Source organism: Pan paniscus, chromosome 9 (assembly GCF_029289425.2).
Source record: "Pan paniscus chromosome 9, NHGRI_mPanPan1-v2.0_pri, whole genome shotgun sequence".
In the NCBI taxonomy this organism is placed as follows: domain Eukaryota; kingdom Metazoa; phylum Chordata; class Mammalia; order Primates; family Hominidae; genus Pan; species Pan paniscus.
Window position 1 is genome coordinate 58,431,933 of NC_073258.2, and position 129,420 is coordinate 58,561,352.

The 129,420-nt window shown below is 49.8% G+C and overlaps 5 protein-coding genes and 1 non-coding gene across 15 annotated transcripts; 1 reads left to right on the forward strand and 5 right to left on the reverse strand.

Moving 5' to 3' along the window:
• Positions 1-24,725: 24,725 nt before the first annotated feature.
• Positions 24,726-50,213, reverse strand: TNKS1BP1 (tankyrase 1 binding protein 1). 2 transcript variants are annotated; one of them, XM_034932639.3, is made up of 12 exons: positions 49,931-50,213; positions 46,887-47,045; positions 45,164-45,797; positions 42,896-42,965; positions 37,610-38,965; positions 33,477-35,632; positions 27,543-27,909; positions 27,158-27,308; positions 26,891-27,027; positions 25,968-26,125; positions 25,612-25,684; positions 24,726-25,165 (listed from the first exon to the last, which is right to left on the reverse strand). In XM_034932639.3, exons 1-11 carry the CDS (start codon positions 50,100-50,102, stop codon positions 25,624-25,626), a joined length of 5,421 nt encoding a protein of 1,806 aa, XP_034788530.3. In that variant the 5' UTR covers positions 50,103-50,213; the 3' UTR covers positions 24,726-25,165; positions 25,612-25,623. The 2 variants fall into 2 exon arrangements, with proteins under 2 accessions (XP_034788530.3, XP_063464227.1); XM_063608157.1 differs by lacking the exon at positions 49,931-50,213 and adding an exon at positions 47,330-47,414.
• An 863-nt stretch (positions 50,214-51,076) lies between these two features.
• Positions 51,077-61,089, reverse strand: SSRP1 (structure specific recognition protein 1). Its single transcript, XM_003826437.5, has 17 exons — positions 60,810-61,089; positions 60,148-60,320; positions 59,543-59,728; positions 58,517-58,622; positions 58,041-58,231; positions 57,707-57,937; positions 57,465-57,568; positions 57,234-57,362; positions 56,751-56,972; positions 55,939-56,011; positions 55,375-55,513; positions 55,177-55,222; positions 53,382-53,511; positions 52,800-52,970; positions 52,514-52,602; positions 51,792-51,978; positions 51,077-51,567 (listed from the first exon to the last, which is right to left on the reverse strand). The coding sequence occupies exons 2-17, from the start codon at positions 60,199-60,201 to the stop codon at positions 51,496-51,498; spliced, it is 2,130 nt and encodes a 709-aa protein (XP_003826485.1). The 5' UTR covers positions 60,202-60,320; positions 60,810-61,089; the 3' UTR covers positions 51,077-51,495.
• On the reverse strand, positions 53,944-54,046 carry LOC112439486 (small nucleolar RNA U13). The gene has a single exon (XR_003027761.4). It is a non-coding gene; the product is annotated as a small nucleolar RNA U13 (small nucleolar RNA).
• P2RX3 (purinergic receptor P2X 3) lies at positions 60,969-99,200 on the forward strand. 6 transcript variants are annotated; one of them, XM_055094326.2, is made up of 13 exons: positions 60,969-61,118; positions 63,567-63,749; positions 71,593-71,728; positions 72,165-72,236; positions 72,471-72,534; positions 73,226-73,319; positions 73,682-73,759; positions 74,829-74,970; positions 75,853-75,989; positions 93,104-93,197; positions 93,467-93,532; positions 94,455-94,532; positions 94,978-99,200. In XM_055094326.2, the coding sequence occupies exons 2-13, from the start codon at positions 63,631-63,633 to the stop codon at positions 95,089-95,091; spliced, it is 1,194 nt and encodes a 397-aa protein (XP_054950301.1). In that variant the 5' UTR covers positions 60,969-61,118; positions 63,567-63,630; the 3' UTR covers positions 95,092-99,200. The 6 variants fall into 6 exon arrangements, with proteins under 6 accessions (XP_054950301.1, XP_003826484.1, XP_054950303.1 ...); XM_003826436.7 differs by having other exon boundaries at positions 61,026-61,912; XM_055094328.2 differs by having other exon boundaries at positions 61,039-61,118; positions 72,471-72,528.
• A 2,151-nt stretch (positions 99,201-101,351) lies between these two features.
• PRG3 (proteoglycan 3, pro eosinophil major basic protein 2) lies at positions 101,352-105,722 on the reverse strand. The gene is made up of 6 exons (XM_003826435.5): positions 105,686-105,722; positions 105,220-105,353; positions 104,075-104,388; positions 103,264-103,395; positions 102,308-102,419; positions 101,352-101,491 (listed from the first exon to the last, which is right to left on the reverse strand). Exons 2-6 carry the CDS (start codon positions 105,278-105,280, stop codon positions 101,433-101,435), a joined length of 678 nt encoding a protein of 225 aa, XP_003826483.3. The 5' UTR covers positions 105,281-105,353; positions 105,686-105,722; the 3' UTR covers positions 101,352-101,432.
• A 5,631-nt stretch (positions 105,723-111,353) lies between these two features.
• On the reverse strand, positions 111,354-115,245 carry PRG2 (proteoglycan 2, pro eosinophil major basic protein). 4 transcript variants are annotated; one of them, XM_014344413.4, is made up of 6 exons: positions 115,195-115,245; positions 114,482-114,551; positions 113,583-113,890; positions 113,150-113,281; positions 112,329-112,440; positions 111,354-112,108 (listed from the first exon to the last, which is right to left on the reverse strand). In XM_014344413.4, exons 2-6 carry the CDS (start codon positions 114,537-114,539, stop codon positions 112,050-112,052), a joined length of 669 nt encoding a protein of 222 aa, XP_014199899.1. In that variant the 5' UTR covers positions 114,540-114,551; positions 115,195-115,245; the 3' UTR covers positions 111,354-112,049. The 4 variants fall into 4 exon arrangements, with proteins under 4 accessions (XP_014199899.1, XP_063464231.1, XP_008950094.1 ...); XM_063608161.1 differs by having other exon boundaries at positions 113,616-113,890; positions 115,191-115,245; XM_008951846.6 differs by having other exon boundaries at positions 115,191-115,245.
• Between the last annotated feature and the right edge of the window lie 14,175 nt (positions 115,246-129,420).

Here is a 129,420-nt window from a genome sequence, read left to right on the forward strand (position 1 = left end):
GCCAGTGTACCAGTCAGAACTCTCAAATAACTGAAAAAGTCAGCTGCCTTCAGGTATGGTGGGATCCAGGGTCTCACATGCAACAGCTTCAGGATGTGGCCTCTGTCTTTCTCTCAACACTATGCTTTGCTGTGTTAGCCTCACTCTCAGGCAGGCTTTATCTATACTTACTAACTTCCAAAAGCTCTAGGTCATATCCTTCTAACTATGAGTCTATTAAGAGAGATTCTACTCCCCAATAGTTCAAATAAAAGTTCACCAATAGATGCCAAAATTATTATAGTAAAAAAGAAAAAAAAAAAGGCTTACCAATAGAATCTCATGGGACCAGTTTGGTCACATGCCCACCCCTGAGCCAATCACTGTGGCCTTCAAGAATCAACACTGTAATTTATCAAACATACATCACTTGCCCATTCCTGGAGCTGGAGATAGAATCAGTCCCACTGAACCTATGGGTTTAAAGTGGGCTCAGCAACCAGGAGACAGGGCAATGGACCCAGAGCACATAAAGTCCACCACATTCACTCTGCCCAGACTTTACAGCTCTGTTCACTGGAGGTCCAAACACACCGAAGAGTCTGCAAGGGATGTTGCTGCAGAGGCCATGACAGGCTGCGCATGGTGACATTTCCCACTCACTGTGGCTCTAAGATTTCACTTGAGCGTAGCATAGCCTGGCTTTCCATCATCCTGCTCTCCTTCCACCAGCCCAGAAGCCTGGTGGAGTGAAAGCCAGAAACTCCATGACTAAGGTGCCCTGGGTTGGAGATTCCCCTCACCCACTCCTCCTCCAGAGAGAACACACACCAAGAAAAAGCACTTAGCCTTGATGCTGGTTTCCTGTCGCTGCCCTTCCTATTGAGACGTCATTGGCCTTGGCTCCCCTCCTGACTTTTCTATTTTTTTCTACCTCCTGTTAAAGAGGCAACAGGTCCGTAAAAGATTTATCCCATAACCTAGTGTTTCAGGCTCTATCTCCCTGTTGGTTAGACTCCCGGACAGATTAATAAATTAACAATTTATTAATTGTTTTGTTTGTTGGATGGATGGATGGATAGTTGGATGGATATATGGACAGATGGACAGATGGACGGATGTATGGATGGATAGATGAGTGGATAGACGGAGGAGTGCAATGAAAGGTGGATGAATTGGTTCTGAGTGCCCTCAGAGCACTCTATCTCCTCTTCTCATATTTACCACCCTAGGCTCCAGATTACTGTAAATATAGAAAGCCCTTTTTCTTGTCCTGAAATCAGTTTCCCAGCCCTCTGTTATTATAACAATGACTGATATTTAACATGGTTAATTCTTATCCAGGCACTTATCCTGAGCTAAGTACTCATTCAATCTCCACAATTCCATTGTCTGGATGCTGTTATTGTTTACAGTTTACAGTGAAGGAAACCAAGGCTCAGAGACAGGAACTTGTCCAAGGCACACAGCCAGTCAATGGCAGAGCCACAACTCAAAGTGTGTGACCTTAGCCACTATCTTCTAGGGCCCTATGAACACGAACCTCAGCCCTATCTACACCAATTTTCTCCTTCTCCCTTGAACATGTCATATCTTGATTCATGGAATAAGGTCTTCCTCCTCACCTCTTTGTAGACTCATATCAAGGAATACATTCATCAAAGTAACACTAAGTTAAACTCTGAACAAATAAACCCTCAAATTTCAGTAGCTTATCACAACCAAGATTTATGTCCTGCTCATGTTATGGACTAATGTGGGGCAAGTGGCCCTCTTCCATCTGATAGCAGGCCTCCAACAGGGGAAGGGAGAAGTGGAAGAGGAGCACTGGCTCTTTGCTGCCTCAGCCTAAAGGGAACACATGTCACTCCTGCTCACATTTCACTCACCCAACCAATTAGTGTGTGGACATTTGGCGAACATATCCCATCTCTGCCACAAAGAACCTTACACTCCTGCCAGGGGTCATGCAGAAGATAAAGGCTCAGCCAGCCCAGTCAGTACAAATTCAGAGGGTGGGGGAGGGAAAAAGAGCCAAGATTCAAGCTGGTGGCTGGGGAGTGGAGAGAGATGGATAGGATTCGAGAATTAACCAGGTACAAAGCACCCAACACTTGGGTGGTACCCCATGTCTATTGTCTTGAATATTGCTCACAAGTAAGCCAACCCTAAGCTTCTTGGCTAAGACTCAGAACTCTTGTTATCTAAGTTTATGGCTGTTAATTACAGGATGACTTGAATTAACTGAACAATGCAGTAAGAATAACAATCCCTGACTTTTCAAACTTTAGATTTTCCAAATCATACAGCAATCATCTCATTTGACCCTCACAATAACCCTATGACGTGGGTATGCTATCTCTACCTCTATTGTGCAATAAGGAAATTTAGAGAAGGATGATGTAATTGACCGAAGTCGCTCAAAACCTGTGCGTGCTGCAATACATCTCAGTGCCAGTTTTCTAACACATGCTAGGGGCTGTTTCTTCTACAGTTCAGCTGTGTCTCATGCAAATTTCTATGGAAATCGACAATGTGAAAATGAACATCCATAGGATTTGAATTCAAAAGCTTGGGTGCTCTGTGCACCAAGAGGGAGTTGTTTAAGCATACAGGTGTTGAAGTCAGATGGCCTGGGTTTTAATCCCAGTTCTGCCACCTGCTAGCTGGGTGATAGCTGGCAAGTTAATCTACCTGCGCTCACTTTCCTTATTTGGAAAATAACGATCCACTGTACCTAACCCATAAGATTATGGTGAGGATTAATGAGACAAGGAATATAAAATGCTTAGCACAATGCCTGGCTCAACATTAGAACTTAATCAACACTGAATGATGCTGCCAAGATCTTTCTGGGAGACAAAAAGATGCCACTATTCCTTCCTTCCTCCCTCAGGGCATGATCGTGTCTCACTACATGACACTCTTGGCTTCAGCTGGAGAACAAACTGACCACCTAACCCGGCTTCACGTGCAACTGCCAGCGAGAAGAGAATGTTCTTTTCTTTGTCGGAGATTCGGCACTGGTCACTGCCGCCAATCCCAGGTCTTCGTCTCAGATTTGCTGCCACCCAGAGGCCATTTCATGCCATGCCAGGATGACTCTCCAAAGTATTCCTTGGGACAGTGGTTTTCAAAAGAAAGTGGGACGTGGGGGCAGGGGAGGAAAAGGAAAACATATCCAACTCTTGGAGGCAGGCGAGACTGTGGGAGTTGAAATAATCCCGCAGGGGATCCTGGAGTGCCTTCCACTCTATGCACTTGAGGTTGTCTGATTTCGGTGAAGCCGAAAAGAGAGAAAAGGGGAAAGGGAGTCAAAAGGATCCTGTCTGTCTTCACAAGCACTAGGAATGCATGTCAGCTGGTGCTTCCAAGGGGTGTCAGCTCCACCTCGTGGAATGAGAGCCAGTGATTTGTTTCTGATGCAATTCTTCAGCCAGTAAACACAGGAACAAGGAAGTTATGACATGACCTTTCTAAAGATCCTTAAAAATACCCCAGCCAAAGGGACTAGTATGGAGAATATGTAAAGAATCCTTGCAACCTGGCAGAGCACTGTGGCTAATGCCTGTAATCTCAGTACTTTGGGAGGACAAGGTAGGAGGATCACTTGAGCCCAGGAATTCAAGACCCGCCTGGGCAACATAGTGAGACCTCATCTCTACAAAAAAAAAAAAAAAAAGAACTTTTACAACCTAATCATCAAAAGACAAATCAGCAAAACGTTTTGTATTAGTCCATTCTCACATTGCTATAAAGAAATACCTGAGACAGGATAATTTATAAAGAAAAGAGGCTTAACTGGCTCATGGTTCTCCCGGCTACACAGGAAGCATAGCAGCTTCTGGGGAAGCCTCAGGGAGCTTTCAATGATGGCAGAAGGCAAAGGGGGAGCAAACAACTCACATGGCCAGAGCAGGAGGAAGAGAGAGAGTGGGGAGGTGCTACACACATTTAAACAAGATCTCACGATAACTCACTCACGATCAGGAGAACAGCACCGAGGGAATGGTGCTAACCCATTCATGAGAATTTGGCCCCATGATTCAATTACCTCCCACCAGGCCCCACCTCCAACACTGGGGATTACAATTCTATATGACATTTGGTGGGAGCACAGATCCAAACCATATCAGGTCCGAATAGACATTTTTTAAAAACCAATAAGCACATGGAAAGGTGATCAACATGATCAGCCATCAGGGACATGCAAAGCAAAATGATAAAGATGCAACCTCATATGCACGAGGTGAGCTAAAATCAAAAAGACAGGTGTTGGTGAGGTTGTGAAGAAACCAGAACCCTCACACACTTCCAGGGGGTGGTGGGGAGAATGGAAAATGGATGCAACTTCTTGAAAAACAGCCTGGAGGCTTCCCAAAAGTTATAGAGTTACAGTATGACTCAACAATTCCACTCCTAGTTATATATATCCAAGAGATGAAAACATATATCCACACAAAAACATGCACACAAGTTCCCATAAAAGCATCATTCGTAACAGCCAAGAAGTGAAAACAACCCAAATACGCAACAAATAAGATGTCTATAGTCGGCAGGACAAGGTGGCTCACGCCTGTAATTCCAGCACTTTGAGAGGCGGAGGCGGGCTGGTTATTTGAGGTCAGGAGTTCAAGACCAGCCTGGCCAACATGGTGAAACTCGTCTCTACTAAAAATACAAAAAAATTACCAGGCATGGTGGCACAAGCCTGTAATCCCAGCTATCAGGAGGCTGAGGCAGGAGAATCAATTGAACCTGGGAGGCAGATGTTGCAGTGAGCTGAGATTGCACCACTGCACTCCAGCCTGGGCAACAGAAGGAGACTCTGTCTCAAAAAAAAAAAAAAAAAAGATGTCTATAGTCATACAATGGAATGTTATTTGGCAATAAAAAGGAATGAAGAACCAACACATGCTATAACATGGAGGAACCTTGAAAACATTATGCTAAGTGAAAGAAGCAGTCACAAAGAACCGCATATTTCATAATTCTGCTTATATGAAATGAAATGAAATGTCCAGAATAGGCAAGTCTATAGAGACAGAAAGTAGATTTGCAGTTGCCTAGGGCTGGTGCAGGCGTGAGGCTGGGGGTGGGGGTAGACAATTATGGCTAAGGGGTACAAGGTGTCTTTATGGGCTGATAAAAATGTTCTTAAGTTGCTTATGATGATGGTTGCACAACTCTGAATATACTAAATGCCATTGGATTGTACACTTTAAATGGGTGACTTATATGGCCGGTAAATTATTTATCAATAAATCTGTTAAAAAAGTAAAATAAACCAAGCTCTTCTTTGTACACCTGCTTGAGGCAAGGGCTGTTTCCAAGCCCCTGTATTCCCAACAGTATGAATCACAGAAGGAAAACAAAATCAGGACCTCTGGAGGCTGGAGGCAGGAGAGTTGTGTTGTACTGTGACCCTCAGTGCCCAGAGGGCTCTTTAGTCCTGGCAGCAGCTCATTGCTAGTGGCCATCATGGCCAGGCCCATTGAAGCTGGAGGATACACTGTAACCGGCTGACACCATGTACCAAGGAGAGTAACACAGCTCTACTACCACCAGGTATGGCTGTAAGGCCGGGTGTGGCATAAACTCTGCCAGGTCACACATGGGCTCCAGACCCACAGACACCTGCTCTAAAGACAGAGACAGAACAGAAGCAAAATGAGCTTTGGCAACAGACAGACCCAAATTGGCACCACGTCCCTTCTATCTGTCAGTTCTATGACCTCAGGCCTATACTCATCTTTTAAAAAATTCAATAATAATGCCTATCATGTAAGCTGCCCTCACTCTTCCCCTCCCCAGTTTGTTTTCTTTTGTTGGGCTAACATTTATTGAAGGCTTACTAGGTACTAAGCAAATGCTGTACAGGCATTAATATCTCTGTTAGTCTTCACTGCAATCCTGGACAAATCCAGAATGATTTCTTATTATGCCATTTTTAGATATGAAGGAACAGAGGTTCAGAGAAGTCAGACAACTTCTCCATTGTCACAAAGCTAACAAGTGGCAAAGCCACTATGCCCAAGTCATCATTTTAAGTATCATACTATACTCTATCCGTATAGCAAGAGTGACATTTCATAAGTAGATAAAGAGCTTGACACAGAGTTGGGCCCTCAGAAAAGAGTCCTGAGAGCCAGGTGTATCAGTCTGTCTCCACACTGCTATAAAGAAATACCCAAGACTGGGTAATTTATAAAGGAAAGAGGTTTAATTGACTCACAATTCTGCATGACTGGGGAGACCTCAGGAAACTTACAATCATGGTGGAAGGTGAAGGGAAAGCAAGGACCTTCTTCACATGCAGGCAGGAGACAGTGTGAGCAAAGGGGGAAGAACCCCTTATAAAACTATCACATCTCGTGAGAACTCACTATCACTAGAATAATATGGGTGAAACCACCCCCGTGATCCAATCACCTGCCACCAGGTCTCTCCCTAGACACATGGGGATTACAATTCAAGATGAGATTTGGGTGGAGGCACAGCCAAACCATATCACCAGGGTACCAAAATCATTCCCCCGAGTAGTGTCTCTATCCAGAGGCCACAGACAGGACACCTGCCATGTGAAGGTGACATGGCTTGGATGTTTGTTCCCTCCAAATCTCATGTTGAAATGTGACCTCCATTCTGCAGTTATACAAGCAGTAAGAATAAAACAAAATGAAACAAACAAAAAAAAAATGTGACCTCCAATATTGGAGGTAGAGCCTAACAGGAGGCATTGCAACATGGGGATGAATCCCTCATGAATGGCTTAGTGCCATCCCCTTGGTGATGAGTGAATTCTCTCTCAGTTAGTTCACGTGAGATCTTATCAGGGAACGTGTCCTGATAGTCACGTAGGTTCTTTTCTATTTTGCCTAAGCGTCAGCCGGTTTGAGAAATAAAGGGACAGAGTACAAAAGAGAGAAATTTTAAAGCTGGGTGTCCGGGGGAGACATCACATGTCAGTAGGTTCCATGATGCCCCACAAGCCGCAAAACCAGCAAGTTTTTATTAGGGACTTTCAAAAGGGGAGGGAGTGTACGAATAGGGTGTGGGTCACAAAGATCACGTACTTCACAAGGTAATAGAATATCACGAGGCAAATGGAGGCAGGGCGAGATCACAGGACCACAGGATGGGGTGAAATTAAAATTGCTAATGAAGTTTCGGGCACCATTGTCATTGATAACATCTTATCAGGAGACAGGGTTTGAGAGCAACCAGTCTGACCAAAATTTATTAGGTGGGAATTTCCTCTTCCTAATAAGCCTGGGAGCGCTATGGGAGACTGGGGTTTATTTCATCCCTACAGTCTTGACCATAGAAGACGGCCAAACCCAAGGGGTCCATTTCAGAGACCCACCCTCAGGCGCATATTCTCTTTCCCAGGGATGTTCCTTGCTGAGAAAAAGAATTCAGCAATATTTCTCCCATTTGCTTTTGAAAGAAGAGAAATATGGCTCTGTTCTGCCCGGCTCACCAGCAGTCAGAGTTTAAGGTTATCTCTCTTGTTCCCTAAACATTGCTGTTATCCTGTTCTTTTTTCAAGGTGCCCAGATTTCATATTGTTTAAACACACATGCTGTACAACTTGTGCAGTTAACACAATTATCACAGGGTCCTGAGGCGACATATATCCTCCTCGGTTTACGAGATGACAGGATTAAGAGACTAAAGTAAAGACAGGCATAGGAAATCACAAGGGTATTGATTGGGGAAGTGATAAGTGTCCATGAAATCTTCACAATTTAGAGACTGCAGTAAAGACAGGCATAAGAAATTATAAAAGTATTAATTTGGGGAACTAATAAATGTCCATGAAATCTTCACAATCCATGTTCTTCTGCCAGTCCCTCCGTTTGGGGTCCCTGACTTCCTGCAACAAGATCTGGTTGTTTAAGAGTCTGAGACCTCCCTCTTCTCTCTTCCACTCTCACCATGTGACACACCTGCACCCCCTTTGCCTTCCTCCATGATTGTAAGCTTCCTGAGGCCCTCACCAGGAGCAGAGCCAGTGCCATGCTTCCTGTACAGCCTGCAGAACTGTGAGCCAACTAAACCTCTTGTCTTTATAAATTACCCAGTCTCAAGGAATACTTATTCTTTGATAGCAACGCAAAAACAGACTAATACAAAAAAATTGGTACCAAGGAGTTGGGCATTGCTATAAAGGTACCTGAAGATGTGGAAGTAGATTTTGAACTGGGTAACAGTTAGAGGTTAGAAGAGTTTGGAGAGTTCAGAAGAAGACAGGAAGATGAGGGAAAGTTTGAAACTTCTTAGAAACTGGTTAAAGGGTTGTGACCAGAATGCTGATAGAAATATGGAAAATGAAGTCCAGGCTGATGAGGTCTCAGATAAAAATGAGTAACTTAATGGAGAATGCAGGTCAACAAAGGTCACCCATGTTACACCTTAGCAAAGAGCTTGGCTGCTTTGTGTTCAGGCCCTAGGGATCTGTGGGAGTTTGAACTTCAGAGTGATGACTTAGGGTATCTGGCAGAAGAAATTTCTAAGCAGCAAAGCATTCAAGATGTGGTATGTCTGCTTCTAATAACCTACGATCAAATACAGAGACAAAGAAATGACTTATGTTTGGAACTTGTATTTAAAAGGGAAGCAGAGCATAAAAATTTGGAAAATTTGCAGCCTGCCCGTGTGGTAAAGAAAGAAAAAGCATTTTCAGAGGAGGAATACAAGCAGGCCACAAAGCAACCACTTGCTAGAGAGATTAGTGTGACTAAAAAAGGATCCAAGTGCTAATAAGCAAGACAATGGGAAAAAAGGCCTTGAAGGCATTTTAGAAATCTTCTAGGTAGCCCCTCCCATCACAGGCCCAGAAACATAGGAGGAAAGAACAGTTTCAGGAGCCACTCCCAGGGCACTTGCTGCCCTGCACAGCCTCAGGACACTGTTTCCTGATTCAGGCCTACTCTGGCTACGGCCTTGGCTCAAAGGGGCCCAGGTACAGCTCAATCTGCCACTCTAGAGGGCTCATGCTGTAAGCCTTAGTGGCTTCCACATAATGTTAAGCCTGTAGGTGTACAGAATGCAAGAGTGAAGGAGGCTTGGTAGCTCCACCTATATTTCAGAGAATGCATGGAAAGGCTTAGGAGCCCAGGCAGAAGCCTCCTGCAGGGGTGGACCCCACCACAGAGATGTTCTACTAGGGCAGTGCAAAGGGAAAGTGCGGGGTTGGAGCCTCCACACGAAGTCCCCACTAGAGCACTACCTAGTGGAGCTGTAAGAAAGGGGCCACCAGTCTTCAGACCCCACAATGGTACAGCCAACAGCAGCTTGCATCCTGAGCCTGGAAAAGCCTCAGGCACTCAACTCCAATCCCTGAGAGTGGCCATGGGGGTTGCACCCTGCAAAACCACAAGGGCAGACTTTCCAAAGGCCTTAGAGTCCCACCCTTCCATAAGTGTGCTCTGGATGTGGGACATGGTATCAAAGGAGACTATTTTGGAGCTTTAAGATTTAATAACTGACCTGCTGGGTTTCAGATTTGTATGGGGCCTACTGCCCCTTTCTTCTGGCTGATTTTTCCCTTTTGGAATGAGAATATTTACCCAATGCTGGTACCACCATTGTATCTTGAAATTAAATAACTTCTTTTGATTTTACAGGCTGATAGGTAGAAGGAGTGAGTCTCAGATAAAACTTAAAACTTTGGACTTGATGCTGGAACGAGTTAACACTTTGGAAGACTGTTGCGAAGGAATGATTGTATCTTGCAATATGAGAAGAACATGAGATTTAGAGGGCCAGGGGCGGACTGATATGGTTTGGATGTTTGTCCCTTCCAAATCTCATGTTGAAATGTGACCTCCAATGTTGGAGATGGTGCCTGGTGGGAGGCAATTTGATTATGGGGGTGAATTCCTCATGAATGACTCAGCATTATCCCCTTGGTAATGAGTGAGTTCTCTCTCCACCAGTTCATGCGAGATCTGATTTTTTTTTTTTTTTTTTTGAGACAGAGTCTTGCTCTGTCACCCAGACTGGAGTGCAATGGTGCAATCTCAGCTCACTGCAACCTCCGCCTCCCAGGTTCAAGCAATTCTCTGCCTCAGCCTCCCGAGTATCTGGGATTACAGGTGCCCACCATCACACCCAGCTAATTTTTGTATTTTTAGTACAGACAGGATTTCACCATCTTGGCCAGGCTGGTCTTGAACTCCTGACCTCATGATCCATGCACCTCGGCCTCCCAAAGTGCTGGGATTACAGGGGTGAGCCACCATGCCCTGCCAGATCTGATTGTTTATTGTTTAAAAGAGTCTACGACTTCCCTCTTCTCTCGTTCTTGCTCTTGCTTTTGCTCTGTGACGCACCTGCTCCCCCTTTGCTTTCCTCCATGATTGTAAGCTTCCTGAGGCCCTCACCAGGAGCAGATGCCAGTGCCATGCTTCCTCTGCAGCCTACAGAACCATGAGCCAATTAAACCTCTTTTCTTCATAAATTACCTAGCTTCAGGTATTTCTTTTTAGTGATGAAAGAACAGACTATATGGAATGGAAGGATAATGCCTTTGGTAGGCACGTCTCTTGAGGACTGTGTGCTTGGGACTGTGTTAAGCAATTTACTTGCACATGCCAGAAATTATCTGTCCTGCCCAAATATTCCATGTGCCCACCTCGTCAGGAGACTCTGATAGAAAGGCAACAGTCTACAGGAAAAATCACACCCTTACTAGAAGATGCCTTTTGCTTTAGAGGGAAATGGGGCAGACAATTTACAACTGGCCTAAAGTGAATAAGAGAAGCTCTGAAGACAGGACCAGAGGATGAGGCCAAGGCAGGGCTGTACATCAGCCAGTAGACTTACTGTGGAACAGCCACCCAGTGAGAAGGCTAAACTTACCCTTCCCAAGTCCAGCCACTTCTCACCCTGTGTTCCAGTTACTACCGTGACATAACAAATTACCCCACAATTTAGCATCTTAAAATAACCATTTTTATTATGCACCTTTATTCTGTGGGTCAGGAACTTGGGCAGGGCATGGGGTGAACAAGATGACCAGAGGGATGACTTGTCTCTGTTCCATAATCTGGGGCCTCAACCAGAAAGACCCGAAGGCAAGGAATGATTTGATGGCTAGGGTTGTAGTTATCTGGGGCCATTTTGCTCATATGATGGGAGACTCAAAGGCTGGGATTAACAACAGAGCACCTACATGTGGTCTCTCCCTGCAGCTTGGCTTCTTCAATGCATGGTGGCCTTAGAGTACTGAGACTTCCTACTTAGTGGCCCAGTGCTCCAAGCACCAGTATTCCAGCTACTAAGGCAGAGGAATGTCAAGGAATTAAGGAATTTGGAGGCCATGTTTTAAAGCCTTCACACCCTGCCTTCCAGGAAGGAGCCAAGCTCAAGGGCATATGCAAAAGAGACTACAGAGGATCTTCCCCTATCCGGGGACCTATTTCCTGCAGAATCCAATAGCAGAATCTCCCAGGCATAATGATAAGCCAAAGAAGACAGGTGCAAAAGAGTGCTAACTGTGTGGTTCCGTTTATGCAGCATTCAAGGAAAGACAAAACTAAGTTCAGAATAGCAGTTACCTGCAGGTGGGGTGCAAAGGGGCACAAGGGAGGGAGCTTTCTAGGCTTCTGGCATGTTCTTTATATTAATACATTTGTTACACAAATGTATTCATATGTAAAAAATTAATCAACTCCTATACTTAAAAGTCATGCACTGGCGACACTATGGATTTTCTACTTCAATAAAAATTTTGTAAAGGAATTATCCTCAAGAGGAGAGGAGAGGGGGAACAAAAGAATTATCCTATCCAGTCGGAGCACCTCACTCTCCATCCCTTCCCCTAGCCAGATTTACATGCCCTAGAAAAGCAGATTCCCAGGCCTCCCCGCTCTGGCTAGTCGATGGCTTGTGGATGCAGCTCTTTAGGGGAGGCGTTTCCAGCCCCTCCTCTGCCCTTCTGCCCGGACTTCCTTCTCCGTTTTAGAATCCAAAAGTGCTGGAAGGTGCCAGGACTATCATGGTTTCATTTCATACCCTTATTTTATGGAGGAGGAAAGCAGGAAGGGGAGTGGTGGAGGGACTGGAATGTGCAGCCAGGGAGGCAGGTAAGGCCCGGACTCCTCTGACGGCGAAGGCAGAACTACAGTCTTAGGGTCTTTCTCTTCCTCTCAGTGAGGCAGAGCCCTCCATTGCCTGTAAGACTGCTTAGCGTGGGCTCTGTGCATCCATGTCTATCCAAATGGGAGTTTCTGGAAGGCAGGAAGGTTTCTCACTTGATAAGATTCCGGGACCCACCTAGCTGGGTGGGGATTTTCCACAAGGCCTAGGCAGAGGGATAATGCTAGCCACTCCTTGGGGCATGGCTCTGATCACAGACCCTGGGGGCTGTGGGCCTGAGAGATTTCATCCCTCCCAGAATTACCAGAAACGGGGTGGGAAGCTGAGATGCTTTCGCTTTCCAATGAACCTCCCAAGGCTCGAACCAGAAGCCAGAATCTTAAGTCCTAAAATGTGAAGCCCCAACAATCAAGCCTTTTCCTGATCTGGCTTTGCCCATCCCCCTACCACCCCCTGTCTTTTGCAGTCAGCTTCTATTATGGACTGAATGGTGTTCCCCCAAAATTCATATGTTGAAGTCCTGACACCCCAGTGCCTCAGAATGTGACTATACTTGGAGACTGAGTCATTAAAGAGGTTAAGTTAAAATGAGGCCCTTAGAATGGTCCCTAATCCAGTCTGACTGGTGTCCTTATAAGAAGAGGAAATTTGGACACACTGACACACCAGGGATGTTCGGAGGAGGCAGGGCAAGAAGTCAGCCATCTGCAAGCCAAGGAAAGAGACCTCAGAGGAAACCAGACCTGCTGATACCTTGCTCTTGGACGTCCAGCCTCCAGAACCATAAGAAAATAAATTTCTGTTGTTTGTGTCTGTCATATTTTGTTACAGCAGCCCTAGCAAACTATATAACTCCCATTTCCTAAGTGTCACACATCTTTACACCTGCCTGGGGTGCCTTTCCCTCCCTCCTCCCTTGACCCTCTGAAAAACACCACCTTCCAGTCCTTCCCCGCCAATTGCTCCATGACATGTCTCTTCAAGCCCTGAGTCAGTGAACCGTGCTACACGGTCTTGCATTGTACACTTGTAACCATTATCATCCCTATGACACCATATTTTAGTTTATCTTCTTGACAGACCTTGACCCTGGAGACACTGGCTATTCCTTACTCATCTCCGCATCCCCAGCCTGAATAACAAATGGTGTGATAAAATGTCTGCTGGATTGAACTGAACTGGAGAATTTGCTGAGTGCTTCAGCATGCCCTGGCAGGGTCTTTGCCCCTCAGAACCCACACTTCCCCTTCACTGTATCCACCTTGCACCCTGCACAAATGCCAAAAAGGCTTTAAGGTCAAAAGAATTAGCACTGTCTTAGAAATTGTATAGAGGTGGTCCAGATGGTCCCCAACTTACAATGGTTCAGCGTACAATTTTCTGACTTTAAGACGGTGTAAAAGCAATACACATTCATTAGAAACCATTCTTCAAATTTTGAATTTTGATCTTTGCCCAGGCTAGCAATAAGTGGAAATATGCTCTCCTGTGATGCTGGGCAGCAGGAATGAGCTGCAGCTCCCACTGAGCCACACTATCACGAGAGCAAACAACTGGTACTCGACAGTATACTGTGTTGCCAGATGATTTTGCCCAACTGTAGGCTAATGCCAGTGTCTGAGCATGTTTAAAGTAGGCTAGGCTAAGCTATGATATTCAGTAAGTTAGATGTAGTAAATGCATTTTCAACTTACAATGGGTTTATTGGGCACTAACCCCACATCATAAGTCAAGGAGCAACTGTATTATAAAACAAAGACTGGGGGGAGGGCAATGTTTAACCTGGAGACATGGATTACTCATGATAACAATGTAGGATGCCAGGGGCTGAACATAACAAACTCAAGGGGAGGGGAGGTCCCTTCTCAGCTATCCAGCACCCCAAAGCTTGAATCAATAGCTCCTTCCCACGCTGGGTGAAATCAGCCCTGAGCTGTCTGTGAATCAGAGGAAGTGTTCGTGTGTGTGTGTGTGTGTGTGTATGTGTGTGTGTGTGTGTGTGTGTGTGTGTTGGAGAGGGTCCGGGGGAAGGATATATATGTGCATCCTGAGGTGGAAAAATCCCTAAACTCACTTGTGTGGTGAAGCAGGGCTGGAGGCTTCTAGAGCCCTAGGGAGGACGCAGCCTTTGACTTTCAGACAGACCTGGTTAGAAGCCTCACTCCTTTGCTGCCAGCTGATAAAGGAGCCAGATGAAAGGGCCCAGCATAGCTCCTGGCCTTTGGAGCATGCCCTTTATCCATAGAATGCTACTCTTCTCCTGATGTCCATCTTCCCCTAGTGCTGAGCCCAAAGCACAGAAGGCATCCTGTTTGGGGCCAGGCTGGCTGGGGTTAACAAGAGAAAGGCAGCTGTTTCCCGAAAACAAAGGGCTGGGTCAATAAATCTGCCGCAGCAGCCATTGATCAGTGAGGGCAAAGGCTCCCGCGGGGAGCAGCCAGCCAGTTTCTCTGAAACGTCTAGAACAGAGCCATCCAGGAAAGCAAGGCTGAGGCTTGAAAGGCCCTTAGGTAGGCCTGTCCTGGGGTCAATATCCTCAGAGCACAGGGTCCCTCTCCTCACCCCCAGCACCCTCCAGGATCAGACTCAGAGTCTCACAGAATCACAGAGCTGGAAAGGACCCCAAGCATTCTCCAATGCAGTTTTTTATCTGGGGAACATGTTAAGAATTCATCCATCTATGAACTTGGATAGGTCGGGGGGAAAAGATTCACTAATCTATAACTGAAGTTTAGCATTTATTTCTATCATGAACCTAAGCAACAAACTACAGTAGAATTTGGAGAACCTAAGACTTTGTCACCAAGAGACATGACAGGCATTTTTATAGCTCAGTACAGGCATTCCAGAATTCTCAAAACATTGTTCATTAATACTACCTCAAAATTGTAGTAATGATCAGGGCCACCTCTAGATCTCGCTTAATGCATTAATAAATAAGCATTGTTACTGCTATATCACAAATTTGTTTTTTTATTTTGACAACTGTATTTTGGTATCGTTAGTTAACTTTGTTATTCCATGTATTTTATATTACCAGCCTTCAAAAGTGTCCACGACACAGAAAGGATTAAGAATTCCTACTGGGCTTTAACCTTCACTATAGATGGAGAAACCAAAGTCCAAGACAGGCAGTGCTTCTTCTGGATGGATGGATGGATGGATGGATAGATAGACGTATGGATGGATGGATGATGAAGGGATGGATGGATAGTGAGTGCACAGATGGTGACTGGATTAATGGATAGAAATGCAAATGAAAAAATAGCACAGTAATAGCAATAATAACCCTCATGGACTGCTTACCCTGAGCCAGGCATTATTTTAAACTATTCAATTCTCACAACAGCCCTATGAGACAGATAATATTATTTTCTCCGTTGAACAGATAAGAAAACTGAGATATAAAGTTATGAAGTGACTTAGACAAGGCTACAGAGCCAGTAGGAGGAAGAGTTATGTATGACTCAAACCCCCAAGCCTGCACTCTGAACCTCTCTTCTCTATGACTGCTCTGAAGCAGTCTGGTGAAGCTTGGTTTAGTGCTGAGTTCTGGGATCATAAAGCAAGGACTGAATTCCAATTCTGGCCACTTGCAAGATGGTGACTCTGGGCAACTGATTTCACTACTGCAAATCACAGTTTTCATCCATAACATGAAGACAGTAGTATCACCTCCATCACGGGGTCATATGTAGATTAATAAGTCAGGGAAAGCACGTAGCACAGTGCCCAGTACATAGTATTGCTAGATAATTTTGTTTTTAATGAATGACAAGACCAAGGCATAGACCCATTTAGAATGGTGATATGTGTCTCTGTGCTAAAATTGCCAAAAATAAGAAAATTAAAGTAACGAGGCTGGAAAACCCAGATCCCAGCTCCTGGCAAAATTGAAGGGTGTCAAGAATTAACAAGTTGAGACTGGGCACGTGGTGGCTCATGCCTGTAATCCCAGCACTTTGGGAGGCTGAGGCGGGCAGATCACTTGAGGTCAAGAGTTCGAGACAGGCCTGGCCAACATGATGAAACCCTGTCTCTACTAAAAATATAAAAATTGACCGGGCATGGTGGCGGGTGCCTGTAATCCCAGCTACGAGGGAGGCTGAGGCATGAGAATCACACCTGGGAGATGGAGGTTGCAGCGAGCCAAGATTGCGCCACTGTACTCCAGCCTGGGCGATAGAGAGAGTCTATGTCTCAATAAAAAAAAAAAGAATTAAGTTGACTTTCAAACTGCAAGAGTCGAAAAAAAAAAAAAGAGAGAAAGAAAGAACAAGTGCCTAGTGAAATTTTGCTTTCAAGATGGTGTAGACAAAGGGATGGATTTAGATTGAAGTAAATATATGAAAATTCTAGTAATTAGCGATTCCTTCTGAAGAGTGTGGTATGGAAAGGGAAGGAAAGAATAACCTTGCAGTGGAGAAATTCAACAAGCGCTACTCCAGCCAGCTGGCCAAGGTTAAAGTTACCGGTGATAAATCACATTGATATGATAGATGTATCATAGATAGATGGCACTTTACCTCTAACTTCCAAAAATTCATTACCCAGTCTAATCATGAGAAAAGTATCAGACGGACTCAAATGGAAGGACATGCTACAAAATACCTGAACAAAACGTCTCAAAAACTATCAAGTTCTTCAAAAAACAAGCCTGAGAAACTGTCCCAATCTAAAGGAATCTAAGGAGATAGGATGACTAAATGTATTGTAGTATCCTGAATAGGATCCTGGAGCAAAAATAAGAAATGAGGTAGAAAGTAAGGAAATGTGAATAAAGTATGGACTGTGGTCAACAATACTGTATCAATATTGCTTCATTCGTTGTTGACAAATGTGCCATACTAATGTAAGCGATTAACATTAGGGGAAACTAGGGGTGAAGTACAGGAGAACTCTCTGTACCATCATTTCAGCTTTTCTGTAAATCTAAATCTATTCTAAAAAAGAGTATTGGCTTTCAGAATGCTAGTAGTTGATCTGGTGGTAAGATTACAGACAATTTCTTTTCTTAGTTTTATTTGTCTCTATATTTTTAATTTTTCTTCTTTTTGAGACAGGGTCTGTCTGTGTTGCCAAGGCTGGAGTGCAGTGGCTATTCACAGGCTCGATCATAGCATACAACAGCCTCCAACTCCTGGGCTCAAGCAAGTAAACTGAGTCTGTAGCTGGGTCTGTATTTTTCAAATGGTCTATGAGGAATACTTACTGCTTTTGACATCAGAAAAAAAATTCAATGAACATTACTTTTTAAAAAAATGAATAGATGTTAGGTTCTTTGGAGACAGTACTATATACATAAAAGTATAACTAGAATCGTCCTTGGACAGCGACTAAAACCCATTTTATCGGCCGGGCGTGGTGGCTCACACCTGTAATCCCAGCACTTTGGGAGGCCAAGGCGGGCAGATCACTTGAGGTCAGAAGTTCAAGACTAGCCTGACCAACATAGTGAAACCCCATCTCTACTAAAAATACAAAAATTAGCTGGGCATGGTGGTGGGTGCCTGTAATCCCAGCTACTCAGGAGGCCGAGGCAGGAGAATCTCGTGAACCCAGGAGGCGAAGGTTGCAGTGAGCCAAGAGCGTGCCATTGCACTCCAGCCTGGGCAAAAGGAGTGAAACCATGTCTCAAAAAAAAAAGGCCAGGCGCAGTGGCTCACGCCTGTAATCCCAGCACTCTGGGAGGCTGAGGTGGGAGGATCACAAGGTCAGGAGATTGAGACCATCCTGGCTAACGCAGTAAAACCCCATCTCTACTAAAAATACAAAAAATTACAATTAGCTAGGCGTGGTGGTGGGCGCCTGTAGTCCCAGTTACTCGGGAGGCTGAGGCAGGAGAATGGTGTGAACCTGGGAGGCGGAGCTTGCAGTGAGCAGAGAGCACGCCACTGCACTCCAGCCTGCGCAACAGAGCCAGACTCCATCTTAAAACAAAACAAACAAACAAAAAACAAAAAAACACCTTATCGCTCTGCACCCAGGGCCTGGCACTCTCCCCGGGGGAGGGTGGTGTGCTTCTGAACCTGCCAGCATTTTTTCTATGATACACTTGCTGACAGAGGTCAAAGGGCTATCCCGGGTAAGCCCACACTGCTGTCTCAAGAGGCCCCAGGCAAATCCATCAGCTTCTAGGCCAAGCCTCAGCCTGCTCTGGGTCATCAGTCTGGGAGGCAGGAAGACTGCAAAGGGTTCTCAGTTCTCACCATACGAACAAAAGACAAGACGAGACTCGCCAGGAATGTGTGGTTTGTCCCAGGCACTTTGTCCTGCATCCAGACCTCAAGCAGTCAGATAAAGCTGATTCTTTATTTTTGCACTTCTTTTAAAGCTCAGGCTCAGAGAGAGAGTCCCCAGCTCACAAGAGTCAGAAGCAGGATATAAACTCTGATCTACTCACTCCAGAGCTGCCCGCAAGAAGGACACCTGTCTCTACCCATCTCGGGAATGTGCCATGACCACAGCAGATGGCTGGACTACGTTTAGGAGACAGGATGCTGGAGAAAGGAAGTGTCAAGCAGTGGGCAGCACCCTTCAGACCTCCCCTGACACCAACCACCACCACCCCAATACTGAGGGCTCCATGGACAAAGGCCAGCTCGTTCTTGGGCCCAAACACCAGTTGCAGCTCCTGGATCCTGGGAAACGTGGGAGAGCACCAGTGACTGCTCCCTGGGCTCCACTGCTGTTCCACTCCCAAGGGCATCCTCCATCATCCTGGTGTCCAATTCCTAGGCAGACAGGCCCTCCCCTTGCTGAGGACCTCCAAAGCAGGGGCCAGGAGGGAGACGGTGCTGAGACATTTCTCACTGTAATTGCATTGGGACCAGATCCTTTCTCTCTCTGAGAGTTGGCAACAAGAACCCCCTGGGAGGAACAACAACTCAGCTTTCTAACAGGTAGCCTTCTTTTTTTTTTTTTTTTTTTTTTTTTTTGAGATGGAGTCTCACTCTGCCGCCCAACCTGGCATGATCTTGGCTCACTGCAACCTCTGCCTCAAGCAATTCTCTCACCCCGGCCTCTGGAGTAGCTAGGATTACAGGCACACGTCACCATGCCTAGCTAATTTTTGTATTTTTAGTAGAGATGGGGTTTCATCATGTTGGCCAGGCTGGTCTCGAACTCCTGACCTCAAGTGATCCACCTGCCTTGGCCTCCCAAAGTGCTGGTAGTACAGGTGTGAGCCACCGTGCCCGGCCACAGGTAGCCTCTCTGAAAGGCCTTTTTTTTTTTTTTTTTTTTTTTTTAATACAAACACTGAGATGTTGGCTTCAAAGTGGTCCCCTGAAAGGCTGTCCAGTTATTCTAGTGACTTCTCCAGAGCTCATTCAACTCTTCAGAAATTGCCTTCAGGGCAACCTTTGACCAAAATTGGTCAACCTGCTTGATTGTCCAAAGTATTCCCCAATACGGGTAGCCAAAGAACTTTCAGCTATTTCCAAAATCCAAATCCAGGTTCAAAAGACCAAGACCTGCCCCTCTGAGGCTGCTCCCGAGAACCCTGGGCATAGTCTGAGAAAGGGCTGCATGGCAGACAAATCATTACTTTCTCAGTTGTGTTATTGGTCAGACACCTGCCTTTAGGGTCAAAGCTTGTGTGTGTTGGCTTCCTCTCTCCCTGACTCCCAACAAAGGCTCTGAACCATTCCCCAGATGTTGGCAGAGTGTGAGACACCCTCCTCTGACTTCCCTAGAAGCATGGCCCCCTGCCTCTTCTCCCTCCCAGCACAGAGCCCCTGTGCTGGGATCAGCCCAGGCTCCATTTGTTCCTCTAATGAGTCTTAAGTATTTGGCTTGGGCTCCTGCCAGTCCTACTCCTACAGAGAGGAGGGAGTGGGAAGAATGGGACAAAGCTCATGCCAGCTCAGTTCTGCTGGGCCCTGGGCAGACTGGCACAGGGGCTGCCTGGCCCAGACCCACCCAGGGGTGCAGCCAGGAACCCATTTGAGGCCCACAGCCTTTCTTTACCCTCCACTTCGGGGGCTTCCCACAGTGCAGATTCCTGGGCATAGTTCCTGGGTTGGAATCCTGGGGTGAGGCTCAGGAATGTGCATTTTTAATAAGCACCTCAGGAGATTGTGATGCATAATGAAGATTAAAAACCAGTGTTCCAGAAAGTCAATGACAGGGATTCAGGCTGGCTGGTGAAATTGTGTATATGTGCATTTTTCTAGAGCCCACAGTTGTCAAATTCTCACATTAGGTCAATAGTCCCCATAACCCTTTAAAAGTTTTTTAAAAACAAGCCCGATGTGGTAGCTCACAGCCTATAATCCCAGCATTTTGGGAGGTAGAGACAGAAGGATAGCTTGAGGCCAGAAGTTCAAGACCAGCCTGGGCAACATAGCAAGACCCCATCTCTACAGATAATTTAAAAAAATAATAACTTAGCTGGGCATGGTGACACATACCTGTAGTCCCAGCTACTCAAGAGGCTGAGGCTCAAGGATCACTTGAACCCAGGAGCTTGAGGCTGCTGCAGTGAGCCATGATCATGCTACAGCACTCCAGCCTGGGTGACAGTGCAAGAGGCCATCTCTAAAAAAAATTAAAAATTAAAACAAAAGGCTAAGAAGCACTAGTAAATGAGATGATTCCTAAGTTCAGTTGTAGCTCTGACCTGCCACAACTTGGTGACCCTGTTCAGGCCCCCATCAGGGCAAGCCCCCAGGATGCTCTCCTTTTACCAAATCTCAGGGAAAGACAAGGCTGGCCTTGAAAAAGGCTGGCAAGTCTGGGGAAACCAGGATGACATAGAACTAGGCTGAGGGACAATAGGATGGCAATGGCCATGGGCTTGGGTGAGAAATGACACAGGTTAGGGGAAATTCTAGAATACCTGGGCTGAAAGGACCCTTAGATATCAATGAAGGCAAACCTCTGGCAAGAGTGGTAAATTTTTACCAATGTCAGGTCCTCTCTCTCTGGCCACATAGCTAAACCTCATTTCTCACTCCCCTGCAGTTGGTGGAGGTAATGAGTTGAATTCTGCCCAATGGAATGTGGATCTCTGCTATGGTCTGGATGTTTGTGTCTCCCCAAAATCCTAGCCCCTAAGGTGATAGTTTTAGGAAGTGGAGCCTTTTGGGAGGTAATTAGGTCATGAAGGTGGAACCCTCATGAATGGGATTAGTGTCCTTACAAAAGAGACCCCAGAGAGCTCCCTTGCCCTTTCCACCATATGACAGTGAGAAGGCACTATCTATGAACAGGGTGGGTGATATGGTTTGGCTCTGTGTCCCCACCCAAATCTCATCTTGAATTGTACTCCCATAATTCCCACATGTTGTGAAAGGGACTCAGTGGGAAGTAATTGCATAATGGGGGCAGTTTCTCCCATACAGTTCTCGTGGTAGTGAATAAGTCTCATGAGATCTGATGGTTTGATAAGGAGAAACCCGCTTTGCTTGATTCTCATTCTCTTCTCTTCTCTGCACCATGTGAGACATGCCTTTCACCTTCTGCCACGATTGTGAAATCTCCCCAGCCACATGGAACTATAAGTCCAACAAACTTTTCTTTTGTAAATTGCTCAGTCTCAGGTATGTCGTTATCAGCAGTGTGAGAACAGACTAATATAATGGGTTCATATGAAAAGGCCCTCACCAGACATCAAATCTGCCAGTGCCTTGATTTTGGACCTCCAAGCCTCCAGAACTATGGGAAATAAATGTTTGTTGTTTGTAAGCCCCCCAGTTTAAGGTAGTTTGTTACAGCAGCCCAAATGGACTAACAACAGAAAATGTGTATCAAGAAGTAGGGTGCGGCTATAACAAATATCTAAAATGTGTAAGAGGCTTTGGAATTGGGTAATGAGTAGAAGCTGGAAGAATTTTGAGATGAATGCTAGAAAAAAAAAATCTACATTGCCATAAACAGACTATTAAAGGTGATTCTGGCAAGGGCTCAGAAAAGGGGTGCTATAGAGAGAGCCTCAATCTTCTTAGAGATCACCCAAGTGGTCATCAGAATGTTGGTAGAAATACAGATGGTAAGGGCTGTTCTGATGGGGTCTTAGATGAAAATGAGGAACATCTTATTGAAAACTGGAGGAGAGATGACCCTTGTTAAAAAGTGGCAAAGACATTTGGCTTTTGTTCATGTCCTACTGTTTTGTGGAAGGTAGAACTTGTGAGCAATGAAATAGGATATTTGGCTGAAGAAATTTCCAAGCAAAGTAATGAAGGTGCAACTTGGCTCTTCTTAAATGCTTATAGTAAAATGCAAGAAGACAAACTCTAAAGATGGAATTTTTCATCAAAAGAGAAGCAGAACTTAAAGATTAGGAAACGTCTCAGCCTATTTATATTGTAAAAAATGAGAAAGTGTGCTCAGGCATTTGCTACAGAGACTAGCATGAATCAGACACGCAGTATTCTTCAAGACAATAGAAAAATGGCCCCAAAGGCATTTCAGAGATTATAGGGGCTGCCCCTTCCATCACAGGCCTAGAGTGCCAGGGCCTAAGGAACAGAATGATTTCAAAAGAGGAGCCACAGGCCCTCAGTGCTCACTGTCCAGCATCACCTCAAGGCTCTGCTCCCTGCATTTCAGTGTAGTCCTCCTCACCATCCCAAGTTCAGCTCCAGTGCCCACCCTCCTCCCACCCCTAAAGGACATAGGTGGTAAATTTTGGTGGCATCCGCATGGTGCCATCTCAGCCAGTACACAGAGTATATGTACTGTGGGGACATGGTTACCTTCACCTAGATTTCAAAGATGCTCCAGAGAGCGTAAGGGGCCAGCCAAAGAACCACCGCACGGGCAGGGCCACTGTAGAAAGCCCCAACAAGGGCAATGCCCAGGGGAGCCACGGAAGTAGGGCTACCTTACAACCCAGACCAGTGGGGCCACCAGTGTGTGATCCCAGCCCAAGATAGCTACAGGTGTACAACCTAGGCACAGAGCCTCCACAGAAAATGGGACCACAAGACAGAACTGCCATGGAGGCAGGACCACCAGCCCAGTGGGTCCAGAAGACAGGACTTCTCTACCCCTGTGGACTTAAGAGGGCAGAGCCTCAAGTCAAAGATGACTATTTTCCAGCCTTAAAGTTTTGTACTTGCTAGGGATCTGTTACCCCTTCCTTCCTATTTCTCCCTTTTGGAATGAGAATGTCTATCCTATGCCTACCTACCCCACCAGTGTATTTTGGAAGCACATATTCCACATGTTCACAGCTGGAGAACATTTTGCCTCAGGATGAATTATGAATTATGCTTTGAGTCTCATCTGTATCTTTTTTTTTTTTTTTGAGACAGAGTCTCACTGTCACCCAGGCTATAGTGCAGTGGTGCAATCTCAGCTCACTATAACCTCCACCTCCAAGGTTCCAGCGATTCTTGTGCCTCAGCCTTCTGAGTAGCTGGACTACAGGCACACACCACCATATCTTTTTTTTTTTTCTGTATTTTTAGTAGAGATGGGGTTTTACCCTGTTGGCCAGGCTGGCCTTGAACTACTGACCTCAAGTGATCCGCCCACCTTGGCCTCCCAAAGTGCTAGGATTACAGGTGTGAGCCACCACGACCAGCATTAGATAATATTAAGATGAGACTTTAGATGGGTAGAAAGCCATGGTCTGAATGTTTGTGCCCAACATTTGTTAAATGTTGTTAAATTCCTAACCTCTAAGGTGCTACTAGGAAGAGAGGACTTTCCAGAGCAAGGTGGCTCAGGCCTTAATCCCAGCACTTTGGGAAGCCAAGGTGGGCAGATCACTTGAGGTCAGGAGTTCAAGATCAACCTGGCCAAGATGGTGAAACCACATCTCTATTAAAAATACAAAAATTAGCCAGGTGTGGTGGTGAGTGCCTGTAATCCCAGCTACTGGGGAGACTGAGGCAGGAAAATCACTTGAACCTGGGAGGTGGAGGTTGCACTGAGCCGAGATTGCACCACCACACTCCAGTCTTGGTGACAGAGCAAGACTCCATCTCAAAAAAAAAAAAAAAAAAAAAAGGGAAATGTTTAGTTCATGAGGTTGCAGGTCTCACAAATAGGATTAGTGCCCTTATAAGAGAGGCCCCAGAGAGCTCCCTTGTCCCTTCTACCATGTATGCGAGGATGCAGCAAGAAGGCACTCTCTATAAACCACAAAACAGGTCCTCACCAGACACTGAATCTGTCAGTGCTTTGTTCTTCAGCTTCCTGGCCTCCAGAACTGTGAGAAATAGGTGTCTGTTGTTTATAAGCCATCCAAGTCTACAGTATTTTGTTACAGCAGCCTGAATGGACTCAGAGTATCTCCCACAAAAGATTCCCCCTTTCTCCATTAGATGTGGCAGAAGACTCCAAGCCCTGAAGATGGCCGAGCCACAACAGGGAAAGAGCCTGGGCTCTGAATGACATCAAGGTGCAGAGTGCCCCTATCACCAGCCCACCCTGGACTGTGTCATGGATGAAATATAAACCTTTTTGTGTTAAACTACTAAGATTTAGGGGGTGTCTGAATTCTTGATCAGCCTATTGTAAACAATATACCCTTCTCAGTGATGTCAGTAAAAGGGAAGTGACACATCCAGTGTCAGAGTGAGCCCCTGGTGGGGCAGAGTGGGAATCAGCATTTTCCAACCACAGCCTTGGAAGAGGAAATGGGCAGCCATGACCACGTACCACCACCTGGACAGCACCAATTCCCAAAAAACTTTATTTATTGTTTCAAGTGGCAAAATGTCATTGGTCTCTGTGGGGTACCTGGCGGGGCAGAGGGAGACCTGGGGTGAGGCAGGGATACAGTCCCACCCATTATAAAAATCAAAGGCTTTTATAAAAAATGCTATAAATTGGTATCAAAAGAAAACCCAAGGGAGGCTGGAGGAGGAAGCAGAGAGGGAGAGGGAAGGAGGAGAGGAAGGGACAAAACCTTCAACCACTAGTGATGAAATCCAGGGAAGGGAAGGTGTGGGGGGAGTTCGGAAGGTGATACAAAGTGCATAAATGTGCCTCCCCAGACGCTCCTCAGAGGTGGAAGGGACAGAGGCTGCAGCCTGGGGCATGGTGGGGCTCCAGCCGTCTCCTCACCCAGGGACCCCACAGGAATGGGCACTGCCTGAGACTGCCAGGTGGGAAGAACCTGCAATGGGAAGGGAGGAAAAGACATCAGGGAAGGACACTGTGGAGGCTTCAGCTTCCTCTCCCCTACACCCATCTTGGTGCCCCCAGCTAAGCCTGGTCATGGAGCCTGGTAAGTGCCCACAGGGTCCCAGACAAGAAGGGCTGGCTGACCACTCTCCGTCCAGCCAGGGAGCATGGGGGTACTGTCCCTGAGCACAGGGAAGCAGGCCAGGATGGTAGCCCTTCTCCTCTTCCACACCAGGCCAGACAACAACCTGACCTCCCTGTGGACAAAATCTAGAGGAGCCAAGGGCCTACCGAGTCTCTGGAGCTTGGCTTCACCTGCTGTTTCTAAACTTGCACAGAAAGGGGTGGGAGCTAAGGGACAGAAGGGGCATGAGGCCTCCGAAGCCTCCAGGGCAGGCCCTCCTCAGACTGGATCCAAGCCCAGGAACCTGTCCTTACCTCAGTGACTTCTCAGACCTTCTTCTTCTTCAGTTTCAGGGCTTGAAGCCAGTTGGGCGACGATCCTTCTGACCTAGGAGGCAGACGGCAAAGGTCCAGAATGCAAACTTTGAGGAAACTGAACACAACAAGGAGACGTGATAGGGACAGAAACCACCCTCTAACCAGAAGAGGCAGTCTGGGGCCTGGCTTCAGGGACCCGAATTCTGACACCATCTTCATACCGTTCATCTGGGGCATGTCCGACTGAGGTTCCTCTTTGAGCCTCAGTTTGCCTCTTCTGTGAAGTGAGAGTTTCCCTTTTCATCAGGGTAATACAGTGAGGTCAGCGGATGCCCAGAGCTTAGGTCACCTACCCTGAGGATTTCTCTGGCTTGGGAGGTAACGTGAGGGGCTTTCCCAGTCCTGGGACCTTGCAGGATTTCGAACGCTGGACCGCGGACTCCTTCTGGCTCGACTTGCTCTCAGCCAGCTCTCCCTCCTCAGCTGAGCGATTCCGGGGGCGCAGCTTGGCCTGAGAAGCAAGTCCAGAAGCAGATAGATAGTAGAGGGACAGGCAGTAGGATTCTCAGGGGGTAAGACCTTATCTCAAGAGTGTGCAGTCCCCAGAATCAAGGAGAGACCCCTCTGCAGTCCTTTCACCCCAAAGGATGGGAAGTCACTTAGAGATGCACTTCCCGCAGAACTGAGCTATGCCTTGCACACCTTTCTGTCCTCAAAAACATATGGCAGGATTGAATTCAGACAAACTGGGTGGGACAAAGCCAGTGGTGACTTCCCACCCCTGTTCCCTCTGCCTGCAATGCCACCCCACCATCCCAGCTCCAGGAGCCAACTCCTGTGCCTGCCGCCGGCTAAGATCAAATACTTACAAGAGGCCTTCTCCAATCCACCCTCCCTTCCCATCCCCCTCCACTCTGCTGTTAGGAAATAACTCCTCTCTCTCTGAACAGGCCCAGCCCTTATCTGTGCCTCTCCTCAGGGACACCTAAACTTCTTCTCTCATCCAGGCTAATTATGGGCATCATGTCTCCCACTGCCCCTGAGGTTCCAAGACAAGAACACATCTTGTTCTTCTTTCCATCCCATTTGGCACACAGCATAGGGCCCGGCGGGGCACAAAGGGATCTTCTGGAGCCCTCAATGGAGAGGAGAGTGAGAGGAGGAATGGGAGAGGGGGACAGGGGAATGAATTGATGGATGAAGAGAAGAAAGACAGCATGCAAGGTGGCCACCTGGCCAGATGGCTGGACATGTTTGCTTAATGATCAGATGGTACCTTCAGGGCTGAGGGGCTCAGGCCAGGAAAGAGGTTGACTTTCAGCCCCTTGGTGCCCAACGACATCCGTGTCCGGCGGCTCTGAGGTTCCTCCACTACCTCTTCATCTGAAGATGGCACCCGAGATGCCCGTGGCTCTGCAAAGGCCCGGGAAAGGGGCTCAGAAAAGGCAGCACACCCAGACTCGCCGAACTCATAACCCCTGCAAAAGCTTGGCCTAATGCCCCAGAGATCAAGAGACATCACCAAATAATACATCAGCCCTACCTGTAGAGTCCTGGAACAGGCGTGCATCCGAGTCTGCTGCCTCCGACAGGCCCAAGGTACCCCCAGGCCGAATGGCCGGGGCCCGGTGCCCACGCTTGCGCCCCAAGTTGGCACGGCTCCGATACATGGCACTGTCGAGGATCTCGGTGTCCTGCTTGGGACAATGGTGACACCACTGCCATTGCTGCCTCATCCCACGGGAGCCCCTCAACAGTAGCTGACCAGGAGCTGGACCCCTCCTGCAGCCAGAGCTTCACGTTCACGTGACGCACCTACAACCCTCTTTCTGCCTCCTGGACTGGGACTGCTCAGGGAAGCTCCAGGAATGGGGCTCTCGCTGCATCGCCCTCACCCACCCACTGTCATGGGCTCACCCTCCACTGACCTCAATGAAGGAGAAGTCCTGACTGGGGGATCTGGCAGGAGGGCCTTGGGAGGGTCGCCGAGAAGTCTGTGCTGGCTCCTGATCGCTCCACCTGGCTGCTGAAGAGCCCCAGGTGCCATCCACGTCTTCTGTCTGGCTGGCCTCACCATCAGGCTGGGGCCTCCAGGAGGGTGGAGAGTCCCTGCCAGGCTCCAGCACCTCCTCTTGGGCAGCACCTGCCCCGGCTCCTTCCTCCTCCAACAGGCCCCCAAGGCCCGAGGCCGCTGACTCCCTCCGAGCCACCGCCTTGGAGCTGCTGGCTGCCAACATCTCCTCCAGCAGGCCCTGGGAGCCGGAGGGTGGGGGGCGGGCCGGGCACCTGCCAGGGCTGTAAAGGGGACAGAGAGAGAACGAGATCATCGTGAGGCCCCATCTCCCTGCCCTGAAGCCTACTTCACAAGCTCCTTCCCCCAGCCCCCAAACTCTCCCTTGCCCTCCTTCCCATGCTTTTCCCAGACTCCAAGAAGGACACGGTCAGGGGCTTGAGCAACACAGCACACAGGTGAAGAGCTTAGCCAGTCTGGCAGGTTCAAATCCCTGAGACCTTGGGTGAGCCCCCTCCCCTGGAAACAGCTCAGGCTCCTCTAACTGCACGGAGTCGCTGCAAGGATGAAAGAAAAATCTAAAGCACTTAGCACAGTCCTGGTCAGCACGAACCGCAGAAGCAGCAGCCATTATTCCTGCTGCTGTTGCATGCTAGCAATGTGTTCCCTCCCAGGGCCACGTGCTCGGGCAGTCACACTCCTTGGGGTGAGCCAGGTACTGGCCCACCTGCCTCTCCGGACTCATGTTGTCTTCAGCCCCCACGTTATGCCTCTTCATTCCCCAGGCTCACAGAGCAACCAGGGACCATCAGAAGACACCCGGCCCTCACATGCTGCTGGCTTTGAACGAGCTGCTCCCTCTTCTGGAAAGCTCCCCGCACCACACCGTCCCTGGTGGTACTGTCCCCTTGGTTCAATTCTGCTTCCGAAGCTGCCCTGCCCCCTCCCAGCCACCATGGCCGCCTCAGCCCTACCAGCCCTGGGCTCCAATCCATGCCAGTTCCTGCCTCTTTCCTGTGGTTCTTTGTCCCCATAGCCTGTCGGTGAGCTCCTCAAGGGCAAAAACAGGGCCCTTTCTGCCTTTATGCCCCCAGCACCGGACCCAGAGCCTGGCTACGCACCGGACTAAGCAAATGTTTGCCAAGCAAATGAGGGGCTGGGTCACCTTGGACCTCCATGCAGCATATGCATCTTCTGTCTGCTGCTTCCTCAAAACACAATACAGCTGGACACGGGGTGCAGGGCTCACGCCTGTAATTCCAGCTACTTGGGAGGCCAGGGCAGGGGGATCACGTGAGCCCAGGAGTTCAAGACCAGCCTGGGCAACGTAGCAAGACCCCATCTAAAAACAAAATACAAACACGGCACAAGCACACCACACACTCTCTCACTAACTCATACTGCCCGCCCTGTCCAGCGGCCACTCCCCAAAATGACACATTCACATTCATCACCATCACACACACTCAGGCAGAGAGCTTGTGCGCTGTTTGTCACTCCCCCAGATGGACCTCGCACCCACCACATCTACAGGCACGGCACAGAGCCACACCTGACACAAACACACGAATCCCTGCGCCCCCACACCCCCACCCCACACACACACACACTCATACTATGCACAGAGGTGTGGGAAAGCCTGGCACGGCAGTGCCTGGAAGCCAGGCCCCAGGTTCCCACTGGGATTAAAGCAGGAGGAGAGTGGGGCAGGTGAGTCAATACCAAGCAGGAAGAGGGGGCAGGGAGAGAGAGCATGAGTGGTAGTCTGTCCTTCCACAAGCTGCTGACAGATGGAAATTAAAGTGGTCTGGGGAGAGACATTGGGGGAGGAGGCAGTGGCGGCAGCAGAAGTACAGCAAGGCAGCAGAATTGGGAGCAGCCCTGGCTGGGGGCCAAAGCCAGCTCACCCTGACAGCCAGCTTAAAATCAGGGAGAATTTGGAGGGAGGGGGCGGCAACAGCACCCCACCCAGACTACAGAGGCCAGGCCCAAAGCCTCTCCCTGGGGTGGGGCAAAAGAAGGCTAAGGGCAGGCCACATGAGCTAAAGAGATGTAAAATGCCCAGGCTCACGCCTGTAATCCCAGCACTTTGGGAGGCCAAAACAGGCGGATCACCTGAGGTCAGGAGTTCCAGACCAGCCTGGACAACATGGTGAAACTCTGTTTCTACTAAAAATACAAAAATTAGCCGGGCATGGTGGCAGGCACCTGTAATCCCAGCTTCTTGGGAGACTGAGGCAGGAGAATCGCTTGAACCCGGGTGGTGGAGGTTGCAGTGAGCCAAGACCGTGCCACTGCACTCCAGCCCAGGCAACAAGAGCAAAACTCCGTCTCAAAAAAAAAAAAAAAAAAATCCACTCCTAAAGCGAGAGGTGGCCCAAGCCACTCAGGCAGAGGTCAGTGAGCTCTGGAGGTGGCCTTGAGGAGCAGAGAGCGGCGAGTGGGGAAAACCCAAGAAAGTGCAGCTACGTCCACCCCGCCGGACTAAACCCCACTCGCCCTTCACCCCATCTTAGAAGCAGCTTTCCTACCCCTAAGCACCCAGATCAGGTACAAGCTGAGCCCCTCCCGGCATGGGAGCAGGAAAGAGGGGTAGTTAGGAACACAGGGACTGAGTCCTGCCACTCCAGGACACAGCTAGGCTCTGTCTCCTCCTATGCCTGTGGCTTTGACCACAAGTTATTTGTCCCACTCTGAACCTCAGTTTATCTGTAAAATGGGGATAATAAAAGTACATAAACTGTTCTAGTTTGTTGGCAGAAATATGTGCCTAACACATAGTTAGCACTTGACAAATACAACAAATTATTAGGATAGTCATTATCATCCTCAACACGGGTCCCTGGCCAGAGAGGATGTGCCTCATCTTGTCGCATCTACACCCTTCACCTGGTCTAAACTTTAGAGTACCCTGAGGACCAAGACGGTATCCCACCCCACCCTCCACCACTGCTCCAGAGGCAAACATGTCGCTGGAACTACAAAACGTGAATATCCCAGTGTTCTGAGACCTGAAATGAGGGAGGGGTGAAGCTGGAAAGATGTGTCTAGAGAAACAGCAGCTGACCTTGACCCCAGAGAGACAGGGAGGGTGCCCAGAGAAGACTGCACGGCTTGGGCCCAGGGAGACAAGAAGAACCCACAGCCACCAGCCGTGGGAACCGGTGCAAGTCACACTGCCTCTCTGGGTCTCAGTTTCCCTAGTTTTTGTGAGGACCAATGAACAAAACCCCATGAGTACTGGGAGTAAGTTACTCCCAACTTACAGACGAGGAATCGGAGGCCCGCAGAAGAGAACAAACTTGCCCAAGGTCACAGAGGTGGTGACAGAATCAGAACGCAAGCCTGGCAGATGGACCCAGAGCCAGACCCCTCTGAGCTATTCTCAAGGACTTCTCGTTACAAAAGGGAACCTCCAAAATTTTCTTTAAAGAGAAAGTGCCCATAGTGGGCCAGGCATGGTGGCTCATGCCTGTAATCCCAGCACTTTGGGAGGCCGAGGTGGGTGGATCACCTGAGGTCTGGAGTTCAAGACCAGCCTGGCCAACATGGTGAAACCCCATCTCTGCTAAAAATACAAAAATTAGCCGGGCGTGGTGATGTGCGCCTGTAATCCCAGCTACTCAGGAGGCTGAGGCAGGAGAATCGCTTGAACCCAGAAGGCAGAGGTTGCAGTGAGCCAAGATCGCACCACTGCACTTCAGGCTGGGAGCCTGGGCGATAGACCAAGACTCCGTTTCAAAAAAAAAAAAAAAAAAAGAGAAAGTGCCCATAGTGTAGAATTTCCCTACATCAGAATTTCCCTGCTCAGAACACTAGGTTCTTGGACATTAGCCAAATTAGCTTGGAAAATACTGCATTACTTGTCTTTAAGGTACTAATATATGCTAATATACAGACTAAGTCTTCTGTACGGCCACAGAGTACCCAGCATTTTCCAAACATATTCACAGACTGGTATTGTTTAGGACACATTTTAGAAAAGGCTGCCCGAAAGCATAAAATTCAAACAAGCCCCTTGAACTCCTCTCTAAAGCAACTGTTTCCGTTCGGCTTTTTGAGGAGCCGTGCTTTCTGTTAGGAGCCACGCTTTCTGTTGCATACAATGAGGCTCACCTGTATGGCATCATGGCTAACCCCTGAACTCGGGTTAAAGTCAACACTGGCCAGATTACGGTAACACAACCACAAAAGCCTGGGTGTTTTAAAGACACAATGATGACACTATCCTCCTCTTCCCCTAACCTAGTCCCATCACAATCCCCGCCCCACCTCCCTCCATCCTAAACTAAGGGAACAAGATGATCACTTTCCACTTCTTAAGAGCCACCCCACACAGAACGGAAAGGCAGAGAGCTGTGGTGGCGGGGGGGTGGGGTGGGGGGGGGGTGGTCCCACAGTGGCCACACCTGAAAGCAGTTAACATATACAAGTGAGAAAGAGGTACTCCTGACTCTTTGCCCTTAAGGGGTCACACCACCTTTTGACCCTCCAGCGGAGAGGATAAAAATCACTTTCCTGCTTCACAGAGCAGCTGTGAAGATCAATGAGGTACGATGTGTGGTTAAGCATGGGGCGTGCAAAGTTCTATGAGTCCCAGGAAGAGAAATCAGGAACAACCAAGCCAAGCCTGGACTCTCCCCTGCACCAAGAACATTAAAGCTGGAACTCTGCACTTCCTGAGTCAAACCCTGAGAAACTGAGGCTCAGAGCCCAGCAACCTGCCCAGGACCACAAGGGCCTCCCGACTCCTAGTCCTGCGCCCTCCCCGCGTCCCTGCAGTCCTCAATGCAGCCTCAGTGGTTCCCTGTGCTCCGTCACCACCCCCTCAACAGCCTGAGTCGTCAGGAAGCTCCCCTTCCTCAAATCCCCCTGGGCGTCTCACTGGGCCCATCTTCCTCTCTCCCTTCTCCTCCTCCATCCCAAATGCCTCACCTGACTCCCCAAGACCACCATGATATGCTCTAGCCCCTTCCTGCTCCTCTCCTCCCACCACCAACCCCTTCCACTTATAAAAGCCCCTGCCCCACACTTCCCTTGCCTTCCCCACATACCCAGTGAGAAGCTCCCACTGTGGGGCTGGAAAAGGTAACATTTTCTGCTCACTAAAGGGAATAAAAGCGAATCTCAATGGATGGAAATGTTAACAAAACGGATGCAATGCCTTTTTAGCACGTTTCTCAGCTGCAAAACCATCTCAGCTGGTTTTAAAACATCCATGAAACAGACTGTGCTTGCCTTGCAAAGCCTTTGGAAAGTTCTTTCAGCAAATTTGCACAGAGGCCAAGGTCATGGGGCCAGGTCCCCATACCCTTCAGGTTCTTGAACTTGCTATTCCAGGCTTCATGACAGGACAGGCAAGAAGCACCAAGTCCCTAACCTCTTTGAGAACCCGTGGGTTCCACTGTCCACTCTACTCCTGGCTGTGGTGGCCCTGGCCAAGAAGACATGGAATTCTCTGCCCTATACCTATGAAACCACCTGTGGCTTCAGGGCTGAGAGGCCTGGGGAACGGCTACTGTGTACAAGAGTAGAACCCATCAGAAACCATCCAAGCTATGACATGCACCATTTCCCCCGTCACAGTCACAATTCTAAATCACCAAGCTCAAACATGGGTTGCAAAAGTAACACATTAGTCATCCTTCAAAAAAGGAACTCACCTGTATGTGTATCATATTTCAATTTTTTTTTAAGTAGAACTAAAAATTCTTAGTCCAAAATGTCTCAATTACCTAAACACTAAAAGTCCTCAGGAAAAACTGTTTCTTCCCTCCTCAGAAAGGTTCCGATTTCTTGGACAGCCTTCACATGTTCCCTCCCACACTTGGGATGGGGCTCCGTTCATTACCTGGCTCCGAAGCTGAGGGCTTCTCCTGTCTCCATTCCAGGGTCTGCAGGGTGTGGCTCCAAGGAAGACGAGGAGTAATCTTCACCCTGGGTCTCTGGCCCACTTGTCTCACCAACCCCCAGCTCCCTGGCCTCCAAGGGGTCTCTGGCCTCCAGGCCAGGAGACAAGCTGCCATTGTGCCTCAGGCCGGGCTCTGGGCACTGGCTCACCCCGCCCACCCCATGCTCCCTGGCTTCACTTGGAGCCCCAAAGAGCTCCACATTCCGGGGTGCCAAGTCCTGGGTCCAGTCCATCTGCCCCACTCCACATCCCCGTAGCCCCTGAGAACCTCCAGACTCTGGGTCACAGGTCACTTCCAAATCCCTCAGGCCCAGATTGTTACCCCAGTCCATCTGGCCCACCCCAAGCTCTTTGGGCTCTCCAGGACTGCAGACTGCCCCTGGGGCCATGTTTCTCAGCCCAAGGTCAGGTGTCCAGTCTGCCTGTCCAACTCCACGCTCCCTTGATTTAAGGAACTGTCCGGCCTCCACACCTGACCAGTCAGTCTGCCCCACGCCACTCTCTCTGGCCTGGCTGTGGCCTCCTCCCTCCCCGACCTCAGCCAAATCTTTGCTCTTCACATTAACATCAGAAGTCCAGTCCTTCTCCCCAACTCCGATTCCCCCCGGCTCTTCAGACCCTCCACTTTCCAAACAGCCGGCCAGGTTCATGTCTCTCAAGCTCAGGCCACCTGACCAGCCCATCTGTCCCACGGCACTCTCCCTGGCCTCGCTCGAGCCCCCAGAACCCACACAGCTGGACACTTCCAAGTTCCTGAGACCCAGCTGGTCAGTCCAGTCCACCGAGCCAGCTGTGGTCTTCCCAGGAGGCACAAAGTGACCACCTTCCATCTTGCTAGAAGGGCTAAAGCCAGCACCACTCACTCTGTCGTTGCCAATGATGCCAAACTGATAGCTCCTCTCACTGGCCTCGATGCAGAAGTCCCGGCTCCAGTCCTGCTGCCCTGGGCTAAATGCTGCCTCTCGCCGGGGGCCAACACTGAGGCTAAACTCACCGACCCAGCCTCGCTTTCCCATCTCCCCATCTTCCAGGTCAGCATTGCCAGGGCCCTGAGCCCCTGCCTGCTGTCTCTCCTGATGCCCTCCCACCTCCTGGCTAGCATCACTGTTTTGCCAGCTGCTCTGGTCTCTCTGCCCGAGTGCCCCATCCAGCACGTGGGCAGTGCTAGGACTGAACAAGCCCCCGGATCCTCTCTCTCCTGGCCGGCCAGCATCCCTGCTGCCCTCTCCAAGGCTGTCTTCCACACTTGGAATCTTCTTCTCAAATTCCTCATCCTGTTGCTGGGCTTCCTCGGGGCTGAACCCAGAGCTCAGGGGTCTCGTTCCAAAGCTTCTGTCCTGGGCGTCAAGGGTCCTGGAGCTGCCACCACTGCTGTAGTCCCTTATCCAAGCGCTCTTCCCAAACTCCTGTTCCTGTGGCTCCGCGCTGCCATAGGTGCCGAGTGACACATCTCTCTTCTGAAACTCCCAGTCCTGCTCATCGGCATCCGGGCTGCTGTACCTACCATGGTGGTCCCTCTTCCCCAAATCTTGGCCCTGCTCGTTGGCATCTTGGCTGGCATAAGCACCCAGAGAATCTCTCTTCCCAAATTCCCAGTCCCCAAGGCTTACATCTCGACTACTGTAGGTACCCAGTGAATCTCTCTTTCCGAATTCCTGGTCCTGGAGTTCTGCATCCCGGCTGGAGTAAGTGCCCTGGGAATCCCTCTTTCTGAACTCCCAGTCCTGAACATCTGCCTCCTGGCTCCGCTGAGTGCCAAGCTGGGCTGGCTTTCCAACTACCCGGTCCTGGGCTGTGAGCACCCCTGGGGCAGACACTTTACTCTGATCTTGGCTGCTGCTGGCCTCCATCTCCTCCTGGCCGATGCCACACCTGCTGGCCCACTCCCTGGTGCTCCCTTCCCCTGCTCCTTGCCCATACTTGCTGGTCCAGTCCCTCTCTCCGAGACCTGGGTCTCCTCTAGGGCTTGCACCCCCAAGGCCATAGTCCTGAGAAGCACCTTGACACCAGCTGGAAGGACTGAAACTGCTGGGCTGTGGGTCTCCTGTGATCCCAAATTCACTCTGCAGATCTTTCTGGGACCAGCCAAGGAGTCCCTGGGAATAAGAAAAAAAAATAGACAAAGAAACAACGATTAGATTCCATCAGGGTGGGAGTCAATCCAGCAGAGTCAGCGCTGCCTAGTGCCTGAAAGCCCCACTTTGGCAACAGAAAGCTGTGTGACCTTGAGCAAATCACTTAACCACTCTGGGTCTCAGCGTCCTCATCCTTAAACGAGGATAATTCCTACTGCATGGGGCTGGTGTGAGAGGATTAAATGAGATCATTTAGACCAAGCACTCAGCATAGTGCTTGGCATGCAGTGGGCACTCAATCAATGGTCCCATGGTCATGTTTACAACTCTTGGGCAATACTTGGCTAACAGCCAGGAGAGGAGTGGTCTTCACACAGGAATGGCAGGCAGTGCACTTTCCTTTTGATTAGGAGAGGTCAAGATTCAAAGCCTCTCTGCGACTTCCCTTGCAAGGCAAGGTTCCAACACCAATGACAGCTTTTCCAGCCCGTCCTCCCCCATGCCCCATCTGACCCCCATCCTCCTATAAGTACCCAGGCCCTTCTTCCCCAACCAAAGTGCCGTCTGCTCAATCTTCCCCAGGAAGACCTCTCAGCCCTCACCCTGGCCCAGGAAAGACAGGAGGGGCAGCCTCTGGCACAGGGGAAAATCCCAGCCAGGGCTTCTTGCACCCCACCCCCCACCTCACGCTCCCTGACTCACCCTTGTGGGCGGGAGAGCCCTGGGCTCAGGGCTTCGGAGCCGGCCAGCCTCATCCCTCAGCGCAGCGTTGGCCAGCAGCCGCTCCAGGATAGACATGCTGGCCTCCCCATCCCCAGGCTGGGCCATGGCCCCCCGCCCCCAACCCGCCTTGGGGCTGCTGGGTGCGGCCAGCCGGGCGCAGGGATAGGGCTGGGCTGCTACCCGCGCTGGGACCTGTCCGACGGCTCTGGCGCTGGCTCTCCCTCACCCTGGCCCTGCTCCCTCCGGAGCAGCTGCAGCTTGGGCAGCCCCGCCCAGGAGCCAGTTGAGTCACCCACATCCCGGGACAGACACACCTACTGCAGGAGTCAGCTTAACCCCTTCCTGCTCCTCCTTCTCCCCACCCCGCAGCCCCCAGAGGCCCCCTGGCTCCTCCTTTCCTGCAGCCCCGCCCCTTGCAGCCCAGGCCCGGCTTGAGAAATAAATTTCGAAAGCCACCTGGCCCCCGGCCCTTAAATTCAGAGGCAGCCTGGTAGGAGAAAGGGCACTGGGCCGGGAAACGGCGCTGGCCCGGGCCCAGCCACCAACTTGCTGGGTAACTGCACAAGGCTAACCTCCTCTGAGGCCCAGCTGCCTGTCTACAAAGCAGGTCTGGAGCTCAATGTTAATAACGTTTGTAAAAGCCAACACTTCTTAAGCACTTAGGATGAGCCAGGCACTATTCTCAGCACTTTAGACATTACAGCTCATTGAACCCTTGCCAACACCCTTGGAGGTAGAGCTCATCTTGTTATCCACATTTTACAGATGTGGAAACTGAGGCAGAGGGCAGAAAAGTCACTCTTTTAAGGTCACACTTGGGCAAAGGAAAGCAGAGCCAGGAGATGAACCCAGGAGCCCACGCTCTAAATGGCTACACTATTTTGCCTTGAACGATATTCCCATAATGAGAGACTGAATACTCAGCACCTGCCACGCACTGTGCCGAGAGCTTTCCACCCCGATTTACCCACAATATAACTCTAAGAGGCCAATGCTACTATCAGGAAAGCACTCTGAAGCCCAGCAGTTAAGGTACGTTCTTCCCAAGACCGATCAGCTAGCGATTGCTGGAGCTGGGATAGAGCCTCACACGAAACCCCACACACACACCGTCCTGTGTGGCTCTGCAGAGCTACAATCTGCAGGTCCACAGCTGCCTTGCTCACTACCACAGCCCAAGCTCTCAACATGTAAAATCCATGTTCAAAGAATGAAGCCCACCCAAGCCCTGGCCTCTGTCCCCAGAAGTCCCATTCTCCCTATGCCCATTCTCACCTCAGAGCAGGTACTTGGGGACTGTGTGTCCTTCAGCTCAGATCCAGCTCCCCGCCTTGCACCGCCACCACTGGGTGGTGGTGAAGCCAGGAGGTCGTCCAGCCAGCGGGAGCTGCTTTCAGGGCCTGGAGGCTCAGGGGATGCCCTACACAAGTCTTGAGCCTCTGTCCTGGGTTGGGTGGTCTCAGCCCGGGCTAGGGTCACGGCCTCCTCCTCAACAGGCAGTGCCTGTCCAGGCTCAGGGGCATCAGCAAAGAGAACACAGGGCTGGTCAGGGGCTGCTGGCTGCTCCTGCCCCAGGACTGGCTCCAGGATGGGCAAGGCTGCCTCCCTGGTAGCCAGGGGGAGAGGGGACTCCTGTCCAGCCAAGGGCTCCTGCGACTCGTATCTCTCCTCTGCCTGCTGCAAAGGTAATCCAGGTGTGCCCTCAGTTGTAGGCAGGGGCTCAAGGGGAAGAGCTGGGAATTGAGGTTGACTCTCCCCATCGCCCTTCTGGGTGAGGGACATGCTTGGATCATCCCCCTGCACCCAGGAACTTCCTGACCCACTTGGAGCTGACCCAGCCCCTTGCCCCTGCTGAGACACTCCTTCTTCCCTGCTGGAAACGGCCAAGTTGCCAGCCTCAGCAGCCTCGGCGGCCTCACTGGCTTCAGTGATGGGGGATGGAGGCGGGGAGTCCAGCCGCCACACGCCCAGACCCGAGGGCCGCGTGGGGAAGGTCCATTCGAAGGACTGTGATAAGCTCCAGTTGGACTCTGCCCCAAAGGGACGATCCAGGGCCAACTGGCTCCCCTGGCCTTGGGGCAGGGCAGCCAGCGAGCCCCCCAGCTTCTCCTGGTCCTGACTGGGTGACTGGAGCACACCTTCAGAGAATCGGCGCTGAACCAGGCTGGTGGGGCGGAGGTGTGCGTCACCCTTGGCCTCCTCCTCCCCGCCAGATGGAAACGTCCGAGTGAGATCCAGCAACTCACCCACCTCGATCAGGGGCCGGGGTGAGGTGGCAGGGGGCTGATCCAGGCTGTGGGGCTCCAAGACCTCAGGGGGAGGGCTGCTGGGTCTGGGGGCCTCTGGAGCCCCCTCGGCAGGGAGCCCCGGGCTGGGGGTGTGGCGGGAGCCCTCATCAGGCAGGGCTGCACTTGGAGCTGATGGAGTCACAGGGGGGCAGGGAGAAGCCTGGGAAGCTTCAGGAGTCTGGGCTTCCAGAAGCTGCGAGTGGCAGGGAGAAGTCTTATCAGGCAGGTGAAGATGGGGAGAGCCAGGGCCTGAGCCTGAGGCTTCTGCGGGGAGGGCTGGGCTGGCAGGGCCTCCATTCTCTGAGGAGGGGGCTGGACTTGAGGGAATCCAGGGCTTGGAAATCTGCAAGAGAAAGAAAGGTCAAGAGCCGTCACTCACCTCTCAGCGGGGTGGGGAGGGTCCCCTCGGACCCCACACAGACCCCAGGTCAGCTTCTCCCAGGCTGGGAGGAGGAAACTGGAACCCGAGGGGGTCCTCTTGGGATAGCTGGGAGGGGCCCCACAGACGACTCAAGGCAGGACTTCTCACAGAGCCCCCTTTAGACCTTCTTCCCCAGAATGCGCCTATCCTTATTCACAAAGCATAATTCCTTTCATCTCAGGTGGTTGGAACCCCTCACCCACTCAACCCAAAGCTCATCTGAGGATCTCCTCAGAGGCCACAGTTCAGGGTCCATAACACCTGCTTTATAAAGGGAAAAGGAACATTGAGAATCTGGCTCTTGAAGCACCTCAGCATGTGGGAGTCGGGAGGGGAGAGAGGGTTTCGCGTCCAAGCAGGATTCGAGGTGCAGTGCAGCTACAGAGCAGCTCGGGGGAGTGGCTACAGCGTGCAGGGGGTGCCCCTCGTGGCACAGAAGGTGCCAAGGAAGCAGGAAGGCTATGGGACCCAGGCAAAAGGCACTGGGGGGTGTGACAGCCCCTGGCTTGAGCCGTCCCAGCACTGCCTCTTACTAGCATGTGCCCTCCCTCACATATGGCAGACACTTGGTCTCTCTGAGCCTCAGCTTCCCCATCTGTACATTAGGGCTGGTGGCAACAATGCTCATCTCCCAGTTAGGTGAGGGTGAAGGGAAATGTGTGCACTGGCCCCTCGGCATAGGACTCATGGGATGATGGCGGCAGAGAGTGGGGAGGACGTGGAGAGAAGAGGGGGACAAACAAGGCACCAAGCACCTGGCACTCCACCTGTCCCCAGACAATGAAGTGACTCTGGCTCCATCTGACCTTTGCCCTCTGCAGAGGTCACGCTTCCCTGGCCGCCCTCTCCCATGTCGTTATTTCTCCCACATCATCACCTACTAGGCCTGGGCAAAATAAAGGGTCCTGCTTGCTTCTCAAGGTCCCTTCTGTTCCCTCCATGCTCACTCCCCTCTGCAACGTTCTAATGTCAAAGCTCGTGCCCTTAAACTACAGCACCCACAATTCTTTCTTGTTATCGACCCTTACGCACCCATCATTCCTTGAAAACCATAACCGCTGCATCACTGCAACCCTCTCCATCATTGTTGTGATATCTTACAGTCATCTCCATAGCCAGATGCGACCCTTCCAGCCTCTGGTTCGTTGACCTCCTCTTCCCCAGTGACTGTGCGACCCACCCTCTCAAGGTCACACCCTAGACCTCATCCTTACCAGTGGCTGCAACCTCTGCATCATCTCAATCCCAAGTATCCCACTTGCCCACCCCCACCGCCTATCTGACCGGCTCACTCTATTTCCCCAATGCCCTCATTTTCAGCCCCTCTCATAGCACAGCCCCTTAACCCTAATTCTTTCTCATTGTCCCCCACTCCCCTCATACCCTCACCTCTCTTCTTATCACCATTAACGTCACTTTTTACTCAACACTCAACTCCCTCATCTGCTTCATCACACTGTTTAACCTGTTCAAATACAGCTCTCCAATACAGCTGGGCCAATCCTAGCCCAGCACCTGAGTAGCTGCATGTGGCTGGATAAAAACACGCAATTGTGACAGCTAGTCTCACTCCAGATTCACTGCTGACCTCAAGCTGGCCCTAGAGCTGCCCAGAATCCCACGGCACTCCCCCTGCCATTCACTCCATGACTCTCCCAGGCAATGTTTTAGCATCTTCTCCCGTCAGACCTCCACACCTCCCCCAATCCTCTCTCAGCTGATGGCCTTGCTTCCTGTTCCCTGAGAACACAGAGGCCACCAGCAGAGAACCCCCGACAACCCCCCCACCGCCACACACACACACACCACCTACTTCCTGCATGGGAGCCCAAGCACTCTGCCTCCCCTTCTGCTATCAGGCACTGTCCTCGCTTGGGGCTGAGGTCAATCCCTCCTCTCTCTCCTGCATCGATTTTTTTTTCCGTCTCTACTGGATCATTTCCATCAGCACACAAACTGCTCTAATTTCTTCTGTCTTGAAAAGCCAAAAAAGCAAACCAAAAAACCACTCTTGACCCCACATCACTCACTAGCTACCATCCATTTTCTTGAAAGCCCTGTCTATATTCACTATTAATATCCACAGTTCTTCTTGTCCCCTTCTCTCTTGAAACTACTCCAAACAGGCTTTCTCCTTTACCTTGCCACCTAACTACTCTCGTCAAGGTCACGGATGACCTCCCTGGAGCTGAATCCAATTCTCTGTGCTCACCTTACTTGACCTGTCAGTGGCATCTGACAGCTGATGGCGCCCTCCCCCAGTCCTGGAGGCTGTCTCCACTTGGTGGACTCTCTCACTGTCCTCCCAGTCTCCTTGGCTGTGCCTCTGGGCCCTCCCCTCCTGCACCATCCCCACTCTCAGTAATCTCAGCCAGTCTTCACAAGCATCCCTACTCTGACAATTCCCAAGTGTTCCTTTCAAATTTGCTCACTTCCCTTGAAGGCCAGACTCGACTACCCAACCATCCGCTTGACGTTTCCACATGGATGTCTGAAAACCATCTCAAATTCAACAAATCCACAAAGCAAACTCCTTCCATCTCCCCCGATCCTGCTTCACCCTTAGAAGTCCCCGTCTCGGCAACCATAAACTCATCCTTCCGGTTGCTCAGGCCAAAAGCCGTGGGGTCACCCTTGATTCTGTGCTCTCTATCTATCTGAAAGTCCTTTCCACCATGCCTTCAAATTCTATCCAGAACCAACCACTTCTCCCCATCTCCACCATAGGCTACCTCCAGGGTCCAAGCTGTCATCATCTCTCACTTGGACTATTCCAACAGCCCCCTGACTGGTCCATGCTGCTGATCTTACCTCCCTGCAACTGATTCTTAATCCAGTGGGCCAGGTGACTCTTCACAACTAAGACAGCAGCATCCCATGCCTCTCCTGCAAACCCTTCAAATGGCCTGTTGCTCTCACTCAAGCCAAAGTCTTTCTAGAGGCCTTCGAGACTTGACACAATCCAACCCCCCAACCCGTTGGTCCTCACTACCACCTAACTCCTCTCTCACTGCCAGGCAGACATCCTGGCCTCCTTGCCAGGAAAGCACCAATGCCTTTGTACTTGCTGTGCCCTCTACCAAGAATGCTGCTCTCCAGACATGCACACAGCTCAGCCTCTGCCCTTCACAGTGACACTTTCCCTGACCACACTCGTCCCTGCACTCTCTACTCTACCTTCACAGCTATCTCCAACATCCAGCTCCTAACAGGCGCTCAGTCACTGCTTGCTGGATGGACAAATGAATCAAGTCAGATCTCCAGCTAGCAAGGGCTGTATGAGCAAAAAGGGCCATCCTGTACCTTGTTTACTCAAGAAAGCAGGCTGACCATCTTCAAGAACGGGAGTATGATGGGAAAATCTCAGCAAAAGGACTCACCCCTCTTCTGAACTCAGAAAAGGCAGCCCAGCCAGGGAAAGCATGGGAGGCAGACACAGCAGCTGCTGCCTCAGCCTAAGTTACTTACCCTTTGTGAGTACAGGTGCTCTCATCTCTCACATGGGACTAACCGGGTCTACTAGCCAGAGTTATCACAAGGATTGAGTTGGTTAACGTTCCCAGGACAGGCCCAGCACATAGTAGGGACTTAATCAATGGCAATTGCTGTGGATACTATCATTACTGTTTATGATGAATGGCCTCATGGCCTTAACCACACCTAGCCACTTTGGTGATCAAGAGCACTGGCCCAGGAGTCGAAAAATCCCAGGGCCAGCCCTCCAGTGAGTCACTCTCCCCATGGGCCTCAGTTTCCCCATCTGAACTACAAGGAGAGTAGAAAAGATGATCTCATATGACCCTTCCAGCTCTAAAATACGTGATTCTGATTCATAACCGGAGGATAACTCACATCAGCAGGTAGCTCCGAGCTGGCTGCCTTAGCCAGGTCCCCGTTGAAGGCCAGGTCGGAAGGAAGGCTCCTGTGAGGGACGAGGACAGGAAATGGAAGCACGGAATGTTAGAGTCTGTCACAGAATGGAAAATGTGGGAGAGTCTCCCAATGCAACTTTAACAGCACCCAAAGGTTAAACCCTCCTAGCCATTTACTCTTGAGCCCTGCCTGCAACTATTAGGGACACAGAATCTGTCCATTTTCCATTCGGCAACTGCCCCAGAAAACAGTGCTTATTCCCTACCTGAGCATGAAGGGTTAAATTCCCCAGCTCCTTTAGGAAAAGCATCCTGGATGCCCAGACCTCTCAACAGCTCCTAAAAAGATAACTCCTCTTTCCTTTAACCCATAAGGAGTTAAAGTTCTCCTCTAGCCAGGAAGAGTGCAGCTGGTCCTGCTGCCCTGCCAATACTTCTTGAAGAATTGCAGTGGGGGAGGGGAAGAGGAAAGAGTGATTTTCCAGGGTTGAAGTTGTTCTTAAGCCCTACTTGGAGTGAGGGAGAGAAGGAAGATGGCGGGTGGAATCCAGCCTGGGCAAGAGTGTGACCTCACAGCACCCTGGTCTGGGACAGGCAAAGGACTAGCTCTGGGGCCAAGGCTCCAGACACTTCAGGTGAGAGAAGGGCAAGGCCAGAGGGCAGGGCAGGGCAGGGACCCTCAGCTTCCCGCTTAGCCCAGACCACACCAGCTCTTGCCTTCATAGCAGTAGGAAGAGAAAGGGAGCCTCTGAGCCCAGCAGAGCTGTTAAAGGCCCAAGGAGCCAGCCATACCTCAAGCTGGCTCTCCCAGCACTAAGGACAGCCTCTGTGCAGCTGATGGCTCCTGAGATGCCTCAGCCTCTTCCTCCAATGTCCCGTGCCCAGCACCCCAAGAAGCACCTCCTGGCCAGCCTTGCTTTACACTAGTGGCAACTCTGGAGAAGCATATCATATGCAAATATCTCCAACCAGCCAAAATCTCTGTGCAGACACTAGCTGGCCTGGCATCAAGATGTGTTCCTCTCGCAGGGCGCAGTGGCTTACGCCTGTAATCCCAGCACTTTGGGAGGCCGAGGCAGGCAGATCACGAGGTCAGGAGATCGAGACCATCCTGGCTAACACAGTGAAACCCCATCTCTACTAAAAATACAAAAAAATTATCCGGGTGTGGTGGCAGGCGCCTGTAGTCCCAGCTACTCGGGAGGCTGCGACAGGAGAATGGCGTGAACCCAGGAGGTGGAGCTTGCAGTGAGCCGAGATTGCGCCACTGCACTCCAGCCTGGACGACAGAGCGAGACTCCGTCTCAAAAAAAAAAAAAAAAAAAAAAAAGATGTGTTCCTCTCTTACCTCTCCCATCAGATTCCACCTCACAGGCAGAGACTGTGCCCTACTCATCCTGACACACGCAGCCCCACCCCAGGACTGGCACACTGCTCTGCCCACTGTAAGAGCTGGCACTTAAGAGCAGAGGATTTGGAATCAAATAAACATCTGTCTCTGCCTCTTAACTTGCCGAGACTATGGAGTCATTTTTGAGCCTCAGTTTCCTCATCTCTACAATGGATCTAATACTCCCTTGAACAAACAGGATGCCAACGAGGCAAAGTTTGGTGCCCAGCTCTCAGTATATAGAAACTAAAAATAAACTTCTTGGCCGGGCGTGGTGGCTCATGCCTGTAATCTCAGCACTTTGGGAGGCCGAAGCAGGCAGATCACCTGAGGTCAGGAGTTCAAGACCAGCCTGGCCAACAGGGTGAAACCCCAACTCTACTAAAAATACAAAAAAATTAGCTGGGCGTGGTGGCCCACGCCTGTAATCCCAGCTACTCAGGAGGCTGAGGAAGGAGAATCACTTGAACCTGGGAGGCAGAGGTTGCAGTGAGCCGAGATCGCACCACTGCACTCCAGCCTGGGTGACAAGAGCAAAACACCATCTCAAAAAAAAAAAAAAAAAAGTCTATTGTCTATTAAACTTCTATACTGTACATTTGAACTCTCTAACATAAACCTGCATCAACTCTGTAAAGAAAACTACAACTTTAAAAGCATACAGTAATGATGACACCATCTGCTGGGGAATGATTTGTGACCTAGATCGGGATCTGCCTGTACTCACAGCACACAACCAATCTACAGGTAAAAGTCACAACCCTATATGGGGCCATGCACTTGGTCCCCAGCCCCCACCCAATCCCACCCCACCTGACCTCCAGGCTGCCACAAAATATACAACCTCCCACCCTTCACCTCTCCTCAGGGGTCTTGCTGTGCTCTTCCCGGCACTCTGCTGGAGACTTTACTGGCCCCTCCTGGGACCATCCCCTGGAGAGGGTGCTGCCATCCTCATCCCTGGGAGCAGTGGTCGTGCCATAGGTCCTGGGGCCATATCGCGAGCTGCCATCGTGGTTAAAGGTGAGGCGGGAACCCCACAGGCGGTCAGGGCTGGCAGGGACCTCCTTCCGAGGCTGCTCCATCTTGGCCAGGATCTCTTCCACCGTGGTGGCCGCGAAGCGCTCTGAGGCTGGGCGGAAAGGGGCAGGGGCCTTCCGTACGCCCCCTGGGGCTGCACATCGAGCTGGGGGTGTCAAAGGGGGTGGCTCCTCTTTCCCAGCCTCCTCTTTCCCAGTCTCTTGGGTGGCTTCTCCTCCAGTGGAGGCCTCAACCACAGGCCTTGGTGCAAAGGGAAGGGGGCGCTTGCTGCCACCATAGGGCTGGGGTCCTGCCAGCATGTTCATCTTCCTGGCAGAAGGCAACTCAGCCAGGGGACCCCGGGGAGGCCGAGGCCCAACAGGCACCAGCAGGCTGGGTTTGGCAGGCAGGGCTGGCTTGGCAGGCAGGGCCCGGGGTTTGGGCTTGACAGGGGGTTTGGCCCGAGTGTCACCTACCAAAAGGAAAGGGTTGGTGGGGGAGCTGTCAGAAGAACCAGGAAGCAGAACTTCTTTGTTTCCTGTTCCACCTCATCTCCCACCCTCCGATTTAAGAATATTCACATCTTTCTAGGCACAAGTCATATGCCACCTCTTCCATGAAGCCTTCCTTGATTTTCTACACACATCCCCAAAGCATCTTCTCCCTTCTTCAAACTCCCAAAATGTTTTAGCCAATTCCCCTTTTAAGCTGAAGCTATTTAAGGACCCACCTGGCACCTTATTTCTTCCTGTACTGTATTTTGCCCCTAGCATAAGTTATAATTAAACAAAAGAATGAATGAACAAATGAGCCAATAAACAAATGCCTGCCTGTCCCTATCAAGCAGTCAGCCCCCCCATATTCCCAATCTAGTTTTTTCACCTTATGTGACACTCTTCTCTATCATCCATAGTAAACTTTCAATCTCAGCTGAGCTTCTCTATCCTGCCTCCAGGCTGCCACCTCCCCCAGCCACAGCACACTCCCAGGCCACCTCCCCACTGTCATCTGGTGTGTGACTGGGAATGCAAACTTACTATTGACCCAAGTCAAACAAAAGTAAATCTGCTATGGGAAGAAAAAAAAAAAAAAAAAAAAACAGGACCAGAAATCTACCTTCTATATAAAGCTAAATGACCTTGGAAGTACCCTCGTCCACAGTCCTCCTGATGGAATCCCGTACCTCCTACACATTTGGCTAAATAGAATAAAAGAGTCTACACAAGGAGCCAGGAGGTCTGGGTTCAAACTCCCACTTGTACACTCCATTTTTCCCTGTGGGCCTCAGTTTTCCCCTCTGCAAAGCATGCAGCTTGATCCATATCATCTCAAAGGTCCCTGTCTGCTCTTACACCTGTTGGAGATTTATGATCCCAAACAGTTCTGAAGAGTCTCAAGAGAAGCTGAGAACCTTTCAAACTCATCCTGTACTGCCTTGGTACTCCTTCCCTATCTCAACAGAATCATCACTCAACCACCCCCCAAGACAGAAAGAGGGGGCAGCCTCTGTCCTTCCCACCCCCCTCCCAGCCACCTGGCTCCACCCTGCACCCATTGGTACCTGGCTCAGGGCCAGTAGGCACCAGCTCCTCCTCCATCTCCCGGGGCAGTGGGGAAGCCATGGCTGAGCTTTCCCTGAGAGTAGACACTTTCATCACATGCGGCAGACCCTCCTTGAGAGCGGGGAGGCAGAGAGGTATGAGCTGGGGTGGCTGCAGACCTAGGAAAAGAGAGAGAAGAGAAGGAAAAAAAGAGTTGGGCGTTGCCAGTAGGTTTAGCAGAGAGAAGTCTCCTATTTCTAACAGAGGCAGAGTGTGGGACAGGAAGAGAGAACTTGGAGTGGGGGGGGAGGTAGGAGGAGGTCAAGGGAGGTTCCCAACAGCCATATCCTCAACTCTTCAAAGATCCTCCCCAACTCTTATCTCCTAACCCCAAAGTCCTAGCGCTTCAGGGAGTCACTCACTGCTCCCTCCTCTGACAAGCTCTCCAAGACACCCCACTTACAGTCCCCACAGTGCCCCTTGGGTAGGACGGCCCCGCTGGAGGTGTCTACTCAAAGCAGAGCTAGAGAGCTGCAAAGTATGAAGTCTGTCTGTGAATCACCTCACGGGAGACGGGAAAAACCCGCTCCTCCCCAACCTGGGCTCCGCCCCACTGCCTGCCTCCCCCTTCCCGCTCACCCTCCTTCCCTCTCTCCCTCCCTCCCGCAGCTGGGAGTGGTTCCTTCTCCCCCCTCTCCCTGTTCTCCTTCCACATCCCTGCCCCACTCTCCCCTCCCTCAGAACTGTCTCATCCAAACACGGAAAAATAAGGAATAAAAAGTAAACATCTGGAATATATTTTTTTCTTTAATTTCTCAATCGCTTGGCTTCAGCTTGGAATTTGATGAGGTAAAGCCAGGGCCTAGTCCTGTTGCCATAGCAATGGCCTCCCACTGGATTTCCAGGGCCTAGCCAAGAGGAAGGAGGAGCCGGCCCAGGCCTGGGCTGGGAGAACGGGACAGGGCTTGAGAACATCCGGGGGGTGGAGTGACTTGGGGGAAAATTCCCTGGGGCTCCACCTTCCATGACAGTCAGGGTGGAGCAGCCACAGCCTATGTATGAAAAGGGGTTATGTGGGCTTCACTCACCCGCCTAGGGTTGGCTTTAAGGAGTTCTGAGGGGGACAGAAGAAATTAAACCAAGAGGCACAGCCCGGTGGTAGAAGCCTGTCACATGAGCTTCAGGATCTGATATACCAAGATTCAGTGCTGGGTAGGTCTACCACTTTCTAGCCCTGTGACTTCTCCAAGCCTCAGTTTCTCCAACTGAAAAATGGGATTATTGAGACCCTGAGGGGGCTTACATGAAATAGTACATGAAATAGGCTTAGCACAATGCCTAGCACATAATAAGTGTTCAACAAATGTTGCCTATTATTACTGTGATTCCATTCAGTGTCACCAATGAGCTAACATCCCTGATAACCACCTCCTCCTCTTCCCTGACCCCAGGCTACCAGCATTCCCAGACCATTCCTTCACTCTCCCAGGCCCTAGTCCTGTCACCTGTTCTTCAGATACTCCAACCACCTCCTCAGTTCCCATCCTGACTCCTGAAGCACTCTCCCACCCACAAAAACATGGAGACCCTGGGGGATAGGGCCCTGCACCTCTCATGCAAGGCGGAAGTTTCCCTCACCTGGTATGCAGAGCCCTGAGGACAACCCAAACTTCTCCAACCTGCAAGGGGCATTGCCTCACTTAAAGTCACCCACTCCAGCTGGTCTGGGAAGACAGCACCAAATCCTTAAAAGGGACCCCCAGTGCTCATCCTCTGCAAAATCCAACACCCCTCCCCTAACGCTGACCCTGCCCCAGGTGTTTCAAAGATGGGAGAGGGTATGAAGACAGTAGAGAAACCCAGTACTGTCAACCCATTGGTCAGTTAACCACCACGGAAGACTGCCCACTGTGGGTGGGTGAATAACTGTGCAGAGCCAGGCCAAGTGTGGTGGGGGGAGGGGCACATGATAGAAAAAATAAAATTAAAACACAAGATTGTTTCCTTGTCCTTGAACATTATTACTAGGAACATAGTGTGGGTGGTTGGAGATGGAAATGAATCGGCTCAGAACCAAAAAAATCCTTTCACCTGGGGTTCTGATGGGCCCCTCTGCGGTATGAGGGGCTGCAGCAATGAAGGCGGGCTCAGAGTCCCCAGGTGCGGAGGTGGCCACAGCAACTCAGAGACCCCAGCCAGGGGCCCCAGGTGACCAAGGCCACCAAGGCTGTGGCCAGAAGCTGCGATTCGCAGCGGTTCTGAGCACTCCCCACCCTCAAGAGACCAGGGGGTAGAGGGTAGCAGGGTAGAAACGAGCTGACCCCTGGCAGATAAGGCCTCCAGAAGGGCTGGGCAGCTCCAGCCCCGGAGGGGACTCGGCGCAGGCGGGGTCGCCCCTATGGACCCCAGGATCTCCAGCCGGATCCGAGGCTAGAGAGGTCGGCAGGGACAGCACGTAAACTGCTGGAAAGAGGGAGGGCCAACGGGAAGATGGAACAGCCCCGGGCAATGGGCTGTCTGGAGGGGCCCAGTGGGGAGCTCTGGACACAGAAGGGACGGCGGCAGCCGAAGAGGAGGAGGAGGAGGGGGCTGCGGTGGCGGCAGAAGCGGAGGACCTGTGAGCGGGCTGTGAAGCAGCCGGCGAACAGACAGTGGGCTGCAGACGTCGATCAGGTGGGGGCGGACTGGGGTGGCTGGGGGCGTGCCGAAGGAGCCGGAGGAGGGGGCTAGCGCGGCCCGGGGGAAGGGGAGGCAGGGGTCCCTCCAGCGGCTCTGCCCGCCCCCGGCCCCGCCCCAAGCCCTCGCCCCCTCCCCCCTTTCTTCTGGCTCTGCCAGCACGAGCTCCAAGCCATGCGCCCTCCGCCCCCGCACACACGCGCCACCTTCCCCCGGGCCTCCAGCGTCCCCAGCGCCCTCGGCCCCTGCAAACTTTCCTGGTGACCCCCCGACCACCACCACCTCAACCCGAGGTGTCGGCTGGAAAGCACCCACTCCTTCCATGCCCCTCCCCCGCCCCATCCCGGACCCCGCCCCCTCCTTCGCCCGCCCGCCCCCGCGCACTCACGCGCTCGCCCGGGGTCCGGCTCCGCTCGGCTCGGGGCCCCGATGCCAGTCCCCGCCGCCGCCGCCGCTGCTACCGCCGCCGCCGCCGCCGTCACCGCGGGACGAAGCCACTGCGAGCCCCGGCGGGGCCCCGCCCCAACTCCGCCCAGGTCCACGCCCCCAGGGCGCTTCATGAATATGCATGAGCCGGTGGAACCCGGGAGTGGGAAGCCCGTGCAGAATTCGTCCCACCGTCGGCAAACAGGCGCGGCCCAGTGCTCAATTATTCATGAGGCTTGCAGATGAGGGGCCCGCCCCAGTCTCAGACCGGGGCGAAACTGACGCAATTCTGCCGGGAGCGCTCGGGTAAAATGGCCACCGAGACGACTGCCTAGAGAAACTGCCTTGGCGGCCCCTCCCGGGCTCCGCCGCCTGCACAGAGCACAGTATCATCGAGCTACGCCGGCAAGAAGGTAGCCGCCGGCTGACTGAAGCGGCTTCCTGATACAACCACCTGAGTGCTGAGAACGCGCGCAACGTGGCCACCCTCCTGTGTCAATTCAGATTTAGAGCCGCCGTGAAGAAGTCTGGCAGCTCTGCATTCCTCATTAGTGACCTTTATCTCCTTTTAGGCCCCTTCTCAGACATGGGTTCCTCCCTACACTGAAGTTTGTATCCCCCCTTCTTCCCGTAAGAACAAAAGCTTCACATATACTCCGTACTTTCTTGCACCACCACCAGGATGCAACCACCACCACTCTACGCACACGCTCATCCTCCCCGACTCTCCAGGCTCAGGTTTCCACTCCCCCGGCTGCGGGAAGGACAGTCAATCCTGATTTCATTATCGAAAGCCTTGGAAGACCCTTGACTCATAGGTAAGGATGCAGCCAAGAGCTGCCTCCCCCTAGCTTGGTTGGCTAATGGAGTGTAACTGGGAGAAACTTCCTAATCAGATCAGCTCTCATTTCTAGACTCTCAGGTGGCCCATCCGGGCAGAGGCGGGTGAAAACCAATGCTTGTCCAGCCGGGAACAGAACAGGATGTACCTCGAGACTTGCTTCCCGGCTGGCCAGGAAGGCCCTGCCCAGTCTGACCAGAGCAGTAAACACCACCAATAAAAGTGGGAGCAACACACCAGGGCTACAAAGAAAGCATGAGGACATGGTTTCCAAAGTCAGTTCCCTTTATTAAATCATTTTCACAGACCAGAAATACAAAATAAAAGTAGAAATAGGCCCCAGGTAGGAGCTACAGGCCTGGCCTCACATGACCCCTGCTCCAGCAACTTGAACAGGACAAGCAGCAGCTACATCCTTAAGGTCGGGAAAGTAAGATGAGGATTTGAATCCTGCATTGCCCTGCCTCCCACCCTATCTCTCCCCAAATTATAAACAGCCATCCTTGGGAAGCAGCAGAGTTAAGACGTCTCCCCACTGCCCTAGTGACATACACACCAACAGGAGAGCATGTTCAGATGGCACAGAATCCAGGGACTGCATTTCATGAGGAGAAACTGGTACCAAAATATGGGTGGGGAGTCTGGGGGTGTGAGAAGGCAAGCGCAAAGAGAACCTTCCTCCGTTTCTACTCATCGGATCCTGACGCTGAGTCCTCTGAGCTGGGGGGAGTACTGGCTAGTTCTTCTTCTTCAGAGTCCTGAAAACCAAAGGTGTCTTAAGGGAAAAGCTGGAGTCCTGGGTGCCCCACCCACTCTTCAGTGAAGGGCCCGCAATTCCCTACCGCCCCCAACTACAGCACCCCCCTTCAGAACCTCAGAATTCCACCATCCACTCCAACTCATTACTCTTACAGACCAACCCCACACAGACACACATGCCCCTCACCCTGCCCAGCCCACAGGCCCCACATTCCTGCCGCACCTCGCTCCTCCTCCTCTTCTTTTTGCTCTTGTTCTCTCCCGAAGAGCTCTCATCACTAGACACGAACTCTTTGCTCTTGAAGCTCTCGCTTAGCTGCCTTGAGGACGACTTGGATGATGAGCCCCTAGAGGGCGTGGATTTCTTTTCCATCTTTACCTTTACTTTCTTCTTCTTCTTTGACTTGTCCCTGTATTGGCAAGAGGGAAGAGGAGCTGGGCCTTCAGGTCCCCTGTCACCATGACCAAACCTCTCCCAGCTTTAACAAGGCCTTTCCCAATCCCAGCCACACAGCCCATTTCACTCTGAACATAAATAGCTGCGTCAGCCTGAAGGGCACCAAGGGAGAGTATCATGAGTACACCAGAAGAATCAGAGGGCACAGCCTAAAGCAGCCCAATGTGCAAAACCTACTTGACATTTCTTGCTTCATCTTTTAGAGTTCATGTGAACTGTGCACTGCACTCCATAATAGTATTTTTTTCATTCCCCCATACCTTCAAATAAAATGGTCCAGGAAAAGAGGCCATATTTCCCCAGTGACTTGAATGCCCTATTGTGTCACCCATACTTGGGCAATGGCCTACCCAGATTTGAGAAGCACTACCCTACTGCAGTCAGAAGGATCTCTGCTGTCTTTAACTTTCCAATGCTCAACTTCGGCCTGTTAAAAAAAAAAAGTCTGCCACAAAAATCAGTGACTGGGCCATGTTCTCGACACTCACCTCTTAGAAGACTCGCCTCGGCCCCCTTCATATTCTTTCATGGCTTTTTCATAGTCCCTCCTGGCATCCTCAGCCTTGCGATCCCACTCCTGTCTCACACACAGAAAAAAACAGTTAAGAATAAGACCTCTCCCATCTCCCCTCTCCCCTGATGCAGGCAAAATCGATACAGAAAGTCCCACCAATGGCTCATACTGCTCCCCTATCAGTCATGAGACTCGCCACCCCAAGACAGCACCTCTCGCCAGCCCATGAGAGGCATCACCCCTCCTCTGCTGCTACTCACCTCTTTCTTCTCTTTGGACATTCCCTTCCAGATCTCGCCTGCCTTCTTGGAAAGATCCGTGATGCTGATGCCAGGATGGTCTGACTTGATCTTCTCTCGGCTGGCATTGAGCCACAGCATGTATGCAGACATGGGCCTCTTGGGGGCATTGGGGTCTTTGCCCTTCTTCACCTACATAAGAACCCAAATGCCTTCAGCTATTTCCCACAGAACCCATACATTTTCCCAAATAAATTATTTAGATCACTTAACTTGGAGAAAAAGTGGAGGACTAAATAGCATCAGGCGAGACGAGAGCTCCCTAAGGGCAAGGATAGTATCTCCTTCCCCTCTGCAATTCAGTTCCTAGCTTACCAGGACAGAAGCCCATCTCCTAATTCAGACCTTCCAGAAGCTTATTAATCTCAGGGCTAGTGAGAAAAATTTCCAAGATACCCCTCAAGGCTATAATCACTGGCTATAAAAAACAGCCCCAAGGAAGAACAGGTCCTACTGGTGGTGGACAGGAGAAGGTAAAGAGAATGCCTCCCACGCCCCCCACCCACTGCACCACACACAGGCCCTCCCATCTACAGTCTGCACCTCCACAGGCTTCTTGCGGCTCTTGCGGTCCTTGGCCATCTTGGCCTTTTTGAGCTGTTTCCGCTTCTTCTCATCCCGGTCACTGTCACCCTCATTACTGGAGGAGCTGGCAGAGGCGTTGCTGTCAAACCTGCCAGAGAACAAGCCAGGCTTAGACTTGAGGAGGGAAGACAGGACCCCACGGCCTCAGGACAAGAGGAAGACAAATCCAAAGATACCCACCCAAAAGGGGCAAGGGAGGAAGACCAGAGGACAGTATCCACCACCAATCCCCAACATTGCTTCCTCCCATTCACTGTGGTGGCTTCAGCCATGCCCTCTCCAGACCCAGCCACAGCAATTGGTTACTTGATCGGAATTAATGAATGAAAAACAAATCAATGAGCTTCAGCGGATCTCCCTGGGCATGGCCAAACCAGGTCCTAGTCCATCCCCAGGACACCACTGGCAGAAACACTGCCTCATTCATGCCTGGAACATGGCCCAAATCCACTTCACCACTTCCTTCGGAGTAATCACCTTAATCTATCCTATAGTCTTTTTTGTCTTCTTTTTTTTTCCATGTCAGATGGGTAATGTGTCGACATCGTAACAAGGCTGGAGGGTGGCACGTTTCACACACGCACATAACACCCAACCATTATGTTTATGAACTACAAAAGGATTGGCCCCTACAGTCTTCTGATGAAAAGATAATCAGTTACTACAAAAAGAGGAAAACCAACTTCAGTCCAACCCAGTGCCTACCCCTGTAATTGACAGTCTTGTCTGATATATGTGAAACTCCTCAAACAATGCAACTACCTTACACCTGTATGCTGCTGGACAGTCTTCAAGGCACTTTCACAAGTATTTGCTCATTAAACCTTCATAAACCTTCATAAACATGTGGCAGGCTGAACTACAGGACTCCTGTTGGGTGTTTTTTTTTGCTGCCCGACATTCTTTTACAATCCTTCTGGATTAAGAGAGCAGAGTCCCAATTCTGTTGGGAACCACCTTGCCCCCACTCAGGAAGGGCTTACCCCAACCACAGGCTCTAAGGGTGGGCACTTGGCCTATTTCTGGCCCATCAGACCCCGGCCCATTCTAATAACTCAGGCTAGAAAGGGGCAGGTAACCACTGTGTTCACTATGCTGTTCACCAAAAGAGGCACTTCTGGTGTTGTTTTAAACCAGTAGGATTAAGCCTGCCCTGAGCTTCTGAGAGTCACTGGGCACCCCATGGGGTAAACCTATTTTTAATTAAGGAAATCGGAAGAAATAGATTTGAGCGCCTGAATCCAGTAGTGTCTGAAGCCAATTAAATCCCCAGACTCCGCAGTAATATGAACTTATGAAATTCCCTTTTATATGTTCCCTTTTAAAGTGAGAGTGAATCACATTTCTGACACTGCTAACAAAAAGTCTTAACCAATTTAGCAGGGGTACTACTGCATTTCTACTGATGAGGAAATTGAGATTCAATGACTTACTCGACAACCCCCAGCAAGTAAGTGGCAAGCACCAGCTCATTCCCATTCTCTCTTCATCCAACTACGAACCAGCCCCGACTGGCACATTCAGGGCGGTATGGCCATAGATCCCACTATACTTTTCCAACTTCAAAATATGTCTTGCACTTACAAAGCCCTTGACAATTTCCAAAACATTTTCGTATATCACCTCATTGGAGGTCACTCTCCCATTCTGGGTCAGTAGCTAATGCTGGGACCTGAGAAATGTCCAGAAATCTTCTGGTCCCTTAAGCTTATGGGTCACCATCTTATCCCCACAAGGTACCACCAAAACTCACTCCTCTGCCACATCTTCCTCCTCTTCACCTGGGTTGAATGACTCATCTGAAAAAGGGCACAGGATGCATCAGCTTCTGCCCCAATGGAAATCCCCCCACCTCACCCAGGCACCCAGCTCTGGCCCAAGGGTGAGTCCAGCCCGGGCCACAGCGAGGAGCGTCTGACCATCCTCGTGCTCAGCACGGAGGCTAACCCACCGGTTTCTTCTCCTGAGTCATCGCTGCTGTCATTGGCATTCTCCTCCCGGATCTTGCCTTCCTCCTTCATCCTCTCCAAGTAGGCATCATGCTGGTCCTCATCAGAGTCAGCATATTCATCGTAGCTTGGGTTCATGCCCTAGCCAGGGAAGAGTTCACAGTGGGGCCAACTCACCCTCGAGCCAGAATCCCTGCACACTCAAAAGCACACCCCCATGCCTGTCAAGTCAGAGCAGCAGCTCCCAGAAGACCTGGGGCTGGATTGTCCACACACAGCCAACGTGCAGGGCCTACGCCCAAGTACTTCCTGCCAACTGGGTTAGTCCAAGCCCCAAGCCCCTCCCTCTCCCAGCCCCACTGGGGGCTCCTGAGGGGCTGCATAGACTGGTCTAAGGTCATGCAGAGGAAACCTGCACCAGGAGGGGGAAAGGGTCACACGCACCTCTTTTTTCTATAAGGGTAAGAAGAGAAGAAAGAGTGAAAAAGAAGCCGGAAAAAATCTCCACCCCTTTCTCCCCTATAGAAAGACCAGGAGAGGGTCTCATCCTCCCCACACAGAAGTACCTCTTTCAATCCTCGGTTTTTGATGTTGAGCTTTTTCGCGTTGACAAAATCAAACAGTTTCCCATACTCCTCCCTGTGAGGGGACATGCACCATGTTACCAGAGAGGTAGTGCCAACACAGGGGCACACTAAACAATGTTCTGATTCCATGAGCTGGGGTAGACTGTGGAGCCTGGAGCTCTTGACTATGCTACCCAACCCAACAGCTTAGAAACCCCCAGAGGACAGCAGTAAGGCAGAGCCAGAGCCACACATTAGTCCTGAAAGAACTGCATGGCTTTGAAGAACTCTGGGAAAGAAAAGGCAGGGAGGGGTGCGCATCTGTTTACCAAATAAGCTCAGAGGGGAGTAAGTTGGGGCAGGGGATGTGGTCATCTTTTTTCATACTTCACAAGGTTGATATGAGGATTACAGGTGAAGATGCTTATAAAACGTTTAGTCCACAGTGAGCACTCAATAAGCATTAGCCGCTATGTTCTCAGGCACAAAGCTCATTCCAGGAAAGAAAGAGATAGCATTTCCATCATGGTGGGGAGTGGAGGAGAAAAAAGACCAGTAGCGAAGACATATAGCTTTCAGAATACGGAAAAAGTTTTTTTTGTTTTGTTTTGTTTTGTTTTTTTAATGACCAGAAAGAAAGCAATGGAGAGGTTTCTAAAGTCTGAGCACTCCAGGGAAAAGGACCAAATCCTGATGTAGCAAAAGAAAAATTCTGCTGTAGGGTTGGAGAGTGCCCCAGGCCACGCCAGCCTTCCTAGACAAAGCTGGCTCGGGACCAGGATGCCCAGGAAGTGACAGGTGGAGGTTCTCACCTCTCAATGCTGCTGAAGGTATACTGAGTGCCCTGCTTGGTCTCAATTTCAAAGTCAAAGGAACGAGTAGTAGTGGTACCACGAGCAAAGTTGACAAAGGAGATCTCATCGAAGCGGATGTGCACAGGTGGCTTGTGGACGTAGATGAAGCCCCGCTCCAGCGGGTAGAGCAGTCCTGAGCTTGCCTTGTAGGAACAGGTAATGCACTGGGCCCCTGAGTGCCTGACAGAGGGTGCAGGGAGCCTGGTTAGTGCCAACCTCAGCAGAGGCAAAGGGCGTATCTAGCAGCAGCGACATGAGTGCTCATGTCCTCGACTAAGTAAACCTCACTGAGCTGCTCTGACAGAGGCGCTGGCACCTATTGTGACAAAGGTCCCATCCAGGCCTCTAAGAGGCCACATTCCCATCTCAGGAAGGGTTTACCAAGGAGACACGGTATTTCCCATACCCAGGCAGGGCAGGATCCCAGGCCCACACTCTCACCCTTGGAAGTTGCCTGGCACTGTGATCTTGCGGTTCACCAGTGCTTTCATGACCCGGCTGACCATCTCATAGAGGGATCCTGACATGTTCTTGGTGAGCCGACCCTCAAAGCGCTTCTCCACTTCTTCCCTACAAAGAAAGCAAGGTGAGGTCACAACACTACTGCCTTCTAATGGCACACCTGTCTCCTGCCTGGACAGTGGTAGGAAACGAGTCCAGGGAGACACTCACTCGTTCATGTTCAGAGTCAACGAAATGTCCTCGTCCTTGGAGAAGAGGAGGATCAGGAAGTGGTAGCGAGTTTGGCCTTGCTTGATTGGGGGATCCAGGCTGATCTAGTAAGGAAGAGTACTAATTGACACTCTACAACAACTTGCAATTAACCAACATAGAATTCTGCACACCAGTGAGATCCATCTACTTAACACTTAGGCAAAAACCAGGATTATCCGGCCATAGGGGTTTCTGCTTACCACAAAGAACATCTGGCGCTGGTCCTTGTGGGGTAACAAAAACAGACGCAGTACTGTGGTGTAGGGGATCTTGTAGTCAAAGGTCTTGCCATGCAGGTGCAGAAAGGTGGGGTAGATCCGAATGTCATAACGACCACGAGGAGTCAGACACTGCAGCTCCCGGAAGATGCAGATGGCATCTCCCGTGGCCTGGATTACATCCGCCTTTGACAACACATTCTGGGCAAAGGCCTGCAAAAGCACATATTGGTAACCAAGCAGCAGGCCCTGCTCCCAGGCCAGCCAATGCCTGCTCAGCACCATCTGCTGCCAAGGCAACCAGGGGAAGCCTCACCTCAACAGGGTCCACACCATCCTCCTGGGTGGGTGGGACGTAGAAGCGCACCTCCATGAGAGACACCTCTGCGTCATCGTTTTGGTGGAATTCCAGTGTCACCTCATTCTTGCCTGTGGTGCACTGGGACACATTGCTGAGGGGTATCTCAAAGACTGGCTGGTCACCAATGTCAAAGGAAAGCAGCTGCCCTGTGAGGAAAGGGCTTATCCAGCCACAAGCTCCTCCCCTTAAGTCTGCATAAGCAATATTCCCACCAAACTGAGTTCCACAGAGACAGGATACTGCGGTTAGTCTGTTTAGACTATAACCCCAACCCCAGGCAGTATACTGTAGGTACTCAATAAACACATGATGAACATGCAAATAGATAGGAAACCAGAGACAGTGGCAGAGGGAAAAGAGCAAAACAAGTAAAAGACTGAAACCCTTCACCCTATCTTCCTCCCCAAACCTCAGTCTTCCCCAGGACTCACCACCAAATTTCACTGTCCCCCAGTTCCAGCCCTTCACACAAAGGTCCTTCTCCATTAGCTCAAGGCGATAGTGAGTTTTGAAGAAATCAGAGAGTTTCTCAAACTCCTGTGGGTGGAGGGAAGAAAGCACAATCCCAGTAAACCTTGGTGGCCTTAACACCGACTTGAATGTCCTGGGATTATCTATTTCTGAGAAACTGCCCCAAATAGGCTTTATAAGAAATCCATGCTGACTTAGCAACCCAGCTCATGGTAAGATTGTTGAAAGAGATTGCTTCTAGCCACTGGATCTGACATTCCTGGTTATGGGCCATCTGACTTTATAAACTTTGTATAGGTATTACTTTAATGAAAGTGGAAATTAAAATCAAATAAAGCCTTTAACTCAAGCAGTTCAAAATGGAAAACAAAACCCACACTTTAAGATATCAAGCTAGCCAGGCGCAATGGCTCATACCTGTAATCTCAACCCTTTGGGAGGCCAAGGTGGGCGATCCCTTGAGTCTGAGAGCTCAAGACCAGACTGGGTAACGTGGCAAAACGCCGTTTCTACCAAAAATTATTAAAAATCAGCTGGGCATGGTGGCATGTGCCTGTGGTACCAGATACTCAGGAGGCTGAGATGGAAGGATTACTTGAGCCCAGGAGGCGGAGGCTGCAGTGAGCCGAGATTGCGCCACTGCACTCCAGCCTGGGTGACAGAGCAAGGCCCTGTCCCCCAAAAAAACCAAAAACACACACACACAAAGAAATCAAGCTAAGATTCTGAACCTTGATAAAAGCCACAGGCAGAAACTACTATCTAAATCAAGACAGAAGAAAATCTTCTGGAGTCAAGGCACACAGAAATTCACAAGACTTCAACGCTCAAAGCCAAACACTGATTGCCTGATGGCCTCACAGCCCTGCTCTAAGGAGCCCAAACTAGCAATCACAGGGTTACATGAGGAAGGAACCTCGAGTCTCTAGAATATTAAAATAAGATGATGCAGTAAAAAGGAGGTTTATAGCCATGGGACATCTCACCGATTCTCGGAAGCCATCATACTTGTAGACATGGCCATTCTTTGTAAGCAGTTTAAGTCCATGGCCCAGAGCAACACGGCGCCAGATGCCTTCTGTTAACTCCCCAGCCTGGATGTTGTCCACTTTGCCTGTCTTGCTATTCTTGAAGATGATGCCCTGGCGGCTCAACCTCAGTCGACCATCATTCTGTAAGAAAAGCAGGCCCAGATCCATGGAGACAGTACACAGCATGTCCTGGGTTCTACAGCTCTACCTAACACACATTCCTGCTGCAAGTGGACTGGCCAGATTATCAATGCAGGAGCAACAGCTGAGGGTGCCAAGGAGTCTAGATTCTAAACCAGACTCTGGTATCTAGAACCCTTAACAGATTCTCAGTTTCCTCATTTGTAAAACAGGAATTGGGAACTGAACAGCATATATGGTCCCTATAACTCTGAGACTATCTCTCAGTATTGCCTTGAGTTGGTGGAGACACTAGGTACACATTATACTGAGTTTTCTTTTTCCAAAATAACGTTACCAAAGCAAGCTCTCATTAATGGACAAAAACTCTACCCTCCTTCCTTCTCTCTACTTGTATCACCTGTCCAAGCCATTCTCACCATGGAACCTTTCACCTCCTGATAGACGTCGTTGAACTCCAGTGTCTCTGCCATGTCGACCCCTGCCTGTGGTGGCCTGGGCAGAGCCCCAGGCTGCACAAGGGAAACCAAGTAAACTGGGAGCTGGGCCCCAACTCCTGAGTGGGTGTGCGGATGCTCAGCAGGTTGGGAATCTGAATTCAAGAGGAAGACAGATAAGCATGAAAGACAGCACCTCGCTGTGCTCACGGATGGAGCCAGGTAGCAACTCCCAGCTGCGCCTGGATGTCTCAGGATTTCCTCTGCCTGGAAACCTACAGACGGACGCTGCAGTGCCCGAGGGTCCAGGTCCAGGCCTGGGTGGAGAACCGGGCCTGGAATACCGCTGACACCCAACCCGACGCCCGCTCTGGCCGCTCCGGCGGGAGCCATGGCAACGAGCAGCGGAACCCCAGGGTCAGCCCGGAGCCCGCACATCGCACGCGACCCAATCCAGCTCAGAGTGCAGGGTTTCCCTCGCACCGCTCCCACCACCCCGCGGCCCCAGACCCACGGCTCACCCCCGCCCCACAGAATGGATTCGCCCGCTCCCCGCGGTTTCGAACGCGGAATGGTCCATGTCGAGCGTCCCGTGGGGGAGCGGGGCCCCTGCCTTCCTGGGACCGGGGACGACCACCACCTACCTCCTCAGGCTGCGGCCTCGCGAGGGCCCCGGCGCGAGAGGTGGGCGCGCTGGGGGGACGCGGGGGGGCGCGGGGCGGCGCGGGGCGGGGGATGGGGGGACACCGGGGAAGCTTTTCCCGCGTGCGCGGCCCCGCGTCCCGCCACCGGAAGCCGTGCACAGGCCACAGAGAGGACGAGCTGGCTAGAGAGACGCGAGTCGGGCCCGCCTGCGAGACAGTCGCATAGAGCGTCAGCGACTCTGGAGGACCTGAGGGAAGGGTGGTTGCCGTGAAGCCTCTCTCACCCAGGGGGAATCCGGCCTAGAAAATGTGTGTAGGGCTCTTTAGAAACTACAGACACTTCTTCAGTCGAGACTAGATACTAAAGAGAAATTGTGTAGTTTTATTGTATCAGACTTAGTACAGGGGTGGGGTGGGGGTGTGTATTGGAATGATGCGTGCCCGTTTCTCTGCAAAATAGTTTCTGTGTCATGGAAAGGAGTCGATGGGACAAGAAGAGAAGTATTTGAACAGTTGTGGGAGGAAACGACCTCTCCCACTGGCTGCGGAGAGTATGCGGGTGTTGGTGTCATCGTGGGTGCACTGCTTTCTGGCTGAACTGTCAAGTTCACTGTCTACACCCAAAATTTTCACATCCTTAACCGAAAATTATAGGTACCTCCAAGAGGCTGGCAAACGGCCTTATCCAGTTCAAGTCCTGGTGTCAGATTCACCTTGGAGCCAGAACTGATTTGAAACCACATCATCCTGTGGTTGCGGAAGCCAGGTCTCCCCCGTATAATCCCAGAGTGCATTTTGCAACATCAGAGACCAGACCTGGAAAAGATGTTTTAGTTTTTCTACCCCAACCTCCTTTTACTGATGGGAAAACTGAGACCCAAAGGGGAGTGAGTTGCCCAGGGTCTCAGTGCGTTGGCAACAAGGCTAGGTAGGACCCAGACCTCCTTAACACCACCAGTCCAGTTATCTTCTGTCATAATCACAGTGACTGTATGTTCAGAATGACTATTGATATGTGTCCTACATGAAGACATTAGTACAGAATATGTAAGCTCAAGATTTCCCTGACAATCGATACACCAGCTTGCTAAATCAATCCTGGGGTAAGAGACAACAGGAATGCACCCTTCTCCCCTGAACTCATAGCTTTAACCTCTGAGTAGTGGCTATTCCAGCATTATCTAGCAAAATAAATTCAACTGGGTTTAATAAATAGATATTGAGGGCCTATTACTACTTTAGCACACTTCTCAGATTTGAGGAAACTTGAACAAGGTGAAAACATCCCCGGCCAGGCACGGTGGCTCACACCTGTAATCCTAGCACTTGGGGAGGCCGAGGCAGGGAGATCACTTGAGGTCAGGAGTTTGAGACCAGACTGGCCAACGTGGTGAAGCCCCGTCTCTATTAAAAATACAAAAATTAGCCAGGCGTGGTGGCGGGTGCCTATAATCCCAGCTACTCGGGAGGCTGAGGCATGAGAATTGCTTGAACCCAGGAGGCAGAGGTTGCAGTGAGCTGAGATTGTGCCACTGCACTCCAGCCCGGGTGACAGAGCGAGACTCTGTCAAAAAAAAAAAAAAAGAAAGAAAGAAAAAGAAAAAAAAAAAGGAAGGGAAGGAAAGAAAGAAAAAAAAAACAGAAAAAAAACCCAGCCCCAACCTTTCAGGAAAACATAATCTAACAAATGACTTTAATAAATAAAGTGACAGTTTAAAAAAAAAGAAGTTGGCACATATACACCGTGGAATACTATGCAGCTATAAAACAGGATGAGTTCATGTCCTTTGCAGGGACATGGATGAAGCTGGACTCCATCATTCTGAGCAAATTATCACAAGGACAGAAAACCAAACACCGCATATTCTCACTCATAGGTGGGAATTGAACAATGAGAACACTTGGACACAGGGTAGGGAACATCACACACACCAGGGCCTGTCGCGGGGTGGGCGGAGTGGGGAGGGATAGCATTAGGAGATATACCTAATGTAAATGACGAGTTAACGGGTGCAACACACCAACATGGCACACGTATACATATGTAACAAACCTGCACGTTGTGCACATGTACCATAGAACTTAAAGTATAATAATAATAATAAAAAGAAAACAAAACAAAACAAAAAAGACGTGCTAACTGCTATGCTACAGGTAGAGCGAAGCTCATTACCAGCTGGAGTTAGAAATATGTGACTCTTTACTCATCACACCCCAGAAGACCCAGAAAAACTTTCAAGAGATCTTTTCCCCCTGACCCATGCCACTGGGGGCAACTCAGGAAAGGAGGGGACGGCTGCAGAACTGGGTGGAATTTGGCAGACACTCAGGAATGAAGAGGGTCCTTAGCTCAGGCAGGCTATTAGGTGACTGGGGGATGGGAAATTGCAAGGGGCTTTAGGGAGAGTGTGAGCAGCTGGTAAGCTGGGATGAGGATGCTGCAGAAGAGAACAGAACAGAAACAGTAGACAGAGTGCAGATAAAACATTAGTCCCAGAGGGCTCCAGCCAGCTACATCCCAGGCAATCAGGAGCCCAGGATTGGAGACCCCACCCCTGCTGTGACATCACAGGGGAGTGGAGTGGAGACGAACAAAAAGGGGGTCCCCCGCCCTGGTCCTGGCCTCTTGGAAGCCAGAGTATCAAGAGCAGAGAGAATCTCACTAGGATTGCATGGCTTAAAGGGACAGGCTCCCCATTCCTCCAACCCCTCTAAGCTGCCCCCTCCAGGTCGTGATCTCGTCTCCCTGTCCTGTAGGACCTCCCTCTCCTGAGGCCACCACTGGGCCCCCTTCTGAGTGTCCCCTGAGCACTCTCTCAGCATGAACTGCATATCCGACTTCTTCACCTATGAGACCACCAAGTCGGTGGTTGTGAAGAGCTGGACCATCGGGATCATCAACCGAGTAGTTCAGCTTCTGATCATCTCCTACTTTGTAGGGTGAGTCTGTGGCCCTTCAGGTTCCTGGCGGGGTGGGCTGCCTGGCATCCCGTCTTCACCCTCCTGCCTCGGTGCTACCATCCAGCTTCCTGAGCTCCTCTGCTCCTGGGGAAAACAGTTTCTTCTGTGGAGCCGAGTCTTAAAGACTGGCCTCTGCCACCCCCACCTAGGACCTGAATTCACCCAGGTGAATTCTTTTCCCAGTTCATCCTCCAGGGTTGAGAGTGGTTTCAAGACACATGCTCGGAGTAGTAGGGTCCCTGCCCCGGCACTGCCCTCCACCGAGGGAGGGCTCAGGAGCTCCATCTCCACCCTCCCTGCTCTCATCTCCCCAACAAGAGAACAGGCAGACCCCCTCCCACATCTTCGAATTCCCCTCAGTCAACTCTTCGGGGTCTCAAAAAGACAAGACAGTACAGGAATATGGAAGGGAAGGCACTGAGACAAGGGGGTGGTGGCAGGTTGATCAAGTTGGTGGCCGGGAGGGAAAGAGAGAACTGGATCTGTTTTAGAATGAGGAATTTCCTTCTGGCATGGATGAGTGAGATGGTGAGAGAGAGAAGGGCAAGGGAGAAGCCCTCTGCTCTTGAAGGGGAGGACAAAGAGGGAACTGCCCCTTGATGAGGAAACAAACAGAGGCCCAAGGGAAGAGTGGCCAAGGAGAAAAGGAGCTTTTCTGAACATAGTGCCGCTCCCTCCCCAGGAATCCAGAAATGCTCCCCTTTGTCAAAAAGTGTAAGTTCCCTACCTCTCCCTGACCCTGTGCCATGTAACCCATCCTAGGAGTTGCTTAAGAGCCAGGAAGGTGCAACCATCCCCTCAGCCCCCACCGCCTGCAAGCACACACCTACACACACACACACACACACGCACACAAAGGGCTGTGGAGCAGACAATGGCTGGGGAAGAATGCAGGTCCTGTCCTTCTTGTGGTCATTTCCACACACTGGTGGGCACCAGGAAATACAGGCAGAAACCTCGAAGGTTTTCTTTCCTGGCATGCGGGTCTCCAATCTTATGCTGTTCTTTCAGACAATGGGTCTTTGCATTTGAGGCAGCAAGCCACTGACTGTCAGGAGTTAGTTCAAGCAGGTCAAAGGAGAATCCTGTGTGCCTGTGGGCTGAAGCTGCATGCAAACCTGCTTGCTTGAAATGTTGAAGTTTATGCGAGGGTGTGGAGGGAAAGGTGGCTAGATGTGACTTTTTAGGTGATTTTTTGCTCTGTGTTCTGGGCAAGCCCTGGTAGGCTTCAGTGGGCAGGTATTGTAAAAAGGCTGCACCATCCAGTGCTCCTTTGGGAGATTTTAGAAAAGGGATTCAAGCTTTGGAATAGCATTAAATGGCCACAAAGTTCCCTTCCAATGTTGAGGTTTTGTGTGATACGAGGTTTGCAAATGTTCACTGTCTGCATCTCTAGAGCTTGGCTCAAAGTTGGTTCCTAAATGTTCTGTGTTCACGTGTATATTCAATGCTGTGGTTGTTTATAGCCACAAGATGGTATGTTGGCCCAGGTGAGTGCAAAATCTGGCTCAGCACATTCCCCATCTGGCCTGGCTCCACTGGCTCCAGGCAGAGATTGATGGGGGAGAGAGTGGGCTCCTAGACCAGCCCGCTCAGCCCCCACTGCCCTTGTCTCTGTCTCATCATGATCAGATAGAATCCTCCAGTCCTCAGGGCTGGAGCCCAGCCTGCTGGAGCGAGTGTGCGAAGCTCTTTAGCATCTTAATTTCCAACCCCATCCATCTCCTAGCCTGACAGCTCCCCACGGGACACTGCCTTCCAGTTACATCAGCGCCCTCTGCAGCCCAGCCCCCTGACCTGAGTCCCATCTCCGTGTATGTGAACCCATGCACGTTGTGACTTCATGAGTCCACCGTCATTAATTTAGCAAAAATGTACCAGCATCTCTGCATGCCAGGCACTGTGGATTGAGGACGGAATGGTGGGCAAAAGCAGACAGGGTCCTCGCCCTCATGGGGCTTACAGCGGAAGGCAAGAGATGGGATTCATCTGATGATCTCCACAAACGTGAAATGTCAACTGTGGCTTAGAGGTGCACAGTTATAGAGAGCCACTTCTGTGAAGGTGTTTGGCCCAGTCAGGGAGTAAGGGAAGGTTTTCTGGAGATGTGACATTTTAGCCAAGACCCGAAGGATGAGTAAGAGCAACCCAGGTGAAAGAGGGAAGGAAGAGAGTTCAGGGCAGAGAAACCCACCTCTGCAAAGGGAAGGAGCCTGGCAAACAGGGGAAAGAAAAGAAGGTCATTGTGGCTGGAGCCGAGGGAGCAGAGATGAGTGAGGGTGGTGTACGGTGGATGGGAACACACACAGAGGCCGGACCTCAGACACCCTTAGAGAGCTTTTGTTTTTACAGGAGATGAATAAACAGAAGCCATGAAAGCATTTTAACCCATGTGTCTGTGTGCACTTTTGTGTGTGTGTGCACGTGAGTTTGAGAGAGAGAGAGACAGACACGATGAGATCTGAGTTGGGAAGAGCACCTGGGCTGATTCCCTGGAAGTGGAAGGAGTAGGAGTGGGTGCAGGAAAACCTGCTAAGAGGCAGTTTATGGAGAGAGGTGACAGTGGCTTGGACCCAATTGAATTTGAAGGGATTTTTAAGGCTATAGTGTTAATATTTCACTGATACTTCAATCTCTTCCCCATCATCCCAACCAGGTCAACAACCTAGACTCTGCCTAACATGAGTCCATCATTTCTCTGAGAACTTCTCAGCAACACACCACCTGGTCATCTCACATACGCTCTCACCCCCGCCCCTGGCCTCAGCTGCTTGTCTGTGGTTGACACCATTTCATCACTATTTTCCTTTACCCACTCCAGGGCACACAGAGAGGCCTGGACTTACCTGATGTTTCTCACATCTTTTCTGGGCCCACGTGGTAATCCCCACTCACCTCTGTGGAGTGGGACTTCCCGAGAGCCCATCCCCATTCTGGATCCTTTGGGGACCTGAGAAGTTGAAGGAAATCCCTAGGATCTGAGTCCCTGGAAGCAATAGCCTGTGCTTGGCCTGAGGTTGATTTCCAGGGCCTTCCTGGAGGAAGCTGCCTCCTTGCAAACTAGGAGGCCAGGGACTTCCCAGGCCTTTGATGCCCCATTGTGCTGAAGGGTCACTGGTGGCTGCTGGAGCCTCTGACCCCATCACAGCCCTGCCCTACCTGCCCTGTTCCTCCCCCATACAAGACCCAGTCCACAAACTTGCCATCTGTGCAGCCCCATGCTTTGGTTCATAAAATTCAGCCTCATTTCAGATCTTAGGTGGGAGTTCAATACATAAAGCAGGTGAAAGGGAGGAGCTGCTCTGGTTTAAAGAGAAGGGTCTAGAATCCTGCCTTCTTGGCTCTCCACTCCATCCTCTCAGCCCAGGGTATCACTGTGAGGCACCTTGTCAGCACAATTAAGTGACAGATATGGTGGAAAGAGCTGTTATGGTGGGAAGAACTGTTGGGCTGCCCCATCTTTTTTTTTTTTGAGACGGAGCCTTGCTCTGTCCCTTAGGCCGGAGTGCAGTGGTGCAATCTCGACTCACTGCAACCTCCGCCTCCTGGGTTGAAGCGACTCTTCTGCCTCAGCCTCACCGGTAGCTGGGATTACAGGCCTATGCCACGACGCCCGGCTAATTTTTGTATTTTTAGTAGAGATGGGGTTTCACCATGTTGGCCAGGCTGGTCTCGAACTCCTGACCTCAAGTGATCCACCTGCCTCGACCTCCCAAAGTGCAGGGATTACAACATGAGTCACCATGCCTGGCTGGATGCCCCATGTGGACCAGTCATCCTGGTCCAGAGAGAGGAGTGACTCTCATTCCTGCCTGCCCTCTCCCCCAATATGGTACATAGAGCACTTGGTTAGAAGCCTGGCTCTGACACCAACTAGGAGAGGGCCTCCTAAGAGTGACTTTACATCTCTAAGTCTCAGTCCCCATATCTGGAAAATGGATTTAGGAATACCTCCTCCCTGGGAGTTATAGGGAGGGGAGGTAACATATGTCAAGTGCCTTGCGGAGATGGTGACTCAGTAATAGATGGCAACTGCGACTACTTCACAAAGACCCCCCCATCACCCCTCCCCCTTTCCCTCTGCCCAGCTCACACCTTCCTAAGAGACCCCTCTCCTCCTCCCACACACACAGCGTGCACTCTTCACACCCACTCCCCAGCCTCCTCCTTGACTCCCTGGGGGCGGATGGGAGGGTGCTGGGGCGCGGCTCTGGCCTCTCTCCTGCACATCCCACCTGCCAAGGAGCTGCCACACGCCTTCCGCTCTATAAATAATAAACCATGAATGCGAGAAGAAAATAGTCAGAGCAGCAGAGTAAATGCCAAGAATCGAAGGCTCAGGCCTGCCCTAGCTCCTGAGCCCTGGCCTCCAGAGACAGCCTCAGCCCCTCCGTTCTGGAAATGAAGCATCCCCTTCTTTCTAGCCGCCTTGATGACATCCCGAGGCCCTGTGAGGCCATTGAAATTCTTCCACTTGTTATTTAAGTCAGAGAGAGAATTCTAATGTGGCCTCTCCGCCCCACTGGGCACAAGAAGGAGCCTTGAAGGAGGAGGAGGAGGAGGTAGGAGATTGGTTGATTGTTCCTTGGAGTCCTCGGCCCTTTCCTCCTGAGACTTTCCTAAGCCAGGAGATGCTTTCACTGGTGATGGAGCAGGAGCTGGTAGGAAAAGCACAGGGTCCGGTTCAGGGGGCCAGCATGGCCTGGCTTTGAGCTGGGACACAGCTAGAGACCTTCGAGTGAAGAGGCTGTGAGTGGTCTGGAGCAGGTTGTCTGGTTAGAGCTGACATACCAGCTTTGCAATCCTGGGCAAGTTAGCACCCTCTCTGTGCCTCAGTTTCCTCATTCATGACATGAAGGTAATAACGAAGCTGTCTCAGTAAGAATGTAGTGAAAGATTCGGCTTAGCAAGTGCTGCATTGGTTATATAATACTAGTCTGAACTCTGCATCTCCAAATGTTCCTGGACTTTAAGGACGCAGGGCAGGGGCCTCAGAAAACCATTTCCTTAGGTCGACACTGAGAAATATGTCTATTCTGTGGCTAGGCACATTGAGGCTCGGTTCCAGAAGGGTGTGTTTAGACCACAGTTTGCACTCTGCGAATGTACAGCCAACAGCCATCTTAGCTGGAAGCAGAGAGCCTAGGCCCCAGACCTCACTCCCTTCACTCTGCAGGGCCCCAGGCTGTGAGCTAATAATGCTCATTTGGGTTTCCTGTGACAGGGAGGCTCCCTTCTCTTCTGCAAGGACGTAATTTGGCAGATGGGATTTCTACGTGAGGCATACTTCCTTGTGAAATCTGAATGAAACCCCTCCCCTTCCAAAAAAAGAAGAAAAGAAAAGTGCTGGGAGATAAAGCAGCACCACAAGGCCCCATAGAAGGCGGTGTGCATGAGAGCATTTTACAAGCACGCAAGTCACTCTAAGTGGTGCGTTAATCAGGATGCCGCCTGCCTGCTCTAAAGGAGCAATAGGAAAACAGGTAACGGGTTTGAAGCCATATGCTGGTGCTGTGACTACACCCTTTCTCTCCTGCTCAAGAAATCATTCAGAATTCAAGCCAGTAATACTACTGAAAAAATGATAAATATGTGAGGTAGTAAATATGATCATTAGCATGACATAATCATTCCACAAGGTATAGGCATATCAAAACACCCACATTGTGCCCCATGAATACGTACAATTATTACTTATCAATAATAAATAGGGCTGGGCATGGTGGATCCCGCCTGTAATCCCAGCACTTTGGGAGGCCAAGGCAGGCAGATCACTTGAGGCCAGGAGTTTGAGACCAACCTGGCCAACATGGAAAAACCCCATCTCTACTAAAAACAAAAAAGTTAGCCAGGCGTGGTTGTGCGTGCCTGTAGTCCCAGCTACTCAGGAGGCTGAAGCACGAGAATCACTTGAGCCCGGGAGGCAGAGGTTGCAGTGAGCCGAGATGGCGCCAGTGCCTGGGTAACAGAGTGACACTCTGTCTCAAATAATAATAATAAATAGTATTTATTTATCAAAAATTTAAACTTAAATTAGAATAAAAAGAAAAAAAGATTCCAGTGAGCAAAGGAAGACCCATGATGGGGATAACACCAAACCCTCTCACTGAAAACCGAACGAAGAGCCGCTTGCAAATATCCGCTGGGGTTTGCAGTAAATAGGATTGTGGTGTCCAAACTATAAGTGGCTGGGACCCCCGGTACGTTCTGGGAGCTGCTGCTGTAGGTGACCCCAGAGATCATTCAGTCCAGCCTCCACCTGAGGAAGGGGCCTCCTCTCAGCACACCTGCCAGGTGAGCAACATGCTGTCCTGGAGTCTTCCCAGACGTGTGGCACGCGTGTGGTGACTTTCCGCAGCAGGCGGTTCTGGGATTGAAGTCCTCGCCCACCTCCTTATAGAATCCTCAGGTCAGCCCAGCTCCTGCCTCTGCAGCTTCCCAGCCTCTAACTCCTACGGCTTTGTCTTCTCTGGGCTACACAGTCTCAAATTCCTTCCACTCACCTTCATCTGGTGTGGTTTTCCAACCTCGTGCCACCCTGGTTAGAAGCAGAAAATGCCCTCACCCAGCATTTCCAAAAGTGTGCTCCTCTGTTCCATGAGACGTCACCAGTATTTCTCCAAGACTGGCTTCTGTGGTCAAATAAGACTGGGAGACAGTGAGGTTAACAAAATGTAATAGATGTATTTGTTTGTTTACATCGTATGTTTCTCGGGGAAGGAGGAGGGTTGCATGGCATTTTCTAAACGTATTTGATGAGGTTTTCTCATCTGTCGAATGGGAATGGTGGCAGCATCTACCTCCCAGTGTGCCATCAGGAACAAAGGCAATCTTGCCAAAGGCTGGAAGTGTGGGATTAAGTGAGGCTGAGCGGGGACTTCAGCCTTGAGGGCTGTGATTGGCGATTTCAAATGGAAAGGCAGGCACTTTATAGGAAAGCAGAGGCACGAGTTGCCAGCAAGTATTTGCAGGCCCTTCTTGCTCGAGGCGGGGAAAGTCTGAGAAGGAAGATAGGGATGGAAAAAGGGAAGGCCTCATCCACGTGGTCCCATTATGGCTTAAAGCTGTAGGAAGGCGCCAGTACAGGTAAATGACCACTGGGTGGCAGCACAATCCAGGGAATAAGATCAGACTCTTCCCTCCCTCCTTCCCCAGCACCCCCACCTTCAACCGAGCTCCTTTACCTGCCAGGTAAAAGCTCAGCCGCTGTCCCCCGCTTCCTCCTCTGTTCTCATCTGACACCTGGGCAGATAGATTCTGCCAAGCACCGAGCTCCCAAGGACCTTTATTGATTTGTTTACTGAGCTACTTTGTGTTGGACACTTAGGGTACAGCCGTGGGCCAAGGCTGGAATGCACGGGAGCAGAGGCCTGGGATCCTCTGTCCTTCTGTCTCCTGGGTGCCTGCCAGAGAAGTGGCCCCCATCAGCAGCATGGAATGACTTTGAGCCATGCATTCTCAATGGGGCCATATGGCCCCCAAGGAGGTGAAAATTGGTTCTCACTCTTTTTATGCATAAAGCACAAATTTGCATACAGTACATAAACAGATATCTGTGATATCAAAGTTTCATGGAGGGGGGGACCACTAGGGGAGAAAATGTCTAGAAAGGCACCTGAGGGGCAGTAGTGGGACAAAAGGTGGAGAAACGCTATTCTAAGTCAACCAAGGGCTCACTCTAGGTCTCACGCCTCCGGAAGGAACCATCCGCACACCCTGCCAGGCATGGCCAAGTGTTGGCAGGAAGGTGACCTCTCCCAGCTTCTGTCTGCTGGGTCTATGGACTCCTCTCTTTCTCTTCATTTATGCTCTCCTGCCCCAGGTGGGTTTTCTTGCACGAGAAGGCTTACCAGGTACGGGACACAGCCATTGAGTCCTCGGTGGTAACCAAGGTGAAGGGCTCCGGACTCTACGCCAACAGAGTCATGGATGTGTCTGATTACGTGACGCCACCTCAGGTATGGTTCCCCTACCCAGAGAGGCATGTGGATGTCCAGACACTGGGCAGGTTGGAAGGGAGAAAGTGAGCAAAGAGTGCCAATGGGATTCCCAAACTAGAATCCATGATGTCACTGATCCAGAGGACCTCTCCCCCAGCAGCTGAGAGCTGTGCGAGAGCTTGGGCCTGTGGTGCTGGGCATCAGGAAAGCTGGGTTCCTCTCCAGGCTCTGCCACAACTTGTAATGCAATCAAGGACAACACACATGGGGGAAGGGGGCCATGTGGGTGGCTGCAAAGAGCCAGCTCTGCCCCTCACCAGCCCTGTGACCTTGGCCAAGTCACTAGACACAAGCCTCGCTTTCCTCATCTGTAGAGTGGGGATAATCAATTATAGTCCCTGTCTCACTGATTGGGACTGTTGGATGTTTTTCTCTCCCTTCCTCTCCTCCCAAGGGCACCTCGGTCTTTGTCATCATCACCAAGATGATTGTTACTGAAAATCAGATGCAAGGATTCTGCCCAGAGGTGAGGGGAGGACAGAGGTTGGGTGAAGCAGGTCAAGGCTGAAAATGTTGGTGGGAGTGGGAGCGGTGGCAGGGAGGGGCGAGGTATGAGCAGAGGCCCCAAGTCTGACCTTGCAACTGGGACCTGGGACCTCCACCCTCCTAAGGCTGTTGGTTGTGGGGAGGTCGAGGGAGTCGCAGAGCTCACCAGGCCGGGACAGTGTCCTTCACCAACCTGTGACCCGTCTGCCCACAGAGTGAGGAGAAATACCGCTGTGTATCAGACAGCCAGTGCGGGCCTGAGCGCTTCCCAGGTGGGGGTGAGTCCAGCCCCTTACCCACACCACAATCCCAAGTGTTAGTGGGACCCATGGGGGAGAGCCCGTCGTTGGAGAGGGAGTGGGAACCAGCCTGTTCCATGTCATTCTGCTGGCATTTACAGTTGCTCCCTGGGTGCCACACCCAGTGGGTGCTACAAAGGTGGCATGGCCCCTGCCCCCAGAGGAGTTCCCAGTCTAGGATGGTGGTGACAGACAGGGGTGCTTGAAGTGGCCTGTGCTGTCCAGGAGGTACAAAGGACTGTTGAGCCTAGGGGAGGGGGAGAGATTGCTTCTGGGTGAGCAGTACCCAAAGGCTTCCTTGAGGTGGTGACATTTGGGATGGTCCCTGAAGATGAATAGGATTTGGCAGGACAGAGGGGGCTTCAAAAAGTTCATTCCAGACAGAAGGAACAGCTGCAGCACAGACTTAGAGGCAAGGAAGGAAGCACAAGAAGAAGAGGTGTCCTCAGGGTTGCTGGGGCTCGGAGCACATGAAAGGAAGGCTGTCACCTCCCTTTGGCTGGGTCTGGGGCTCAGGAGAAGCAGCAGGAGAGAAGTCAGCTCCCTTTTCCCTGCCTGCTCTTTTCCCCCACTTGCCAGGGTCCCTGATGGGGGGAAGGGAAGAGGGAGGAAGGAAAGGGAGAGGAGCAAAGGGCAGGCAGCCACCCAGCAGCTGTGGCTCTCACTTTAGGGATCCTCACTGGCCGCTGCGTGAACTACAGCTCTGTGCTCCGGACCTGTGAGATACAGGGCTGGTGCCCCACGGAGGTGGACACGGTGGAAACGTAAGGCTCCAAGCCAGACAGGAGGAGACAGGCCCCCACCTCAGCTCCCCTTTGCCCATGTGGGAGCCGTGCGTCTCTGAGCTTGAGGAGGGTCTGTGGCTTTCTCCAGTGTTGTCCCTTCCTGGTGTGGGGGGTGGCCTCAGGCCCAGGGTATCATCTTCCCCAGCCCACCCACCTGCCTCCTCCTCCTGCTCTGACACTCAGGCACAGACAGCCCCTTCCTGTAGCCCACTCTCAAAGTGCCCTTTATCTATAAGAGGTCTCCCTTTGGAGGCATCCACCAGGAAGGTCGCCCTCAGGTGAAAGCCTTCATTTCCCCCTCTTCTTCCTGGAAAGCTAAGGCCTCCTGTGCTCACCCACAGGCCCATCATGATGGAAGCTGAGAACTTCACTATTTTCATCAAGAACAGCATCCGTTTCCCCCTCTTCAACTTTGAGAAGTGAGTCCCCACTCCTTCCCTAAAGCCAAGATGCAGGCACCCCTGGCCCTGCCAACCTGTTTTCAGGGAAGTGGAGATGCCCCCTCGCCACAGTTCTTCCCACTTTCGCTCCACTGACCCATCTCCCTGGGCCTACCATTCCCAATCTCCCAACGGGCCTTGGCCACTGAGGATCAGGTGAACTTTGGGGTCAGTTTCTCTGCCAGCCTCCCCGCCTTGGGGCTCAGACCCAAACGGGAGTTTTGCTTGGGGTAGGAGAGGGACAACTTAGGCCTAGTCGTGGGTCAAGGATGCCTTCAACGGTTGAAACCCTTTCGGTCTCGTCCCATTCTTTTTCCCCACATCTAGCCCATGTGTGGAAATCCCTTTTCTCTTAGTCAGTTCAGCCCCCCTTCATTGACTTACTCATTCCACAGCTACTCAGTGGGCATTGGCCATGTGCAGAGGGCAATGCCAGTCACTACAGAAGTGCACTAGGCCAGGCGCAGTGACAAATGCCTGTAATCCCTGCACTTTGGGAGGCCGAGACGGGTGGATCACGAGGTCAGGAGTTTGCGACCAGCCTGGTCAACATGGTGAAACCCCGTCTGTACCAAAAAAAAAAAAAAAAAAAAAAAATTAGCCAGGCGCCGTGGCGCACCCCTGTAATCCCAGCTACTTGGGAGACTGAGGCAGGAGAATCGCTTGAACCTGGGAGGCAGAGGTTGCAGTGAGCCGAGATCATGCCACCGCGCTCCAGCCTGGGCAACAGACCGAGACTCCGGCTCAAAAAAAAAAAAATGCACAGAGTAACCAGGAATGATTTCTGCCCTCTCGAACTCCCAGCCTGGCAGCTGGAGATTAGTCACCGACATACATCACCCTGATAAACAGGGAAGGCGGTGATGGGGCACCAGAAAGATGCAGGGAAAGGAAAGAGGGGAGGGAGATGGCGAGGTCCAGATGAAGGCTGAGGGCTCAGATCCCCCCTAGGCGTGGAGGGCCCTGAGGCTCCGGAAGGCGGGGAGAGATTGCACAAGACGATCTTCCCATGAACCCTGGGCTGACCTCTCTCTCTGCTCCTCCCCAGGGGAAACCTCCTTCCCAACCTGACAGCCAGGGACATGAAGACCTGCCGCTTCCACCCGGACAAGGACCCTTTCTGCCCCATCTTGCGGGTAGGGGACGTGGTCAAGTTTGCGGGGCAGGATTTTGCCAAACTGGCGCGCACGGTGAGGACCTAGCCATCCTTCCGCGACCCCAAACTCCCCACCTTCAGCCCTTTCCCAGATTTCAGGGCCCTTTGGCCGGCACTGGCCAGGAGCCGCCGCGAGACACCGCCACCTGGTGGAAGCATCCCAGGCCTGCCACTGGCTTTGTGCCTGAATCCTTTCTGCTCTCCCCGCGCAGAGCGGTCTTGCCCCCCACCCCTGCCGAGTCCACCTTCCTCAAGCCTCAGTTTCCCACTCCCATCTTCACACTTCACCTCAGGCAAAGGCCTTAGATCTGTAATAAGCCCCAAACGACGGGAAAGTAGACCTGTGGCCACTTTCTCCTGTGTTGTAGCTAAAGCACTGAAGATCCCGAAAGTAGGACTCAGAGGCTCCAGTGTTCGCATCCGAGCCACAACCTTTTTTTTTTTTTTTTTTTTTTTTTTTTTTTTTTTTTTTGAGACAGAGTCTCGATCTGTCGCCCAGGCTAGAGTGCATGGCGCGATTTCGGCTCACTGCAACCTCCGCCTCCCAGGTTCACGCCATTCTCCTGCCTCAGCCTCCGGAGTAGCTGGGACCAAGCCCGGCTAATTTTTGGTATTTTTAGTAGAGTCAGGGGTTCGCCGTGTTAGCCAGGATGGTCTCGATCTCCTGACCTCGTGATCCGCCCGCCTTGGCCTCCCAAAGTGCTGGGATTACAGGCGTGAATCACCGCACCCGGCCACCACAGCACTTCTTTACTGAGCAGTATATGACATGTCACTTTCCGTTCTCCCTGCCTCCGTCTCCCACCTGGAGGATGGGAGGAAATCATTTGTCACCACCTCCACCCCACCCCCACCCTGGCCCAGCGCAGGGAGTCAGACGGCGAGGGGAAAGCTCATACCCGGCCCGTTTCTTCAGGGGGGAGTTCTGGGCATTAAGATCGGCTGGGTGTGCGACTTGGACAAGGCCTGGGACCAGTGCATCCCCAAATACTCCTTCACCCGGCTCGACAGCGTTTCTGAGAAAAGCAGCGTGTCCCCAGGCTACAACTTCAGGTAATTCCCTGTCTCCTGGGACACCAGGAGAAGAAGGTGCGGGCTGTTAACGGCAATGTTTATTGGGGAGACAAGATCCCACATCCATCCACCCACCCCTGGCCCCAAGTCCCACCTCAGGTTTCATTTCAAATCAGGAAGGACTCTCTAACAGCCATTAGGATCTAGCTGGTTGTCCTGGGAGACAGTGTCTCCTTATCACTGAAGGGGACCATGCCAAGGATTCCTGCTGCAGGTCAGTAGTTAGAAGAGAGGGCCAAGGTCTCTTGAAATGCTGGGGTTCTGCGATTCTTTGCCTGTTCCTAACACTGGCCTGAAACTGTGATGTGCTTAAGTGACTTCCAGATAGGCCCATTCCTTGCCCTGGGCCTGAATTTTCTAAGGTTTCTCGCTCTACAAAGTAAGGGTGATAACTGGTATCATTTTACATTTTACAAGATGGCAACTTTGCATTTCTGTCCGCAAATGTGTGTCACCAGTAGCAGTTATAATTGTCTCTGGTTCTTCAATGCCTCTCCAAACAAGAACTCAGACCAGTCTTTAAATATCATCCCAATGGCTTTGAGGCTTCAGGGATCTTTTCGGGTTTTGTTTTGTTTTGTTTTTCCATTTTGAAGAAAGGCAGAGAGGAATTAGAGGACAAACTGTTTGGAAGCAACTGAAAGCGCTTAAACAAGCCATTGGTCTTCTCCCATCCTAATTTCCCCACCTATGAAATTGTGATAGTACCACTGTGATCTTCAGGATTCAATTAACCAATGTGTGAAAAGCTTCAGCTTTCTGTTTTGTTTCTCTCTTCTTTTTTTTCTGAATCATTCATTTATTGATTCATCCATTAAACACATAGCAATTGTCTACTACGTGCTGAGGACCGTACTCAGTTATCTTAGGTTAGCAGTTCTCAAAGTGTAGACTACAAGGTCAACACTACTTATTAAAGGTTTTGTTTTCTTTTTAATTGATAAATAACAATTGCATATATATGGGATACAATGTGATGTTTTGATACATGTATACATTGTGGATTTCCCCCAGTTTTTGAAGATCCTGAAGTTTCTGGCAGGGCCCTGTTTAAGTACACAGCATTATACACTAAACAGCTTAAATAGAACAAATAGGGAGTGACCAGGGAAAAAAAATACATAAGAATATATTTCATTTACATTTGAACATAAGAATATATATTTGAATATATTCAAATAAATGTTACTCAAATTTCCTTTGTTGAGGTGGTTTTCTCTGATACAATGGCATACGTAAGCCAAAAATAATCATTTCACCTTTTAAAATTGTTAATTTATAACTTAAAAAAATAATCACCCACCCCATTAAGCTTTATATTTAATAGTTTAAAATATACATGTATATTCTCTGGAAAGAAGAATCTTTAAAAATTGAAGTACTTTCATCATCAACTCCAAACTTTAAAAAAACCATAGGAAACAACACATATTTTAAAGTAGGTTAAAAATACTGTTCGGCTCACTGGCAGAAATTGGCATATTTATTCAGTTGGTATATCACACTGAGATCAATACAAAGGATATTTGTATGGTGGCTTAAAATAGTAACATATTAATAAAATTCTCATGATCTAAAATGCAAGTTTTCATCTTCATAACTTCCCTTTGGCCATTGGGAATTCTTTAATTCTCCAAATAACTCATTTGGCAGGAAAGCTTATGAAGAATGTGAATATTATAAAGACCCCCAGCTACTGATATCATACAGTTTTAGAACAGCATCTCTCATCTAAATAAGAATTGGTCTGGAGTTCTTTATCTCCAATTTATTGCACTGTGGCTGCCTTCCCTCCCTCCCCACCTGAGCACAGAAGGATGTGGGATAGACCTGGTCCTAAATAAGCTTGGAGGGTATTTGGGGAGGCAGGACGGAATATCCCCAAAGACCCTGTCTGCATAATTCCCAGAGGCCTAAGAGAAACCACCCCCTCTTAGGATCTCAGATAATTGACTCCCCCAACAAAGTCCCCCAGGCCAGAGAAGAAGGAGGCAAAGCTGCTTAGTTTGACCCTTGTGATTTAAAAGTTTCCAGAGGGCCGAAGTAATAGCCCTGACATTGGGGGACATCTGATATCAGTGGCAAGCAGAGGGCTCTGCCCAAGCCCCTTCCCATCCCTTCACCTGGGTGCCCACCCACCACCCTCATGCAACCTCAAACTACTGGCACCCAAGGCTAAGCTAAGAGCCCACGTGTGGGAGGCTGCAAAGCTGTCTTTCTGAATGCTCGAATAAGAGAGAAAGGGTCACAAAGCCAGCTTCAGTGTGGGTCACAGTGCACTTTCTATGATATGGTAAGATGTATGCTGTTTTTTAGAATCTCACCAAGCTACTTATCAGTAGAAACCATACTAGTCACCCTGTGTGCAAAACGTTTTGTGTGCTTCAGCTCAGCATTCCTTGCATGCCCTACAAAGTAGATGCTACAATATCCCCCCCAACTTTATAAAGGAGAAGATGGAGTCTCACTGTTAAATAACGTTCTCAAAGTCACAAAGCAAGCAAGAGGGGGAGCCTGGATTCAAAACATATTTCTTTGGATGATCTCCACCCCAGCCAGGAAGACTAGGGACATTTGTACTTGTTAATCCTCAGGAAAAAAAGCATGCCTATGTGGTTGACACTTTCATCCCAGCTTAAAAACAAAGAATCTAAGTTCCAAGGAGATTTCAAGACTAGCAGATGCTGGCAGCACAATTCATAGCCCGGCCTTTTGTCTCCCAAACAAATTCATTTGCTGCTCCCTCCAACAGAGGCAGATTTTTCAACACCCCTACTGTTGCCATTTGCTCTGGAGGGAATGGAATTATTCAGCCAAGATTCGGCCGTGCTTGAATCTGCTAACTAAGACATCCAGAGGCAGCTAGAGATTCACATTTCCATCACTAATTACATTCGCAGCTCCCTTCCAAATGTCACTCCCCCCCGCCCCTACTTTTTGTAGCTCTTTGCCTGCAGAATCAGAGATTTTGAGAATTCATAGCTGTTGAAGTTCCCTTGCAGTCACCCAGAGTAAGGCGGTCACTTTACAGATGAGGAAGCGGAAGTTCCAAAGGGGGCATCTTAGAGTAGCCTCAAAGGTCATTGGATCTCAACTCCTAATGTGACCCTTGTGATTTAAAAGAGTTTACGGACCCACGTAAGAGATTATAGGCCCATGTAATCACCCTGACACTGGGGGATATCTGATCTCCGTGGCAAGCAAAGTGGCCTGCTCCATTCATTGGAAAGGTGACCTCAAATTGAGCCAAAATGTGCCTCCCTTTAACTCCTCTCCAGTGTACTTGGTGCTGTCCATGCAAGTTAATCTTTATTTTTGTGATCCCCTAAAGATTCTGTTCTTCCCCTACCTGAAATTTAGTGGAGAGATTTTATTTTTACTCCTTGGTCTGTTCTGCGTGGCTAAAGACTCCGTGGGCCGCTTTAACTTAGTATTTTTATGAAGCCTCTTTCCAAGCACACTGAGATTGCAGTTGGTGGGGTCATCTGGATTTCTAGCAGACAAAGTGCAGCAATTTCTAAAAATAAGAACTGTTGAGAGTCAACAGTTCAGTGCTGCACAAGTGAAAGGCGCCCTCAGCAGAGCCCTGCAGTTCTTCAGGAGGCTGTCTTCTCTGTTGGCAAGGTTTCTGAGGCCCAGGTAGACTCTCAATTCACAGGAGCAGGATTTTAACAAGAGTACTATATTTCCCAAAGTCCTGGGAACAGGTGATGTTGTGTATGTGTGTGAGTGTGTGTGCACATGTGAGTTCGTGAGAGTGGGTGTATTTGTTAGTGGGTGAATGTGTGAGGCTGAGAGTGAGTGTGTCAGTGTGTGTGCGTGAGTGTATAGGCATTGATGGTGCAATGACAGATTAAAAATACTGTATCCGTCAGGGTCCCCGCAGGAAACAGATGGCACATTCTAACTGGGTAATCTGAGGAGAGTTTAATAAAGGGACTGTTTCAAAGGTGTGGGCAGGGTGTACGGAAACCACACAGATAGTGCAGTGCCAGGGCCAGAAACAGGACACTGGTTACCACCCAGGTCTGAAGAGGCGAGGAGAGGAAGCAGTGACAGGAACATGGAGACGGACAGAGATGTGAGCAGAGGACAGCCTGACATGTGGCTGTGACTCAGGAGAGCCCCACCAGAAGCCAGAGCTGAGGCAAAGCAGCCCACTGAGGCAGCCTGGGGCAGGGCGAGGAAGGGAGGAGCACGGACCTGAGGGGCACCTGCAGAGATGTCCAGGACAAGTCCTGACAACTTACGTCTGTGAAATTACAGCCCTTCCTTAACTTTCAGAGGACTCTAACTGCTTTATGCCCCCGATGAAAATGGGGACCATTGTCCAAGGAAGATGCATGTATTCATAGACATGAGAAAATTCACAGGCAAGTTCTCTTCTTAAAGGATATTTTCCTTCTTTTTTTTTTTTTTTTTTTTTTTTTTTGAGACAGAGTTTTGCTCTGTTGCCCAGGCTGGAATGCAGTAGTGCAGTAGTCTCGGCTCACTGCAACCTCTACCTCCCGGGTTGATGCAATTCCCCTGCCTCAGCCTCCCCAGTAGCTGGGATTACAGGTGCCCGCCACCACGCCCAGCTAATTTTTGTATTTTTAGTAGAGACGGGATTTCAACATGTTGGCCAGGCTGGTCTCAAACTCCTAACTTCAAGTAATCCACCCACCTTGGTCTCCCAAAGTGCTGGGATTATAGGCGTGAGCTACCACGCCTAGCCAGGTTATTTCATTTCTACAAATAAGATATAAATACATTCTCAGAGTAATAAATCCAACCAATACTGATATATACAAAGTAATGACATGGGAAGTCCCCTTCATTCCCCCAGGTCTGCACCCTTTGCAGGGAATTAACATCTGGGACGGTTTAATGAGTTTCCTTCCAGTTCTTATTCTATGCATTTATATTTATGCAGCATAAAATTCCAAGACTTTGAGGCCCTCTAAAAGCCTATCCCGTAGCCAGGTGTGGAGGCTCCTGCCTGTAATCCCAGCACTTTGGGAGGCTGAGGCGGGAGGATCCCTTGAAGCCAGGAGTTTGAGACCAGCCTAGGCAGCAATAACAAGACTCCTTCTCTACAAAAATAAGATTAAAAATTCTAAAAAATAAATAATAAATGAAAGCCTATCCCTGCACCTCAGATTAAGAGCCCTAGAGTTAAGTTTGCAAAGCCCTTTCACACCTATTTTTGACAGATCACAGCTCACCATCTTCCCCCACCCCCAAGGTAGGCTCAGAAAGATTTCAAAACTTGCCTGAGATTATACAGCCTAATTAAGAGGCACATCAGGACTCAAACCCAGGGATTTGATCTATATATCCATTGCTTCCAGCATACCTTGCGCCATCACATGCGCAAAGGGGGAAAAAAAGGGGGAAAAAAATAGCTCTAAGAGATATACCTGGTAGTGATGGCTGGTGTGATTGACGGGAGAGAATCGAAACTGCATTTCAAAATGCCTGATTTCTTGTTTCTCCTCTGAGAGTTCCTAAGACAGCTTTGCTACTAAAAGGCAACGCAGTTTTGGATTTCCTCTTTTGGTGTCTGGGACAAAAAAACATTTGTTCAGCTGCTAGATGTTCCTGGTGCGGTAGGTGTTTCTAGTGATCGTTTCATGTTGGAAATGTACCCACAGCAGCTTTCATGAAGCTCGGAGATTTGGCGCCTGTCCTGCTTCCAGGCAGAAACGTGTGGATCAGCAAGATCTTAGGCCAATTGACAGAGACAGAATCGAAGTGCACCCTTGGCTTTGATCATTCTCTCTACAATCTGGATTTTTCTCTTTCCAAAAGCCATAGAATATGTGTTAAAAGCAGCCAGCACCGTCATTTCCACAGAAACACTTGAAGGCCCTCTTCCATGGGAAGTGTACTTGCTTGAATTCTCCATAATCCATTTTCTTCTTCATCTTTTTTAGGTTTCAGTGGAAGTGATGCAATTAGAGTGATCTTGGATTTAGATAGCCCTTTATCATGTTCATGTCTACCCTATTCTCACAGCAACCAGTATTATTCATAGAAAATATTAGCTAACACTCATTGAACACTTACCAGTGAGCCAGAGAATTAGCAGGTTCTCTGTGTGATTATCTTGTTGACCCTGAAGAGAGAACATTTTAGAGCCAGGTGTGGTGGCTCACACCTGTAATAATCCCAGCACTTTGGGAGGCCAAGGCAGGCAGATCACGAGTTCAGGAGTTCAAGACTGTCCTGGCCAACATAATGAAACCCTGTCTCTATTAAAAATTTTTTAAAAAATTAGCCAGGCGTGGTGGCACGCACCTGTAATCCCAGTTACTCAGGAGGCTGAGGCAGGAGAATTGCTTGAACCCAGAGACGGAGGTTGTAGTGAGCTGAGATCTCACCACTGCACTCCAGCCTGGGCGACAGAGTGAGACTCTGTCAAAAAAATAAAAAAAGATATAACAGCTCAAGAGAACATTTTAGAACTGGATACCTGAGCTCAGGGGTTTCATCTACCTGTCCAAGGCCACACAGCTCCTACTGCTGGAGCCAGAATTCAAACCCTAGCAGTCTGGCTCCAGAACCTGTGCTTGCAACCACAAGTAGGACAAGTATGGTAACGCCCATTCTACAGATGAGGAAACTGAGGCCAAAAAGATCCCTCTCAGGAGCAGAGAGCGAGTAACCTGGCTCTCAGGTACATCTTCTGACTCCAGGTCCATTGATCTTTCCCTACCTTATTAATTAAAGATAAATTAATAGTAATGCATTTTTAAAGATCAACAAGAAGCGTTTTTTTAAATGTCTGCCTTTGAGGTTGATTTGGTGCCTGGAATATGAATAAATAAGTACGGCTTTGGGCCCTTCTCTAAGGAGAATTCCAGCCTGTTCTAAGGATGTTGCCCCACCCTGAAGCAAAGAGTCTGCCAGGAGATATTTTCCTATCAGTATGAAATCAACTGTAAAAGTGTATTTCAGCTGGCAAAATTACTTCCCACCAGGCAAAGCTTTGCTGAGAACACCACCACTTTCACTTAGAAACCCAAATTCCAGGCCCAAGTTTTCCCTTGCAAGTCAAACCCGGCTCCGGCAAGTTTGTTGCTGTTTTTCCTGCTGCTGTAACAGTTACGTGTCCCTGCTTTAAGAAGGAATTTCCACCACTCGATGAGAGGATGGATCATTTCTAAACAGATGTCTGAGAGCTTCCAAGGGATTTGTACATTGTGATAAAAAAACCCTTCTCCATTCAGCAAACGTTTATTGACTGCTGACTACTGCAAATGTCAGCTCAGCATGGGGAAGTACTTCTAACAGTTAGAGCTATCCAAAGCTAAATTTGGGCTGCTCCTACAGGTAGTGAGTTTCCTTGCACTGAATGTATTCAGGCATCGGCAGGGAAACCCTTTGTAGATAATGTAGGGAGAACTTTGAAGGTCTCTTTCAACTTCCAGATTATATCACATGCTGGGCTTTGTGGCGAATACAGAGATGAACAAGACCAGTTCCTAGAATCAAGCAAGTTTTAATATAGTGATGATAAACTTGAATCCAAATAACGAAAAATGCTTATACAAAAGAAATATATATATGTTATGCTGGGGCAAGCCAAGGATGGTCAAGATGAAGCAGAAGTAAAGCAGAAGGATGTGGGCTACAGTTCAGGCCTTGCTGTAAATGCTGGATGTGATGTTAAGCACGTCTCATTGCCTCTGTGGGCCTCAGTTTCCTCCTCTGTAAAATGGGCTGGTTAAAGATGATGATCTTTTAGGCTCTTTCAAGCCCTAAAAGTCTGAATCAACATGTGTGGGTGTCTGAGGAAGGGCTGTGGAAATTTGGGCTGCTGAAGCATGCACTATTATTTATAGACCTATCACAATCACGTTGGAATGGAGCTCCAGCCCTGCCCTGCAGAAGCGCATCTGACAAATGATTTATTATGGTAATTGACGTTTGTACTTACTCATTCTTTATCTCTTGCTGGTAATGCCACAAGGGAGCGCGCGCACACTCACACACACACGCACTCACACGCACAACATCCCAGCACTATTAGGCCTCAGAACCATTCGATTGAGTCCTGTGTTAGAGGTGTCCTGTCTGGTCACAGCTAGGGGTGTCTCAGTGAAGGCCCTGGAGGCAAAGCACATTCAGCTGGGGTTTGTGAAGAAATTTACACAACAGGAACCAGCATGGGAGTCGAGGCACACAGGGATGAACAAAGTGGGAAGCCGTCACCACTGTAGACCTGCCGCCCCCGCGGGAGGAATGGGAGCCTGGTTTTGAGCTGGGGTGCCTGACAGGAGCAGCAGTCAAAGTGACACAGCCACAGGCAAAATCAAGGCAGAGCAGGGAAGCGGCGAGCAGATACATACCCCATCCCCTCCTTCCCACCCTCGGGTCCCCTGCCAGTGCCGCCCATTGACCAAATTCCCCAGAAACCAGGGGGGAGGAAGCCAGGGAATGTGGGCTGCAGAGGTCCACCTGCAGGGCTGCCCAGACCAGAGACTGGCTCCTGGGGCAAGTGCAGAGTCTCTGGCCCACCAGGTAACTATCCCCGCTGCCCTTCAAGTGTCTGGGCTCCAGTGGCCCTTCCAGCCACGCCTGTCAGAGGAGCCCCCGACCCTGAAAACTCTGGCCCTGCCTGTGCCTCTGGGCTGCTTTCCCCTTTTCCAGCTCAGTGCTGGCAGCTGTTCGGGCTCTGTTCTTTCCTCTGATGCCTATGGCATCATTGCAGTCACAGCCATGCTGTGCTTTCTCCACAGCTGAGGTGTTTTCACAGACACCAGCTTAGCAAGCTCCCTGCCCACTGAGGCTGCAAGGAACTCCTTTTGGCTCCTCTCTTAGGGAGGCAGTAGGGGTAGGCAAGGGCTTTGGAGTCAAGCAGCCAGATTTCAGATCCCACCTGTGCCCCTTGCAGGCAGAGTAGCCTATGGAGCATGTCTGTGCCTTTCCCCAACCTGTAAAATCAGGCATGTTGCCTGATGACCAGTACACAATATTAAGAGAAAGCTGTGTGCTAGGTACTATGTTCAGCCTTCACATTCCATAGTCATTTAATCCTCTAGGCAACCCTAGAGCTACTGCTCTCATCTCCATTTTACAGATGGAAAAACAGACTCAGAGAGGTAATTCGCCCAAGGTCATATAAACTAGGTGGCACAGCCGGGATTCAGGCCCAGGACTATCTCATTTCAAAGTGCGTAAGCCGCCAGCTAACTCGTTCAGCTGTTGTGAGGCCTAAATGAAACAACAGGTGTGGAAGCCTCTAGCCTAGTGCTTAGCAGGAGTAACTGTCCCACATATATTTTCCTACTCTTTCCCGCATTGCCCCTATCAAGAGGCTGGCTCCCACAAGTGGCACCCACTTTCCCACCTAGCTAGCTGCCAAATCTAACTGTGTTCTGCTGGGGAGAGAAGCAGCCTGTTGTTACTACCTTATACTAGCTCCACCTGCAGAATCAGGAGCATTTGGAGAAACCAGCGGCAGCAGGAGGGAGCCCTGAGGACAACCTACCTAAACTCAATCTTTGAGATGTCAAGAATCTCAGAAATTATTTATTCTTCTAGCAAGCATTTACTCAACCCCCTACTGTGAGCATTAGGCCTTTGGGCAAACAGAAACAGTGAGATATGAGGCCAGGCGCGGTGGCTTATTCCTATAATTCCAGCACTTTGGGAGGTCGAGGTGAGCGGATCACAAGGTCAGGATGGAGACCATCCTGGCCAACATGGTGAAACCCTGTCTCTACTAAAAAAAATACAAAAAATTAGCTGGGCATGGTGGTGCACACCTGTAATCCCAGCTACTTGGGAGGCTGAGGCAGGAGAATCACTTGAACCTGGCAGGCAGAGGATGCAGTGAGCCGAGATCGCTCCACTGTGTACTCCAGCCTGGTGACAGAGCGAGACTCTGTCTCAAAAAAAAAAAAAAAAAAGAAAGAAACAGCGAGATATGGCTCATAGTCCGTAGTCCAAATTATTAGCTATAGTCTGGTGTGGCAGATACTGTAGTAGAGGGCTGAATCCTAATGGAGAGAGAAAAGGCAGCCCTGGGGGATGTCCCAACCCCAGCTCATGCCCCTGGTTTGTAGCATTGGCTGGATTTCTGTGAGGTAAATACTCCAGGATGGTCAATTTCAAGCTACCAGGGTGAAGTCACTAAACATGGAATTGGGAAGAGATGCACACAATTGGCTGCCTGCTGGGATGTGTGGACCCAGCTGCTGCCACTTCCATCTGCCTCTACCCACCAGCCCACCAACCCTCTTCCAGCTGCTTCAGAAACACCACGTTCTTTCCCGTGAGAGGGCCTGCAGATCCCTCAGCCAGGAAAGCGGCCCCCACCTCTGGCCTTCTTGCCCTTTTAACTCTCCATCCTTCAAGCCCCAGCTTGAGGGTCACTTTTTTTTTTTTTTTAAGTTTAAGTTCTGGGATACATGTACAGGACGTGCAGGTTTGTTACGTAGGTAAACGTGTGCCGTGGTAGTTTGCCGCACAATAAACCCATCACTTAGGTATTAAGCCCCACATGCATTAGCTATTTATCCTGATGCTCTCCTTACCCCTGCACCCCCAACAGGCCCCAGTGTGTGTTGTTCCCCTCCCTGTGTCCATGTGTTCTCATTGTTCAGCTCCCACTTATGAATGATAACATGCAATGTTTGGTTTTCTGTTCTTGTGTTAGTTTGCTGAGGATGATGGCTTCCAGCTTCATCTATATCCCTGCAAAGATCATGATCTCATTCCTTTTCATGGCTGCATAGTATTCCATGGTATATATACCACATTTTCTTTATCCAGTCTATCATTGATGGGCATTTGAGTTGATTCCATGTGTTTGCTATTGTGAACAGTGCTGCAATAAACATGCATGCATGTATCTTTATAATAGAATGATTTATATTCCTTTGGGTATATACCCAGTAATGGGATTGCTGGGTTAAATGGTATTTCCGGTTTCAGGGTCACTTTCACATGAAGCCTTGCCTAACCCCCAGCCTAGGTTAGACATCTAACTGTGCTCATAGAATGGCACTCCTCTCCTTCCCAACCCTTCCTTATGTCCGATTTTAGCTACTTATGGGCTTGTGTGGTTAATTAGTATTTCTCTCCCTCTCATGACAGCAGAGCTTGGCAAGGTATCAGCAGTACCTAGAACAGTATCTGGCACAGAGCAGGTGTGCTCCAAATGTTTGTTGAATGCTGAAAGAACAAGAGGTCATCTGAGCTGGGCCCTAATGGATGAATAGGAGTCTGCAAGGTGGAAAAGGGAGGCGAGAGGAACAGCATGGGCAAAAGCATAGACATCTGTGTCTGTGGGATGTGTTCAGGAAATGCAGGAAGGCAGGTAGTCTGGTGTGGCTGGAACTTGAGCATGTGGCAGGGAGAAGAGCCTGCAGATAAGGCAGGTGGACTGGGCCAGGTCGGGAGGGGTCAAGGTATGGAATGGTCCTGTCATTCTCACCAACCCCAATCCTAACCAAAAAAATAAAAGTGACCTGGTAAGAGCCAGAGGACTTGGGGAAAATCAAGGCTTGGGCATGGTGTATGTAGCTGAACCATCCCCCTTTTTAGATGAGGAGGCTACAGGGTCCTTCTGTCCTGACACTGCATGACCCCCCAGGCTTCCTGTTCTGCTCCCAGCCAGTGACTCTGGGTATGGAGACCCACCTAGCAAATGCAAAAAGATGCCCCAGCTGGAGAACGAAATTAGTTATGACCCAACAGAAATCAAGCAACAAAAGAACAGTGTAGAATGCTGGCTAAGAGTGTGGGTCCGACAGCTGGACTGCCTGGGTTCGAATCCCAGCTTCACTCACTGTTGGTTTTGTGACCTTAGACAAGTTGCTTCACCTCTCTGATCTTGATTCCTCAGCTGTGACATGGGAATAGCAACAGTACTTAAATGCAATGGGGTGGTTGTGAGCATTAAATGAGCTAATAAGCGTAAGCACTTAGCACAGTGTCGGGTCACAGAGGAGTACTCAGTAGATGTTGGCTGTTATTATTACTAATATCATTATCTACAGGAGCCAGGAGAGTGTAATGATTAAAGTAAATGTAGATATTGTTTCATTTTATCTTTATGCTAGGATAAGAAAGGGATGTGTTTTAAGCACTGACTATATATGGACACTCTCTCAACTCATCCTCCTCAGAGCTCTTTTTCCTCCAATTTTTCAGTTGAAGTAAAAAGCTCAGAGAAGTCGAATGACTTTCCCAAGATCAAGAAGCTAATTCACAACAGCCATAGCACCACACCCAGATCCCCTAGGGCCTCCTTAGAGGGTTTACTCCTGGGATATAGCATCATGGGACTGTGCCCTCTGTCTAATCCTGAGTAACTCCCCAACTTCAGCTCTTTCTTTGTCCCTTGGCAAATTACATCTCTCAGCCATGAAATTCTGGGAGTTTGCAACAGTCAGGGTTAGCATTGCTAGTTGCTATAACAAACAAACCCCACATTTCAGTGGCTTAATGTGAAGGTTGATTTCTTACCTATGGCACAGTGCACTGTGGGCCAGTGGGGGTGGGGAGCGCCATGCAGTCATTCAGGGATCTAGGCTCCTGCCATCTTGACTCAGTCTCTCTAGAGCCTCAGAGTCCTCTCCTGACTCCTGAGCAACTGGCCATCAGGTGAGGAAAGGGAAGACATAGAAGGTACACTGCTCTAAACTACCTCAGTCCAGAGGTAACAAACCTCACGGCCATTCATATTTCATCGGCAAAAACTAGTCATGGGGCCCCAGCTAAATGCAGGGGACTGGGAAATGTGGTCTAATCATCTGCAAAGAGAGGAGATAACCAGACCCTGGTGACCAATGAGCTGTCTCTGTCACAGGGGTGGGCAGATTCTGTGATCCCCATCGGCCACAGGAGAGTGCAGAAGCTGGGACTTCTGGGTTACCCCCTCTGTCTGCAGCCTGGGCCCACAATCCCTGAGCTCTGTTCCTCCTCCCTCCACCCGGGAAGAGAACCAGTCCCTGCCAACCCTCCTCAGAGGGTGGGTGGTTGGTGAGATAATGATCTTACCATGCTTATTGCCTCTTGGAAGGCAGGTGCTGGAGAAAAACCAAGTCCGCTTTGATTTTTCTCCCTGTTCCCTTCACATTCCTTCCCAGGATAAATTTAGCCAGCCCTCACTTTGAACGGCAGTGCCCAGGATACGACTTTTTGTTCTCCAAGTTGATGTCACTGTCAGAGCCGTTTTCATGGTTGCAGCCTTTGGCCAGCAGTAAAGATTTCCGGATCACAGGCTCAGCCTCTGCCCTGCCCCAAACCTCTGTGATCCACCCTCTCACCCCTGCCCACTACCCATGGGCATGGGGAACCACATCTCTGAGACAAGGGCCTTAAATTCTCCAGTGATGTGAGACAGAACACAGTATTTAGAAGGCTTTGAGATCTTGCACAAGGGCTGCGTTATCCTTAACAGCCTCCGAGAGCTCAGAGGCAGGATGGTTCAAGGGGTATGAGCATGAACTTTGGAGGCATCGGTATGGATTAGAATCCCAGCTCTGGCAAGTTATCTTCTCACCTGTCTCCTCATCTGTACAATGACTCAACAACAGTATAGTCTTCATGAGATTAGTGGAGATGCTTATATTAAGGAACTTCCTATATTGTTGGTGCTCTATAAACAGTGGGCGTGGAGACAGTGATGGTCTATAAGGACCTCCTGGAGCCTTCTGCCCATTCCAGATACTTCTTTTGCAGACTTCTTTAAAATATCCCGAGAGTCCTCCTTGGAGAATTATGTTCTTAGACCCTGTCATCTTTATAGAAATGATGTCCTCTCTTGTGTCCATCCTATTATCCTCCTTTTGCTGCACCTTGAATTCATTCTGTTTTGCCTTGGTTGTGAGGCTGTCTTCCTCCACCACCTAGACTTGAACTTAGCATCATTTTAAAGCTGGTTTAGCCCCTCCCCTCTTTCCTTGACCTCCAAGCCCTCTTCCGGATAAGTGGTTGCACTTCTTTCTGCTGCCTTCCAAGGGCCACTCTCATTCTTACTCTGGGTCTTACTCTTTCTTGGGATCCCCTTGCCTCCCCTGCCCCTCCCTCAGCTGCACAGTCCACAAGGAAACACCTTCCCAGGTCAGGCTCCCCTGGAAACCTTTTTTTCACTGAGTCGTTCTCAGCCTTACTCGAGCAACAGGTACATCACTCAGGCACACCAGCTCTGCTCGTGCCCACGCATAGGCAGAGAGAGAAAATGTGTCACCCATTCTCCTGTGCTCCCTCCTGACCCAGATAAAGCTCTCTAGGACTGAGCTTGCTCCTCTGTAAAGTGGGAGTGGTCAGGGTAGGTAACCTAGGGGGAAACAGTGGGTGGTCTCACAGGGGTGACTGAATAAAGAGACTATACACAAAGGTGCATTCCAGGTAAAGGGAAGGGAACTAACCAGGCCAGTGAAGGGCCTCTGTGCTGGCAGTGAGGCCAAGCTGCTACCGCCTAGGCTGGCGGGAGTGAGGGGAGGAGCAATTCCCAGAACCTGAACAAAAGCTGAGGCTGCCCAGCCACCTCAATGCCCTGGCCTCTCTTTTTCCCTGCCCTCTGATCTCCTGTCAGCGCCTTCCATTGGCTGAACCCACCTGGAAACGGAGGCCAAAGCGGTCTTTGCAGATCAGGCTCTCAGGGCCCAGAGCTGGGCACAGAAGGGACAGAGAATGGCTATGGAGGAGCAGACAGAATCTCTAACACAAGAATCTCAATGGTGTTCGCGTTTACCCTGTCTCACCAACAGACCTTCTAGCAGGGCATGAGCACACCTGTGCTTATAGACATGGAAATGGACACCCTGAAGGCTAAGGAACACCAGAGGCCACATTAACAAGTGGTGGAGCCAGGATTTAGATTCATTTCTGCCTAATTCCAGAATGCCCCACTGCCAGATGGCAGCCAGAGCAGATAGTGGCAGACGTTCTCCTTCCCCATCACAAGTTATCTTCCTCCTATGCCTGTAATCCCTCAATGACTGATTCGCTGGGGCTGAGCATTTCCTTCTCTCTGTTGTACAGGTTCAAATGCAAATATCCCTGTCAGGAGCATCACGTCAATCACTGAACACTTTCAGGGAATCAGTTTCTCAGGCCCCTGGTGGGAGAGGCCTGGGAATCTGTGGGGACTGGAGACACTGAGAGGGAACAATGTGGACCCCACACGGCTAAGGAGTTTTCTGGGCCCTTTCGCTCCTGTGATTTCACTTAATCCTCACCACTTTCCAAAGTTACTGGCATCAGGAACCCATTTTACAGCTGTAGGACAGTAGCCCAAAGAGATGACACTTTCCTAATGTTAGAGTTTGGCCCGTGATGAGCAGAGCCACACAGCAGGAAGTGCACTGGCTTTAGAAGCTGAAAGACTGATGCGATTTGAATCCCAAATCCAGCACTTCACTAACTGCGAAACCACAGGCAAATCTCCTCCCCACCATAGGCATCTGCAAAATGGGGGTCTGAACACTCACGTCTCTGTGTTGAACACTAACCCCTGTTTGTGGTGAGAATGAAATGGGATCATTTTCCTGAGTCCCCGGCATGGTTCATGGCACCCAGAAGCCAAGGCAGAGAAGGTGCAGGGGTCAAAGTCTTGGACTTGGGCAAATCTAGTGCTGAGCTCACCAGCTGGTGAACTCAGCACCAGCTCTGGGTAACCCCAGACAAGTCTCCTTACCCTCTCAGAACCTCATTTGAAAAACAGAGCAATCACATGCCTATCTATAATTGTCCGCTTTCCGTTGCTTCTACAAAATACCTGAATCTGGGTAATTGACAAAGAAAAGGAATTTATTTCTTCATGTATAGAGGCTGAGAAGTCCAAGGCTGTGGAGCCAGACGCATGTGGTGAGTCTTCCTACTGGTGGGGACTGCAGTCTCGGGCGCAGGGTGTCACATGGAGAGGGGGCTGAGTGTGCTAACGTGCTAGCTCAGATCGCTCTTCCTCTTCTTACGAACCCACCAGTTCCCCTCCCATGATAGCCCATTAATCCATTAATCCATGAATGGATTAATCCATCCATGAGGGCAGAGCCCGCAGGGTCCAATCGCCTCTTAAAGGCCCTACCTGTCAATACTGCCACATTGGGGATGAAGTTTTGACATGAGTTTTGGATGAGGACATTCAAACCATAGCACTATCCCAAAGGTTTGTTGCAAGGGTGAAATGAGATGAATAGTCTGAAAGCACCTTTCAAAACTGCTCTATAAATGTAAACAACAACAATGGGTTTCCTGAGTGCTTAATGTATTCCAGGCACTGTCTACACCCCTGACGTGTGTGGTTTCACTCAATGCTCATGGCAGCCTTATGAAGCAGGACTTTTGTATAGTATTCCCACCCACAAATGAGGAAATTGAGTCTCAGAGATGTTAAGTAACTGGCCCAACATTGCACAGTCAGTAAGCGGCAGAGCCAGGCTTTGAGCCCAAATAAGCAGAGTGAGCTGGGCTCTGGGAGACCCAGACAAATGGAACTGAAGAAGCTTGGAGTCTAGCAGTGGCTCAAACTTTCTAGCACATCAGAATCACTGATGGAAATTATTTAAAAGGCGAGTTCTGGCCGGACGCGGTGGCTCACCCCTATAATCCCAGCACTTTTGGAGGCCGAGGCGGGTGGATCACTTGAGGTCAGGAGTTCGAGACCAGACTGGCCAACACGGTGAAACCCTGTCTCTACTAAAAATACAAAAATTAGCCAGGGATGGTGGCGCGTGCCTGTAATCCCAGCTACTCGGGAAGCTGAGGCAGGAGAATCACTTGAACCCAGAAGGCAGAGGTTTCAGTGAGCCAAGATCGCACCACTGCACTGCAATGTGGGCGACAGAATGAGACTCTGTCTCAAAAATATAAAAATAAATAAAAGGCAAGTTCTTGGGCTGCACCCACAGAGATACTGATTCTGTGGGTTCAGGGTGGAGCTCAGAAATCTGCTTTTATAACAAGCCCCCAAGATGATGCTTGTGTGAGGGGTCAGCTAACCACACGGGGAGGAGCGTGGCAGGTGTCTCAGCAAACCGTAAGTAAGGGTTGCTCAGTGAGCCAAGACACAGGGCTCTGGAGGACCCAGAAGGTTCAGGCAGGAGAGACAGGATCCCACAGAGGGACCCATCTCTGCCTCTGACCTCCAGGTTTGCCAAGTACTACAAAATGGAGAATGGCAGTGAGTACCGCACCCTCCTGAAGGCTTTTGGCATCCGCTTCGACGTGCTGGTATACGGGAATGTGAGTCCATGGGCCAGGCAGATAGGGTGGACAGGGGAGGCAGCCCAGACCACCTCTCGGGTTCTGAAAAAGCTCCTCTGGGGGGCAGGGGTCTGCTGCTGGCCAGCTTTGACACCCTCGGTGGGTCACTCTCCCATCAATTCACCTGTGCCGTGAAGGGGAGGGACCTGCTGATCCACCAAGAACCCTTCTGGCGCCACGTGCAGCCTCGGGCCTCACCCCCATCCCATGGGCCCTCTGCCCACTTGCCTTGGTCTTTGTGCACACAGGCTGGCAAGTTCAACATCATCCCCACCATCATCAGCTCTGTGGCGGCCTTTACTTCTGTGGGAGTGGTGAGTTCAGCCCCTCCACGCTCTGACGGGCCAGTCAGAGTGGGGCCCGGACTGGTACCAGCAGGCAGGGGAGTGACGGGGGCAGAACTCTGCCTCTGCCTGGAATGTAAAACCCCTACCCCCACTTGCTAGGTGCTTCAGTCTCCTTGGCCACCACCCTGCTGCGTCAGCCCTGGCTGGAACGTCTCCAGTCATGGAGAGTTCATTACCTCCGGAAGCAGCCTTCCCGTTTTCAGGAGACTCCACCTGTTACAGAGTTCTGTTTCTCACCGTATAGCTGGGGGAGGAGGCTCTGGGTTTCTGCAGACCTGAGATGCCTTAATGAGGAACAGAGCCCACGTGGCATGGTGGGCACATAGCCTGCCTTCAGGGACTTCTACCCTTCCACCCCACGCAGTCCTCTCTCTGTGCAGCTGTGGTCTGGGTCACCCCTAGGAGCTGGGAAGGCAGCCCTGAAACATCCTGCAAAGTCCCTGGGCATTTTTCTAAGAGGGAACATCATTCAGTCCTCCCTGGAGGACTGGTCCCCACCCTGGCCTGCAGTCTGCTAACATGCTAGCTCGGATCTCTCTTCCTCTTCTTATAAAGCCACCAGCTCCCCTCCCATGATAGCCCATTAATCCATTAATCCATGCATCCATGGACGGATTAATCCATCCATGAGGGCAGAGCCCGCAGGGTCCAATCACCTCTTAAAGGCCCCACTTGTCAATACTGCCACACTGGGGATTAAGTTTCAGCACGAGTTTGGATGAGGACATTCAAACCATAGCACTATCCCAAAAGTTTGTTGCAAGGGTGAAATGTCCTGCCCACTGTTTAGGCAGCTTGGGGATGCTGCCCGAGCCCAGCACTTCCTGCCACCCTGATCCCACCCACCCCAGGGCACCCCTCGGAGCCCGCCCTGCCTCTCCTCCTCCAGGGAACTGTTCTCTGTGACATCATCCTGCTCAACTTCCTCAAGGGGGCCGACCAGTACAAAGCCAAGAAGTTTGAGGAGGTGGGTTGGGGAAGGGGCACCCTTGGATAAAAGGGAGAGGGGGCAGGGCAGGCAGGGGCAGGGACTCTCAGTGGCTCCCCTTCTGAGGCCTTCTGAAGGGGGGCTCACCAGGCCTCAATGACTATTTGGGGTCCAGACAAGGGAAGGCTTGGCCAAGACTGGGCTCTGCAGAGAATCTTGGGGGTTCTGTGGGTCATTTCTGTCATGGTCCCCACCCTGTCACCTCCCCTCTCCATTTCTGGGGCAGGACTAGGGGAGGCCATGGGATGAATGGGGTTTCTGTTTGCCCTCGGGGTACATGGGAGGGGCCTTGGGATCACACAGATGTCCTGGCTCCCCTCATGACTAGGTCATGGGCGCCCACTGCTGAGTCTGTCAAATGGGGTCACAAAAGAGGACATTGCCCATAGTCAGAACTTGACAACACCAGCTCTTTCGCCTGCAGGTGAATGAGACTACGCTGAAAATCGCGGCTTTGACCAACCCAGTGTACCCCAGCGACCAGACCACAGCAGAGAAGCAGTCCACCGATTCGGGGGCCTTCTCCATAGGCCACTAGGGCCTCTTTCCAGGGCCCCACACTCACAAAGGCTCCAGGCCTCCCCACAGAGGACCGTGCCTGAGCAAGGGGGCATGGGAGGGAAGAGGGGCTCTCATTTCTGCTGCTCACTCCATGAGCATAGCTGGGACCCAGGTGTCTGGGCCTCCGACTGCTCCAGCAGACAGGCAGTGCTCCCTGCTGAGACCCCAATCTCACCTTCACTCCTTGCCTGGCCCCATCTGCTTCCTAGGACCCCTGGGGCAGGAGCACCTGAGCCATCCCTTTCCCAAAGAGTAGAGATGATAATGTAGGACAGATGGCCACAAGGGCCTACCAAGTGCCAGGCACTTTCACACACGTTATCTCATTTAATCCTTAGAGTAATCCTATGAGGTAGATATTAGTTTCCCTTGTTTTGAAGATAAACCAAGGCTCAGAGAGACTGAGTCATTTGCCCCAGGCCAGATAGCCAGGATGTGAGAGAGCTGGGATTTGAACGTCCGTCTGACTAACTCCATCGCCCACACCCCCTGAGAGAAGAATGAACTCCCAGGGTCCATCAGCCCTGCTGCTTCAGCCGCCTCCACCCTGACCATGATTCGGTTAATAAAGAGTAAGCCCCATGCCTTTCCCAGCAACAAAGTTTGCATTTTAGGGAGACTGGTTAGACAGTGGTGAGGGACCCCATCTCTGACTTGGGTGCATCCCAAATTTAGAAGGAAACAGAAGGCACGGCTGTCAGTGAATTTTTCCTCATCACTCCCCACAGCTCTCTCCCCAAACCAGGGAAGGGGTCATTCTTGTACTTCTCTGGGACCCCACACCCACACACATCTGGGCCCCCTCACTCTGGGGATTTGATTCCCGGACCTGGGATCCTGTCGTAGGCTGGGATCCTGTTCCAGGAGTTCAGCAGTCCTCATTTACAACAACAGTGAAAAGGCTCCAGTAAGGCCTGGTGCCTTGTGAGCTGCTCAGCTGGGTTGGCCAGGCCTGTCCCCATAGGGTCTTAATAAGGTGCCCCGTTTTCTAAGGTTAGAAGCTAAAGGGGCCTTTTAAACCATCTTATCTAACCCTCTTGCTTACAGATGAGCAAACTGAGGCCAGAAAGGGAAAATGACTGGTTCAGTGCCACAGTTCGTGGCCAAAAAGGAACCCACATGTCCTGGCCCTTCAGGGAAGGAGGCAAGAACAGGAAGCTGGATCCATTGACCCAGACATCCTCTATCCCCTTTCTGTCCTCTCCTACAGTGAGAGGCCCAGAAATTGCCCCAGGGCAGGGCTCTGGGGCAGAACCAGGTTTTGTGAATCCTAAGCATATACAATTTGGGGGCATCTCTTTAGAAAGAATACAAAATTAGGTATTAGAAGGGGCTCATGCAAGTGAATGAGCCTAAAGAATGTTTCAATAGCTTCATGATAAATCTGCATCTGGCAGTCAGAGTGGGCATGATCATGAGGTCTTAGCTGCACCAGCTCAACTGTAGGTGGAGGGCGGCCCCTCAACACAAGGCACAGGAAGTGGGGAAGGGACAGCTTCAGGAGTAGTTCAGGAGGCTCAAATGGTGGGTACTTGCAAAGGCCTTGCCCAATGACCCCCCGCTCCAGGGGGAGAAGGGGTAAGACCCACCCCACATAAAGCTTAACACCCCTTCCCTCACTCTGCCCTAACCCACAGCCCCATGCCCAGGATGGTGGGGCATATCTCCCCAGGGTCAGCCTTGGGAATTGGGCAGTGCCTGGAGATCTGACCAGACTATGCTTCTCCAGCAGAGACATCAGTGAAGGCAGCACCACATTCTCCACCTGGGACTCCCCCAGGCATCCCTGGGGAATTCAGCTCTTGGGAGGCTGGGGTCACAGGGATTCTCTCTAATGGGGAGATGGAGGCAGTGGTGTCCTGAAGGGACCCTCCCCCCCAACCCCTCCCTTTTACCCAGATGGAGGTGGTCCTCCTGTAGGTGCCTCCGCCCCTCTGGAGCCGGCCAGCAAGTGTGTGTGAGCCTGAGGTTGTCCTCCGCATATCTGAACTAAGTTACCACTTCTGTGTGCTAGATGTAGGGTTAATATCAGTAGTGATAAAAACAGCTACCTTGTCTCTGTTGCATTATGGTTTACTCAGCACAATCACCAACATAATCACATGGACCCTCACACCAACGCTGGTGAGTCTGCTATGGTTTGTCATTAATCCTATTTGATAGAAAAAGAAATTTACAGTACATGGAAATGAGATCTGGAACCTATGCCCATTCCTAACACTACATTGCCTCTTTAATCATTCAGCATAAAAGCCAACATTGATTACTTACTATTGGCAGGGCTAAAGTTCGTTCTCCATCAGGGAGATAAGTAGAGGTTATACAAAGGGCTTGGCATTCAGCTGAAATCCCAATCCCCAGACCACGTGCACAGAACTTCCTTTATCGCCTGTCCTTCCCACCCCCACAGACAGACAACACTGTTCTTCTAGAAGCATAGCATCAAAAGTGGGCTTATTCTAAAGCATGACTCTCCAATAGGAAAAAAAGAAAAAGAATGGGCTTATTCATATAAAAAAGAAAAGCTCAGTATCACTGATCATTAGAGAAATGCAAATCAAAACTACGACGAGATACCATCTCACCAGTCAGAATGGCTATTACTAAAAAGTCAAAAAATAACAGATGCTGGTGAGGTTGTGGAGAAAGGGGAACACGTGCTCCCTTGGTGGGGGCGTAAATTAGTTCAGCCATTGTGGAAAGCAGCATGGCGATTCCTCAAAGAGCTAAGAACAGAACTACCATTGGACCCAGCAATCCCATTACTGGGTGTATCCCCAGAGGAACATAAATCATTGTACCATGAAGACACAGGCACGAGAATGTTTATTGCAGCATTATTCACAATAGCAAAGACATGGAATAAGCCTAAATGCCCATCAATGACAAATTAGAAAAAGAAAATGTGGTACATATACACTGTGGAATACGATGCAGTCATAAAAAGAACAAGATCATGTCTTTTTTGGGAACATGGGTGGAGCTAGAGACCATTATCCTTAGCAAACTAAAGCAGAAACAGAAAACCAAATACTTCATGTTTTCACTTATAAGTAGGAGCTAAAGGATGAGAACTCATGAACACAAAGAAAGGAACAACAGACACTGGGGTCTCCTTGAGAGTGAAGGGTAGGAGGAGGGGGAAGAGCAGAAAAATATTGGGTAGGCCAGGTGCGGTGGCTCACGCCTGTAATCCCAGCACTTTGAGAGGCCAGGGTGGGCGGATCACGAGGTCAGGAGATCGAGACCATCCTGGCTAACACGGTGAAACCCCATCTCTACTAAAAATACAAAAAATTAGCCGGGTGTGGTGGTGGGTGCCTGTAGTCTCAGCTACTCGGGAGGCTGAGGCAGGAGAATGGCGTGAACCAGGTAGGCGGAGCTTGCAGTGAGCCGAGATTGTGCGACTGCACTCCAGCCTGGGCGACAGAGTGAGACTCTGTCTCAAAAATAAATAAATAAATAAATAATTGGGTAGTAGGCTTAGTACCTGGGTGATGAAATAATCTGAACAACAAATAAACCGCCGTGACCTGAGTTTACATGTGTTAACAAACCTGCACATGTACCAATGAACCTAAAATAAAAGTTAAAAAAAAAAAAAGAAGGGACTGTTGTAGTGTGTAGTGTGTGGATCTGTGTGGGGCCCTAATCCCAGGTAGCTCCCCTTCCATGCCCTTTGGGAGAAGGACCACTTGACATGCTGTGATTAGGAGCTGCCTGACCCAATTTCCATCCATGGCAGTTGGACAGACCCCTCTACTGAGGACAGGCCTTTTCATGTAGAGACAGTCCCTGGGGCCCAGCATGGATAAAGTCCCTGGCAATGCCAGCACCCATTCTCCTGCTGCCAGAGGCCTGCCCATGTTGAAGGGCCTCATCTCTCTGCTTTCTCCATCACCCACTTTCCCCAGGGCTCTCTGATCCTGTCCCCTCAACTTTAGCACCCTTAGAAACACAGCACATCTGGGAAAAGTTCTTTTCGCTCCTGAAACCACATCCCATCAGATGCTGGTACAGATATACACAAACACACAAACATAGTCCTGTATGCAGTTATGCTCAGACACACACTGAGACATATACCCACCCACATACATACCAGTCAAAGACACAGAGGAAGACACATATGCATACACAGAGAGATTTGGGAACATAAGGCTGCAAAGCTATGGAGACATATGCATTCACAGGTGTACGCAGACAGACATATCCATAAATACACAGAGATATATAAACATATGCATACTCAACATGCAAATTCATACTGACTCACAGATTTATGCACATTTACATATATAAATTCACACATATACAGGTATATACATGTACACAAACACTGACTCATGTACACACCAAGATATACACGCACACATGTACATGTGCACACACAGAAATACTTTTGTATTCTCCCTGGGCCCCATGTGGAAACACACTCCCAAGAAGTCTGTCTCTCCCCACCACCTCCACCCCCTACAATCCAGGGCTCTCTACCCTCTTGATACCCAGTCTCAGGTCTGAGTTTCGTACTTCATCACCTCTACATCCTTCCTGGAGCCCAGTACCTCATCTGTGACAAAGTTAATAGCAACAACAATAATCTCTCTCAATGTCCCCAGGGTCTGAGAAAGTGGGGGATGGAGAGACACAGAGGCCTGGGGCTGCAGAACTGGGAATGGGAACTACCAGACACCCTGGCTTTGTGCCCAGGGCCCTGCTGGGGAGAAGTCGCTCCCTCCTAAGGATGTGGCCCCTCTACAGAGGTAGGCCAGGAGGAAGGAAGGGGAGGACCACCACCCTCCTGGGAATGGATGGGGAACATGCCTCAGAGGAGGCTGGGGACTCACAGAGGTGGCTGGAAATAAAATTGGGGGCCATTATCAGAACCCAGAAAGGCATAGGGCCAGAGGAGCAGTCTGCCCCAAGACAAGACTGCTTTCTCCCCACTTCCTCGTGTTGTCCCCTAGGTGGGACCTCAGTGTTCCACACCAACTCTTAAAACAGCTCCATCACCTTTATTTTGGAAAGCCACCCCACCCTGCACCGCATACTGAATCCAAACAAAGCAAGAGGACCAGCAAAGCACCCCACACCAACTGAGCTCCCATCCCCCACTCCCCCAGTCCTTACCCATACTCCCAACCCCTCACCTCCACCACACCCATCCCTACTCCTATCCCCCATCTCCCACCCCTAACCCTAATCCCAACCCCTCACCTGCACCACACCCATCCCTACTTCCATCCCACCTCCCACCCCCACCCCTACTCCCAATCCCTCACGTCCCCACTCCCACCCCTACTCCCATCCCCCCACCTCCCACCCCCACCCCTACTTCCAACCCCTCACCTGCACCACACCATCCCTACACCCATCCCCCCACCCCTACTCCCATCCCCCCAGCTCCCACTCCCACCCCTACTCCCAACCCCCCACCTCCCACCCACACCCCTACTCCCATCCCCCCACCTCCCCACTCCCACCCCTACTCCCATCCCCACCACCATCTCTGCCACCCCTACTCCCAACCCCTCACCTCCACCACACCCATCTCTACTCCCATCCCCCCACCTCCCACCCCCACCTCTACTCCCAACCCCTCACCTCCACCAACCCTACCCCTACTCCCATCCCCCCACCTCCCACCCCCACCCCTACTCCCATTCCCCCACCTCCCACTCCCACCCCTACTCCCAGTCCCCCACCTCCCACCCTCATCCCTACTCCCATCCCCCCACTTCCCACCCCACCCCTACTCCCAACCCCTCACCTGCACCACACCCATCCCTACTCCCATCCCCCCACCTCCCACCCCCACCCCTACTCCTAACCCCTCACCTGCACCACACCCATCCCTACTCCCATCCCCGCACCCTTACTCCCAACCCCTCACCTGCACCACACCCACCCCTACTCCCAACCCCCCACCTCCCACCCCCACCCCTACTCCCATCCCCCCACCTCCCTTTTCCCACCCCTACTCCCATCCCCACCACTATCTCCACCACCTCTACTCCCACCACCCACACCCCTGTCCCCATCCCCCCAACCCTACCCCACGCCCGGGGAGGCCTTCCGGCCGCCCCAGGTCCCGCTCTGCCGCCCAGCGCCGCCGCCAGCCCCCACCGGGCCGCCCTACTCGGCCATCGCTCACTTTCCCGAGAGTGAATGCTTCCAGGATTTTTCCGAACTGGGGTAATCCCCAAAGTGAGCAATAAAGAAACGAGAGTCAGGAAATGCTGTGGGAAGTCTGGATTTATGAGCAGGAGAGGTTGGGGGACGGGAGGGGGCTGCTGGCAGGGTCTCCGTGCCGCTGGCTTAGAAGGAGCAGACGAAGGGCAGTTGCTTGTCGCATTGAGCTCGTCGCCAATAACCTCCTAGCAGCAGAGAGCACAGTGAAGTCCACCGCACTGCGGGGTCTGGCCTGGGCTTCACCTCTTTCCCTCCTCAGGGGCCTCCTATGTCCCCATCTATGGCCATCGTCATCTGCCAGCTGTGTGCTTGCCCCACATCCCTACTGGCTCACATTTGCTGATCTCTTACTGCTAGCTAGGCTGTGTGCTAACTGCATTAGATGGACTTAGGTGGACTATTGCATTTAATCCTTACCATGACTCCAAGAGGTGGGTGCTGTCATCATCCCCATTTCACAGATGAGGAAACGGGGGCTTAGTGGAGATAAACAACGTGCCTGTATCTCAGTTGGCAAGTGGCAGCACTGGGATGTGAACTGCAGCAGTCTTGCTCCAGCACATATGGTCTCAGCCACTATACTAAACTCACATCTGGCACCCATGCTGCTGCCCACGTCTGCTGTTGGAGGCGGGCATCTTGTCTCTCAGCCATCCCTAATTCCCCCATCCTTCCTTTTCTCTCATCCACGCCTTATATCCACTTCCGCTACTCTCATTGGTCATACCTGTTGTTCGAATTTATTGCCCTCATATCAAAGGAGGCAAAGAATTTTCCCACACACACACCATCCAGCCCACCCCCCTGTCTCCAGAACTCCTATCACCTGGTTTTGCTTTGAGGATTCCCTATGTCTCAGCCCTCCTTACACACAGGACTTTTGTTCTTCAGTCAGCGGGAGGGTCTGAGTTTGGGGAGGTGTGTTCAGGCAGCTCAAAGGGGTAGTATTAAGAATCCACTTTACTATCCCTTCTCCCTGCCCTGGTGCCCTTCCCCCTCACCTTTGGTGCATAGGGCCACACAGGAGCCTTGCCCATTCCCAGGTTGCCCTGGGGACCAGTAAGCAAAATTCCAGTGGCTCCCATCAGTCCAGCAAAACCGCTTCCACAGGAACTAGAGAAGTGACAGTCTAGGTCAGAGGGCAGAAGTTCAGATCCAGGACCTCATGGAATACCCCCTGTTGACTTCTCTCACTGCCTACCTGGCCAGGAGCCAGACACCCTAGAGAGCCATTCCTAAGAGTTTCCAGGCAATGACAGGAAGAGCAACCATCTCTCTCAGCCATCACACAGAGCAGGCTTCTCAAACTTTACTGTGCGTACGTTATCTCCTGGGGATCTTGTTAAAATGGAGGTTCTGATTCAAGAGGTCTGCGGTGGGGTCCAAGATTCTGCAGTTCTAACAAGCTCCCAGGGGATGGTGGTACTGCTGATCTATGGACCATACTGCTGATCTATGGACCATACCAAATATAATGCCACTTATTCACCCACAATTCCAGAACCACCCTGAGAGAAGAAGGTCCCCATTTCAGGGATTGAAAAAAAACCAAGACTCCAAGAAACCTATTTAGCTAGCTTTCTAAGTGACTAAGCTGGGCCTGGACTCTGTCTCATGACTCCAGTGGTATGCTGGTAAATGTTTATACCAGCTCTTGGGGTGGGTGGGAGGATGGGGAGTAGAAAGGAGCCCTGATGTGTAGCAATTGCCTATTTCCTTTGTGTAAATACTCCCACCATGGCTGATGTCAAGCTGCAAGCATGTAGTCACTGAGCATGGAGTTGGTAAGAGATGTGCACCATCAGTTCTCCTGAGCCAGTACAAGCCATCTCCAGCACATCATTGCCTGCCACATTAAGGAAACCTTAGCTGCTGGCCTGAGGCTTGGCACCATCAGATGCTACTTTAACACATTCAGAAAGAACTTACTGCACCCAAGATTTGGCCCCTGACTTACCCAGCCCCTGAGGTTGCCTCCAATCCAGACCTGGGCTTGGTTGACTGTGCTAGTGCAGCACTGAATGCGATAGTTGAAGTTGAAGTCATGGATAGAGACAAGGTTGCCTCCGTAGCATCTGCTGCAGACATTCTGCAGACGGAAACAAAGTAGAGAATTCCCTCTCATTTATTTCAAGTTTCTGAGTCTCCAGGCAAGAGCCCAGCATCCCTTTTCAGGTTAAAAATAAACCTACTTGCCTCCCTTAATCCTATCTTTTGCTTCTTAATTAGCTGTCAGGACAATCCTACAGGAAATGATAATACTCATAATAATTATAACCACCACTTATTGAGAGTTTATTACAGCCCAGTGACTATTCCAAACACTTTTCATGTATTATCTCATTTAATGCTCACTACAACTCTAAGAAGTTGGTGCTATATATCTTCGTTTTACAAATGAAGGTGCTAAAGCTCTGAAAGGCAAAGCAACTTGCCCAGGTAACACAGCTAATAAAAGGCAGAACCAGAATTTAACACAGGCGTTTCTAACACCAAAGCCTTTTGTTTAAATCGGTGGTTCTCCCCAGACCAACAATATCATCATCACCTGGGGATTTGTTGTAAATGCAAACTCTCAGGCTTCACCTCAGCCCTCCTAAATCAGAAGTTGTGCAGGTGAGGCCCAGAAAGCTGTGTTTTAACAACTCCAGGTGATTCTGATGCATGCGAGGCTTTGAGAACCACTAGCCTAAAATGAATAGGGAACAGAAGACTGAATGTACTCTCTTTTCCCCCAGGTCCTCCGCAGTAGCCTCCCTACTACTTACCTGAGCTTCTGCAAAAGTTTTAGGAGTCCGCACCAATAGGTAGCGGCAGGTCTTGCACCTTGGACTTCCCTGCACTTCAACAATGTCTTCTTCCCTGGGGCACTGGAAGTCCTTGTCTAAGGCAGCTGGGTCCGACTCCATGGCTTCCTCATCCTCAAAGTTGTCTTGACAGGCAGAAGACTTGACCTCCTCTTCCTCTGCCTGAATCACCTCCTTGGTCAGAGCCAAGTCTCTCTCCTGCTCCTTTGAACTATCCAGATCCTGGCCTAGGTCTGCCTGTGTCTCTAGGCTCTCCAGATGGGGGGCATCATTCTCTGGGAAGAAGAGGTAACCTGCCATCAGGTCAAGAGCTTCCTAGTTCCAGCACCGTGGACAGCTCCAGCAACCTCGCTGGAGCTTTCCTAGGAATTCCACCTGAAGACAAGACTGAAGGATTTCCTTGGTGTTAGGTAAGGAGAGATCTCTCGGGTCACACCCACAAATGGACAAGAACCTGACTTCTGGCCGACACCACGAGTGTGTGTTTTGAAGGTGGGAGAAAGCACGTGTGAGAAGCCTGGGGCAGTCACCAGCCCTTCATCTTAACAGGTGGGTGGTTTTTCCTTCTGAAAGTCCAGGTTACAGTTGGCCGGGTGCGGTGGCTCACGCCTGTAATCCCAGCACTTTGGGAGGCCGAGGCGGGCGAATCACAAGGTTAGGAGTTTGAGACCAGCCTGGCAAATATGGTGGAACCCCGTCTCTACTAAAAATACAAAGATTAGCCAGGCGTGGTGGCATGTGCCTGTAGTCCCAGCTACTCAGGAGGCTGAGGCAGAAGAATTGCTTGAACCCGGGAGGCGGAGTTTGTGGGGAGCCGAGATCGCGCCACTGCACTCCAGCCTGGGCAACAGAGTGAGACTCCGTCTCAAAACAAAACAAAAAACAAAAAAACAAAAACAACAACAACAACAAAAATCAAACAAAAAAGAGAAAGTTCCAGGTTACAGTTCTGAGTCCAAGTGATATCTTACCGGAGATGAGCTGTATCAGCTAAAGAGGGAAGGCTGTGGTCCTGGCCTCATGAGTGCAAATAAAAGCGGGGGGAGGGGAGTGTAGGAAAAAGGAAAAAAGAGAAAGACGCATGAGGAGGGAAGGGAGAGACTTACCCAGATGAAGAGCAGAAACTGTTCCCAGCAGGAGAAAGGGCAGGAGCAAGAGGCGTTGCATATCTACTGTCTTTTAGCGAGGACACTACTCCACCTTCCTTCTTGGGGCTGTCTTTGTGTGTCTAGTATAGCCCCTGGCACATAGTATAGAGGGAATGTTTGTTTAATTGTTTGATTAAAGAGCAAACAAGATTGCTTTCTCCTCTTGCCATGAACAGACCCTGAGCTGGAGAGTCTAGAAAAGGAATGGTGGGAGGGATAACTCAGGTACCAAATTTCATTTGTCTTCCAGTCTCCATTGCTGCTCTCCAGTATCACCCTTAGCCCAGACTCCTGCCCCTGCGGGGACAGGTCTGCTTAGCTAAGATGTTCCTAAGGACAGGCCTCCTACGTGTTTGCCCTATGAGGTGCTGCTTCTTCCCAGGGCCTACACTGGTCCTGCCTGGGCAGCCAGAAAAGAACTCACCTTCCAAGAGTCTGAGACCTCCACTCTCAGTGCCTCTGGCTTCAGGGGCCAGAAGCAGCCTTTATACTGGGTTTTTGGGGAAGTGGGAAGAGGCCAGAATGATTGCTCCAGGACAGAGTGGGGGACAAAGGAGCTGATAATGAAGTTTGCTCAGTCTTCTCAACCCTGTGCCCTGCTCTCTGCTGGGACTGCAGGGACCTGCCTCCTGGGGCCTACTGCCTTGTTTGGGTACCCCACACCCTGGTTTGCTTCAGAAGGCCCTAGATGTTATGTCCATTGTCCAGGCATAATTATTATTTATGCCCCCTAAAATGCCCCAGTCTAAACAACATGCCTTAACTCCAGGAGTAGCCTCCTGCTGGTGGAATCCCAGGGAGTGAAGTGGAGATCCCAGGGAGCTGGTGGGAGACAATGGGGGGAAGAAATAAGAGGGGAAAGGGAAGTTCAGTGCTCCCAAGCTCTCACCCATCCTAGGGGCATTGTGTGCAACACACCCATCACCCTCATCTCCACATCATCTCCACCAGGCACCATCCCTACTTCACAGAGGCAAAATGTGAGATTCAGAGAAAGAGAGAAGGCAACTTGCCAAGGTTCCATGGGAAGTGGAAGAACTGGAATTTCTAAGTCTTTTTGACTCCAAAACCTTCTCTCTTTCTTTCCTCTCTCTCTTTTTTCTCTCCCTTCCTCTTTCTCATCTTTTTTTTTTTCTTTTTGAGACAGAGTCTTGCTCTGTCGCCCAGGCTGGAGTGCAATGGCAAGATTTTGGCTCACTGCAAGCTCCACCTCCCGGGTTCAAGCGCTTCTCCTGCCTCAGCCTCCCAAGTAGCTGGCTAATTTTTTGTATTTTTAGTAGAGATGGGGTTTCACTATGTTGGCCAGGCTGGTCTTGAACTCCTAACCTCGTGATCCACCCACTTCGGCCTCCCAAAATGCTGGGATTACAGGCATGAGCCACTGTGTCTGTCCTCATCTTTTTTTTTTTTTTTAAGAGACAAAATCTTGCTCTGTCACCCAGGCTGGAGTGCAGTGCTGCGATGATAGTTCACTGTAACCCTGAATTCCTGGGCTCAAGTAATCCTCCTGCCACAGCCTCCTGAGTCACAGGGATTACAGGCACAAGCTTTCTCATCTTTAATGTGTGAAAAATCTACATCCTTTCTTCTGTGCTGTGGATTTAGATCAAGGTTCCTCAACTTTGTGCTATTAATATGTGAGGTCAAATAACTCTTTATTGTGGAGGGGCTGTCCTGGGCGTTGTAGAAAGTTTAATGGTCCCTCTGGTCTCTACTCACCAGATGTCAGTAGCACCTCTCCCCACCCCCGCAGATGATCAAAAATGTCTCCACATGTTTCCAAATGTCCTCTGGGGAGAAAAATGGCCCCAGTTGAGGATCTCTGATCTAGAATATGCCACCTTGCCCAACCTCAAGGCATAGCTTCAGGGCTGGCAAACAGGCAGCATGAAAAGCTCCACACAGAGTCTCTCCAGCACTCTGTAGATCATCCTCTCCACCCAACACTCCCCTCCTCACCTCCCATCTCCCACCAGTCTTCTGTCACCCCAGGGTCTGGACTAGAATCAGGCAGGGGAGGCTCTCAACTCAGACACACTAAGAAATTAAGGAGACACTAAGAAATTCACTATTCAAGATAAATAACATTTTAATGCAACATTTCTTAAAAATTGAAATTAATGCAAAACAAAACATCAAAATTTTAACTGACCAAGCTCTAGACAAATTTGCTGCACGTTAAAGAGAGGCCAGCATGTCTCAAGCCTTGAATTTGCCAGATGTCTCTGCCAAGAGCTAGTGGACTTGTCAGGGTGAACTCAGAGGCATCCTTGTGGGATGCTTCTCAGAACTATGCCTGGCACATGAGTGGAGGGTGACCCTTGTCAATTAAAATGTGCAGATTGGTAGGACCGGGCACGGTGGCTCATGCCTGTAATTCCAGCACTTTGGGAGGCATGTGCAGGTGGATCACCTGAGGTCAGGTATTTGAGACCAGCCTGCCCAACACAGTGAAACCCTGTCTCTACTAAAAATACAAAAATTAGCCGGGCGTGGTGGTGGGCACCTGTAATCCCAGCTACTCAGGAGACTGAGGTGGAAGAATAACTTGAACCCGGGAGGCAGATGCTGCTGTGAGCAGAGATCATGCCACTGCACTCCAGCCTGGGCGACGGAGCAAGACTCTGTCTCAAAAAAAAAAAAAAGTACAGATTTATTCCCCATATTCCACCCCAGCCCTCCATGGCTCAGGGAGCAGGGACAGGCAGCCCAGAGGGTGAGAAGACCTAAATTCCTTCCTCTCCTCTGCTCTCCCAAGAGACCCACAAATGGAGAAGTAACTGAGAGGCCATTTCTGAGTCTGATTGCAGAGTAACGGCCTTGATCACTATCTCCGTAGCCCAACGGACCAAACCCTCCACTTATCTACTTGACTGTAGGAGGACCGGCCAGGTCCAGGACCTAAAAACCTGGTCACTGGATTTCAAGCTTGAGACCTCCCTAGTGGTGGAGGGTGGAGGCATAGACCCCCATTTGCCATTATTCTTCCTCATTCATTGGCCCAAGCCAGGGGTACCATTTCACTTGGTGGCTGGGATGACCAATAAGGTTGGCTACTCTCAGGAACCAATACTACCATGAGCCTCACACTCACTCATTGTTTCTTTTTCTTTTCTTTTCTTTTCTTTTTTTTTTTTTTTTTTTTTTTTGAGACAGAATCTTGCTCCGTCACCTAGGCTGGAGTGCAATGGCATGATCTCAGCTCACTACAACCTCCGCCTCCCAGGTTCAAGCAATTCTCCGGCCTCAGCCTCCCGAGTAGCTGGGATTAGAGGCACCTGCAATCATGCCCAGATAATTTTTTTATTTTTGTAGAGACGGGGTTTCACTATGTTGGCCAGGCTGGTCTTGAACTCCTGACCTCAGGTGATCTACCCGCCTTGGCCTCCCAAAGTGCTGGGACTACAGGTGGGAGCCACCATGCCCGGCCTTGTTGTTTCATTTTACAGATGGAGAAATGACATCTCAGAGACTTTAAACAAGTTGCCCAAGGTCACACAGCAAGTAGAGACAGGCCTGAACCGTAGGCTCCCAGCTCCTTATCCACCGGATAGCTGTGTTTCTCTAGCCTCCTCTCATCAACCTCCCTCCTGAACAGACCATTCCCTCTTTCAAGTCGATCCTGTTTTCACTGTATATAAACCCTGGGCAAAGATATTCCAATGACCTCAGTGACCTTTTCTGTCTGATTTAAAACAAGAAAAAACATTTTTGAAGGTCTTCCATGGACCAGACACTATGCTTCATTAAGGTTTTTACATCTGTTACTTAACAACAGCTTAATCCTTAAAAGTCATCCTACAAATTGGGTATTGCCATCTCTAGTCTATATAGGTACTACAAAAGCCCAGAGAAGTCAAATGACTTATCCAAGTTTGCACAACTAGTAACAAATGATACATCAGATCCTAGTCTGTCTGACTCCCAAATCTTTGCTTTCTTTGACACACCCAGATGTGTTACCCCCAGATGATCTAGCCAATGATGACAACATTGCTTTCAGCATCCAAGGAACCCCAAGCCTCTGGCTTAATGTTTGCATTTGTGTTCATAGGGGTTTCAAACTCCGCCTCTTGTTCCAAGATTCAGTCCATCCCCTCATTATGCAGACGGTAGGCCTTGCCATCTTGAGAGGCAGTGTAGGGTGATGTATAATGAAATCACAAGTTCCAGGGTCAGCCCCTCTCTGCCTCAGCTTTCTCATCTGTAAACTAAGGCTAATGACAAGACTTACCTCTAATGAGATCAGCTTAAGCAAAGCTCTCAGGACTATGCCTGGCACATGGGTTGAGTGAGGGTGGCCCTTGTCTATGAAAAAGCAATGAGTGCACTGTTGATTGAGCCCCTACTCTGTGCCCTGCACAGTGTAAGGAACTCCAAGGATTCAATGATAAAGAATCATAGATAAGCAGTTTCACAGAGCTTAGTTAGTATCTTACTGGAGAGGAAAATGCACACACAAACCCATATTTTGGAATATTAGCCCAGTCCCCTTATTTCATGATTTTTACTTTTTAAGAAAAAGAAAAAATCTCTTTCTTTCTTTTGAGACGGAGTTTCGCTCTTGTTGCCCAGGCTGGAGTGCAATGGCACGATCTCGGCTCACTACAACCTTCGCCTCCCAGGTTCAAGCGATTCTCCAGCCTCAACCTCCTGAGTAGCTGGGATTACAGGCATGTGCCACCACACCCGGCTAATTTTTTTGTATTTTTAGTAGAGACGAGGTTTCTCCATGTTGGTCAGGCAGGTCTCAAACTCCCTACCTCAGGTGATCTGCCTGTCTCGGCCTCCCAAAGTGCTGGGATTACAGACATGAGCCACCGTGCCTGGCCAAGAAAAATTTTTCAATGAATGTACAATGTGCTCCTATAAAGCACACTATAGAGTGGACTGCTCAGGGAAACTTCACAGTGAATGCACCAATGTAAACATGCCTAGGTCGAGATACAGGATGGGACTAGGAGCCCTGCAGCTTCCTTTGTGCCCCTTCTTGATATTACTCCCCCAAAGAAGATCTCTGTGGACTGGAAGTCAAACTTCTGTCAAAGCACACACCCACAGCGGCAGAGATTTATGAGGAACAAGACAAAGTTCACCTAACATTTAGCACAGTACCTGACACCTAGTAAATGCTTAATAAATGGGAAATATTATTACCCTTTGTTGTTAATATTGAAATAAGGGAAGCAATGCCTTTCCACACCAGAATATAAAGTCCAAGAGGGCAAGTAGTGAAAGTTCCACCTCAGCTGCATCCTCACAGCACTCACCACAGGGATGAACCCATAGTCCACCATCTTTGAAATCAACAGATTCTTGTGGAACAATAGTTGAAATGAACCTGAGTTTGATTTCTGTCTCTTTCTCAACTTACTATGTGACCTTAGAGAATTAGCATCCCTTCTCTATACCACACTCCAAAAAAATAGAGTTCTTGTTTCACCCCTCTCTGAGCCCCCAATCCCATATGAAGATCTATGAATTGGAGGAATGCTGGAGAAAAAAATGGCTTTAGAACATTGAATTATTTTCTTCTGCTGACCTCCCTAGTACAGAAGGGGTTGAGAATGCCTTCCTCCCTCCCCTCTGATTAAAGCTCCCTCACCTCCAGCTGGGCTGGTGTCCTGTGTCCCAAGATGAACCCAAGAGTGAGACAGTCTGGCTTTCCTCCCCCTGTGCTTCATCCCCGTGTGACCATAAGGGGAGAGTAGCCAGCTGTAAAAGCACAAGGGTTAAAGTAACATGCTTTGGAGCAGAGTTGAATTTCAATATGAGTTGCATTTAGAGGTTCAGTCTTGGGCAAGTCTTTTGACAGGTCCTAACTTCTCTGAGCCTGGTTCTGTAAAATAGGGCTCATAATTATTGATCACATGAGGTCATCTAGGCAAGGTGCCTGCCACAGCAGGGGGTATGTTGTGGGTGCTCAATAAGCGGTAACAACTAGTAGATGTTTTTGTGCCTATGTTACAAATAACCATATATCCCAAGTGCCAGAGGACTATGTCTTGTATTCCCAGGCCTCATTCAGAGTCTGACGCATGGCAAGCTGTCTTATATCAGGTTTCCCCAGAAGGAGATCCTGAGAGAGGGAGTTGCGTACAAGTGTTTATTTGGGAGTTGCAGAGAGTAGGAAGGAGCAGAGAATGCAGCTGAGGAAGGGAAGGCAGCCCATAAAAATGCATGGAATAAGGCCAACTACCACAGCAGGCCACTGGGAAATGGTGCCCAATACATGTTAGATTTATTCCACTTGAGGGGCCGGGGATTGCGGTACTTATACATTCATTCCTGAATGTTGTGGACTGTTCCCAGGGACATGTTAACTTCCTTACATATAAAACCAACCACAGTTCTGGGGTTGGAGAGAGAGAGAGAAAAGGCCTTTGGTTACAGAGATGCAAACTGGGCCATTGGGAGTCTACCTACAACCTTGAAAGGTCCTGGCAGCACCTATGCAGGTGCCCAGTAATCAGGTGTTCTATGAAGAGAACTAGCTGAGCCCATTCCTCCATCTCCAAAAGGCTCCATAGACCCAACTCCACCCTCCATCCTCCTCCTCAAGTAGTGGTAGCTTCTGACACTTCTATGAAAGTTGTGGTGTGGGGAGAGATGATAAGGAAGAAGTTTCAATGAGGGCTAAGCAGAGTGGATCAGCGATCAGAGGAGAAAATAAATCCGTTTCAGTAAAACCCATTTTATTGCAGGGAGGTGGAGGGAGGGACGGCAAGCAGAGGAGGGGAGGCAGCTGCCCAGGAGAGGGCAGCTCTGAACTGCTGGCTGGGACCAGCTCAGTAGGAACAGATGAAAGGAAGTCTTCTGAGGCAGTGGGCTCGACGCCAGTGGCCTCCTGTGAAGGCAGAACAGAAAGGGACTTTCAGCCTCTTGTCCATCCCAACTCAACCCACAGGAGGGCCTCTTTTCCCACCCACACACTGCTGTGGAGTCAGAGTATATAAAAGACCCAGGAAACCTCTCCCACAAAGGGTCAGGCTCTTTGTAGCATCTCCTCCTTGGGGCACTTCCCATCTCCCAGACCTTTCCATCGTTCATCCCCAGCCCCACCTCACCTCGGGTACACAGGGCCACGCAGTGACCACCGCGGGACCAGAGCTGGTGAGCAGCCCAGTACGCAAAGTTCCAGCGGCTGCCGTCAACCCACTGAAAGTGTCTGCAGCGACCCTGGAGAAAGGAAGAGGGGAAGAAGGGATGGGGCAGAGGGAAGGCAGAGAAGCAGACCTGGCCCCGTATCTGCCAGCTCTTTCTGCTGCCCACCGGGCAATGGGCCCTTCCCTGCTGGACCATGATGGGAACAGTCCTGGTCATCTGAAATGCTGATCCACGGCAATTATCACCATCAGAGTCTATGCATCCCAGTGACAGGCTTGTCCTTCAGCCCTAACAAAAGGTAGAACAGGGGTTGCCAACTCATCCTAGAGATGAGGAAACAAACTCATGGTCTTGTTTTAATTTTTTTTAATTTTATTTATTTATTTATTTATTTTTGAAGCGGAGTTTCGCTCTTGTTGCCCAGGCTGGAGTGCAATGGCTCCATCTCGGCTCACCGCAACCTCCGTCTCCCAGGTTCCAGTGACTCTCCTGCCTCAGCCTCCCAAGTAGCTAGGATTACAGGCATGCACCACCATGCCCAGCTAACTTAAGTTACATAGATAATGAGAGATGGAAAGGAACTTGGACCCAAACCTCCTGATTCTAAATCCTTAGCTCTTCCCTGAATGCCCAGGCAGCCCCCTCAGTGTTGTCTGTGGGTGTCCATCTATCCCTGGTTCTTCTGGAGATTATACAGGAGAAAAACAGACAAATCTGATGCAAGCTGAGTGCTGGCTGAGATCAGCAGGTGCACCCCATTTAGTGTTCACACTTCTCTTACTGAGCCTGTGATCCTGCCTCCAATCCAGACTTGACCCTGGTTGAGCGCGCTGACAGAACACTGGATTCGATAATTAATATTGAAGTTGTGGATGGAAACCAGGTTGCCCCTGTAGCACCTCCGGCAAGTAAACTACAGGGCAGGATAAAAGACAAAGAATGGAGCATCCTTCCTACATGAATTCACATGGGTCTTGAGTTCCCACAATTCATTCCCTCCCTCCCCTGCCACAACCATTTGAAGGTTGGAGACCAAAATGCAACTTCTGTTTGTAGGTGGCCCTCCCCTCTTACCCCAACACCTCTGTGAGGCTCAGGTTCTACTGCCACCCCCAGGGCCCTCAATGGGAAAAAGAGCCAGTGATAGCAATGCTGGGGGCATATCCCACACCCGTTCCATGCTCCCACCTCAGCCTCAGCTATAGGCCACTCACCCAAGCTTGATTAAACGTCTGAAGACTTCTCACCAGGAGGTAGCGGCAGGTCTGGCACCCAGGGATGCCCACCACTTTTACTGTGTCCTCTTCCTCAGGACACGTAAGGTTTTTGTCCACCATATCTGGCACTGAGATAGACTCAACAGCCCCATCTTTCTTGGAGGCATCTTCACTTCCAGAGCCCCACTCCTCCTCTTCCTCCAGCTCCCTGCAAGGGGTCTCCTCCATCTCCTGCTCTGGTGTCTCCTCATCCTCAGGCAGCGTCGTAGCACCCAAAGGGGTCTCAAAGGTGGAAGTCTCAGACCCTGGCAGGGAGGATAGCTAAGTGTCCTTCCTTCGCATCTCCCCTTGTTCCTCCCCAGAAACACAGACAGCTCACACCTTGCCCTGGGCATCAGAGTGCTCAACTCTGCCTGGGAAGGGGAACCTGGAACCCAGTCTCTATGAGGGGAACCCAAGCTGCCTGACAAGGTCAAGGTGGTTAAGAGCATGGACTTAGAGTCGGGCAGTCATGGGCTTGGGTACTGGTTCCATCATCTACCAGCTGTATTTCTTTGTCTGTGAAATGGGTATACAATACCACCTACTTCATGGCGATGCTAAGAGAGTTAAAGGAGAGAAGGCATGGAAAGTGCTGTGCACTCAGTAAGCTCAAAGTAAGCATAATGGAGAAAGGACAAAATTGGGAATGTCACAGTAGAACCAAGACCACAGACATAACAGACGCCTTGGGAAATCCTTTCAACTCCTGGCCATAGAGTCCCCATCCCTTTAAGCACACAGAAATTCAGAAATAGAAGACGATCAAAGAAGGGGGTGGGTGTGTAACTCTGACCCCATCTACCATAGAAAGGGAAAAAACAGAGAAAGAAAGACTGAAGGCAAAAAACACTTACTTAGATGAAGAGCAGAAACTGCCCCAAATAGAAGAGCCAGAAGTAGGGGGAGTTTCATCTTGGCTTTATCCTGCAATGGAGAACACAGTTTGTCATTGACACACACAGACACACATGCACACACATCACAATCACACCATTAGGGGACCGTGGGAGTGAGGTGGAGAAAAAGAAGGCCTGAATAGAAATCAGGATGGGCCAGAAAAGCTCATGCCAAGCCCAGGTCCTGATGCTCCAGGATCCAGGACGCAAGGACCTCTTTCTAAACAGAACGCAGCAAACCCTGAGGGGTGGCTGAGGCTGGCTTTCCTTCAGGCCCGGAAGTAAAGAAGGGACTATTACGCTTATTTGTTTGTACTTAATGGGTCCCTCAGAGTCTATGACATAAAAAAGGCAGGAGAAGCAATGATTATTGGCTTTCCTAGGAACACATAGGACTTAGAAGGTATGTCCCCTCCTCAGAGTTCAAGAAGCCACCCACACCCTCCTCCATGTCTCCACCATCTCCTTTCCCCAGCCAAGGAGCACTTTCACATCCCGCAGAAGGAATGTGCAAGGCAGAGGATGAAGGCTGCCCCTGCTGACATCCTCATAACCTGAAAGCCACAGGTAGACCCCTGCCAGCCCTCCAGAAACTGTCAGCCACAGCCAGGGACCTCCTGGGAGAATAAACTGTCACCAGCTCCACCACAGCAGAGAAAGCACTCACCCACCCAGAGACCTTCCTGGGTCTTTAGATCTTCCCAAAGCCCAGGTCCTTCTTTGCTTCCTCTCACAAAGACTTCTTATATAGAGGCCTTGGAGGAACTTCCCCCAGGGAGAGAGAGTTTGCCTCTGTCAGAGGGAGATAGCAAGGCTGATAAGGACCATTTCATCACTTCCCTGGGGAGCCCACTCATTCATTCAGTGAAGATTTCTCTCCCGATACCCACTTCAGGAACCCAGGGGCCATCTGGAACAGCTCTGGGCAATGGTTCTTATCCTGGGCTACACTTCAGAATCGCCTTGGGTGCTTTTCCAAAATACATATCTCCCCTGCTTTACTGGTGTTTTGAATTGCCACAAACGTTTTGAGAACAAATCTGTCCATACCTATTAAAATAAAAAAATGCACATTTGATCAGTTTCACTCTTTTGAGACTATCCTTTAGGCATAAATGAGCCTATAAGTAATAAAACTTTTACAGAGTTATGTTATTGCTTGACTATTTGTAGAAATGAAAACAATCTTGATATCCATCAATCGGACACTGAGTAAAATGTGTCCTCTCTATTCTACAGAATGTTATATGGCTATGAAAAGAAGAGCTGGACCTGTATCTATAAACCTGAAGAGATGTTTCTGTGACATGAAGTGAAAAAAGGCAAGATACTGAGGAAAGTATTTAGTATGTGAATAGTTTTACAAGGAAAAAAAAAAACCCCGCATAGGTGCTTATCTGTGAGCATCCTTATGTGACCATTGATGGAGGGAATGCTAAAAGGAATCACACCAAATAGTTGACCTTGTTGCCTCCAGAAGCAGGGGAGGAGAGGGAAGAAAGCAGGAGACAGATTGTTGTTTATCTTCTTTTTATAACTTTGCATTTCTTCAGTGGTTATGGTAAATGCGTGCTGAATCTGTAATTTTGAGGCTGCCTTATTAAAGATTTTTAAAAATATGCAGATGCCCTGTCCAGAAACTTCTGCTTGGCTAATAGGTCTAGCGTGAAGGTCAGATGTCTGCATTTTTTTAAAAGCTTCCCAGCTGACTGTGATGGAAGATGGGTCTAGGAGTCACTGTCCTGAGGATCTTCAAGTACAGGAAATGTTCACGTATGTCTAACTTCTTTCCTTCTGAATCAGACCACTCAGTTGGCCAACCTACCAGCCTTCATTATGGTAACATTTACTGAACATTTTTAAATGCCATGCATGGCAAGTGGCTGGATGCAGTGGCTCATGCCTGTGATCCCAGCACTTTGGGAGGCTGAGGTGGGTCGATCTTTTGAGGTCAGGAGGTTGAGACCAGCCTGGCCAACATTGCAAAGCCTTGTCTCTACTAAAAATACAAAAATTAGTCAGGCATAGGGGTGGCTGCCTGTAATCCCAGCTACTTGGGAGTCTGAGGCAGGAGAATCACTTGAACCCAGGAAGCAGAGGTCGCAGTGAGCTGAGATTGCACCACTGCACTCCAGCTTGGGCGAGAGAGTGAGACTCCGTTTCAATCAATCATCAATCAACAAAATACTGTTCATGGCAAGTATTACCTCATTTAACCTGATTTTAAAAACCTAGTGAGGTAGGTGGTTGATACCCCATTTTCCAAGTGAGACAACCCAGGCTCTGTGTGGCTCCTGATCTCCCCGCAACACTGCCCTTATTGGATCGATGCCCTGTATACACCCTCTTGTAGCTCCAGGGGCTTGTCCTTTTCACAGTTAGTCATTTTACTTTTCTTGTGAGATTGCTTGGTTAACGGATTAACATCTGTCTTCCTTCGTGATGGTGAAGGCTGCATCTCTTTACTCACCATTGTATCCTTGGTGCTTAGTACAGTGCCCGGCACATAGTAGGTACTCAATAAATATACATTGAAGTAATTAATGGTTAAGTAATGTACTCACGTAAATAACAGGGTTAGAATTCAAATCCAGTTCTTTCTGGCACCAAACTTCTCTCCCCTCCCATATGCCTGCTTGTGTGTCAAAAATGATGCTATCCAGGTGGAGATAAAATCAGAGTGAAGCATAGATCCTGTATTCAATTAGCTTACAACCTAATTTGTAAGATGAGTAAATTGAGGTCAAACAAAAGGACAAGGGTTAAGACCAAGCTAGGAAACATCCTCTGCTAATTCAGAAGGAAGTCCATCCATAGTAAAACAGAGCAGAAAAGGCTCCATGAACCAAGGAGCTGATTCCTACCTGGATGGAAAGGTGCAACTAGAAGGGAAGGAAACAGGCATTTCAAGTAGAAGGAACAGCTTGAGCAAAGGTGTGGAGGTTGGACAACCTTGGTATATGCACAGGACACTGTAATTTCCTTCATAACTAAAGTTAACAGTACACACATTGGGAAGGAATGAGAAAAACGAGGAAGGATGCATTTCATCTTGAGCCAAGGATGGAGATAACCCTCCCCTGTCTCCATTGATTTAAAAAGACAGAAGCAGGAATCAAAGGAATACTCAACAAGAGCCTAGTCAGGAGCTTTGAGCTGGGCTCTGTGCACTCCCATCTGCAAGCCCTCCCCACAGGACCTCTTTGGCTGTTGGACAGAGGATTACTGTCATAAGGTGATGAGAGGGAGCCCATTCTTGGAAACCAGTTGACTGTTCAGGGACCCTCACTCCTAGGGAAGTCTCTCTTTTAGGTCATACAATCCAGGATCTGAAATCCACAGCTTAGCAACCCTGAAAATTTCATCAACATTCACTGGAAGTATACAGCAGTGTCTGAGAGGGTGGCTTCTGGAGTCAGACAGTCCAAGTCAGACTCAAATTGACTGGGTCTAGCACTTAATAGCTGCGTGTCGTGTCCTGGGCAAGTTCCTTAAACTTTCTGTACCTCATATCATCATTTATGAAGTAGAGATGACAATACCTACCTCACTGGGTAGTGTGAGAAATGAATGAGATAATTCACATGTAGCATGCATGCTGTGAGCTGCCCAGTCACCTCACCCCTTCCTGTGGTTTCTTGGATTCCATTTCCTATGGATCTTGGTGGAGGACAGGCCTCTCATTTTTGAAGACAAAAGTTCCTAATAGATTTTCAGCTTCCTTTGCAGCTAACGCATATGACTGGGCTCTATCAAAGAGAAGAAGCATCTATTCAAGATTTTGAATCTGGAGCTAGTGACCAAAAAGATGGAGGCCAAGAAGGCCTCTCTCTGGCGGTGGCGTTGACAAGATTGAGTTCCTGGAGTTGCAGTACCCACAGAGGCACTGCAGGATACACTGATCCAGGGTCTGAGCCCTATAACATCCTGGGTGCCAGACACAAGGTCTAGGTCTCAGCAGCAGTGGGATCCTCCCTAGACCTGTTCTGCAGCCTGACTTTGGCTCCATGTCTGGTTTTCCGGCCCTTCCTGCAATTTCATGAGCTACTCCGTTTCCTTTCAGTCCTGGATTTTTCTACTTAGATCAGCCAAGGAGAGTTTCTGCTGCCTGCCATTAAGAGCCCTGACTGATGCAGCATTTAGCACAGAAACTGGTATTTAGTAATTGCTTAGTAAATGAATGCTACCCAGGGTCTTTGAGTGTGACCAGCATTAATCAAACTTTCAAGAGACTGATGTCTACTTTTGGTGCCAATGACATAAATGAGGTTGAACGGTACTCACAAGGGGCCCACTTGCCCAGGCTCTCTGATAAGCACATTCTTTCCCTGCATCACAACTGTGGTGTGCTCAGGACTTGAATTTCAAATGGGAGCAAAGAGCTGGAGGCCTTGGGGTCCAGTGCCTTTGAGCAAGAGAACGATACCCATCATCTCTGTTTAATCCTCAGCCCTGCCTCCTTCCCCAAGAAATGTTGACTCAACACTGCAGGATCCTGAATCTTAGGCATCCTCCTTTCTAGCCCTAAAGTTACTACAGAGCTTGGAGGTTCCTAAACAGACTCAGTCAATCCTCTCCATACCAGCACTTCCAAAGGGGACCTGACAGATCACCTCTGCATTTAATCTTTTCTGATCTAATTCTCGGGGGCTCATCCCAACTTTAGGCTTGTGGGAGAGTGTGCTGTAGCTCCTGGTACAAGCTGTCCAGGGTCAGACCTGGTACTGAGGGGTCTGCTTTTCTACAAGGGTGGGCTGTTGCAACAGGAGAAAAACATGTGTGCACCAGGCAGAGCAGAGATCACCTTGGAGATGGTGTCAATACCAAGGAGCTCTTGGGATGCCCCTCCCATGCCCAACCCCCAACACATGGCAGCTTAAAGACTAAAAAAACCACCACAGCTCCAGATAAGCAGCTCACACTATTCAGCCCTCACCTCCACCTGCATCCCTCCCCACACCCTGCAGCAGAGCTTTTCGACCTGGAAACTATGAATAGGCTTCAAGGGACCATGAACCCTGCAATTATAGAAAACATATGGTGTGATGTTTCTAGGGTGAAGGTCCAAACCCTCCATGAGATTCTTTGATGACTTCCCAAAAGGCAAGAGAACCTCTAACTTTACTGAGTGATTTTTTTCTGGAAGAACCAAGAATGACATTCCACTGTTCTTCACCAATAAAGTCCTGCTTGGCCCTTTTGACAGGCAGAATTCAGTTGTCCCCTGGTGCACTGTGCATAATCCCTGGGACTGTAAATATGATGGATTTTACTCCTGTGGTTGTGTGATGTTACATGCCACAGTTGACTTTAAGGAAAAGGAACTGCCCTCTATGGGTATGATCTAATCAGGTGATCCCATAAAAGAGACAGGGCTCTCTTCCTGAAGTCAGAGAGTCCAACCATGTGGGTGATTCAATCCAAAGGAAATTCTCCATCACTGGCTTCAAGGATGGAAAAGACCACGCACGTGGCAAGCAATGTGGGCAGCCTCGAGGACCTGAGAGCAGCCCTCATCTGACAGTCAGCAAGAAAACAGGACCTCAGCCCTGCAACTCCAGAGAACAGAATTCTGCCACAACCACGTGAGCCTGGAAGAGAACCCTAAACTCCAGATGAGCACACAGCCCAGACAACATCTTGATTTTAGCCTTGTGAGACCCTGAGCAGAAAACCTAGCCATGCTGGGCCCACACTGCTGATGAACTCACGATGAGCTAATAAACATGAGTTGTTTGAAGCTGCTAAATTTGAGGCAATTTGTTATGCAGAATAGAAGACTAATACAGCCCTCAAGGCCCATCTCCCTCCCACGGTGAAATTTACAGTGGGTGTAGGGATTGGCAGAGAAGGGTCCCACAGGAACGGGCTGAGGAGCTGCTGGAAAATAACCCAGGTACAGCAGAGCGGTAAGATGGACACTGAGAAAGGGAGGTTTGATTCAGGCCAGAGATCCCACCATTCTCTCCCTCAGACCATAGGAAGCCAGGTGGCCCTTCCAGTTACATGTTCTGCTCCAGGATTCTCTCCCCACCCTCAGAAAAGTGACAGACTCCAGGGACCTGATCTCTGGGGCTGATCAACTGCTTGTTAACTGGGCTTGGCCAACATCCCCATGGGGCAGATAAAAGCTGGTGAAAGAGCTAACGCCACTGCAGGGGTGAATGGCTCGGGAGATATGGACTGGGCTGTTGTTCTGTGAAATCGGCCTGGACAACAGTTCCCCATTTGGATGCCCCAACAATTGACATAGACCAAGACGATTGGCATGTGAGATCTGGAAGGCCCCTTAGAAACGAACCAGCACAGTCCCCACGTCTCAGATGGGTTCTTCCCGCTTCCTCAGGAAGTGACATTATCCTCTTTCCCCTCCAGGAACCTCTGCTCCCAGAGACCATGAACACTCAGTGAGCTTAGAAGGAATATGTCTTTGCAGTAATTGCCTCCCCTGCCCCATCTTCTACCTTCCCCAGTCCGTCTACTTCTCCCTAACTCTGCTGCCACCTCACTAGCCCCTGCGACCATATTTGATAACATGTATCACAGGCCATTGTCCCCATGCTTCCCATTCAAAGTCTTCCCACATAGTAGCAATTAACCCAAACCCATTACCACCATCTGCAAAGTCTTTCATGATCAGGCTCTTGTCTACAAGCTCAAACTCACTGGCATGACAAGTGACCCTTGTCATCCTGGTCCCAGCTCCACTGGCCAAGCTAAAGCATTTGTACTGGTTAAAAGGCCACCTCCTCAGACAAGCCTTCTCCGAGAACTCTTTCTAAAAGAAGCCCACCCACCCCACTCTCCTATTTGGTACTTTTGTTACACATCATCACATTTATTTCCACAAGAACATTTACCAAAATGATATAATCTTGCTTTCTTACTGGTTTCTTGTTTATTATCTCTCTCCTTCAGAAAGCAAACTTCATGACAACAGGGACCTTGTCTGTCTTGTTCACTGCCTATAACTCTGCCCAGGTCATAGAAGGAGTTTTTCCATTACATAATGAATTAATTAATCAATTGACTAATCAACTTGAACTTTACCCCCTGGAGAAAGTTTAGCTGAGTTTAGATCAGAGCACACATGCATTTATTTCAATTCTACAGGTATTTTCTGAGCCTCATCCACCATGGACACAAGCCTCTACCAGGCTCTGGATCATCGATTCATTCATTCATTTATTCAATAAATACTTAAAGAGAATCTCTAGTTGCAGGGAGGTTTAAGGTAGCTGATAAATAAGGCAAACAGAATGAGCATATTAGTAAAACAAGGCAATATATTGAGGAGATACTCAGAAGTGTAGAACTAACATGAATGGAAGAGACACACATTTTCAGTGTTGTCAGGATCACTTAAAGTGTGACGGCAGGCAGAGAAGGCTTGCTTGAGGAGGTAGCGCTTAGCCTGGGCTCAACAGACTGACAGATAGGATAGGATAAGCAGAGGAGAAGTGGGATGGCATTTCTAGGGGCCAACCATCTCCTGATAGTGCTGGAATTTGAGCCAGGATATGGATGATTTTGTGTTTCTTGGAGGTTAAGTCAATGAGTGAGCTGGCTTCTCTGCTTTGCACCAAAGCCAAGCTCCTCCAGCAAGTGGTGTAGACTCGCTGGCCACTTCCTCAACACCCTCTTCCTCCTCTTACCATAGCAGTCTTGTTTCTGTTATCCCTATTGCTCCACCAAAACTGCTTTTACCCAGGTGCCCACTGACTACCCCATTGCCAAACCCAACAGACATTCTTCAGTTCTTATCCTACTTGACCTCTGCAGTAGTGATACCTCTTCACTTCCCCCTTCTTAAGAACTGCTTCCCTTCTCAGTAGCCTTTGTGGCCATTCCATCCCAATTTCTGTTGGCAGGCTCCTCTTATTCTTCCAGATGGTTAAATATTGGGGATCACCTGGCTTCTTGGTGCACGTCTCTCCTAACTCTGCACACCCACCACGGGTTATGTCATCTACTCTTGTGGCTCAAGCTACCAAATATATACGCAGATCATTCCCAAGTCTTCATCTCCAGCCCCAGGCCTGTTTCTGAGCTGCAGACTCACACATATGGTCACCCAAGATGCTTCTCCACTAGGATGTCCCATGGGCATTGTGAGTCCAACACATCTCAGACTGAACTCAACACACACACACACACATATGCACAAACCTGCTTCACTTTTTGTGGTCACTTTGTCAGGAGAAACCATCACCTTCCAACTAGACCTGCAAGGCAGGACTCTGGTCATCCTTCACCCCTCCTGCCCATCATCCACACATTAGTTAGTTATAGTGCTTTCTTCACCATCTCATCCAGCCACCCATTCCCATTGCCTCTGCCACTTTCCTAGTCACCTGCTGACCGTTTTTCACCTGGATCATTTCAGTGGCTCCCAAATTACTTTCCCTGCCTCCAGTCTTACCACCCTCTTCCACCTCTGATGCACTGTCTACAAGCAGCCAAAATGAGCTTTCTAAAACCCAGAGCTAATCACGCCAGCACTTTCCAATTACTCCTTCTTGCTCTCAGGCACAGTCTCCTTATGTTTTAGCGCCTACTTACCTAAACCTCTCAACACTGTGGACATTTTTGACTGGATACTTTTTTGTTACAGAGGCCTGTCCTGTGCATTGTTAGATGTTTAGCAGCCTCTCTAGCCTCTACCAAAAAGATACTAGTAGTACCTTCTCGGCTGGGCTGTGACAATCAAAAAATGTCTGCAGACATTACCAAATGTCCCCTCTGAGGCAAAACTATGCTCAGTTGAGAACCACTTCTTGACAACCTCAATTCTCCCCCTCACCACACACACACAGTGCTCCAATCATATTGAACACCCTGCTATTTTCCTAACATGCCATGATCACCCATATTTTGTCACATGTCATTTCATCTGCCCAGAATGCCCTTTCCTCCCTAACCACTGCACTCTTTCCTTTTCTTCATCGAAGTTTCAGCCAAGGATCACCTCTTCCAAGAAGCCTGCCTTGGCTCTCCCAGAGAAAGGTAGCAAGGACACTAATCAGGGCTTCTCTCTAGTCCAGCCCCCTTCCCACCTCATTGTAGCAATCTTCTTGCTGTTTCCCCAGTAGAGCCAGAGCCTTGCTTCCTTCACCTGTGCCTCTCTGGTCCTGCACAGTTCTGGAAACACAGTACAGGCTCAATTCATGTTTGCTGTGTAAGTGAATAAATGAAGAAAAGCAATTTTTGTTTAAGCTTGAAAGATTGAGTTGAGCTCCCTGAAATGAGATCTTAGGCAGAAATTTTAATAACGATAACAACAGCAGCAACTAATATTTAGGAAATGATTCTAGGTGCTAAGTATGTTAAGTGCTCCATATTATTCAACCTTCTAAACAACTCTAGGACACAAGTGCCATTAAACTACCTAAATTACAGACAAAAGGCTGATCCTGGGAATGGTTAAGTCATTTGCCAGGTAAGTGTCAGAGCCAGGATCCGAATGGAGCGGCTGCACTCTTGTCCATGACTCACTTCCCCTGTGGTGGGGAATAACTAGCACAAAGCCATTTACATACGTTGTTTAATGTAACTTACCCTGTAAGTTGCATGGGGCAGGTGATGATTTGGAAAGCACAAAGAATGTGGTCCTCGGATGTTAAAAGACCCTGGTTAAAAAAAAAATTAAAAAATTAAAAAAATAAAAGACCCTGGTTCCATTCTTGGCTCTGCTGCCCATAAGCTGGACCTCCTTGGCAGTTCCCTCATCCCCCCAGTCTCCTGTTGCTCATCTGTGAGTTGTTAAGGATGACCACCTCGCAGATGTTGCAGGGCTTGAGGAGGACCAATTGAAATGTGGTGGTACAATAATCTACTAAGTGCCTGAAACATGGTGCCCCCAACAAACAAACAACAATGCTGAATATTGTCCTATGTTAGGGATAGAAAAAGCAAGGCTTGGAAAACTTAAGTGATAGTCCAAATTTTGCATGCCAGCAAACGGTGGAGCTTGGAAAAGAACTCGAAGTCTTCCGTTGGCCATGAGGAGAGATTTTCTGAGCCTCTTCTGCATAAATGCTCATTACCATGTGAGACACATCACAGTCCTCACCATCAGGGAACTAGAAGCTCAGAGCTGGGATTGTAGGTTGAATCTCTCTCTCTCTCTCTCTCTCTCTCTCTCTCTCTCTCTCTCTCCTCTCTCTCTCATGTCCAGTATTTACTGAGCCTCCATTCTGTGCTAAGTAGGGTACAAAGTTCTCAGGATACAGTAGGCAATACAAAATATACAGTTACTGCCTGCGTGGAGTTCCCAAATGAAAGCCTAATGGAAGACACAACTGAATATTTTTAAAATCCTATGATGGTACATTAAACTGCAACTGTGACAAGCTCTATGCCAGAGAGGTACCTGGTGCTATGAAAACCAGTACTAGGTAACAGTACAGAAAGGAAGGGATATCTGAGCTGAGAACTGAGGGAACTATAGGAGTTAGCTATAGGTTGGGTAGGACACATTCCACAGAAACACAATAAAACTGTTTCACAGCCAGGTGCGGTGGCTCATTCCAGTAATCCCAGCACTTTGGGAGTCTGAGGTGGGCAGATCACAAGGTCAGGAGTTTGAGACCAGTCTGGCCAATATGGTGAAACCCCGTCTCTACTAAAAATACCAAAAAAAATTAGCTGGCGTGGTGGCACATGCCTGTAATCCCAGCTACTCGGGAGGTTGAGACAGGAGAATTGCTTGAAGGCAGAAGTTGCGGTGAGCCGAGATCGTGCCACTGCACTCCAGCCTGGGTGACAGAGCGAGACTCTGTCTCAAAACAAACAAACAAACAAAAAAACCGTTTCACTGTCATGTAACGTACTTGACCTGTAATGTGATTTTGCATATGTAATAAAAATTAGTAGCTGCCATTAATGAAGGACCTACTATGTGCCAGGGCCGAGCACTTTTCACGTAGAGCCTTACTTATCCTTATTACTCTCTGAGGTAGGCATTATAGGTAGCAAACAAAGGCACTAAGATGCTTCATGACTCCTACAAGGACACCCAATCTAAGAACGTGATAACAGGACCCAGATCTGTCTGCCTGCACTCTTCCCCAGCCCAGGCCTCTGAAAGGAATTCATAGCCCTGCCCCTGGTAATTGACATTTCTGTGCGCTTGGATTCTCTCCATTGACTGCTGGGGAGAAAAAAGTATTGCAAAAATTGAATATGAAAATTGATATTTTTCATTGACTTTGGCTTAAGATTTGGGGTAATTCGAAAGTCTTTTTTTTTTTTTTTTTTTTTTTGCCTTTGAAGTTTTCCCATTCCAAGTAATAAAGAACTTGTGTTGTTTTGTTAGGTGGAGACAAGCTAAAGCGAGTGCTTGCAGGGAGGTTTTCTATCCTGAACTATAATAGTGGCATTCCAGACTCCACAAGGTGTGAAGTGTGGTGCACGCTCTGAAGGGCACACAGATGTTACTAATAACACCTGCAGCCACACACAGCACATCTGCTACAAGCCAGGTGGTTTATATTGATCACTCACTACATGCCAGGTCCCCTTTGAAGTGCTTGACGTTCATCCAGCCACTCAATCCTTACAACTCTATAAAGTATTCCTATTGTTACTCCATTTTACAGATGAAGCAGCGGAGGTACCAGGAATCTAAGTGCCAGAGCTTGTGTGGGGAGGAACTGGAAGTTGGTCTTGGACAGTCCATCTCCAGAGCCCAAGCTGCTGCTACCTTTTATTCCCAAGGTTACTCTCTAGTCCTTGCAACAAACCGCCGTGGTACCTATTTCCATTACAGGTGAGGAAACTGAGGTTCAGGGTGGTTAAGGTCACACAGCTGATCAGTGCCTGCAAAGCCCAGAGCTTTCCCACACACCCTACTGCTCTAGCCAGCCTGCAGGCCTGGGAGGTGACACTGGACCCAGGAAAGAATATGCTGAGGGGCCTGTGAGCAGATGTTTGGGATTAGAACATAAAAACTCGAAATTGGGCCGGCGGCGGTGGCTCACGCCTGTAATCCCAGTATTTTGGGAGGCCGAGGTGGGAGGATCACGAGGTCAAGAGATCAAGACCATCCTGTCCAACATGGTGAAACACAGTCTCTATTAAAAATACAAAAATTAGCCGGGTGTGGTGGTGCACACCTGTAGTCCCAGCTACTCAGGAGGCTGAGACAGGAGAATCGCTTGAACCGGGAGGCGAAGGTTGCAGTGAGCTGAGATCGTGCCACTGCACTCCAGCCTGGCGACACAGAGAGACTCTGTCTCAAAAAAAAAAAAAAACAAAACAAACAAACAAACAAACAAAACACCTCAAAATCCCTGGAGGGTCTGGTGTGAACACAAGCCATGGTCCTGGGTTTAAGATACACTCAGACATTGTCCTGTCTGTGAACTCCTTATCACCAGAGGACTGGATCTTATGCCTGGAAGCCTGGATGGAAAATGTTCTTCCCAAAGAATGTCAGAGGAATGACTCACTGCTGTGCCCATGTCACACCTGAAGCATTTGAGAGTCATCTATCCCCTGAGGGGCTGGCAGGAAAAAGGGCTCCTAGACATAACCACTGGGACCATCACTCCAAGCTTTGAATTTGGGGAGGACTGCTTGAGCCTGGGAGGTCGAGGCTGCAGTGAGCCATGATCTTGCCACTACACTCCAGCCTGGGTGACAGAGTGAGACCCTATCTGAAACAAACAAACAAACAAACAAAACCACGTGGCAGGAGGAAGGCTCTCAGGGCAGAAAGATGAGAGCTGTGCCTGTGGGTTGTTTCTCCTGCTTACTCCCTCTCGCCCATTTTCCCTAGAAATCATCTCTGATTCTCACAGAATAGAAGTGTTCTTAGCAGCACCTGGGCAGGACCTGCCAGCACCTTCAGCTAAAGCACAGTTAGCACCAGATTATGGATAGTGATTAGCGGGTATGAGATCATTCTCTGGAATATCCCAAGGTGCTCTTTTGTGATAAGCCCACTTGACAACAGCTCGCCTTCTGAGTGTTTTTATTATTTGCACTCTCCAGTCTGCTGACCAAGGCTGCCCTCTGGCTCACCGTCATCTAGGACCCCCACACAGGCAAGGAAGGGGAAAGGGAGTAGGGGGTGGATGGGGATAAACAAGGCGTGGCAGAACCACGAGATGGGGTTGTGAGCAGCCATTTAAAATCATGTTTTTGGCTACTATTTGATTACATAAGGAAAAGCTTATGAGATCATTTAAATTATCACATACATCCAGTCAAATGACAGGAGGGAACATACCAACATGTTAACCATGATTATCTCTGAGTGGTCCAATTAATGGTGATGCGTCTTTTTCATGTCCCTCTTTATTTTCTCATCTGTTTTAAATGATATCTTTCTTACAAGAGAATAAATGCAGGCTGGGCATGGTGGCTCATGCCTGAAATCTTGGCACTTTTGGAGGCTGAGGCAGGAGGATTGCTTAAGGCCAGGAGTTCAAGGCTGCATTTAGGTATGATGATGCTGCATTCAACCTGAGCAATAGAGCAAGACCCCACCTCAAAAAAAAAAGAAGAAGAAGAAGAAAGAAGAAGAAAGAAGAAGAAGAGGAAGAAGAAGAAGAAGAAGAAGAAGAAGAAGAAGAAGAAGAAGAAGAAGAAGAAGAAGAAGAAGAAGAAGAAGAAGAAAGAAGAAATGTAAAGTAAAGGTAATGTCTAAATGAATGTGACCTTGGGAGCCAGACAGACCTGGTTTAAATACCAGCCCCACAATGTGCTAATGGGTGAACCTGACTTTCTTCATCTATGAAATGGGGCTGATCATATGCACTTCCCTGGGCTGAATAGGCTTAAAAGGGATCATCACACAATTCCTATTTCATGCTGTTGGCTGTCCCTTACACGGCATGTGTTCTCCCCCTGATGGAAGGGCCCAGCTTGGCACTGTGGGGGTGTGATGGGGGCCAATTCACCTCCAGTTCCTCTCTACTGAGGCTAGTTACAGGAAAGAAGAGTTGCATTGGAAGCCCGTTGCTGATTGAAATCAAAACTTGTGAAAGCTCTGAGTTGCTTGCTTCCTCATTGGTTCCACTTGAGGAAGAAGTTGCAGGAGGCACCAGGTACAGTGGCTCACACCCATAATCCCAACACTTTGGGAGGCCAAGGTGGGAGGATCACTTGAGTCCAGGTGTTTGACACCAGCCTGAGCAACAGAGTGAGACTCCCCAATCTCTATAAATAAATAAATAAATAAATAAATAAATAAATAAATAAAAGATTAGCCAGATGTGGTGGCATGCGCCTGTAGTCCCAGCTACTCAGGAGCTCAAGCAGGAGGATTGCTTGAGCCTGGCAGGTTGAGGCCGCAGTGAGCTGAGATCACACCACTGCACTCCAGCCAGGGTAACAGAGTGAGAACCTGTTTCAAAATAAATAAATAAATAAAGTTGCAGGAGGAAGGCTCTCAGGGCAGAACAATGAGAGTTGCGCATGTGGTCACTTCTCCCACTTACTCTCCTCTCGCCCGTCTTCCCCAGAAATCATTTCTGATTCTCACAGAAGTCTACTGTACACTTCCTGGGGAATCCAGGCATCTTTTCTTCCTTTAAATAACAGTTTTATTGAGGTATAATTAACATACCATAAGTCCACCCATTTTCATCACCCCAAAAGAAACCCCTTCCCCATTAGCCATCACTACCCATGGCCTCCACACCCAGGCCTACCCAATCATGAATCTACTTTCTGCCTCTACAGATTGGCCTATTCTGGAAATTTCTTTTTTTCTTTTTTCTTTTTTTTTTTTGAGACGGAACCTCACTGTCTCATCCAGGCTGGAGTGCAGTGGCACGATCTTGGCTCACTGCAACCTCCACCTCCCAGGCTCAACCAATTCTTGTGCCTCAGCCAACCAAGTAGCTGGGATTACAGGTGCATGCCACTACACTCGGCTAATTTTTAGT

Excerpts from the sequence above, each read along its gene's own strand:
- SSRP1 (XM_003826437.5), bottom strand. The coding sequence starts at position 60,201 with ATGGCAGAGACACTGGAGTTCAACGACGTCTATCAGGAGGTGAAAGGT. Across the intron at positions 59,729-60,147 it reads AGGAGGTGAAAGGTTCCATG|AATGATGGTCGACTGAGGTT; the intron begins GTGAGAATGGCT and ends CTTTTCTTACAG. Across the intron at positions 55,223-55,374 it reads TGACTCAGGAGAAGAAACCG|ATGAGTCATTCAACCCAGGT; the intron begins GTGGGTTAGCCT and ends GCCCTTTTTCAG.
- P2RX3 (XM_055094326.2), top strand. The coding sequence starts at position 63,631 with ATGAACTGCATATCCGACTTCTTCACCTATGAGACCACCAAGTCGGTG. Across the intron at positions 73,760-74,828 it reads CCCCTCTTCAACTTTGAGAA|GGGAAACCTCCTTCCCAACC; the intron begins GTGAGTCCCCAC and ends GCTCCTCCCCAG. Across the intron at positions 93,533-94,454 it reads CCTTTACTTCTGTGGGAGTG|GGAACTGTTCTCTGTGACAT; the intron begins GTGAGTTCAGCC and ends CTCCTCCTCCAG.
- PRG3 (XM_003826435.5), bottom strand. The coding sequence starts at position 105,280 with ATGCAACGCCTCTTGCTCCTGCCCTTTCTCCTGCTGGGAACAGTTTCT. Across the intron at positions 103,396-104,074 it reads AAACTTTTGCAGAAGCTCAG|AATGTCTGCAGCAGATGCTA; the intron begins GTAAGTAGTAGG and ends TTCCGTCTGCAG. Across the intron at positions 101,492-102,307 it reads TGTGGCCCTATGCACCAAAG|GAGGTTATTGGCGACGAGCT; the intron begins GTGAGGGGGAAG and ends CTCTGCTGCTAG.
- TNKS1BP1 (XM_034932639.3), bottom strand. The coding sequence starts at position 50,102 with ATGAAGCGCCCTGGGGGCGTGGACCTGGGCGGAGTTGGGGCGGGGCCC. Across the intron at positions 27,309-27,542 it reads AGGACTTCTCCTTCATTGAG|GACACCGAGATCCTCGACAG; the intron begins GTCAGTGGAGGG and ends TGTCCCAAGCAG. Across the intron at positions 25,685-25,967 it reads AAGCCAGAGAAATCCTCAGG|GTCAGAAGGATCGTCGCCCA; the intron begins GTAGGTGACCTA and ends TCTGCCTCCTAG.
- PRG2 (XM_014344413.4), bottom strand. The coding sequence starts at position 114,539 with ATGAAACTCCCCCTACTTCTGGCTCTTCTATTTGGGGCAGTTTCTGCT. Across the intron at positions 113,891-114,481 it reads AGTTTCTGCTCTTCATCTAA|GGTCTGAGACTTCCACCTTT; the intron begins GTAAGTGTTTTT and ends CCTCCCTGCCAG. Across the intron at positions 112,441-113,149 it reads GAGGCAGGATCACAGGCTCA|GGTCGCTGCAGACACTTTCA; the intron begins GTAAGAGAAGTG and ends TCCTTTCTCCAG.